A 114,726-nucleotide genomic window follows, 5' to 3' on the forward strand; every position below is an offset into this window, starting at 1 on the left:
CTTCAACCCATGCTTGAGGTGTCGAGCCGCTACGGTTGAGCCACGGAGCCGAGCTATCGAGGTTCCACTGTATGTGTTTTTATTTCTTCTCTCATCACTGGATGAGGCATGACTTATTTATCGGGAGTGCGGTTTCAAGAATGTTTTGAATAATTTTTGACAAGCGGATATTTATTCCAAAATTGACGGAGAAAGATTTTCTTCAAATAGCACTTAATATTTCTCTTGCGAACTTCTTGGAGGAATCGAAAACAAGTAATGAATGTTTATTGTGCACACCTAAATGAATTTTTAAACAAAAATGGGACTGATTCATATCAACTCATACATTCCTACTTTATTACTTGCATTGCTAAAGGTGCACCAGAAAGGAAGGCTAGGGATTGCTACTGTAGAATATGCCATAAGAGGAAACACATACATGCATGCCTGGAATGTCCCTATTTCGGTTGTTATCCTGAGCATATTCGAATACATTACATAGAAACAAAACATTGCTTTGCTGTCGAACTTTTGTATGGTGGAGTGTACTGCTTCATTTGCTCAGACTATATGTATCATACAAAGCTCGTATCAATTGGAAGAAAGAATAAAGTACTTGAAGCTAAAGTTCATGGAACACATTTATTTTCTCCTTGGCAGCCAACTGCAGAACAATTGCATTTAATGGAGAAAATGTTTTTCGAGGATAATAAACTAAAAGTCCATACGTATTCTGGATTAAGAGGTATTCACAACTTTGGTAATACTTGCTACATAAGCTGCATTCTGCAAGTTTTCATACATACTCCTCTATTAATGGACTACTTTTTGGGAGACAAACATGTCTGCAAATTAAATTCAAATTGTATGGTATGTGAAATGATCTCCATATATCAGAAGTTTTATTCACCTCAGAAGTGTGAATTAGTGCTTGAAAAACTCTTATTTCTAGTCTTTAAAACCGCAAACCAGTTTTCAAGTACAGATCAGCAAGATGCAGAAGAATTTTTTTTGAAATTCATTGATGTTCTGTGTATGCATAATGGAGGAGTGTCTGAACCAGGAATATCACATTGCGAGTGTATCTTTCATAAAACATTTTCTTCTCTTGTCTGGGAAGAGACTTTATGTTCAAACTGCTCTACTGTTTTGAATACACGTTCAGAAGAATTTCTGCTATGCCTGTCATTGGATTTAGGAACTGAAGGATGTACCAGTGATGGAAAAAAGAAAACTATAAAAAATTGTTTAGAGAAGTATACTTCAAAGCAGATGAGGGGAGTCAAGAAATTCTGTGTCGAATGCAATGAAGAGACTGACACATGTACTCAACGAACTATCAAAAAGCTTCCTGTTGTTGTCAGTTTACATTTACAGCGCAAGTCACACTTTACAGAAGGCTATGGAACCAAAAAAGTAACTTTTATTAAAAATACCGAGTTTGTTGAATTTAATGATTGCTTAGATTTGTCATCCTTCGTGTCATGTTTTTGTGAGACCAACAAAAAAAATCCACAGCCAGGATACAGTATTTTGAATGACTATAGTAAAAGGTACTCTCTGTATGCAGTTGTATGTCATAAAGGCAATGTTGATTCTGGTCATTATATATGCTATGTGAAGTTGACTGATAAGGAATGGTACATATGTGATGATAGTAAAATAAGAAAAGTTCAACCCAGTGAAGTTTTCAGTGCTGAAGGGTACATGCTATTTTATCACAAGAAAATTCTGGACTATGATGTGGATAGCCTGTGATGTTCTTGTTTCTTTTTTATTTACTGTTATAAGTTGTATGTACAATAATGTATAAAACTTTATATTTAAATAATTAAAAAATCAACCTAAAAAAAAAAAAACTCATCGGGCCCCCTCCGGCGCTCACTCCCTTATCGATATTTCACTTTGTTCAATTGACCTCTTCCCCCTCTTAAACTTTTACGTCCACCCGGACCTTTTTGATTCTGACCATTACCCCATCATCATTGACCTCTCCCAGATTTTACCTCCAACATCTCTACAATTCACCAGAAGAATAGCCATATTTGGAATCGCGTAGTAAACCACATCAAAAGCAACTTCCAGGACAATTCTGACTTTCAAGATCTCCATAACCTTTTTATTACTGCACTCAACACCAACAAGAAGACTCACTCAGATCAGAAATCTAAATTCCCTCCATGGTGGACCCAAAAATGTAGTTTCCTTCTCGGACAAAAACAAAAGTTCCTTCGAAAAGCAAAAAAAAAAACGTCTCACGTGACGACTGGCTCAAATACAAAATATTTCTCCGCTAATCTTCGTAAAGAAATTAAAAAAGCATCTCGCAAGTACTGGGACAATATCTGCAATAATCTTGGTTCCAGCAAAAACGCCTATCGCATGATTAAAGCCATCGTCTCTAATAGATCCAAGGGGATCACAGAGTCAAACAACATCATCAATATTGGCACCACCTCTATCTCCTCCGCCCTGGCTCAAGCCAATGCTTTCTGCTTCCATTATTGCTCCGGCCCGTCTCTTCCTGGCATCCCACTTGACTTTAACTTTAATCATAGCCACCATTTAGATAAAAACTTCAGCATTCAAGAACTGAACATTGCTATCAACCATATGAAGAACACCTCCCACGGCGAAGATGGGATCCCCGCAAAAATCTTCAAACTTATCCCCGACAATATCAAAACCAACCTCCTTAAGCACCTCAAATCCATGTGGGACAACGTCACCATCCCCGACAATTGGAGAACTTCTATCATTATTCCTATAAAGAAACCTAATAAACCCGCAGCTGACATCTCCTCTTACAGTCCTATCGCCTTAGGTTCTGTTTCCGCCAAGTTATTTGAACGTCTCATTCTCCGCCGCATTGTTTCATGGTCCATCTCCAAAAATCTTTTTCACAGTAATCACCTTGGTTTTCTCCCTTTTCGTGACTGTAATACTGCTTTAACTAAACTCTCAGAAGACATCCAAACAGCCCGCAGAAACAAAAAGTTTATTTTTTGCATCAAACTCGATATTAAGTCTGCTTACGATAGCGTCTGAATTGACGGCCTATCATGGAAACTTTTGAAATGCGGCATCAGCGGTAAAACAGCGTGTTGGATCAATAAATTCCTTTCAGCCAGGTTAATCAAAGTTCGGTGGAGAGCAGCCACCTCTTCCTCCCACACCCTCTCTTCTGGGGTCGCTCAAGGATCCGTTCTGGCACCCCTGCTTTTCATGATCTACATGCATGATATTTTCGAAGATATTCCTTTTGGAGCAAAAATTTTCATTTACGCTGACGACATCATCATTTTTTCCCAAGCAGATACTTCAGAGAATGCTAAGCTTAAAATCGAAAAAACCCTTTTCCATATTACCCAGTGGACCCAAAATTGGAGACTTACAATTGCTCCGGAGAAAAGCGTTGCCATGAATTTTTCTAGAAAAAGATATTCTCCCAACTTTCAATTTCATTACAACGGGAAAGTCATTCCCTGGGACACCAACATGAAATTCCTTGGAGTTACCTTCACTAACAATTTTTTATTCAACAGCCACATTATTAATCTTCAGAAAAAAGCTTTCCAACGCCTTAACTACCTCAAAATCATAGCTAATAATAACAGCGGCACCAATGCTAAGAACCTTGTTATCATCGCAAATAGCCTCATTAGAGGATTAATAGACTATAGTTCTATCGTCTACGACGCGGCTAGCATTTCCAGCCTCAATAAGATTGAAGTGATCTACAAAAGCGCTCTTCGATGGGCTCTTGGCCTCCCTCGTTGGACTCCTCTCCCTATCCTCTACCAGGAAGCTAACGAAAACCGTATCAGCGACAGACGTTCTTCAATGATTATTAAGTATACCCTCCATCATTTCTCCCTTAATTGGATGTCTCCTATTTCGAACAAAACTAAAGAACATAGTATTGATAACGGCTTCAAAAGAGACAATCACCACATCTTTCCCCGCCTCTTCGACTATCTCAGAGACAATAATATTCATTATAACAAAATAATAAAGAAAAGATTTAAAGAAGACCTGATCAACATTAATAATTTTTACATTATCTCGGATGGCCTCCCTTTCCAAGACAAGAATATCAACTCGACTATAGCACGCTCATATTTTTCTGAATATCAAACTAATTTTCTTCAAGGTAAAATCATCCTCAGCACAGACGGATCAAAGAATAACAACTTCACCAGTATCGCTGCCATCAACATTTCTCATAATATCAACGCTGCGACCATCATTAATAATAATGCCTCCATATTTACAGCTGAAGCCCTAGCTATGATAGCGAGTATCATTGAATTCGCCAATAGCTATGAAGATTACGTTCTTTTCTCTGACAGCAAATCCAATCTAAGTGCCCTCTCTTCGTTCAACCTGAAATCTCATTCAGCTATTTTTTATGCCATCAAAGCAATTGTTGAAGCCCTGCACAAAGTCAAATCTATTACCATTATTTGGGTCCCAAGCCACCTTGGTATTCCGGTAAACGAAAAAGCAGATCTCCTCGCTAGAAATGGGCCTTTTTTAAGCCGCTCCACGTACGATATCGCCTCTGAAGACATCATAACCATTAACAAAAAAGAACTCAAGTCCAAAATCAACAGCGACTGGATTAACTGCAAGTACTTCAACCACAAACCCTACCTTGGATCCATCAAAAACTACATCAACTGGACCCCTGACAGAAAACTTGGAGTTCTCCTCACTTGACTCCGAACTGGGACTCTCCCTGTCAACAAGACTCTCCATCGTTTCAAGTGCAGCGTCTCCCCACTCTGTCCCCTGTGCAATCAAATCGAGACAATTGACCATTTCCTGCTTCAATGTCCCTGCCTCTCCAGCCTTCGTCGTTCCCTTTTTACTCGCCTCAATATCTCGGATCCCAATGCTCCTCTCGCCCATGTGATCTCTCGTATTTGTGCCAATTGTTCTTCCATCCGTGCATTCTGCACCTTTCTCGCTTGTTCCAATCGCTTTTGATGTTTTTTTTAAAAATTATTTTTTTCCCCGCCCGTGCATCTCCCGAGTTTCCCCCCCCCCCTTTCTCCTGCCGTGGTACAAGCCTCCTCTCGTAGGACAGGCAAAAACCACCTAACATTCTCAATCAATCTCAATCTCAATCAATCTCATCACTGGTATCTAATCATCTATGTATTTCCAGTTCTTTCGCAGAGAAATAAATGAATCATACTTTTTATATATTTCTGCATAAAAATATTCTACTTGCATTGAAATTATATTATACATAAAAATTTAAGTATTATTGCTAATTGTTTTTCAGGGTTATAATGTTATTTATGGGGCTTTTAAGTGTTTATCGAAAGAATAAATTAACCGAACTCCGTCATCGTCAGTTTAACTATCTCAGTCATTGTCTGATCGAAGTATGTAAAATGGAATGGAACATTTCAAACACACAATACTAAAAAGCAGAAAATAATTAATGAAATAAAAAAGTTTTAACGTATCATGTTTTTAAAATGAAAAAATAATTTCCCTAAGCTTCATGTAGATTTAAAACCCTATACAACTTCTTCTTGCAGATTGTCTGGAAAATTTGATTATGAGTTTCGGATAGCTAGCTTGTGCGCTTTAAAAGGAAAAACATGGGGCGCATATGCAATATATAACTATTGGTGTAATGAAAAGTTATTTAGAAAAAAACTTAAACCTCAGTTTATACTATTTGCAGAGCGATAAAACTGCTAGGTAAATTATAAATGCATCAATTGTCTATTGCGTGCGCCCTATATTTTTCCTTTTAAAGCTCAGAAGTATTTTGATAGCTATTAAAAACTCATAATTGCAAATTTTCTAGTTAATCTGTAAGAAATACAGAAACTGTACAATACTTTGAATTTACATATGAAGCTTTTTGCTACTTTTTAGTTTTCTAAATTTTCCAGAAAAGGGCCTCTGAGATAAAGTTTATTTGTAGAAATTACTTTTTCTTTATTTATGAACGTTATATCATACAAGTTTTGGTTTTGTTTAACATTTCTGTCAACAAGTCATTTTAAATTGCCGTGAGTTTTCAAATGTAATGGCTAGTTGAAAAATATTTTTCACTAGTCATTATTTTCACATGGAGAAACTGAAAAAAAAAAATCAATTTATATAAAAACAATTGACGTTCTATTTTTGACCACTATTTGCTTGATCTACATGCAGATAGTAGTTAAACATTCTGCAATTTTTTGCAGTTATTATACCTACTGTCAGATAATCTTGTTCAGTTTAACTGAAACAATTTGTGGGGTATCTTTTTTCCTTGGGGGGGGGGGGGGGAGGGAGCGGACGTTGGGTATATACATCATGCAGATTACTTATCACATTCCAGGGGTCGATCCAGGTTTTATTTTTTGGGTCCCCATTTTGTGAAAAAGCAAAATACTTTTGTGAATTTTCTTTTTTTTTTGTAAAAAAGACCTTCTCGTGATTTTTTTCTTCTAAAAAATTATATAAAAGCATTTTTAGCTGTCGTATCGTTATAGAAAAGCCCTAGACAGGTTTCAGGGGTGATTGCAAGTTCCTGAAGAATACCTGAAAGCTGTCAAGAGAAAATGCGCTGGGAGGGGGAAGTAAGACCCTTAACATTTTATTCGTAATTTGACACATTCATTACATTAATTGTTTTTTACAAATATACCTATGCAAGGCACACTTTCTTAAGGAGAAGTATCATAACAGATTTCTTGTTTGCCCCTCTCAAATACTTTTAGAGCAATGAAAAATACACATGCTACTGAACTTATTGATAACTCCTAATAAATACAGTATGAACAGACTCAAAGATATCACATCATATTTCTTAATACAGAAGTGAAATACTCATTAAAGATGCCATGTATGTGTTTGAAAAACTTAAATGTAATTAAAACCCAAAATAGTACTGCACCAGCATTCAGTGTTTAATTTTTTGACATTTGACGTTCTTACAGAGTAGGTATTTCGTTTAAAACTTTGCAATGTAATAATGTCAATAAATATATAGAGAAGGGTCATTCCATGTCAAATCAACCAATCACTCAAAATGACCATCTCAGATTTTCATGAAACGATAAGGGATTATACTGTTTGACATTCTAAATTCAGATCTACTTAAAAAAAAATCTATCTTTTTTGGTTAATGAGTTATTAATTTTTTAAATGTATAAAAAATCACATTTTTTTACTCATCTGTTGTGCTTAAAAATGCTACAATTTTAGTTCTATGGGATCAATACAGTTGGTTAACAGCTCACTTTAAAGAGAATTGCATGAGCTTTAATTTGACATGCAACTTGCATATTTCTCTTATATTTTTAATATTTTTTAAAATTTAAAATTTAATTTTTTTTAAAGTTAGTGTCCTTTAAAAATTTTGAAAAAAAATATATGTTTTAATAAATACATTCTAAAATTTCAGAGTTGGGACATGATAGGATCAGCAGTTATAGCAAATAATGCAATGACACTTTTTTTGTAATATATATATATATATATATATATATATATATATATGTTTTTTTATTAGACATTTTTTTAGATTATTCTCTTTTACTTTTTTAAAATCATATTTTTAAATTAATCTCTTACTTTTTAAAATTACTTTTATTTTAAATTTTCTTTAAAATTATTTTTTAATTTTATTTTTAATTAAGCAATTTCTAATTTAGCAATTCAGAATTATGATATAAATTAAAATATTGCTTGATGTATTGATAATTGTGCTTTTTTTAAATTTTGCTTAGTTATAATTTTGCTTTAAAAATAAAATTAAAAAATAATTTTCAGGCAAATTTAAAATAAAAGTAATTTTAAAAAGTAAGAGATTAATTTAAAAAAATATGATTTTAAAAAAAAGAAAAATAATCTAAAAAAATGTCTAATAAAACACACACACACACACACACATATATATATATATATATATATATATATATATATATATATATATATATATATATATATATATATATATATATATATATATATATATATAATATGAAAAATCCTTTGCTAGGTCTTTTCCATATTAAGTTCTGTTCACTTATATGTCAGCTCGTATGAGTCACAGACATTATTTATTACACACTTAAATGCTTCTCATACCATATATGGTTATGTTCTAGGCTCAGATGAAATTCCCCTTAAAGTACCTACCAGACACTTTTTTTCCCTCCAGACTTAAGCCAGCCTCTGTCTGCGGTGCAAAGCCCAATAATATTTCGTTATTGCAATCTGCTCCTCCTATATAGATCATGTGAGATCACATGATCGAGGGATAATTATCTGTAATATTTTAATGATATTCCCTATATAAAAATCGTGGCACAACTAAACAAGATGGTTAGTTGAGAGAAGTTCCTACTGGTATGTTCTACGTAAAAATAAAGATGTTGTGAATGAAGCTTTGTCCTCTTCCTACATGGTAGATTATCACGGCACAACACTGCAACTTGCGAAAATCAAGATTCGTAATAAGAACCGAGCAGCGGTTCTTACATACATATATATATATATATATATATATATATATATATATATATATATAATGATCAAAATTGATGTAAAATATTCTACATTTAAACAGCGCAATGTTGCAGCTAAAGTAGTTAAATGTATTGAAAATATAGTAAAGTATGTAGTTTCACATGCACGGGTAAGCACAGAAATAAGTGTATGTAACAACGAAGATAAACAACAATAATAATGAACATGGAACATTAAAAAATAAACTAGGAACATTGAAAACAAGAATTAATGAAATCATGGGTATTAAACTGCTGCTACATTTACGAAGAGCTGGAGCAGCTGGCATATTAAATATTCTGCAAGGTTTCTGTGCGGGTCAGTATCATACATGCAGCAAAGATTAAAAGTAAAAGTATGTGTATCGTAATATATAATAGTGTAATCATGCCCAATAACTTATTCACAATGTTGAATTTCATTACTTTTAAGTAATTTATGATCTAAAATTAGGGTACAGATGTGATTGATATCCCCCCCTCCCATTTGGCGACATCCGATTTTTTACACAAAATTGAAATATTTTTTTCTCGTTAATGAGGCAATAACTTTTTAAGGATGGTATCCCTGGCTAAACTAACCTGTGTTTGGCAACCCGAAAGCAATCTTAGATAGATCTGTTCAAACTTATTTATTTGTTTGCGGTCCAGGTTGGATCGATCTTTGTTTTTTCGTGAAATATACCTTATAGGAAAGCTTATTTTGTGTTGGTTTAGATTCAGTAGTAGTGTTTTGATGAATAAATATTAGAAAATGCCACTTTCTTTAAAATTGACCGTTAATTAAGTGTAAAACCCAACTTTGGGTGTGTCTCGGTAAGGCGCATTGTTTCATATGTTGTGTTTCAGATTGAGTGTGAGGATTTGTACAACAAAAACATAAGTTTTTTTTTGAATTTAAAAAACAAAAACTCTCACTTCCGAAATTCTTTGTTTTTACAAAATCTTGAGGTTGTAGTTTTTAACTTTATATTTACTGCATGTAAATTTATTTTACAAAGAAAGTACAATTATTTTATTCTAAAAGTTAATTCTTATCGATGCCAAGAACTATTCAAGCATATTCTGTAAACGTGCCTCCTTTAGGTACCGAATTTCTGAAAATAAGTTGACTCTACGATTTTATAAAAATATGAAGGTGTTATTTTATGTAAAGTATAGTAGATATTTTTAGTAGGCATTTTGAAAGCATTTTTGGATAGCAAACAAATGTATGGTATTTTTGTATTGTTTATGTTTGGGATGTTCTGTCGAGATATTTTTTCTTTTCATACATCAAAATTTGAGTAACTAAGCATTTTTTTGGCTGAAATAGTTATATTTTGGGGATATTTTCTGCTTTAAATATCGCATATTGAATCGCTTTGCTCTTTTTTAGTAGAGTATGAAAATGGTTTTTGTTTGACGAAATGCATGTTAGAAAATAGCTTTTTTTTTTCTATTGGTACATATTTCTTTGGTGAGCTGTGATAATAATTTGTTAATTTAAGCATTTTAAATACCTACTAGTAATTTTTCTTTGTGTACAAAAACTTTCTAGTTTCTGGTATTTTTAAAGCAAATATTCGCAATGTTTTTTGCTGTGGTTTTATGTTTTTATATATATTGTCTTCTGAAGTGCTTTGATCATGTTTTTTTATCTGAATTTTCCCTGTTGGCGCTAAAAAAGCATTGCTAAGAACGATGTATGACATGTCGTCATACATCGTTTTCTTGGCGACGCTTTCTTGCGCCAACAGGAAAAAGTCGCGGAGGGTGGGGTATATGACATTAGTTCCAAAATTAGTTGCACCTATGTGTAATTAAAATTTTTTTGGATTTATTAAATTCTAAAGTTAACATTCATTCTATTTTAATTAAATGATTAATTCATGATACATAATGATTTTGAATTATATACTAATTTTATAGCACCATAACAATAAATTTATGTGTGGATAATTAGTTGATTTTTCATTTCGTCCATTTTGTCCAGTTTCATAAGGCTTGAAGGACTTTTAACAAAAAAGTGGACAAAGTAGCAACCCTGGTTTTCCGTCCAATCCTGGCCCAAAACCAAGGGAGAACTTGCTCTTCTCATATGAATATTGACAACACTTAGATAACTGCATTAGTTGCTAGGAAGTCACTTCTCTGGAAGCAGCTGTCCTGTTAACACTGAAGATGACTGCCGCAGATGAGGTCAAAACGTTTGGGGTAACACCACTCAGACCACGGCACAACAGCCCGGAATCTTAGAATTTTACAACTTTATTGACACTGTCCGTGAAAGTCTTCATTCTTACATTTTATAATAGACTGTTCTGATCCTGTCCACAAATATCCTATTTGAAGCACAGCCCTCTGTGAAGAAAAGATTAGACGCCACTCTTATAGCAAATTTGAGTAATTTTCCATGTTCTGCATTATTTTGTTCAAACATAATGGTATTTAATTTGAGCGTTCCTAAGGCTTCAGTGATATTGTTAAATTGTTATTAAAAGATAAATTTCTTATATCTCTAAGGAAATTATCAGAATTTTTTTTCTTTTTAAAAAAATGACGGTTATTGTTCATGTAAAAACCAAAAATTTAAAAAATTGTCACATTTTCAAGTTTTGTTGTTTAACTATATTATAATATTTAATTTTAATTTTTTCAGATTTCTCGCAGGACATCTCAGTTTGCTAAACAAAAGTGGGAAACATTTTCCAGAATTGTAATTAGAATTAGCAATAATGTTCATTGGAACAGATGAGTATTTTTAAAAGTCAATCTGGTTTTCCAGGTTTAAGAAGATCAAAAGAAATAAATACCATGCTTCAAATATCAAAACCTGATCATGTCTGATTGGTTTAAGATTATTTTCTTCATTGTAGATCCCTTCAAAGTTTTAGAGAAAAGTGTGTATTGAAAAAAAAAAAAAGATGAATAGTGCAACTCTCAAACCACTTGCCAAACAATCTTTCTTCTTGGATTTGAAAGGATATCAATTGGAGTTGAAATTGGCTAAGGATCTAAAGCTTCTAGGTGGTGTAAGTATTTTATATTTATTGTTTTACACTAAGTTGGGGCAAACTTATCCTGTCATTGTCGTAATGATGTGATTAGGATCTGTGTAGCCTTCACGATGCTGCTTTGCCTCAACTATAGAAGAAGTTGTGATCATTGATCTCATACTTATAGTTAGTTTTTCAAAGAATTAATGGTGTTTATAACTGATTCATGCTTTCTGTTATCTTTTAAGTGGAAGTTAATTTTTTTTTTTTTTTTTGACATATTGGTGCGTTTATTGTGAATGTTTGAAAGATTTCAGCCTGCAATTAAAGGAAAAAGTTACTAGATAATAGGATAATAGTTTTTGTATAACTATGTGCTTTATTGACTTAACAATATCTATCTTAGTTTTCTTCCCCACATTTTATCATCAAAATGTTTGTTAGCAGAAGGAAAAAAGAAATTTAAACATTGTAATTATGCTTTGTTTAATAGGCTATAACTTTTTCATACTTTAATGAATATTTTGTGTGTAATTAAGAAGCCAGTCCCAGCCTGCTAAGATGTCGAATTACGAGATTCTTGCAATGTTTTTCAAGATCCATCAAATCTATTTGTGTGTAATTCCCACATTGATCTTGCTTAAGATTTTGGTCAGTGTGGGAAATTCCACCTTTTATTTTTCCCTAGTGTGAATTTGTGCATACCGAGTACATGATACTTGACCAATTTGTCTAGTACTTGTCCGACACTGAGTATAGTTATAAAAATTATAATAGTTATGTTTTTAATTATTTAAAAAAAAATCAAATGTTAATTTTTTGAACAGTCCTTTACTGTTCTTATTGTTCACTGAGTATAAAATATTTACTTCCTATATACACTTACAGTGTAAAATATAATTAATATTGAACATGAAAGTTGTCCCCAATTAATTGCCTTATTCCTGGCTGATTTGGCGATTTTTATTGAGCCCCAAGCAGTTTCAGAAATTTATTGTACCCAAAACCGTAGGTTCGTTCAAGGGGGGAGGGGGGTCACTCTTCAGCATGACTCCCCCCTTAAATGGTTTGAAATCTCGATTCTCTGGAGGCAATAATTTTTATCATTTTAAAAGCAATATTTTTTGGAAACTATTTCGCTCTCTCTCTTTTTTTTTTTTTTTTCAAGTTCAAAGAAAATCTGAAAAAGTTAAAAAATATGAAGCTTTTAGTTTTTAATGATATTTTACTGCAAAGAAAAATATGTTGTGAGTAGCATATTTCTAATATCAAAAAGAGCCGAAATTCATCTGGATTAAGGAGTCCAATATTAAATTTCAAATTGAATTAATTTATGAAATGATTGCATAATAAAATGCCATATTACTATTCCAATAAGTGCAAAATTTTTCTCGTGTGTGTCAATGGCTCTGTTTTTAAACTTAAATAGCATTCGTTGTTTGGCCAAACTGGGGCTCGATACTGCACTGGTGTGAATTTATAGTTGTGTCTAGGGTGTTAGTTGGTATTTAGTTATTGTTTTTGTGTTTCAAATGTTATACTTTCATGATGCTAAATTTCAAATTAGCTGTAGGAAAAAGTGGTTAATACTTTATTATGTCCACAAAATTTATGCGGTTATACTTAATTGAAGTAAAAATAAGAGCAAAATGATTGGAATTTTAAAACGTTAAACTTTTCTTCATATGTTTAAATTTTACTGTTAATTCACATTGTTTTTTTCATTTGTTCTTAAATGGCTTGTATTCTCATTTTTATTGTGTGATACTTATCTATTTAAATGTTTCAGAAACAAGAAACTTTTTTTAGTAAAGATGTATCATTTGTTGTCTCGGACCGAATTTCTGCAAACTGGAATTCGTTTTCATCTAAAAATTCATGGTCAAATTGTGCTCGAGTGAGTTCTCACCTTTTTAATGAAAGGTAAAAATTTATTTAATTTAAAAAAATCTACATATTTTAGTCCGAAGATACTTATTTTTTACTTTGCTACTGAATTTTTGCTCTGTTATTTAAAAGTTGATTTAATTTTCATTCTATTTTGACTATTTGTTGTTTTCTAGACTTTCAAAAAAAAATAAATAAAAATAAATAAATTCAAAAAAACTACATGCAAGGCAGGACACTCAAATTGGGCAATTCACAGGATCATAGAGTTACAAATTTTAGTTATTGAATCAGCAGAATTTCTGATCGCTACTAAAATTGAGCATAAACGATGGGCATAAAAACTTAACAAATGCTCACCCCTCTGGTATTTTGAAACTGACCTTAGAAGAAGGGGACTGAACGGAGCCAAGCACTGCGAGCAGAGATCTTTTGTACTGAACCCCCAAATGAGGCATTTAGGAATCAAATCTATTTTATTAAAAAGATATGTATCCAAATTTCAACATAAAGGGCTAAAATTCAAGACAGGATAGTAATCGTGTTATTTCTGTCGAAATTTCCTCGATTCATACTTGAAAATTGTTCTGGTGGGAATTCGCAACTCCAGAGCTCGAATACGCTACCTTGCGGTGATTAACAATACTACCAAAAAAGGTAAAACATTCCATTCCACGTGTTTTATTTGGGGTAAATTACAGGCTTTGGACAGTTTATTGTGTAATGTAATTTCAGAAAAATAGAAAAGAAAGCTACCCACAAACATGATGAAAAATTACTGTCGTTCACAAAGCGTCAAAGCAAGTTATAAGTTACGGCATTTGTTTGTTTTACCTTTCTCATCCGCCATTAGACAGTGGCTGCAACGCCCCCTATTGTTTATTGGAGTTGCGAATAGAGGCTCCTGTGCATAATCACAGAACTGTAACCAGACTTTTGTTTCAGGTAGGGTTTTAGCAAACACATTTCTCGTGGAATATATATGATCAATAAAATTTGATTTCATTTGTATATTGTATTGATTTTTGTCACAATAGGTTTTTTAAATGAAGGGGTGCTGCTTTAAGGGTATTTTCATGAGCAAATGTAAGAAATGATGTACAGTAGAAGATCATTATAACGCACACCTTGGGACAAGAGCTTTTGCGTTATACAGGTTTTGCCGTTATATAGGTCATTTCACAAACTTTTTAAACTAATATTCAAAATATATCTATATATTAGTACTTCAGAATGAGTTTTATCTATAGTGAGTATTAAAGCACTAATTATACAATTAGTATTCACAAATAAATATGTTTCTTTATTACAAGAAAGTGAACTATCATGCACTTTTGCTAGCTTCATGATTTGCATAACAGCTGCATTTTCAAGAAACATCTGGTATTTTCATTTTACTGTGAATGCTAATTTTCATATAAAAGCTTTTAATTAGGATGAAAAGATGAAAAACTGTTTCAAAATTTAATTTTTCTAACAATTTTTATGTTTGCAAGACAAAACAGAGGGAGTTTTTAAACTTCAAAAACTTATTGTTCACTTCTGAAAAGTTGTGCAGTTTATAGAGAATTGGGTTACACAGGTCGGCGTTATAAAGATATTCTACTGTATCTATTAAATGAAGGGAAGAAATCTGATGTGTGAACAACAAACTTCACCCCTGTTAAATATTCAATGTCTTTTCAGCAACTCCAAAGAATAGATGTGTGTCTTCATGTACGCATTTTTGAAGCAAATCTTCTTCAACTTATATATTTTGACAGTATAATTGATGTTAAGTATAGAGTTTGGAACTTTCAATTTTAGAGAACCTTGAAGCTTTTGTTAGCCTCCAGTATTCAAAATATGAAGGAAAACGCTGTAGGGCCATTCCACAGAAAGGGTCATTTTGTCCTGCATGTTTCATTAAAAAAAAAATACTTTAAAATATTAATGAGCAAATTAACTTATGTGTAATTTCTTAAGCAAAAAGTTTCGTCATTACCCTTTGAAGTTATTACTTTTTAATAGAAAGGTGCCGAGCACTCGGTAACTACTCGGTATTCAGCCAATTTGCTGAGTACTCGGTCAAATTTTGACAGATACTCGACCAATAATGAGTTGTAAAAAATTGAACATTGTTCAAGACATCTTGTACAATTAATAAAAAAAAAATGCAAGCATATAAAAAAACTGCAATCATTTACAAGTCAAATTTAAATTTCGAGGATAATGAAGTTTGTTATGCTTCAATTGAGTAAATCTTTATTTTAATGTCCCCAAAGTTAATAAAACTTATTTATTAAAAATGGGGGGAAAAGGGTAAGTATAGTAAACATGAAATTATTATGTTATTAATTAGATTTTTTCTACAAAAAAAAAATTATTTATAAGAAATATAAAAATACCTTTGCTTAAAAAATAAAGCAAATAAAACAACGTTAAAAGCACATATGTGCAGTAACATTGCAGACACATGTTTTGGCCTCACAAAGAATGCCTTTTCAATGCACAAAATGTGAGCTTCTGGATTTTAAAGACATCCAACAAAAGTAAGACAAAACAAACAAATTTGTGCTTGTCTTACTTTACTGTTCAGCACAAAGGTATTTATTTATCCAACAGAAGTCAATTTTTTTTTTTGTTGGATGTCTTTACATTCATTAGCTCACATTTTATGCCCCGAAAAAGAAGTTCCTAGTAACGCAGAAACACAGATTTTCAGTGTTCCTGCACATTTGTGCTTTTAATGTTTTATTTGCTTTTAAAAATTATTTATTTTTGGCGGACTAGAACTAAAATAGATTGGTGTAATTTGTTTTAATTCCAACTTGATTAATCATTTCTTTTATTTATTTGTTTGTTTTTAACTTTAAAATAACTTTTTTGTAAAATGTTTCACGCTCGGCCGAGTAGTGAAAGGCCGAGTACTCGGTACATCTCTACTTTTAAATGAAATATATGAATCGTGATGCTGCGGGACAAAGAGTTGACTTTTTCGTGGAATGTCCCTGTATTGTTTCGTAAAAAAAGATGCTCGCAGTAACTGCAATAAAAGTAAATGCTGCAGACAAGGCACTGAGTTTGAACGATTCTTCAACAATAATTATTTCACTTTTCAAGGCAAATTGAAAAAATAGTTGAATTAATTAAAAGTAAAAATACAATAATTTTTTTCAGCAAAAAAAAAAAAAAAATCTTTGCATTTTTTGGGAATAGTTTTGAAACACTTCAGATTGGGGGGGGGGGGGGGGGGGTTGGCGGATGTAACTTTAATATGACAGGCATATCTTTTTACTGAATGATTGTCATAATGAGCATTTTGAAAAATTCACAAATTTCTATGGAAATAATAATCATATATATACTCATGTATAAGACAAGGAATTTTACACACACAAAAAGGGGGGGGGAGGCTGCATAGCAGCAAAATTTCTGAAATTTATTCCAGATTAATCAATTAAAAATCAAAAATATTTTAATGATTTTACTGCAATTCTTTTATACACTAAAGTACTTCATTACATACAATATTGAGCCCCCCCCCCCCTCCACCAATTGAAATTTGTAAATACAGAACAGGTGCAGTTGTAATTATTCATCATATATGTTTATCAATATTTTTAGAGTATAATATTTTTCAAATCAACAAATATTTCATTTTAGAGGAATATCAACAAGTTAGAAAGGAAAGTCTGATGCTTTTGTAAGCATAATTACTTTTTAATAGTATGAGGAGGGGAGGGGGGGTTTAAAAACTGAAATTCAGATAGTATTGAACTTTATTGAGTACTACTGTACCCGACGCGCTTTGCTACGCCAACAAAAAAATACATCATTATACTGATTTTCATGACAATCGGTTGAACGGGGCAGAAGTTGCTACTCTGCAGTGCCACCTGGTGGGGAGTGGCTTCAATGAGCATATTATGCACCTTCTCCGTGGAAAAATACATATATATAGCAATTTTCATAATAATCGGTCGGTATCAAGTGAAGCCGTGACTATACTCAAATTTTGTACTCACGCAGTTTGCAAGATCAATCAATCGCTAAAAGTATCAAATAGAAAAAGTTTTAAATCCCCCCGTTGCATGAAAAGCCATAAAACAATAAAGAAAGAATTTATTTGTTCAAACTCAAGAAAAATGGCAACAGCTAACTTCTTATCAATGAGATCTTTCACGCGAATTAATTTCTGCAGCCGATAATTTTATTTGTATTTATTCAATGGATTGTGACTTAAATTGGAATAAAAAAGGAACTATCGATCGGATTTTTTTCAAACTGGTCTATAAACATTCCCAGTACTAAAAATAACAAACGGTGAAAGTTTCAGCCAAATCTGCTGGGTAGTTTTTGAGTTCATGGATGACACACAGACAAACATTCATTTTTATATATATAGATAATTTTTTTCAGCCTACAAATGCAACAAAATGTGCTAAATTGTTTTAAAAGAAGCTTATGTTTATGTGATGAACTTCAGATCATTTTTAGGTAGTTTATTATGAAATGTCTTTCAATGTTTCTTCATAAAGTATGAAGCCTAAGTTTTACATTAAGTTTTTTTTTTTTTTTTTCAGCGCTTGGGACTTTACTGATTCTCCTACAAATGTACCAACTTTAAATCAAAAATTTAATTTTGCAACATACATGGTAAGTAGTATCAGCCTATGTTATAATCTTATTGCACAAAATTCAGTCTTTTAAACTGTGAAGATTGCTTAGATTGTGTGTATATTTTAAAAGTAAAATGAAAATGGAAAATAAAAATTTATATATTTATAAAAAATGCAATATTTTTACAATCTTTTGCAAAAGAATACATTAGTTTAAGTGCTTTAAAGTGCAGCGATTTTTAGAAATTGAAAATTATCGATGGGCTTTGTAGTTCTTTTTAGTGATCAGGTCATTTGAACTAAAGGCTAATGTGCCTAACGCAGCTCTATGCTCATCGAGTAACCAGGGGTCTGTCCAGGATTTTTCACAGGGTTCGTTTTTTGTGAAAAATTAAATAATTTTGTGAAAAATGAATAAATTTTGTAAAAAATAATTAATTTCGCAAAAAAAAAAAAAGAATTTTTTTTGTTAAAACGAAATTTTATAATTTAGAGATGGCACAAACTGCATCAATTAAACTTAAAGTTGAGTGTTTTCCTCTTCTATGTCAAGACTATATCATTCTGGAGTGTTTTTCTGATATTTGGCGGGGGGGGGGGGGGGGCATCGCTCTCTCAAGTATCAATATTTATCTACCATTCTACATTTTGTTAAATTATACCACAAATATTTCTGTCCAGTATTTAAAATAATTGTAACAAAAAAAAAATAAATAAATAAAATTCAGAATAGGGTTCAGCATTTAACTTTGTGACCCAAGACACTCTTAAAAAGCACAGAATTTCGTTTAAAACGTATAAATTCCGTGATTTTAACAAAAATAAAAAGTTATTTTAATTTTTTACCTCTTAACAAAGCGTAATAAACATCAAAAATTCGAAAAATCGGATTCCGATTGCGGATGCAAAGAGATCGCTTTTCTCAAAGTGAAGGCATCAAAAGTATAAAAACGACTTGTAAAAGAAATATTTTTGATGAAATTATTTTAAAATTGCATTTTAGAGTCCTATGATAAACATTTCATTAACATCTGTGGACACAGTTGAAGCAAAAAAAAAAAATAAATAAATAAATAAATGAAATAAAATAAACCATCTATTCAGCATTTTAATTTTTGACTCATAACAGAAAATGGAATTTTGCTTTAAAAACTTGAAATGAGAGTTCTAACAGAAATAAAGAGACTTTTCATTTATTTGAATGCTAATAAAGCGAAGTTAGCTCGAAAAAAGAACAAAATGACTCTCATATCAGATTTAATAGATTGCATTTTTCAAAATGTAGACATCTAAAGAAAAAAAACGGTAATTAAAAGAGTTTATTTAAAGTTAATCATCCTTGTTAGCATCGAAAAATCAAAACCCATATAATTTTCTCCCAAAATAACAATTAAACATCGCACCGCTCTGTAAAAACGCAAATATTGACAAGCTAGTAAAATGAGAATATTTTCTAATCAAGTCATTATAAAGGTTCAACGCCAGATGCTAAGTGGTGATAATTTTGAAGTTGGTAACCCTATCTAATGCGATCATATTTTTTCCCCACCCTTACTATCCTTTTGCAGTTCTAAGTTCATTTCGCAGATATATATTATTATTGTTTATTAAATCATGAGCGGGGGGGGGGGGGGAAAGTGCTTACCAATGCCTTTTCAGAAAAGTTTACAACAACACCGCTGCTAATTAGCTGTGATAAAACAAACAAACAACCATTATATTTATTTGGCAGTAGCAATTATTTATCGCTTGCAGGAGCATCGCAAGAGTGCCGATTTTTTTCTTTCAAAATTAGCCGATTTTGTATAAGCTGATCCCTCTAATTTGACTTTAAAAAAGGTTCCAAAAATTATCGGTTTATACACAGAAATATGCATTGTTTTGCTTTCAGATTTGCTCTTTCAATTAACAATTTGTGAAAGATCCGATCTTGTTTATCAGAATTTTGTGAAGGGTCCGTTTTGTTTGATCGGGATTTTGTGAAAGGTCCGTTTTGTTTGATCGGGATTTTGTGAAAGGTCCGTTTTGGTTGATCGGATTTTTGTGAAGGGTCCTTTAACGGACCCAAATATCCTCTGGCCAGACCCCTGGTAACGCTCTGCCGTCATCAACAGTGAATCTTGCACCATAGCGTGCATGATGGCGGCATTATTTCACTGTTGAAGCGCCAAAAAACTCAGTAAGTTATTTATAATTTGATAATATTTTTTGGCAGTGTTTGACATGCAGGGAAATGCTTTATTTAGAACAATGTTGAACTGGATCCAGTAACTTAATTGTTTTACGGGTAAAACTGTAATTTAAGGAAAATGAAAGAAACAAAAAAGTGCTCAACAATGAATGCTATCTACTGGAGTTTAGGGTTCATCCACCAGAGTTAGGGAAAAAATTTTTCAGCTATCAAAATATCCCCAAACAGGCAATTGCTTGGTTCAAATGTAGAAGCAATTTTCATCCGTCATACCTTGACCGGAGATTTCCTAGTCTATATATATAAAGTAGATTGTCCTGACTTACAATCAACACACATCCAAAACCACTAAGGCTAGAAAGCTGTATTTTGATACAATTTTGGTGAAATTTGGTTTTGATGCGAAATGTAAATAAGGAATTATCTATTCCTTCTCCCAGAAGGTAAATTCTGGTTGCTCTAGTGCACCTGCAGTATGAGTTATGCCTATTTGACTAGGATAAAAGTGTTTCCCAATTGTTAACACCTTATTTCCCTTTTTTAAATCATTTATTCTTCAGTGTGATTCTTTTATAATATTCTTCTGGAACACTATGCCATGTAGTAGTGAAAATGCATTCATGAAATTGGGTGATTTTTAAAAAATTTTTTAATATTAGTACTAAATAAAAAGGAGTAATAAATATTTCTCTGGTGTGATGTCTAGTACATAGGAATTGCTATTGATGATTGATTGTATATGTCGTCGCCTCAGTGAGATATCTAGTCCCAGAAATAACACTAAGCTATCTTACAGTTGCTCTGAGCCAATGATATATATTTATAACAAAAAAAACCTATTTTTGTAAAAAGAAAGTTTCTCTCTTAAACTTTTCTTTTTCATTTACAAGTCCTATAAAAAGTGCACAATCTTTTTGCGTCATTAGCAAGAGTTGTGATTTTCTATTTAAGGTTCGTTGAGGTTTTTAAAATAGTTGTCGTCTTTTTTGCATGTTTTTATATGCTGGGACAAGGAAATTTAAAACTTTTTTTCTTTTAACACTGTGAGATATCAAATTGCAGGAGTTGAAAAGATACTGAGTTATTTTCTCTCAGGCTTAGTGAATTATGATATTTTGTGTTCATAATTAATTTTTTGATCATTCTATATACAAACATTCTTTCTTTTCTCTAGTCGAGAGGATGGTCTTTGGTTGAAAAATCGTGGGAAAAGGTAACTTTCTGTTTTTAATTAAAAGTATCTTGGTTATTTACTTTTTGACTTAACATATGTACAAAAAATTAAAATTTCAAAAAATTTATTGAAAAGATCTTGCTTAATTTATGTGAATGATACTATTTAAAAAATAACTTGATAAAGAAGGCGCATTATTCATATTTCCAATATTTTCGCTTGTATGATATTTTGCAATGCCTTGGCTATATTTTTATCTTGATGTGCTAAGCCTCTGAAGCATTTTTATGCACTAAGCCTGTGGGTGTGGTGCCCAACCTTTTTTACCTGAGGACCACACCTCATATTAAGATGATTCTCGCGGGCCAGACAGCATATGAAATTTAAATATGTTTGATTATTTTTTCTCAGATAACATGGAAAAGCATTAAAAAGGAATTAAAATTACAAATGAAGAATTATTGTCATCATTCAGGGTTGATTGTGTTTCGGTATTTTTCCGAATTTCCGGTATTTTCGGACGTATTTCCGGTATTTTATGTCCGAAAATACCGGAATTATTATTTTTTTTTGTTATGCTTTTATCTCCCTACCTCCGCAATTTTTTTAATTACATAATACTCATCAAATATACCTGCACAAGCCTTAAGATGGACAAATGTCAAAATAATTTGTATAACACCAGCTCAAAAGTAACTTTGTAACCCATTAAAAATTTAATCAAATTTACACACAATATTTTGACTCAGAACTATTTAATATTATGGCAAAGGTGCGCTTAAGTAATAGGGGCCAAAGATTACCCCCCCCCCCCCTCTGTTCTCGCTTTGAAACTTTCAGGTATTTTTTGATGAACTCACAATCACCCCTGCATCATTATTATATGCTTATTTTATCAATAAAGTTTTCATCTGTCTTTAAGAAATCAATTTCTGACTATTTGGTTCTAAATTTGCAGCAATCATTCTTTGTACCGAAAGAAGGTGGTTGGTTGTTTTGGAAGTTTCTAGAACATAATATTTAATTCGTCATATTGAACAGAACAATGGGCCACAGGGATCAGTTTCGTAGCAAACGGGTTGAAGGTTGGGCAACTAGTGGTTCTTGTGGCCTGATCGTAAGGCATCGGGCTTATGACCTGAGGGTCCCGCGTTCAATCCCAGCCGGTCGAAGGTTCACCGTCTTCATCAATGATGATTTTGTACGTTGAATGTGCTCGTAGTTACAAACTCCTGCAAGTGAAACAATACCTCTAAGGATTCTGGACCAGGGATGGCTCGGCTTCTGGTCTGGATGAAAAAATCAGAGCTGTCTTTAGGGTCCCATCCAACTGGTTAAACCACAAATAGTGGTAGGTACGTGAGACCCTGAAGTGAAAAGTGTAGGTTGGGCACCACTGCACTAAGCTAAAAGTATTATTTTAAATTTTATTATACTATGCTAAATATTTACTTTTGCTTGTAATTATTTTCTTAGGCTGAGATTAATCATCAGAGTGTAAAGCGTGGTACAGCAGATGTTCTTGAAAATTGTAAACTATGGAATATTAAAGTATATGATGTTGAAACGGTTCTTTCGTGGGTGAAAAAATACAAAAATCTGTATCGTAAGATTTATGCCGCTGAAGTAAGTGTGTGATGAACAACATTGTAATAATGCATAATGTTTTAATATCACTAATATTAAACTCATGTGTAAAATTCTATTAAGGCTTTTTTTTTCAAATGTAAAATGGACAAAAATAATAAACTTTTTAATTTTGTTTTATTTTTTAAATTCAGAGGAAATTATGCCAATGTAAGTTTTAGCTTTTATAATATTTAAAAATTTCCTAGCGCAGGGCTGGTAATGAATGCAGATTTTGTTCTTTAAATGTCCCCTATGTATTGTACATTTGATTAAATATAAGAAAAAACAATGAAGAAATGAAATAAGGTTTAAGAAATTGTAAACATTTTTCAAAAATTTATAAATAGCGGTTAAAAATAAAGCATTAAAAAAAACATTTTCGAAGCATTGTATTGTCTGTTAGTTGGTCTTTCAGTGTCCCCTTAACTAATGAGGGAATAATCTGATTTGAATTTTTTTTTTTTTTAATTTCTCAGTCAGCGAAATCATATTTATAGTCAAACCTTGAAGCATAAACAGGTACAGCTCATTAAAACAAGATTTTTTCTTTGCTTTGGAATGTGTGAACAAAAGTGAGGTGTAGAGGCACAAATAGAGAAAAATGACGTAAAAAAATTGTGTTTACTAACATTTCTGTTATGAGTGTGACTTCTTTTGAACATTGTTTACAATAGTCAAACCTTGATATTTCGAACCTCCATATCTCAAAAACCTTGATGTCTCAAAAAAAAGAAGAAAAAAATCCCAACATTTTCTATAAAAACCTCTATGTATTTTCCATAGTTATCTCGATTTTTTTTTTTTTTTTTGAAACCCTTGATATGTCGAAATTTTTGCACAGAAGCAAGTTTCAATTGTCGTTTTACTTTGGCAATTTTTGTAGTAAAACCAGTTCCAGGGACAATTGCTTAATGTTTTTCATCCCTTTTCTTGGAAATTTTGTGAATAGGGGATTGGGGAAAGATAGTAGAGGTATGTTGGTATGAGGGGGGTGCTGTGTTTTCCACAAAGTTAAGAATCTTTGCGCATTTCTCTCGAACATGTTGTAGATTTTAAAGGGAATCGATTTTTCGTCCGTCTGTTTTCAAGCGAAAATGGAAAATGCATTCCTCATTTTTATCATTCTGCTTTTTTAACCCCTACGAAATGGCTGATGAGAACCTTTTTGAATTTGGGGTTACTGGTTGAAGATAAAATAAGAATTTTTAAATTTTTAGGTGAAAAAACAAAGTTGAAATTGTTGTTCATTTCAAAATCTCATCCTGTGCACTTTCGACAATTATAAAATTTCAAATGTAGTAAAATATAAAGACTACTTTATTGATCGTAATTTGAAGTGGTCCCATAGTACATATATAAATGCATATAGCTTACGTGTGTAATTGTGAGAGTTACTAGTGGTAATTTTTTTAAAACCTTGATAACTCGATATCCGAATTTTGCCCCCGTCCCGAGAGATTCGAGATATCGAGATTGTACTGTAAATGCACAAAATGATCACTAAAAGAATTTGTTTTTTTTTATTAAACCCTTACCCAATTTTCATCAGAAACTTACTTTCAAACCAAGTGGTTACAGTTAATTTTGCAAAATATTTCTCTGAAAAACAAAATTTGAAACTATTTTTTCTTTTAAAATAAAATATTGAGATTTTTTAAATACATAAGATTATTCTTTTAGAACTTGCAAAATGTGTGTTGTCGTCCGAGTCTTAAAGAGGAGTGCTCAGAGGAAGGGGCAGCGTTGTAGTGTATACTGCATCATTTAAATGTTTAGAGGAGGGTTAAGAGGTCTTAGTCTGTTTTTTTTTTGGAAAGGAGAGTGGAGGGAGTACCTTGTTTGAACTTCTGTTCTCTCATTTCATCATCATGCTCAGTTCATACAAGCAATGATCTTCACTAACAGCAAAAATAATTCTTCATTCCTCAAAAAATTTAACAATGCTAGTTTACTTACAGTGCCTCAACCCATTTTGAGGATGATCCATCTTATTTCAAAGCGAAAAGGTTTTTTTTTTCTGATTGTCAGTTTTAATATTTCAAGTTGTACCTAGTGTGTTGAAATTTGCAAAATAAAAGTAGAGTTCAGAATGAGGAGGAGGTGCAAGGGGGAGGGGGGGAGGATGAACATTGCAAAAAAAATAGCAAAGTCAAAATCTAGGGGGGAAACATTGACACAAACTTAGGCCATTTAGATTGCATTACATTGTATAATAAATGCTCCGTTAAAATATAAAGGAAAGATTTGCTGGCGTTTTATTTTGTATTTTTAATTGTATTGTATTTTGTTAAAAAATCTTGTAAGCTTTACCTAAATTTTTTACCTTTAGAATTTTTTCCTTTAAAAATGTAATGATTCCTATGTTATTCAAGAAAAAAGGTTGGTGAACATTCAATAAAGAATATAAGACAATAAATTTCTATTGTTTTCAAGCATTAGTACCAATTTGTTTGCATGGGATATTTTCTTTTTGTTTCTCCTCGGATAATGGAAAAGAAATTTAAAGAATATTTTTAAATATAAATTTTCATGTCTTTAGTATTTATTTCAGTTTTGATTTATATTATTAATTTTAAAACCTCGGCTATTGTTGAAGTGAGATTGAATAATACTGACTCATTTTTCAAAAAAACATTCAACCGTTCAATTGAATGTTTCTCATTTCAAAAAAAATGTTTTTTAAAAGTTTTTGAAAAGTGGAACTTACTCATGTTTTTTTTCTTTCTTTTTTTAGCTCAAAGAACAGCAGAAGAAATTGGAGACAAATAATGAAAATGTTAAAAAGTTACAAACACCATACATAAAAATTGACGATTGTAAAAGGTATTCTTTCATGTTTTTTAACATTGCTTTTATTTTTGAAATCAAGTAAAAAATGTTTTCCCAATGTGTAATTCAATTTGCAAGTTTGACTATGATTTTATGGTGGTATGTACCATCCTCACCAATCACTTAAAAAATGAAAATATAACACTTGAGTTTCAACAGATAAATATTTAAATAAAATTAGCAGGATTTTTTTTTTTCATTTTACATTTTCAAAGCTATCAAAATGCCTGCAAAAATGCTCCCTTTTTTTGTTAGGAATGAAGACATGTCATTTATGGGAGTGGACAATCTTTTTAAGTGTCATATCATTCACATTTAATAAGGTGTTTTAAAATGAACTTGCAAATTGTAATGTCACAGTATCTTAGAACATATTATGGGACTAATGTATGTTTTTTTTCCTCCAGGAAATATCAAAGTAGATACAAAGAAGTCTTGTATTCAACTGATATGTTGAATATTTTGGCAAAGGTAAAAGAAATTAATTACCAATTTTGTCAAGGAAATAAAGAAAACAAAAAACCACCCAGACTTGTCTTGCGGGAACTAAATAATAAGTCGACACAATTCACACAACCTAAAGCATTGCAAAGTTTAAGTGTTTCAGCATCAATTACATCGCTGTGTCCTCCTGCCTCAAACTGCATTTATACTTCTAATAGAAGGAAAGACATGAATCTCAATCCAGCTTTAAAGCGGTAAGTTCAGTGCTTGGTTGATATTGTTTTAAAGGATTTGTTCAGTTTTTTTTTCTTTTAAATGAGTTTCTCATTTGTTAGTTATTTTTAAAATAGCTGAAGAATAGAGGTGCAACATTGTCAGGGTTTTTGAAACCAATATTTTTGCCATTTATGTAACAGTGTTTTTCTAACATCATTGTTTTGTTTTGCTTTCTTTGTTTTTCCAATGTTAATGTTTTTTAGCAAAGTGAAAATATCATTAGAGAAAAAGATGTTTCTAATAGTTGCAAAGAAAACAACATCTTACATCAGTGATATTGATATCCATCATATTGGAAACAGTTTGTATAATTTGTTGTCTATAGAAGTAGACTTCAATTGGAGGAAAAATTTAACAATCCTCTTTGCTGGAAGGAACTCTTTGAAGTTGAATATTGAACAGTGGTGTTTTAGTGCTTTGAGAACAAAGAGCTACTCATTGATTTTTTTTAATAGTAAAAGTTTAATGTATATTTCTGTTGAAAAAAAAAAGGCATATCATAGGGATTGCATATATCTTTAAATATTCTTCATTTTCAATTTTCTAAGAAAATATAGCCATTAAATTCATTTTAATTTTAAAATTCAATTCTTTCCATTTTTTTTCTTAAAAAAAAACAGATTTTTTTCCCCTGGCACCACAAAACTTCTGAAAATTTTACAGATCTAATTATTAGTATTGACTTTGCTTTGACAGTTCCAAAGTCTTAGCTATAAATTTGTGAATGCAGGCTGTGAATTGATTTCTCCCATAAAGGCAACCATTAGAGTATACTTTGTATGAGTATATACAGTAAAAAACCTTGAATATGAAAGTGAGGGAACCAAAATATCTTTTTGTGTTAAAAGATTTGTGTTTACCCCGTATACTGTCTGGATGGCTATATCCTTTCTCGCAAACCGATTTTTCTTCTAAAGAATTTTCATGTACATTGAAGAAATTCATGTTTCAAAGGATGAGTGTTTTTGTTTGATGCATGGATAATTTTCAATGACTTGCTTTCAAGAATTGATCTATTGTCATTGCCATTGCATCTCTACTGAAAAACTATTAATGTATAGTAATTGCAATATTTCTTGTATTGTTATGTGAAATATTTGTAAACAGGGTGGTAGTGCTGGGCGATGTTGCAGATTTTAACATCGCGATACATCGCGAGTAAACATCGCGATATTCCGATACATCGCGATATTTCGATGTATTTTCTTTTCATTAAATCAAGGGTGTCCACCAAGGGGGAGGGGGTGGGGTAAGGCGCAAGGTCTGCAAAAGCATGAGCCACATAAAAACACAGAAGATTCATCTTAATTTCATATTTTGGAAGACATTCCCCATTTCAAACAATGACCCCAGTCTACTGCGCATTTTTTGTGCGGGGGGGGGGGAGTCAGAGAAGGGGTTTGACTTAAAGAAAGAAGTAGCAAGGTCAAGGTGAAGGGGAAACGTTTTGATTAGAAGATTCAGAGTCTTGGTTGTTTCTTTTCTTTTTTCTTTTGAGTGGAGAAGGAAAAACTAAAAAAGGGAAGGACTAAAAAGTTTGTGTCCTAGAATTTCGGGGGGTATTTGTCCCGACGGTCCCCACCCTGTATACGGCCCTGCCATCGACATAATATCACGATGCTTCGCCATTGGCTGCGAGAAGCGATGCTTCGACTTCAGTCACCAAGTCATCATAAACCGCGATGTATTCTCAAAGGCAGTTCTTTCGACGCATCGTGACGCATCGCGGTGTATCAGCGAGTAGTCTCGCCGAGTCATCCGCGATGTATCTGCGAAGGCAGTTCTTCCTACGCATCGTGATGCATCGCGGTGTATCAGCGAGTAGTCTCGCCGAGTCATTCGCGATGTATCTGCGAAGGCAGTTCTTCCGATGCATCGTGATGCATCGCGGTGTATCAGCGAGCCGGGGAGAATCGCGAAGGCCCCGAGCGTGCGCAATCTCGCCGAATCATTATGAGGCCGTTCTTCCTTCCGACGCATCGCGGTGTTTCAACGAACGCGGTCTTTCGCAAGCATCGTGGTTCGCTCAGACGTTCTGATGCCGTTGGAAACATCGCGGCGCATCACGATGTATCGTGATACATCGCGTTTCACCGGGAATCGCGGTATATCGGAAGAACAGTAAATATAAACACCGGCGTGGCGATGATTGCTTGACACCGGTGTTTTGCGATGTATCGATGTATCGCCCAGCCCTACAGGGTGGTAACACGACCTGGAAATCAGGGAATTCTCAGGGAAATTTTAATCTCTAGAAAAAATCAGGGAATTATCAGGGTATTTTAAAATTTTCTCAAAATATCAGAGAAAATTGTAATTTTCAATTGCCAAACCTCTAAAGTTTTCCTCCCTGAAATTTCCCTTTTTTTGCACTTTCAATTGTTATTAAGCTTTGTTAAAAGGCTTGTAAAAAAATTTGTTTAGTTTTCATTATTAAAACTTAAATTTAGGAATGTTGGATAGAAATTATGTGATCATTTTGAGTGCTAAATTTCAAATGTCACAAGTTAAGCTTTGAACCGAACAACATTTAATTAAAAAAAACTTAGTCTTAAAATATTTTTAATGTCAATCTTATTGCTTTCTCTTTTGTTTTCTGACATAAAAATCCACCCTCCTACTTTTCAAACTAAAATTTACTGCTTGTATTTCTTGCAAAAATCGCAGGTATGCAATATTAATGTGGTTTTATTCATTAGTTATTTTTACGGTTTTAAAATCAGGGAAATTTTTGGAGCTAAATCAGGGAATTATCAGGGAACTTTTTTTCCAGGATTATGTTACCACCACCTAAAATGTGCAAACAAGTTAAAAGTTTATGAATTATTAGTACAAATTTTATTTATCCTAATAACTTAATGACTTTAATGTGGAGCTTGGTACTTATATATATTTATATGAATGAAATTTGGGTTATTTACAAAATTCTTAAATCATTTCAGCAAGGGAAAAGATTGCAAAAAGAAAAGCAAAAGGAAGTTTTGTGAGATTTGTGACGTTTATTTCTGTGATTTAGATGAAGTGAGTAAATTAATTTTCATCACCTTTCCCTAAAAGATATAGATTGATTTCTGAAAGTGTATTCGTTGTGGACATGCATTCCTGTGCTCGTAAAAAAAAGACACTGAATTGTATGTTTATTAACAGTTTTCAAATAATTTAAAACATGATTTATAAATCTCAGAATATAAAATAATGGCACTTGTCTGAAAAAAGTTTTCATTCATTTATGCTCGATTTTACTTCATTGTTTTCCAAATTGCATATTGTTTATAAACATTTGCACTTGCAGCGTTCCTTTTCCCTCCAAAGTTGGTTTAATTAAGGGAAGTCGATTTTAATCCACTTTTCATCATTTTAGTCCATTTATCTGCTTCCTCCTCCTCCTTTTTTTTTAAAGGAGCTATACTGATTAACAACATCCAGTACCTTGCCAGGATTCAAACTCGATCTTCCATGCAATCCGCTGATGAGAGCTTTTTGCTGTCTTTCACTCAGAGGACATTGTCGAGTCGATCACCAGCATATATCATGGGAATGAACGTGCCACTGTATGTGATACAAAGGGGTGATTGTGTTCCGGTATTTTACCGGATTTCCGGTATTTTCATCTTGAATACCGGTATCTTCATCTTCAAAAATACCGGAACTTGTATATTTTCAGGAAAACCCGCTTTTGTAAAATTTAGGGCGATGTTTAATTAAACGCCAAAAGTTCAAATTGAAGACGTTTTGTTTGGTATAAAGCGTAAGCTACGGTCCTGTTTTGTAAACTCTATGATAATTATCGAAGAACAGCTGGGGTGGGGGATGGAATAAAGGCGGTTGCAGTGAATGATTTTCCTCCCTTGCTGAGGTTAGCTGTTCTAAATTGTGGCGCGTGTATCTAAATGAAAAAGATTCATCAGAATTCCTCCTAACATTTTTTCATTTTTTGCTTTTTTTCTGAAAAAGAAAGGATATTTTTTGGATGATGCCTTCACAGGTGCTGCAAGGTCAAACTGGGAAGGGCTGAAATCGGTGACCAGTTTTATTTTCCTTTGGGGAAGTTAGGAAGAGAAAAGTGATAAGAGTTTCGACTCCTGTCTTTGTTCTTTATGGCAGTTGGGGGAATTTATCGTATGCAAATATTTTCTTTATTTTATATTCTGGTTTATGATCTTTATCTGCATGCGTTCTGTTATTGAATTAATTCTAATTATACTTTATCGTTATTAATATGCCCCTCATAAATATGAATTTTTTTGTTTAATTAAATTTTACTAGTTAACTCTTACTTTTCATTTCGCTACTTTTTCTGTTTGATAAATTTATTCATTTGAACTTTGCATGTTCTCATTTAAAAAATGAGGTACCTGGATAAATCTGAAGATATCGGCTCCATCGATGCAGGAAAGAAGAACAAGTTTAATTGGGAATGGTTAAACAGAGTGGATTCCTACAATGAAAAGATGGAAATATGGTGTAAAAAAATTGATAGGGCAGGATTTTGTTTTTGTGTTTCTTGCAACAAGCCCTTTACATATGCTAATGATGGTGTGAAGACATTATTGCAACATTCTTCTACAAATACTCATAAAAGAAATGGGGAATCATTAAAAAATGCTGGTGTATTAGGCTTTAGTGTATTAGTAAATGAATGTAATTAATGGTTAAGGATTCAGATACAAAGGAGGAAAATAAAACATTCTTTGAAAAATTTTAAGAAGTGGGAAAATTTAAAAGAATTTAATTCCTACCATGCACATGGATGTATTAAGTCCAATTAAAAATTCGAGTTTTAGCCCCAACAAATAAGTATGTATATAAATTATTTTTATACATAATATAATGAGTACATACACTTAATGTGTATATAAATATGCCCATTAAAACAATGTTTCTTCTTGGAAAATAAAGGTATTTTTTCATGGAGTCACAATCACCCCTGGATACAACTATTATAAAAGTTGAGGGTGTTGTTCAAAAAAAGGGTCTAAACCTGAGCGAATGTGTGGGAATCTTTTGCTCTACCATCTATCCCTTTAGGTGGCTAGTCAGAGAATTATATTGCTCTTGACCCTTCAATGAAGGTTGCAAAGTTGTTCTTCAGCTTTCAGCTGATGCAACTATTACTAGAACAGTGCTCACATTCTGTGGTCGTTGCAAACAATTAACAATAGCACTTAGAGTGTTCAATCTGGCATGAATATTCATTTAGCTTTCAAATTTTCTGAGAAGATACTTTTCAGCCTGTTAATATAATTTAACATTTATTCTACTTGAATTATTTTAATAATATCCCAATGAGAGTTTTAGATTTTAGTAATGTGCAAATAATTTCTATTTTTAAAATCTGAGGCTGTTTGTGTAAATTTTACATTTTATTTCAGTGTGGGGAAAATGTATTTTGATCAGTGTAAAACAATTTTTAATGATCCTATTTTGCTTGTACTACTTTGGAAGCCTCCCGGCCTGTAGCTATTGTAACAGAAGTTAGGTCGAAGTCCTAATGCATTCAAGTGTGTGTTTAACCTAAATAATGAGCATTAAATTAGATTACAAAGCAATAGAAATTTAATAAAAAGTAATGCATAGTTCACATGGATCTAAATGCAATCAAGTCCTCAAAAATGATCTCACATTTATCTTTTTTCTCAGTGTCAATAAGATTTTGTCTCAGTGTGAATATAACTTTCCATTAATTATTATTTTTTAAAATTACTAGTTAGTTATAGTTAACAGTTTTTTAAAGCCAGTTAGGATAGATTGGATTCATGGATGATGTACTTTAGCATTCTTTGCATTTTTTGTTCAATGTGGGATTCATACTAACGGACTATGAATTTATTACCTTGCCTTCTTTTGTATATTAAACATATTTTTATTTGTCTTAAATTATTATCATATTTAAAAAATACACAAATTTATTGTAAGCTGTGTTACAAAGTTTTAAGTAATTGAAATATTGTAAGTTTTAACCTTTTTAATTTAAAGTTTATATTTTTAGACCTGTCTAAATATTATTTAATGTATGGGGTAATTTAATAGTTTTAATCCTAGATATTTTTTCAGCACCTTGCTACAAAGAAACATGAAATATTTATGAAGAATGCGACTCATTATGAAGCCATAACAGAAATAATATCCAAGTTCTCTAAGTATAAAAACCTTATTGTATCATTGACATTTAAATTTTATTTCTCACTTAATACCAGATAGAAATCTTCGTTTATAAGAAAATACATATTATTGAGAATTTTACTTATGTTTATTTGTTTATCAGCACAAAAATAGTTATTTAAAATTTTTTTTAAAAAATCACACTTCTAAAGAAAAAATTGATAAAATTATGTATACTTGTATTTTGGGGTTACAAATAACTCCCTTTTCAATAACTTGGTCACCTGATTAGAGAACCAGGAGTTATTGGATTTTTTCTAAGCAGGATTAATCTGGGACTTTGTTTAACTACCTAAAGTTTGAATTTTCTGCAGTTTTAAATTTCTCTGCTATGTGCAGGATTACATACACTTTATTGCAATTAAATGAAAAAAAAATTTTTTTTTCATTCTTTTATGCATTGTTTTGAAGAGATTCTTTAGCAGAAAAAAAAAAGAGCAGAATGAGTGTCAATAAGCATTTTAAATGAAAGTGCTATTACCACATCTATAATTACAGTGCACTCTTTCTGATTCATAATTTAAAAAACACAAATTTTGCATTGTTCATTATGTCAAAAATATGTTAATTGAATTTTTAAACACCTTTTTCCGTTAATTTGAAGTCTGATCAAAAGAGGAGAAAAGGAAAAGAAGGTAAAATATGAGATCTTTAGTAAATAATTTTAAATGAAACTCCAAAATATGATCTTTAGTAAATAATTAAAAGGAAATAAACTAGTTACAATACTCCTGTTCTGAAGCCTCAAAAATATTTGAAAATCTGAGGTGTTTAGTTGAATCACAAACCAATGTCAGGAATAAACTTGGTCATCTGTCTGTGTTTTTTGACTGTAGACTGGTAAAAGCTTTGGACAAAATTTTGTGAACCAGTGATGTATTTTCCCTCTTTACTTTTTTTATTTTGCCCCCCCCCCTCCAAAAAAAAGAAATAATAATACAATAATAATAATAATAACACAGTGAAGTCTCGGAAAGTCCTAGATAATTGGGGCTCAGCCCCCCTCGGATTACTGATAACTTGGATTATTCGGAAAACATTTCCTCATTTAAATTTTACACAGCTCAGAAGACATAAGGAGGAGCTTACTTCCTTGCATCATTAAAAAGAACTAAAATCTTTACGAAAAAAAATTATCACTCAAACTTCAACATAAACTTCTTTTCAATTGCCTTCGGACTAATTTTAACCTAATTTTTTCTCTATATGCGTTCGTATTTATATGTGCAAGACGACTAAAACATAATCAATCTTTCAATGTATTTTTATTATTTACCGAACATAGTCGATAAGTTTTACAGCAACAAAATATTTCTATTTTCAGATTTTAATGAAAATCAAATTTTTAGCTACTAAAAAATATAACTTGAAGTAATATTTGAGAAAAGTCATGGAACATTATATAGATTAATCAAAAAATTTATGTCTTTTCTTTTTTTTTTGTGTAGGATGTTATAATTGTGGGTGTTTTTTGAGTGAGAAAATGAAGTAAAAGTCTCGCAATATTAATATCCCTGAAGTGTAGCCTCTTTGTTACGTTGATATCATTTTAATTAATAAAATATTTTTAAAATTTTCAGTGTGTAAGTTTAAAAAAAAGTTGAAAAAGATGTTCAGGTAGTAAGAAAACAGTAAAGTTTTTCTTGTTCATTCCTTTAATTGATTACTGTTCAATTTTAGCGTAATTCTCCCTTTCTATTAAAACAACACAAGTTCTTCAGTTGAAATTTTGGATAATTTAAGCTTTTGTTTGTTATCTTTGGAGTTTGAATTATTCAGAGTCGACTATGTTTCCAAAATTTTTTCAAATTTGTAACTAATCTGAACTTTTTCAATCATGTTGCTACTTTAAAATTGCTACGGTATTGATAATTTGAAATTGCTACCTGTTTCTCTGTTGAATGTATCTGAAAAACAAACTTATCAGATTCATTTAATATTTCGCTTTAATTAGATACAATGAAACCTTCTTTAATCGACACTCCCAACTAGTGGACACCTCTAGTTTGCGGACATTTTTGTGAGTCACAGTCCCTTAATGAAGGTGTTTCTATATAATTTACCCTGGATAGCGGACATTTTTTTTAGCAAAAAAATTATTTTTTGAGTGCTTTGACTAAAATTTCTATACATTAATTCTTGCAAGTGGTTATATTTATAAGTAATCTAAAGCAGTTATATTTATAGGTAATTTTGCCTTTTTTCTTCTCTTAAATACCAATTGCTTTGCAAAACCTTACAAAGCTTTTCATTCTCCCATTCCAATTTTGTTTCCCCGTTCGAATCTTTTGAAATGTTTTTTCGCTGCACTTGCTTTCCCGTGTGTTAATCCGTGTGTTTAGCTTCACTAAAACCGAGTCGATTCAATCTAGTGTGAAAGTATAATCAAAAATAGCATCTGAAAGAATTGGCATTTAAAGAACAGATTGATGTTTTTGGACATGATGAAAAAGGAAAGCTCATTATGCACTGCAATCAATTTTCTAAGTTGGAAAATTTTCTGAATTTTAAAGGACAGGAATGAAATTACAAAAATTTAGATCGTAGTTGTGTGTTGCAAGTTTTTTTTCTTGAAGCAGAATTAATTGCACAATTTGCTCTTTTGGAAGAGTATGGATGGGTCACTACACAAAAAAGAAAAGCTGTTTTTTTTTTTTTTTTTTTTTGAGAATAAGAGACAATGAGAATGGTACAACAATTTTTCAATGTTAAAAGAAATGGTAAAATCTGTTAAATAAATATTGATTTCAGTTAATTTCCTACTAATGTACATTATTTTAGTTTTATGCAAGACAAAATGATTAGTTACACCATTAAAGTGAAATATAGTAAATAATATGCAATTATGTCTTGTAATACACAATGGCAATAGTACATTTTATATGTTGTAATTTCCATTAAATTGAATTGTATAAGCTCATAAAGCAAGCCTTGCAAAGTAATCCTTCCTGATAGCAGACTCATAACGGACAAAACGTCCGGTTCTGTGACCGCCTGTTATTTGGAGGTTCAACTGTAATTTAAAATTTTTTTTGTTATCAAATATATCGATATTTAATTATAGCTGTTTAGAAAGCAATTTAATGAACCCTGTATTTCTTTTTTTTTTTGACAAAAGTCAAACCCCGATTAAAGTTCGAAATACTGAAGAAATAATTTTGATATACCAAGCATAAAAAATAAAACAAACACTTTCTTCATAAATCTTAACACATTTAAAAACTTTTAATGCATTAAATTACAAAAGACCCCAATTGCATCGGATCATTTATTGCGTTTTGATGATTTCAAATGTTAAATGTGCATTTTGTCTGTAAGAAATGTTTTGCTTATGGATAGTTTTGTTTTGCACATTTACAGATGTATTTGTGCATATTTTAAACCAAGAAAACGGACTGTTTTCTTTAATTTCAGGTGGCTACTGCTTAAGGCTTATATTGCATTTGTATCAAATTTATTATGACTTGGGGGAGGGGCGAGGGAAAAGCCTTGTTGAAATGTTGTCTGTTTATGTGGCAATTGTTTGAAATATTAGTTAGGAATTCTAGAGAAATCACTAGTTTTTAGGCTGACAAAGTTTTAGTCTCTGTCATTTGAGTTCAAAATGCTTTTGGTGCAAATGTTCTACCACCCTGAGTTCAGATGATTAAAACAAAGTTTAAATACAATAAATTATTAATTTAAATATAGGCATAATCTTAATATATAAAAATCTTCTGTGCGGACGTTTGTCACTATAAGGCTTTTAAACGGCTGGACCGATTTTGATCAAATTTTTTGGGTGTTAATTAAGTTGTAGCAAGCATGGTTTTGAAGCGCGATGGATCGAATTGGAAACGTTTTTGTTAATTAATTAATTTAAACATTGGTTGGCGAGAATTGAAATAAATATTTAACCCGTTGCCAAAGGACAATAAGAAAGCCAGCTCTGCTTTTTGGAATGAAATTTCCTACTGTGACATGTCAATTGAGAATAGATAAAACGTAAAGAGAGAGAGAGTGAAGCCTTCATTTCTTGAAAGCAACGATTTTAGGTCCAGTGATATATTGTAAAGTAAAGTACTGGAAGAAATCGGATTTCTTTCACTAGGTTCATGCAAACCGCATATTTTTCGTCGTAGTTAAACCATGCGACCGGGTCGGTGCTTTAGGTTTTCCTAACCAAATGATCGGATAGTACCGTACATAACATCATTTGTTTCTCGGTTCAAATCCATTTGAGTTTTAGCAGCAATGGCAAAAGGATTATCAAACTAATCAGTACATTACTAAAGGAAAAGATGGTGGAATTTGAAGATGAAATAAATTTTATTTTCGTCCAGATAAATTACAACAGGGTAGTTCTGTACACACAAGATTAGTGCGGTGGAAGATTTTTTATCTTTGGTAGAAAGAACAAATTAGGCAAATATATGAAGTTTTCGCTCAAAAGATGGGACCGCTAATCAGTCGGAGTTCGCTTCGCTCACTGATCGGCTGGATTACAGGAGCTTGGTGGCTTGACGACCTTGGCCGTAACAATACAATTGCGTGATTATTTGTTTACTACTGTTCATGTAATTCATTGTATCTTTTGTTCATTTGGTGAAATTTTTAAATTGCAAAGATTTGTTTTTGGTTTTTTAAAGAGTGTTTAGTCTATTTAATTGAAGAAAGTGTTTATTTTACATTGGGAGGGGGAAGGGAAGTGATTTTTGCTTATTCTGGGAACTCTTTTTACATTTATCATTTTTTAATCGATATCCATTCGATTGTTTTATTCTTTTCCATATGGGGGACGTTGCAGCGGGATTTCCCGTTTTTACTAGATGGGAAAGTTATTTTTTATACTTAATATCTGAGGATGGTTTTTATCCTTTGAGTATGGCTAAAGGAACAAACCATACAATCTCTGAAGATCTTTGAAGTACGCCAGAAAAAATAGTAGATAAAACAACTGCTCTGTGGGCACTAGATAAATCAAATTGTAATAAATATCCGCCTTCTGACACCAAGTAGCTTAAAACATTTTCTATTTACTTATTTTTTTCAACAAAATGGTTGAAAAACTTGATAGTTTATTGAAGCTTTTCAACTTTTCAATTGACAAAGTTTGAACAGAACAACGTCTGTCGGGTCCTCTAGTTTTAGTTATATATTTCTCTTTTATTGTGTGGATAATGTATGTAATTTGATATTATTGTGTATTTATAAATATTTTTTTTATTCTATAGTGTTCCACGGTTCATCCGTTTTGGGAAAAACATGGACTTCAATAATTTTCAAGCTCCAATAAAAGAAAAACTGTAAGTGCTAAACAGCGTAATCCTAAGCTGAATTTACCTTTCTCAAAAACCCAAGAAAAACCAATTCTTTATAAAGAAAAGCAATTATTTGCCCATGCTTTAGATATAGAAAAACAGTTAATGACATTGCAAAATGCTAATATCCAAGGTATTACAAAATATTCTGCTGTTGCTGAATCCAACGATAAAGATCCAGCTGTTGAAGGATTCTATTAGCAAAAAATGTCTGGAGCCTTTAATGATGTTGACTTACTGTGCAAAGAATTGTTGGCAAATAGCTAACAAGGAATGGATCTCTTTTCTGCGTTAAATGCATGCAAAACTTAATTTGATTTTGAGAGTCTTGTAAAATACGGACATTCAATAAATATTAGAGTTTGTTACATACATAAAACTTGTAAGCATTTGTAAATTACAAACTGCATCCTTGAATAGAAAAATAGAAACAAAACAAATACTTATAACAAGGATGTGCCAACGTTTTGGAGAGGGGCGGGGGGGGGGGGGGGGGCAAAAAAAAAAAAAACGATTTAGCACCAGATTTTTATTCTACATTTCCTCTGGTAAACATAGAATTGAAATATAATTACAAGCCAAACACATTTTTTCTTTCGGCGGTTCTGCAGACAAATTCCTTCATAATGGAATCCAAATCAAGTCTGGCGGTATGAGATTTGTGAATATTTAGCAGAAGAAGCTGAGTCAAACGTTTTTGTGATATTGTTGTACATCATGTAAGCTTTCACTCACCGAAGAGAACTAAACTACCTTTCAGCCGATGCTGTTGAAGCAGGAACTGTACGTACCAGCTCAACTAGCTTAAATACTTCACTGAGTAGCTCGAGCAGTTCTTGATTCTGCTACCAATTTCTCACAGACATCAAAGGAAGATAATTCTTCCTTTGTTATTCTGGGTTGCATAATCAATTGAGCCTCTAATTTTTCCATATCAAAGTCACTTGCATGAATACCCAATTTATTTTGCAACTGACTTCCTCTTGCTTCACTTGTCCAGCACTTCTTTTAAATTAAAAAGATTGACTATCCCGGTTTGGTGGAACCGCCTTTTAATTTCATTTATGACTATGTCCATTGCTTCGAAAAAGTATCGTCTGAGTTTAGATGAAGCATATGAGCGAGCAAATTACAATCAGCAATGCCCGTTTAATTCTTTATGTCACTCCTCTTTCCCAAGCCCCAATATGATTTTTGTCCTTTGTTAGATTAATCCAAATATTACGAGCATTGCAATTGAAAAGTTCCCTTCTGAACTAAATCAAGGGCACTAGCAGAGGATTTTTTTTTTTTTTTTAAATGATGAAATGAAGTTTAATTTTTTAGCTTACTTAAATGAATATCATTTAGTAATTACTTGAGTTATTCAAGACTCTTTTAGTTTTTGCCAGTTTCTGCCGGTTTTTACCGGTTATAACCAGTTTCTGCCACTGGCATGGCAAAAACTAGTTTCTGCCAGCAGAAAGCCAACCCTGGTTGAATGTGTACTTCACTTAGATTAAACAATTCTTGGAGTGGGAGATGTACCCATAACATTTTTGGAATTAAAATCTTGAGATCCTAACTGCTCATAAAGTAAGTATTTTAAAGTTAAAACGCATTATTTTTCGAAACGGTTGGTTATTTGATAGCATCGTAGATGGCTTCCTACATCATTTAACACAAAATTCAGTAAATAATAATTCACTTGCTACAAAATCATACAATAAAAGATATAGAATGATCAACTTTTAGGATCCTAAAGATTTGCAAAAATTTAGATGTTTATTCTGATTTTATAATGATATGGAGAAACTTCTTCTTTTCAACTCTCTTTGATATTGATGTAAGTTATCCTCCTCATAACACTCACATTGCTAACGTGAATTGTGGAGTATTTGTTTGACTATCGAGAATTTTGTTCAACAAATTCTCAATACTTAAAATACACCACCAGCTCAGTTATTATGGAATAACTGAGTTGGTGGTGTATTTTAAGTATTTCTGCCTTAGCCCTGGCTTAGGGCGGTAACTTACTACAAAATTCTCAATAGTCAAAGTTTTATGTCTTCATTTGATATACTTGCCAGGGCTCAAAATTAACAGTGGTCCACTAGTCCAGGACCGACCACAAAAGTATCTACTGGACCAGCAAAATAGAAATTGTAGTGGTCCATTTGACCAGGAAAGTTTTATTTCTGCTTTCCTTTCAGAAATTGTAAGCATCACAATTTTGATACCATAAGAAAGTTTGCACCTTTATTTACAATGTTTAGATTTTCGTTCCGCAAAAAAGAATACGTTAAAAGATTTCTAAAGCATTATAACATAGTGTTTTTTCCTCTTGTGTCATGTCGATTGAAAATTGCTAATTGACTCTATATTATCATGTTACTTTATTTTGTTTATTCGCCTTTTTTGTATTGTTTAAAATCAGAATGTGATAATGGACCACTAAACATGTGCTGTTCTGGGAAATTTAGATTTTACTAGTCCATTGGACCAGTAACGTATTTTTCTAAATTTCAACCACTGCTTGCTTTTAGAAAGCAAATTTATAACACTCTTGTGGGTTGCAAATAAATAATTACATGTGAAACTGATTTTTGAAAGGTAAGAAAAATAAGTTATTGCTCTACCTTTCTCTGCATGCTTACCTCACAAAATACTTTGTTTTATGTTAATATACTTTATTTTACAGCTGCTGTGCAGAACTGATGAAGGCAGTTTTAAATTCCAATGCTTGAATTTTCGCAAGTCTCTTGGTGGCAATTTTTTTCATCAGAGACAGAAGACCCACAAAACTAAGACTGATCAATACTTAGTCCGAATGCAGAGTGGAAATCAATCCCAGTATATGCTTATGCAGTAGTTCATTTCATGCCACAGTTTGAAAGTTAAAATGCATTTTTTGTTCTTTCTTTTCTTTTTTTTAAAAATATTTTTAATGCAATTTTTAAACACTCCAGCATTAACAGCTGCCAGTCCTAAGCCTGGATAAAGTGTGAAGGAAAATTGTACAACATTTTAATTAAATTTGTTTGTAGTACTGAAAGATATATTATAGGAGGAAGAATTGGTTTTAATTAGTGCCAACCTTTCTGTTGATGCATTTCAGTTTGCATTGAAAGAAATTGATGAATTTTAAGGAAATATACATAAATAGCTTTAATTTGCTGTCAAGTATTACTGTGAAATTTGAAGAAGTCCTAAGATTTAAATCATACCTCCAAAGTGTCTTGTTTAATATTAAATCATTTCTTGCTTTTACAGTTATCCTACGACCTTTCGTTTTAAGCTCTAAATCCAGAACTGGAACCAGTAGTTTCAATACAAGGATTGGTACAATCTCACAATTTCCTTTTTCAACTAAATGTTTGTACTGAGTAGCATACAGCAGGAAGATTTGGTTTTAATTAATGCCATCCTTTCTGTTTGTGCTTTTCAGTTTGCATTATCTCTTCAAAGTTTCTTCAGAGAGCAGTGGATGAATTTTGTAGAAGCAGCTTTGAATCTACATTGAACCCTTTAAATTGCTATCAATAAATCACATGTATAAACAACTATACATATTAGATGCACTTCCGTGATTGTAGCATGCTTTTCGTGTATTCAATATTGTAATAAAATATGATACCCAACATTTAAAAACATGGACTCAATTTTGATGCAAAAATGAATTGAATGGAACTGTCATTTGTCCCCATGTTTCAACTTTATGTATAACAATGAATTTATTTGTTCAATTATGTAATATGTGTGAAATAATGACGAATTTTTTAAAATTAAAATTTAGTAAATTTGAAAAAGTAAGTTTTATTTTAGATTGATTTGACTAGTCATGAACAGGAGCAGGGATTGTTAATATTGTATTCAGTAAGATTTAGTTAACAGTGACTAAAAAAACATGTCTTTAATTTTAGCTAAGAGCAACATTTCTTTTTAAACTAATTAAATGTGGTAGAAACTTGTTATACTTAATTTTCACCATCTAAATTAACAGTAGTACAAGACAGTATATAAGTTATGCCTTGATTTGAATATTTAGTCAAACTTCACTAAAATCATATTATTTATTGCCTTCCCATTGGGCAACAAATTATAAAAATTAAAACGAAGAAAATGTGCATTTAACTGAATTTAACTTGGGTGTTAATGTTTGACAGCTATACTTTACATTTTTTTTTTAGTTATAGAACTCGGGCAAGAGAGGAGGAGAATTATAGTTACATTACATGAAAATTCCAACTTTGTTTTGTACATGCATATTAAATGCTGTCATAATTTCTTTTGTTGGCTAAGGTTGTCGTGCAGGGAGATGAGGCCCCTGGACCTGGAGATTGGCACCCTTTTGAATCTTCAAAGTAATTGTGTGTTTAGTATTATAATTTGCATCTGCAATAGTTAATCAAGCATTCCTTCATAATTTAACACATACATTACATGATATCAGGCCTGGCGTAGGCAATCGCCTAGGGAAGAAAATTTCGAAGTTGAAACATTTTTTTTCTTTTAAGTATGAATAAGTGTTTCAGCGTCATAAGATTCACTGCTTCAATCAAAAAAAAATATATATATATATTTAAGAGTATGTACCAGTGCTTGAATATGCTAAACATAGTTCGTAATTGAACTAGAAATTCAATTTAATTTTAGAGGTGGCAAATTGCATGATTTGAAAGTCTTTTGAAAATATTAATATCTGTTTCTATGGCACAAGATGCACAACTTTAATGTTAAAATTAAAGTGTGTACTAGTGCTTGGATATGCAAAACCCAGTTTGGAATTTAACTAGAAACTCTTTAATTCAAGCACTTTACTATTATTTTTATTTTATTAATATATTATTATTTTTATTATTCAATGGGGGAGGGGAGCATTTGTCAATATCGCCTAGGGCTGCAGAACAACTAGAGCCGCTCTACATGATATAAAAATAGTTGTGCACAATTCTTTAATCTTTTTGCTATCTACATAAGATTTAATTCTAAGGAAGATGTAAAATGAATGAACATTATGGTCAATAGCCAGAAAGTATAAAATTCCATGTTGAGAATGATAATATGATTAAAAACCAAATGTTCTAGAAGAGAACTTTAATGCCCCCTAGTTGTAATCATTAAAAGTCCCTAATTTTTTTTATGAACAATTAAAAAAAAAAAATTTTTTTTGTGTAGACATATAAGTTTTTTTCTTGTTATCCAATAAACAGACATGCTGCGAAACTTTGAAATTTGATAGTGAGCAGAGTTATTATAGGGGCTCATGTGAACAATTGAAGACTTTTTTTTAATATCATAAAGTAAAGAAATACTTTTTTAAAAATTCTCAAAAAATTCCATGACATAAAGAAAATACTTAATGAGGACGTTTATGGGGAAGCTCGTTATAGTTCATAGACTAATGTGCATCTAACCTTATTAAATGGGATGATTTACGAAAATTCTTAATTCCAATTTCCATTATTTTGACATAAATTACCCTTCATCTTCATTTCAAATTTAAGCGTATAAACACTTTTTTTAAAAAAAATTTCTACAAACTACCTTCTGTTTCCATTACTACAGCGCTGTGCATATATAAACAAACCATGTCATGATTCTCACCATGTGGTGTATGAAACAATCTAATAAAATAATGTAGTGTATAAACCAAAATATAGTCCAAGTGGTGTATACCAGCTAAGAAAATGTATATCTGAAAAACATAGAGCAGATCAAATTCATCTAAAGTCAAACCCAGTGGCGAATTTACCATATGTCGCAACTGTAAAGGGGATCCGAAAGACGCACAAAAGTGCACATGATTAATGTTTTACATAGTTCTGTTTTAGACAGGGCCTCCAACTTTGTATTCTGACGGGCCCTAAATCTAAATCAGCAACTGGTCAAACCATCTATTTTTTCCCCAAAATTAGGGCCCGATTAAGGCATCAGGTAGCCCTGTGTAGTCAACTCTTACAATTTTAGCCATTGACGAAATCAGTTAAAAAAAAAAAAAAAGCCGTTTGGGGCCACGGCCTAGTTGACCTATTCAGTAATCAGCCCCTGCCTGAAATTAAATGAAAAATTAGGTATATCAATAATAACCAAAGTTCGTAATCATGAAATCGAAACCTTTTGAAAAACCGGGATCAAAAAAATGAAAGCTTTTCATACACGAGTATAAACTTAACATTTCCTTTCATTTTTAAAATATATTTCCATTTCAATTTTTTTTATTTTAATCCATTTTTTCCCCCAAAAATGCAGTAAAGTTTCACCGATTTTCCTCTGACTATTTTATTGACCATATTCCTTGAATAGAGAGAGAAAAACTACTTTTTTTGACCCATAAAAACAAAATAAAAAAAACTTTTATTTTCTAAATGTATTCATTTTCTGTTTTTATATTCTGTTTTGTTCTAAATTCCAGCACACGGCAGTTTAGTTCCTGCACTTGTTTGCAATTTTTATTTATTATTTTTTTTTCAAAGCTGTTCATTAAGAATGATGACGTACTCCTTCAGATCATGCTACAGAGCACCCACAAATTGTCCAAAACTTCTAAAAATCTCAATGGCGCAGTCTGCATCGTGTTTTTTTCATTATCGACAGAATCCTGACTATTTACACATTAATATAATTTCTGAAGACTTAGTGCAATTTTTTCTAGCCAAGCCTCTGGCTCTTACACTTTTTAAATTAGAAATGAGGCCTTGCCCCAAACCTAGACTAGTATATTCCATATCACAGTAAAGCAAATAAAATAACATAAAATGTATTTTTTGCATTCAATTTTAGGAGCACTGCGTTTTCAAAACATCCTGCTTCTTATTTTTTGGACACGGGACGACAGTGTATGTGTGTGGTGTGTGTGTGTGTTTTTTAGGGGGAAGGAGGGGCAATTAAAGGTATTTTTCAACACTCATTTGTGCCCAAGTGATTTTTTTTTTTAAATAAAAATTTTAAATTAGGGACATTTTGCATTCTCAAGTAGCTTAGATTATTCTGGAGGCCAAATAATTAAGCATTCAACCTTCAATTCTCGAGACATATCATCGTGAGCACAAGAGCCCTAAAAATTGGGGGCACAGCGCCGCAGTCCTATCTTTAGAGTCCCTATATGAAGTGAGTTTGGAGCATTCGATTCTCTCCCTATTCTTCTGATGCTGCTCATGGAAGCATTGATTAAAATGTTACCAATTTTTCTGTTTCTTGTTCATTATTATTATTTTAATTGTCATTATCTGATTTAAAAAAAAGACTCTGCAAATGACCTGCTTGATGTGTACAATCAAATCACAGAAAACACCAAAAATGAATTGACATAAAACGTAAAAAAATTAATTTAATTAAATTATGCAATGTTTACTCTTGTTTACGATTTTTTCAAGACTTTTTTACGTTTTAAAAGTGAAAAATACTAATTAAAAAAAATATTATCAATGTGAACTAATGGATTTCTAACTTATACCATTTTAAGTGATTGTTCTGTCTTTATCCACATCTTCGAAATGAATAATTAGAATTTTTCAAGTGAGTGATAAGTTGCCAAATATAGTGACCCTGCAGCGTTTCCTGTTCCTATTATTAGTCAGACTAGCAGAAAAGGCATGAGCTAAATCGGGGGAGGGAGGGTTAGGAAGCGGAAACTGAAAATATAGAAATTATAGGAAAATAGGAACTTTTTCAGAAATATAGGAATATAAGAACGCTGTGATGCCTGCGCCACTGTAAGAACATGATACATAATGAAAACAAAATGTAATTGAATTTCAGTTTATAGTATATGTGCATAACAAAAAATTAAAACTTACCGTGAATTGAATTAAGAATTCTTCAGGGGGTTAGATCTCAGTTTAGATAACAACCAACAAACAGGTGTGAGGGAGTAGGTACTGTTTCTTCTAAGGAGAAAGGAGAAAAATGAGATAAAATAAATCAATAATAAATCAAATCATCATTCGATAAATAATTAAAAATGCCAAACATAAAATATGAGCAAAACTTACCGAAACTGATGTATGGCATGTACTGTGGTGATGACTGAATTTAGTTCCAACTTTAAAAGTAATGTGAACTACAGCTGAAATGTGTTGCAATGCAAATTACTCCTCAATTTGTCATTGCTGTTAGCGCCATTGGCCAACCTTACTCGATGAGAAAATCAGTTGATAAACTATTCCTTCTTGAAAGTCATAAAATAAATATGTGGTAGTCAAGCTACTAATAAAATTCTTGGATTTAATGCATTTGAAATCTTATTCGCAACTCCAACGAACTATAGGGGGCACTGTAGCCACTTTCTAATGGTGGACAAAAAAGGTAAAACTAACGCACATGGTAACGAAGAAAATGCTAATAAGCCTAGTAAATTTTGTTCGTATGCATGATTTTTTTGCTTTATTCCTTTTAAATTAATTTTCAAAGTCTTGTTGATATTCTGGCCCACAATGAAAGAAATGAGAATTCAAGAAGCATTAATAAACGTTAGAAATTAATGCAAATTATGCAGTTTGTAGTTCAAAGCAGCCAGTTCCACGATGTTGAATTCGATATTTATCAATTCTTGATAAAACTAAATAATAATTGTGGTCTGACAAGAATAACAATTAATGCTAGAAAATTTAATATGACATTACGAATTATTTTCAAAAGAAGATGACACTTCTTTGCCTTGCTTGGCTAGCGCGTATTGTTTTGCATTTGTCGCTGAGTTATTTTTCTCAAATACCCAAATCGGTTAATTTAAATTTTTTCTGTTTCGAATGTTTCTAATTTCTGAGTTATTATTTAATTATGTCATGCTATGCAAATCATCAACAAAATTCTCAAGGATATATGGTGGTAGTTTTCTTTTCAATTGATCTACCATTATTTCTTTTTACTTATCGAATTCTGTAATCTTTCTACCATTTTATTCCACTCATGATAAAAAATAAAAATGGTTTAACTATTATGGGCGGAATCTCACCAAGGGTATACTTAGCTCGCACAATACTAAAACTATAACCCTACACAAATTTGGCGAAACCTTTCAGCTGAGAATAAAAGCAATAAAATAAATTCTTTCTCGGTTAAACATTTTTCATTTCGTTCTATGATAATATATTCAAGAAAATATTTTGCATACTGTCTATTCCAACTAAATGCTGCTGTAAAATATGGTTTGTTAAATTAATTTAAGATTAAAAAAAAAAAAAAAAACCCACATTCTTACAAATTCACACAAAACAGTAAAAAATTTTACCTGGTATAACGTTATCCAAGTTTGTTAATCCAGAGTTTTCTTGTGTTAACGCGCTTTCACCATTTCTCAATCATCTCGCGTTTTGGAAGGAAATAAGGAAAACTAACATTATTTTGAGAAGCTCGAGAATATTACTAAGGGACGAAACAATTTCTGTAGCTGAAAGCAATCTACGACACATCAATTGCGTTAAAAAATACTCAGAACAAACTGCCTGTGCTTACGTCAACAGACACACGTGGAATGCAATGTGGCAATGTTTTAGTTTTTTCGGCAGTTTTATAAATCACTACAAGGTAGCGTGTTCGAGCGCTGGAGTTGCGAATCTGTTAAATTTAATTATAAAATAGTAAACGAGAGTAATAAATATTTTAAGGTATGAAATATGTAATGTGTTGTGAAAATTGAATTGTTTAAGCATTTGTATAATTGTTGGAATTCATTTTATATATTTGCATTTTTATTTTTGTAACCAAATTGGTTTCTTCACTGCCAGCGTAACTGTAGTTGTTGTGATGGAAGTGTAAACTGTAAACAAAAAGAAATTGATATTAGAATCGTGAGTTTGGTTAAAAGAACTTCGATTTTTCGAAATAAATTGGAAGGTTATGTATTCGAATGCTTAGAAAATGAGCCACAGTAAAAAAATTATTCATTCCTGGCGTTACGGGTTTTTTAACCTTGTATTAGGTTTAATGTTTAGCGTTTATCCATTGTTCATTTTAAGGAGCTTTCTTAATGCATTTTGTTACGTCCTTCTTACATGTACTTTATCATGTTTTAATATTAATATTATCAACAAAAGACAATTTTTATTTTCATTTCCATCGTCACTCATTGGTTCAGATGAGGCAAAATCTGATCGTTATTCCTTGAAAAAAGTAGAAAGAAAGGTATTTCGATTTGTGATTTGTTTTTTCTCGAGATCATTTAAAACCTCACCATACATATTAATGTGTTTATGAACTAGCTAGTTACTGTTTCGACCTTTCGATGAGGATTGGGAGAGAGCACACAAAATCCGGTATGGTAGGTTTCCTCCCTCTAGATTTCTCTTAATACGATTTGTGCACTGTTAGTAGTACTGAATGACCATGAACCCTTTTTGAGCTTCAATAAGACAATTTTGGCTGTTTTATAACACTATTCATTAGAAGCCATGAAGATATTACCAACTACTTCAGTTGTGATTACAATTACTTCAATAAATTGATGTTCGTTTCATCAGATAGCACGTATTAAGCAAAAATGAGATGTGTCAGTTTGACCAACCTCTACAGTTTTGCGCTACAATTTACGATACAATACCTATTTCCAATAGGTATTGTATCGTAATTTTATTATGTATCGAAGTTTATCGTTTAGAAAAGTCAAGTCTGGAAAAATGTTGGACAAGCATTTTTTTGTTTTTTTTTTTTTTGTTTGTTTGAATGAGCATTTATTTCATTTGAAAAAGTTGATTCGATAGTTTTGTACGCAAATCGCAGCGTACTTATCTGACACATCGTAAATTAAATGAATTAAAGAAAGCTGTCAGTGCAAGCAGATGCGTCCCGAATTTAGAGCATAAATTCTCAATTTGTCGAATAGAATTCCAAATTTGCTGAATAATGATAATATTTCCTAATCGTTAGACACAATTTGCCAAGTAAGGGACCCACAATTTGGAAGATAACAGTGACCTTCCATCGGAGCCCCTCTGAGGGTGTGTTACGTTATTACAACTTTCATTGTACAACATAGTAGAATTAAAGCCACGCGAAGAAAGTTCAACTTTTGCATCCAACCTCTGCAGATGAATGAGTAAGATTGGTATGATATCAGTACAAGAAGCATATGCAAACTTCTGAAACGTCAATTGTTAACTTTCGATTATCAGTTTCTTGTATTCACCCCATTTACAACTCACCCTTGATCATGTTTTTAATTGTCAGGCCATTATTTGCTCCCTCCTCCAACTTGGAGCACCACCAATTGAAATACTGTACAGCCATCGGGCTCCAGAATTAGCAGATCTTGTTATCAAGACTTTTGGAGGGGCATCTAAACCTTTTGCACTCTGCACGTCATTAGACACGACAACAATATACGACTAAGGATGCTCACAGGCCCCAACTCCTGGGGTAGGCGGCTGCCTAGAGCGGCAGAATTTAAGGGTGGCAAATTTCAAAATTCAAACATTTTTTTAAAAAATTCTAAGTGAGTATCTGTTTTAGCGCCATAAGATTCACTGCTCCAATGCTAAAAATAATAATAAAAATTTAAAGTGTGTACCAGTGCTTGGATATGCAAAACATAGTTTGGAATTTAACAAGAAATTCAATTTAATTTTCGATGAGTCAAATTGCGTGGTTTAAAAGTCTTTTGAAAATCAGTGCCATAAGATGCACTCTTTAATGTTAAAAAAGTTAATTTAAAGTGTATACCAGTGCTTGGATATACAAAAACCCAGTTTGAAACTAGAAACTCACTTTAGTTTTAAGCACTTTACTATTATTTTATTTTATTAATATATTATCATTGTATATTATTGTTACTATTATTCAATGAGAGAGGGGGCGGCACTTGTCAATATCGCCTAGGGCGGCAAAACTACTAGAGCTAACCCTGGATGCTCATCACATGATGTTTAAGAATTCGAAAGTAATTTGATTGCTTCAGTGTAAGATATTTTGCTGAAACTTATCCTGCTAGGAAAAGTCCAAATACTTTTTTTTCCCCGTTGATATGTGGGGAAAAATCGATGTGTTAGAGCAGTGGCAAATCCAAATATTTTGTTTTGGGAAAGGCCAAATTCATAAAGTCTTTAATTACAGTAAAAACATGACTTAAAAATGCAGGAAACATCGAATTCTGAATCCATAAATTGTTTGCACTGTTGATTGCTTGGAAAGTAGTTTGTTAAAGAAAAATGCATGTGAAATAATGCAACAAAAATTTTAAAAGAAGAATTTTGTTGCTTTTGATTCAATTAAGCAACTATTAACATTAAAAAAAAAATAGTGTAAACTAATCTGTGTTGAAACTTGGGATTGCAAAATTGAAACCTTTTCACTAACAAGATTAAAAATTGGGACACATTTTCAATCATTTTTATGAAAGTTCAATGCATTTTGTTTTTCTCCTTTCTAAAGTAGTTTATGTTCTCTAAAATGTGGTAAGCAGCAGAAAAAAAATCATTGTATGCGCTGTGCGGCCATTGTATCTATTTCAGCGGAAATTATCTCGTATTTTAAATGAATTACAGTAGGCGCCGCTTAATGTGATTACTTTGGGACAAATTCAATTTGATAACAATACCCGATTGATAACAATAGCCGAAAAGAATACATGACGCACAAAATGAAGATTTCTTCTATTCAGTAAGCATTTATTTTTACAACTGCAAATGGAAATTATAATGGCTCAATTAAACGCAGTTTAAAATTTTTCATTAGCAGAATGGAATAGTTCTTTTTTCCATGGATTTAAGCATCTGTTCGATGCTTCTAAGTCTTTTTTGCCCATTTTAAAAGCAAGAAAAAAAGTTTTTAAAGTAAAGTTTTTTCTTGATTAACGAACCGTTTACGCACGCATCCTTTTCTCCGACATTCGTAAATTAGTTTCAAAGCAGATTCAAGTTAACCATCTTTTCCAGCAAGGTTTTGCTAGTTGTTTAAATTTTCATTTAGCTTCACTTGGTTTTCAATCTCGTGACGATTTTTTTTCTTTGTAACTTATGAAGTAATGGCTGATAAATTTTTAGTTGTACTGCATTGACTCATCATGATCTGTCAAAGTGTTTTAAGTTTAAGTGTTTTAAATCCGTAAAAATTAAATTGTTAAATCATTACATTTTTTCTCCATGGCTAAAATGCTTGACCGTTTAGATTGGATTTTTTTTGCATTGTTGGTCAGGGAAAAAAATTCTTCTGCTATACTGGTAAGAAGGAAAAGTATTTTCCCGGAAGCTACTTGTCAGTGTTTGCCTTTATATTTCTGTTGATTGAGGAACAAAATGAGGGAAAAATTCAAAGTTTATGAAAAAGTGATAACAATAAACGAAGACACTGATCACAATATCCTATCTTTTTTAGCACATGTTAATATCCAATAGTTCCAGGACTTTGTGATTCTGATAACATTAAGCAAATGATAACAAAAACCGTGATCACATTAAGCGACGCTTACTGTAGATTAATATCTCTTTTTTTCTTGTAAGCGTCATACTGCTTACGCCCAGAAATTCAGTACTACCGTGCAAATTACTTAAAAGAAAATTTACAACCTTTGCGTTATTTTTATTTTAAATATATTTTTCAGGAATCATCTGTTTTTATTTCAACTGCTCTTTTTTTACCGAGTGTGTTTCTCTACTACATGATATGTGTATTTTTTGGAGCCCCTGTTTTTGAGTAAGTATATTTTCCATTTATGAATTATATAGTATCTATTTCTGCATTTCATATCTGTTGTGCTTCATGTATGTATAAAAACAATTTTAATGAAATTGAGGACCTTATGAAATCAAGATAACTTACACATTTGTAAAAAGATTACAAATATTTCGCACTTATTTTAAAATATTAGCTGGAAGGTCATAGTGGTAGTTTTAAATTCATTATCTCTTATCAACCCAAAACACCATCATTGATGTTGTATAATTTTATATGGAACTAGTGGTACCCGCACAGCTTTGCCCGTAGTTGAAAATTAAAAGGTCATTCGGTTTGCCTGTATATTTACAAGTAATGGATGACGAAAAAAGTTTAAAGTTTGAAAATGTAAAGAAATATTAATTTACATTTAAACTTTTAAAATGCATAAAACGTCTCCATTTTTTACGTAAACAAATTTCTTAATCGTTTAAAATTTTATATTGCTTTAACACTAGAAGCTAAAGTACACCTGAAGGAGCATCATCGCTGACTAGCAATAATTTTAAACCAGTTAGCGGGTATGAGGCAACTTTTGACACGAAGAGATTGCTACTGAAATGGGCATGATGAAATATTACGCCACATTATAAAGTTCTTTCATTTTAGTCTTCATCGGAAAATTAGTTGAGCGAAGCTCCATTTCCAGTTACAAGACTCTCAGTTCGATAACTTTTATTGTAAACAATCGAAAAATATTACTGTTTGTAACAACCACTAAGTAATTCAACCGTCATTGAAAAAATGCTGTAAGATGAAAATAGATACGTATCAGTGTTATAGAAGCAACTCTGTTCACAGTGGAGAGATAAGGTGAAACAATTTGTATCTCACGTATATCTGCTAATCGCAATACATCATTCTTTAAACTTCAAGAAATTAAAATCTCCAGTGAGACTTAAGTTCTGTATCAGGATCAATAAGTCAGAAGGGCAGGCGATTAAGTAATTTAAATGCATGTGAAATTTACCTATTTCCCATATAGATAATTTTATGTTGCATGCTGAAGGTTGGGTTCATTCAAAATGTAATTAATTTTGCTGCTGGAAGGGAGACTAAGAATTTTATTTAGGAGCAAAATTTGAGTTAAATTTAAGAATTAGAAAATTCTAAATAATTTAACTTTTTAGTACTTGGATTACGTTTCTAAACGTGGAAATACATTTCCTTCGTTTTGAAGCTGCGGATATGAGGAACAGAATGTGCAACAAGTTTTTGTAAAACATAAACAAAAGAATTGTCTATTATACAGTTGTTAGTAGAAACAAGACGTTTTTTTTCTTTCTTTTAATTTCTTAGCCTGCAAATAATAATAATAAAAAAAAAACGACGCGGATAGTGACCAAAATGTGCATGCCTTTTTCTCTTTTTATAAGGCAGTTCAATTGACGGGTTTTATATAGTTCGTTTCATAAGTTCGCGTTCACGTACTCCATTTTTAATGCTTTATGTATCTTAAAATAATAACTGTAACTGTTTCTATGGTAACTATTATTCAGTGGAACCATTCCTACCCCTATTGACGACTGTGCCTCTGCAAATTAAAATTTCGATATTCTCAAAGGAATACATCAGAGCAGCAAACCTAAATAAGTGATCTTACTACCTGCATTAGTTTGAGTTATCATGTACAACATTTACGGCAAGTGTGAGGTTTTAAAAATTTGAAATAAAATTTTAATCTAGACGAATTTTGAATCGTTGCAAGACACCAATATTAATATCTGTCATTTTTACCTACGAAAATAGAAATTTGACATAATATAGGAAATAAAATGTAGTTGACGTACGTCTTTTTATGCAATTTAAAATTATCTAATATTACTCCATGGCATGCTACTAAATCGCCGCAGAAAGGGAAAACAGACACATTTTGTGAAGTTATTTATATTAAGTGAACTTTTTCTACGGAATGTGCTTACATTCCTGAACACTTACAAAGATTATAAAATGAGTCTACCTAACGCATGAAACCTTGAAAGTAAAAACACCGTCAATTATCCGTAAAACGAAATGTTAACGGCTATTAATAACAACGACCGAATTCCTTATTTTCTGTACAGTGGACTATCTGTTTAGCATTTGGGCCATTGAGGATGATTTTCATATCTGAAAATATTGTAACAGTGGCATATTTTGCATATATTTGTAACTGATAAAAGCCATTGAATTTATTAACGACTCTTTCTAGGAAAACACTCCAAGATTTTTTTTTCCAGAATTAAATGTATGTGAAGAGTACTATAGCATGCTTTAATGTCTTGAGGTATACAAAACCGTCAAAGGCAGCACAACGGTTTTCGTATTCGAAGCACCACGCAAAAGATTGTCGCACAAGATATGCAACACAATCATTTGTCTCTGCATTAAGACATTGGATGTACCGCCCGTCTGATTCAACCGCAGACAACATGCCAGTGGACATGGCAGAACCAAAGAATATCGTTGACAGAACACGGATAACATGTCTCATGTTTTTCGTTTTTACTTGATGCTATTTTTCCTGCAAATGCTCAACTTTCTGTGCTATTTAGTCTTTTGAAAATTTGAGCCTAGAGTGGTGTGAATGCAGTTTTTTACTCTCATTTAGATAGAATTCATCCATTTAATTATCTAAATGATATGTTGCATCGAGAAGTACCCGGGCAACGCCGGGTAATAAGCTAGTATATATATATATATATATATATATATATTTACATGGGCAAATGAAGAACTTCAAAATTCTGAAAATCCAGCTGAAAACTTAACGGTATGAAATGATAATTGCAGTGGCCAAAATAGGAATATCAATATCAATATGGTGTTCATGTACATATGGATGTTAGAAAAAATTTCTACTTTAAAAGAAATAAACCACAAGTTTCTACTTGCTGGACACACTCACATGGAAGTTGATGGAAAACATAGTGTTATAGAGTGAGCTGAAAAACAATTAAAAAACCGCACTATCTACACTACAAATGATTGGGCTAAATTTATTAGTTCATGTTCAAGAAAAAACCCATTTCTTGTAAGAAGGATGGGCTTTGAAGACTTTTTAGATTTTTTTTTTTTATTTGAGGAGCAAAGAAGCTCCTTTTGTTTCAAGAAAGACAAACACTAATAAAGAGCCATTTTTGATATTGAACGCAGTTTGGTTGCAGCTTCGAAAAGGAGACAGCAAATTGTATTATAAGACCAGCTTTGCAGATGAATCCTTTAAAGCAGTTGAATTAAAAAGAAATAAACGAGAAGAAAGGGTTGTTATGTCAAAGACGATTCCAAAATTAACCACAAAAGACTAACCACAAAAAAAGATAAGTAATGAAAAGTACAGAGACCTTATGAATTTGATGCAGTGGATTCCTATAGAGTATAGACCTTACTTTGAAAATCTTTCACATGGAGAAAACGAAGGAAACTTTCCTGAAGATAACTTAACTGCTCTGGACTAAGATCATCTGCAGTTCATAGAATATCTCAGGTTTTTTTTTTCTAAATTTTAAAATTAAATACGTTTTGCTTATATATTCTAATTCTAATTGTCAATTACTTTTTGTATTAAAAGTATCATTAAACTTTTACTATGAACATATGCAGTTTACTTTTAAAACAGTGTTTGGTGTAAAAATACAATAACGTAAGCTCAGTTCTGATATAATGAGCCATTAAATCTAATTACATAAATAATTGTTAAATTGAACGGAAATAGACCAATAAGGAGTATAGCATACATTTTTTTTTAAAAAGTTAACATTCATATTTTGTCTATGTAACTAGGCAATGAAATCCTTCCTCTCAGTTTTTACCAGGAACGCAGATTTTGGAGTCTAATTTTGGGGTAAAGGAATTGGATTCAGAGCCGGGATTTGAAGGTTTGAAATCACAAACGCCGAAATCGGAGTTCGTCATTTTCTCTCTGGGTCCGCTACTCTGCCGGTGCTGCGGAGTCAGTCGGAATCAGAGTCTAAATAATTTTGAAGTAAAGGAGTCGGAGTCTAAGGCTCTAAAATTCCCGGAGTCGGAGTTGGTCATTTTCAACTCGAACCCACAACCCTGGCTTTTACACTCTCGTACAAAGTAGATTTATGTGACTTACGTTACTCTGGCCCTGTGGTACGGAACTGTTTTTCATGTTAAACCACAATAACATAAGTCCAGTTCTGATATAGTGAATCATTTATTTTTTAATTTTATAAATAATTGTAAAATTGTGCAAAAAATAATCAACAAGACATGAAGTATACATATTTTTTTAATATGAACAGTCATATTTTGTAGCGTAATTTATATAATAGCTTTGCAACAAGGCAACAAAATCATTATTTTCTGTTTTTTCGCTCTACTGCAAAATTATCATAATGTGACTTACATTTGTCTGGCTCTGAGGAACAGAAATGTTTAGTAAGAAAATGTCTTTTGCTTTCAAACATGTATTCGTAAAAGCAATAATGAACATTTCTCATTAATTTATCTTCAAATTTTGAAGGTAATCAGTGTTAAATATGGATTATTATTAATAATTTTCAGCCAATGCACATATCTACAGCAAATGTATCCGCTCACGGCGTGAACTTGTGGGCTTAGATTATCTAGCTATGTCCTCAACCCGGGGTGACTTAGGCACATACGAGCAAATATGCCCACTTTTCAAAATTTTCATAATTTCTGAAGCTTGAGAACTTTTTCTCCCTTTAGATAGAAGAACTGCATTGAATGAAAGTTTTGACACTTATGTTTGCTGCCAAACTTAAGAAATGATTCAGAATAACAGTTGAAAAGTGGACAAATGCACTCCATGTATGGCAAATTTACCCTATTTGACAGTATTTGAAAAAGAAAAATTAGTTCAAAATTGCGCTACTTTTATAAAAATAAATGATTTTACAGTACTTTTCTCCCTTTGTTCAAAATTACCCTAAGTGGCAAAATAACTTTGAACCAGGTTAAAAACCCATTTAAAATGGTTTTATCTATATAATTTTAAATAATTTTTTAATAACTATACGATGTTTATGGAGTTTTTCTTCAGTTTTGTGTCAATGGATACAATAACACTTTGAAAGTTTAAGTGGGGCTGTTGCTAATAGAGAAGCTATAGATCAAAGTTACCCTATGACAGTTTAATTTAGTTTATTCATTTATTTTTAATTTTTTTCTATTTAGTTTATTCATTTATTTTTATTTTTTTTTCTATTTATTTTACCCATTTATTTTGTGTTTCTGTTTAATGTATTCATTTTTATCATTTTTTGTATGAAATGTTTTTAATTTATGTCTTTTCACAGGTCATATACATCAACCTTGTATTTTAGCTGTTTGATGACATTGTTAACTGTTTATCCATTAATATGGCATTTTTACATGACCGACAATATTTCATCAGTATTTCGTATAATTCAGGATAATAAGTAAGTTTCAATTTTGTCTTTTTTAAGCGGTAAAAATTATGAAATTTATAATGTTACTAGCAGTCCATCCTGACCTTGTTGGGGTTGAAAAAGTGTCTATCTTAAAATGGCATTATGCAGTTATTTTTTATTTTAAAACATCATGGTATTGTATGAAATATTTTTTTTTTTTGGTTTTTATGAGGTTTTGAAACAAATTGATTTCCCGACATTTCCTGAACAATATAATTCCCACTGAACAATGCAATCTTCCCGTATGTAGCGTTGTACTATGTATAGTTGTACGTTTAACCTTAAGATTATTGGAATACTGCCTTTAATTTTACTAGCATGAATATGGGTCTTGAAAAGTTAAGAGATTTAAAGAATTCATGTGGATACATAGCCTTGTTGACAAAAGTTATAGCACTCTTGCACATCCACATCTAATTTTTTTGACAAAGATTCTTAAAATATACTGCCGGCACAGTCATTCCAGCCGAGGACTGCAGTTTCGTGCTTATTAGCACTCATCAGTCCGCAGTAACTGAGCTGGAGGTGGAAAACATCTTAAGGAAGCCAAGAGTGCCAAACAAACTGGTAGCTAATATAGAATTAGGGCAGACCAGACGAGTGACCAAAGCCATGGTTCGGTTCAACTCGAAGATTGAAGGCAAGGCGTGGTATTTTCAGTAAGTTACCGCCTAAGGGCTAAGGCAGAAATACATGAAATACACCGCCAGCACAGTCATTCCAGCCGAGGACTGCTAGCCTGGTCAAAATAGACATTCGAGTTCGGAAAAATTCGCATTGAGCCGAAAATTGGTACAGACCTTAAGAACATCATTATGAGTGAGATGTAAAAAGTCCTCATCGATCTCGGTGGAGCTAAAATTTTATTCAAGGTCAAAGGTCCAAATCATTATTATTATTATTTTTTTAATCCGGAAATAAAAACGGATGATACTAAAAATAGGCACAGACCTTAAATACATCATTATAAATGAGATATAAAAAATTTAAATTGGTTCCGCTTGATCTAAACATTTTATGAAAGGTCAAAGGTCTAAAGAAACAAATTAAAAAAAAAAATCGTAAAGATTCACAGAAAGCTAAAAATTTGTACAAACCTTAAATACATCATCATAGATGAAATTTAAGAAATCCCTATCGATTCCACTCAATCTGAACATTTATGCAAGGTCAAAGGTCAAAAAATCTTTTTTTTTTACTTGGCAAATATTTCAAAAACTTTAACTGTTATCATAAAAAAGTGCATATTCATTTGTAAAGTATAATAATATGTTTAAAAGAAGTATTTTTATCAAGTTCAACTCTTTCTGGTTCAAATTATGTGAAAATGGTAAAACAAGTATAACAGTTTTTCTTATTTAACGGATATAAGATGCCTCTGTAAAAAGCAAAACTTTTTTTTTTCAAATACACATTATTTTACCACTTCTTAAGATATATTTTTCATTCAAAATAAATTTAAATGCACAAATTTAAGCACTTCTTTACTAATAATAAAGCAGAAAGTCTCTCTGTCCGGAGGATGTCTGTGACGCGCATAGTGCCTAAACCGTTCGGCCGATTTTCATGAAATTTGGCACAAAGTTAGTATGTAGCATGGGGGTGTGCACCTCAAAGCGATTTTTCGAAAATTCGATGTGGATCTTTTTCTATTCCAATTTTAAGAAAAAAAACTATCATAAATTATGAAATTATCATAACGTGGAACCGTAACATGGGCACAAGCCAATTGGCGAGATACGAAATTATCATAACGTGGAACTCATGTCGGTACAAGCCAATTGGCCAGAAAATTCACCATACATTATTTGTAAATATACAAGCGAACCAAAAGACCTTTAATTTTTCTATTACGGACGAAGCCGTGCGGGTGCCACTAGTAATATATAAAGGAGAAAGAATGAGAAAATCTACTAACTTATTGCAGGAAAAGAAACACGTCTATTAAGATGCTCATCTAATTTTTCCTCTCCGGCAAATATCATCTATTACTTAAAATACACCACCAGCTCAGTTATTCCATCCGAGGACTGCAGTTTCATGCTTTTTAGCATTCAACAGCCCGGAATAGGAATGAGCTGGAGGCGAAAAATCTCTTAAGGGAGCCCCACAAACTGGTAGCTAATGTAGAATTAGCACACCAGATGAGTGACCACAGCAATGGTGTGGTTCAACTCAAAGATTGATGGCAAAGCATGGTATTTTGTAGTAAGTTACCGCCCTAAGCCAGGGTGAAGGCCAGGGTTTCTGCTACGGTCGCATTTTTCGCAAAATGCGAAAACACTGTCTCAATTGCGCAAACAAAGTAAAGCATTTTCGCTTTTTTGCTCAAATAAAAAATAAATAGTTAAAAAAGAGAGAGAGAGAGAAACAATGTATAATCCAAGAGAGGAAGCAGCATGACGATAGTTAACTTAATCTTTTTTTAATCTTAAGCTAAGATTTTAAAATTACTATTAGGTCACCAATACTTAGTCCTCCGGCATTATGCCCTTCTCAATAGCATAGATAGTAACTAACCCTCAATAACTGCCTTATGAGGAGAAAGAGTGCAACGTTGTAAAAACCAAATGTGTAGGGGTTTTTTTTTTTTCATTTTACGCTTAAAAAAATAGCTGCTGTACTTATTTCTTTAAGGATGCCATAGAGATGAAATAAGAATTTTATTTCCAAGTGGAGATGAAACACACTGATGGATTTAGAAAGTAATGCAAATACGTAACATTTTAGCATTTTGCTAAAACTTTTCCCACAATTTTAGCTTTTATGCTAAAGAACTTTTGAACTCAGCTTAAACCCTGGTGAAGGCAGAAATACTTAAAATACACCACCGGCTCAGTTATTCCATCTGAGGACTGCAGTTTCATCCTTTTTAGCACTCATCAGCCCAGAATAGGAATCACATGAACTGGAGGCGAAAAACCTCTTAAGGGAGCCATGAGAGCCAAACAAACTGGTAGCTCCCTTAAGAGGTTTTTCACCTCCAGCTCATTGTTGACAGTAAGATATTGCAAACTGTGGAGCCATTTAAAGATGATTTTTGCACTAATTTAAAGGTCTCTTATATGCTTCATATGATCAAATGAATAAAAATTATTAAAAAAAAAATCTCTTTTGTGGGTATTTTGAAACCAAAATACAACTATTTCATTTAGGAGTCCCATATGAGGCCAGAATGAGGGTAGAGTTAATGACATAAATATCATCACATAGATTTCTATTTATTTTTTAAAATGCGTTTTATTATTTTCTAAACTCTTGATTATCATACAGTTTTCTATTTATTTTTTAAAAAATGCATTTTAATTATTCTTCAAACTCTTGAACAGTGATATGTTCATCTATTTCTTCTTCCTCTTTGGTCTGGAACTCCTAAAGATTGCTCGAATGAAAAAGAGGGATCACTTATATCTTCTTCACCAATATCATCTTCATCAGCATCGATTGCATTTGATTCGACATTGGAGCACAACTGGCTGAAGCAATTACTGCATATTTGTGAGCAAAACAATCCGACTTTTCTGCAGCCACAATTTATTTTGATTACATCCCTTCTTGCAATTGCAAAAAATAGTGTGAAGAAGTTTTTCTGGAGCGGGTGCCAGTAGAGGCTGAATTGGCTCCAAAACGTTGTATTTCAGTATCCATCCCCAGTTTTCAGGGTCTAACTCATTGCCTTGCCATTCTTAGACTTAGTAGTACACACGACACAAATGTTGATAAGCAGCAGCAGTTGTTGGAGGATGACAGGGTAATTGAACAGGTATATTATGGCATGTATTTCTCACGAAATATAAATACCTGTACTTGTCAAGGGAGTCAACTGTTTTTGGAGCTCCATACATAGTAAGAATAAATTCCATTTGCGAGAATGATGTCGCAAGAACAACCAATATTTTTGAATACTTCAGCACAATGAATTAAATCCCGATGTTTCCCAAAGAATTTAAATATTTTTGTTTTACCTCGCTTGTAAAATGCTGACGTAGTATTTCATTCAGTTATTGCATGTAAACAGGGGAGGGGGGGCACCACGAAATGAGGGGGCGCCGCAAAGTGCCCCTCGTTTCAATGGAACGCGACCACATTCACACGTAATGAGGGGCGCAGCAAGGTGCCCCTCATCGTATAAAATGCCCCGATTGCATAAAATTAGGGGCGCCTTGTGGTGCCCCCTCATTTCATGTATCATAGATACACAGTCAAAAACACAAAATACAGAATCATTGCAATGATTCTCTATTTTTTTTCCTAGGGCACGAAAATATTCCCCTCTCTGTCTCCAAAACATTAGTTTCCTTTGTATCATTGAACCAGATACAATTTCTGAGAATATAACTGTTTAGAATCAAGCAAAAGGCACTTCTCCTTTGTCTAGTTCTCACCAAATTTGCTTGAATTCTGCCCCTGCGTGCAGTGACGTAACTAGAAAAAGTTTTAAGGGGGCACATTAAAAAAAAACAAAACACAGATTTTTTTTTTGATCTGATAGGAAAAAAGGTCAAAAGGTGTCCAGTCAAAAGTTTGAAACTTCTAGTTTTGAAAACGTAATTTTAGCCTTATAAACTCGACTATAGGCCATGTTTATTGATGTTAGGGAGGGAGCTCAGAAACTGTTTCCGATCGATTATTTTTTTAAATAGATTGAAATCAATACCTTCTCCCCCCTGCAAGTTTTCGAAATTGAGACGGGAGAATCTGGAGCATTTCCCAGGAAAATTGTTTAAAATTATGGTTTAAAAACTTTAAGCCATGTTTTACATTCAGGGGCAATTCCAGTTAAATTTTTTATAAGTGTTGTTTAAAAAACCCATTTTTTGTGATATCAAAGAAAGGCGGCATGGGGACCCTTGCACGAATATTTTCTTGAATTTAAGTCTTAAAACGCAATTTGTAAGGCCATATTTTGTAATATTAGGGCCAGTGATTTTTCGAAATTAGAGCTCCAAAACGCAATTTTGAGCGATTTTCGATGTTGTTGAGTATTTGTGGGCTTCTCCCTAAAACTTACAAATATTTGATGCAAAAGAATAACATCTTTGTTTATAACACATATGAAAGTTGGTATTAAGTTGGTACAGGTAAAACCACAAAAAACTCTTGAAAAGAATCATTGGATGAGTCCAGATCGAAATCTAATTTTGATGTAATTACTTCGATAAATACATTTTCTATTTATAATCAGCAACTTATTTATTTGTGTTCTTAGTTTGATCAATAAGAATAACCAATTCAGTTTTAATTGTTTGTTTTTTATCAAGTGCGATAGCATTTTACTGGATAAATATTTGGATTTTTAACATTTCCATTTTTCGAAAAGTTTTTGGGGCATTAATGTTTCAAAAATATTAGAAACATGTTCATTGCTTGTCTTTTAATTTGTATTATGCATAGCCCTCTGATTGTTCTGTTCATTAATATGTACGAAATACAAGTATGTATTATGCACTGATGTTATAGCTAACTTGATTTTTCTGTGTGTATGGGGGGGGGGGGGTGCCAGGAAACTTTCGCCCCGGGCGCTGTCAGAGCTTCAGACGGCTCTGCATGTAAAAATTAAATATGATCTTGATATAGGATATGAAGTTAAACTTTGTGATGAATACAGTTTTGCTTCTTTTCCAGTTTTACCAGGTTTTAAAAAGTAAATAATTCTGTCACTAGAAGTCCTTGCAGTCCATATTATTAGCAAGTTGACATCTTCACCAACAATATTAGTTGTATTTGTGTTGAAATTTTCTAAAGTTGTTTCAATTATTAGAACATCAGCGTCATAACTGGCTTGCTTCACTAAAATATGAGCAGCTATTAGTTTGCATTGAAATGAATCGAGACTTGTTATGTGTGTTAGCAAGAAATTGCTGCTGGTTTGTTGGAGCAGTCATAAATTTGTTAAAGAGGACATCAGAAGGCGGAGATATTTCAGTTATCCGATGATGTTGCTCTACAACTTTGATATTCTTAGTATGATCAAAATATCCATTGAATACTACAGTAACGTTGTTGCCAAAATGTCTATGTATGTAATTAACGTACTTCTCAAAAATTGCATCGAATTTTTCATATCAATCCCATACAAGGCGATGTAAAAGATATCCACCGTCGATGATATAAGTATGATTTTCTTTATAGATTTTAACATTTACACATTAAAAGCAATCATAAGTAGCTGATTTTTGTATTTTAGGCATTCCAATTGCATCAAAAAGTGATAATAGATAAGGAGCCAATTTATACTTGAAAAATGTTTCAAGCTCATCGTCCAAATACAGTAAAACCTCTCCTAACGGACACCTCTCAACTGCGGACAGTTTTTAATTCCCTGATTCTAAGGTAAATAACATTATTAAACCCCTGTCCTGCAGACACCCCTCTATTAAGGACAAAAAAAACTGTCCCGTTAGTGTCCGCATTAGAGGGATTTTACTGTACTTAGAAATACTTATTCTTAACAATAATACAGGATCTATTGGTATCTTCTCATCAGGAAGTTTTACAGAGCTGTTGACAGTTAAAAGAGGGAGAACTTTGTCTACGTGTTTCAATTTAATATTGTTGAAAGTCTGGCCTGACATTTTAGTCATAGAAAGAATTCCAACTTCACGAGCATTATGACAGTTTATGTTTTCATCGGCGATGACTCCACTTAAAATTGAAATTGTGTTTTCAATCGCAGGAAAGGGATCGTGTGATGAAAACCACACTAAAAGTTTTTTAATGTCTTCAGTATCTCTTTTTACACATGAATCACTTGCAGGGACTGATTTACACACCTGGATGCCCTGGGCACTGACATATATGGTGCCCTACCCCACACAAAAAATATGATGGTAAGTGTTGGATATTATTTCGATAGAAAGAAAACTTTAAAATACCAATTTTATATGAAAAAAGTTCATAATTAAGATGTTTTGCAAAGAAATCATTTAATATAAATCTAAAATAAATTTATGGTTTTCTGTTAAAATTTTTTTTATAGTTTCAAATGGAAAAACTATGATACAAATGGTAAAGGTAAATCATAATGTGCTTTCTGCACATCAATGATTCATTATATATTTTCTCCTTTGTTTTCTTGTAGTAAATTCATTAGAGACGTACCGAGTACTCGGTAACTACTCGGCCAATTTGCCGAGTACTCGGTACTCGGCCAAATTCTGATCAGATACTCGGCCAATACCGAGTAGTTGCAAAAAATTGAATATTGTCCAATGACATATACTAAAATTTATTAAAAAAAAGAGCAAGTGTTATATTCTGCAATCATTTACAATTAAAATTTATAAGTCAAATTTAAATTTTGAGAATAATGAAGTTTGTAATGCTTCAATGGAATAAATCTTTATTTTAATGTCCCCAAAGTTAATAAAACTTATTTATTAAAAATTACGCAAAAAAGGTAAGTATAGAAAACATGGAATTTTTATATTAAAAATGGATTTTTGCTACAAACAAAAATTAGTTATAAAAAATGTAAAAATACCTTTGCTTAAAAAATAAAAGGAAATAAAACAACGTTAAAAGTACAGTGCAGAAACTCTGCAGACACGTGTTTTGACGTTACAAGGAATTATTATTTCAATGCACAAAATGGAAGCTCGTAGATTTAAAGGCATCCAACAAAAGTCAGATTTTTTTGTTGAATGTCTTTAAATTCTTTAGCTCACATGTTATGCACTGAAAAAGACGTTCCTTGTAACGGGGGGGGGGGGGGGGCAGAAACACATGTCTGCAGTGTTCCTGCACATTTGTTTTATCTGCTTTTAAAAATTATTTATGTTTGGCGGACTAGAACTATAATTGATTGGTATACAGTGAAACCCCTCCTAACGGACACCCCTCTTATGCGGACAATTTTTAATTCCCCATTTCCAATGCAAATAACATTATTAAATCCCTGTCCTGCGGACACCTATATTGCAGACAAAAATATTTGTCCCGTTAGTGTCCGCATTAGAGGGATTTTACTGTAATTTGTTTTAATTCCAACTTGATTAATCATACCTTTTATTTATTTATTTTTAATTTTAAAAATAATTCTTTTGTAAAATTTTTGACACAAACAAAATTGTATATATAATGCGCAATTAAATTTCAGCAGGAATTTAGTTTTAAAAACTATTATATGGACAAGGAGGTCTATAGTACTACTCCAATAAGTTCAAAATTCAGCACATGTGTGTCGGTGGTTCTTCTTAAAACATAATTGGTACTTGATAACTCAGCCGAGTAGTGAAAGGCCGAGAACTCGGTACTCGGCCGAGTAGTGAAAGACCGAGTACTCGGCTACTCGGCCAAAGTGCTACTCGGTACATCTCTAAAATTCATCTATAATGTCCTCATAATCAAGTTTTAGGTCAAACTTCCTTCTATTGATAACAGAGCTAATAAAGATAATTTACCATCAGAAATGAGAGCACACAAAGGACACTTAATTCTCTTCAATAGCGAAAATGATCGTTCTCTACAACAATTGGCTAATATGCTTTCATTTAATTAAAAAAATTGTCAAATGACAAAATTTTTTGCTTCCTTTAGTTAGAGTCCCGAACACTGGTCCCCCCCTCAAAAATGATGACAGAAATTTGGTGCCCCGGGCCCGTGCCCCGAATGCCCTGCCGTAAATCAGTCCTTGATCACTTGCATCTACATGCTGATTTTTCGTGTTCATGCTTACATTAGCAAGATCTTCCAATCCCTCGCATACGGTATTCATTGCATGCGTGCTATAGACCCATTTACTTATGACACTCTCTATCAGTATTTTTTCCAAGTTTCGAAAACTTCGATACCTCATGAATGTTATAGTTTATGGGGGGGGGGGACAATTATCAGACTTTTTCAATACCAAGGGCATATCCAGCTTCTGGGTTTGGAAGGACTCGTTATCAGAAAAAGATCAAAGTAATTTTCCGGCACAAATAGGGGTTTTAAGGTCAACGAAATATATGTCATCAAAATGCAGTTTTAGGCAATATTTTGTTCCTTTCATGGAGGGGGGGATAAGACCACTAAGGCACAGCCTCTAAATCTTCGCTTGTTTGTACATAATTACATAGTTTTCAAACTTCCTCTATTTTTAAGATACTTACTGTTTAAGAGGTATTTGTGAAAAATTGATTTTCTGAGCTTTGACCCAGAATAAAACGTTAAGCTCTTCTGAGATTTATTGGGAACTTTTAAAATTTGTTTATAATGATGTCTACAATTATTTGTATGTTACTTTCATTGTCAAAATGCAATATTTGGACAAAAACTGAGATATTACGGTGAATTTTTAGAAATTTGAGTCCCTGAACTGCAGTTTTAGGCTTTATTTTATCGCTTTAGGGAGAGAGGGTCAGGGGCCGATCCAGACAGAATTCTCGGAGGGGGGCATTTAGAAAAATAGATGCTTTGGAAAATTTTTGAATTTTACAAATGTTAAAATAGCCCACCTTTAATAAGAGCATTTTTCAAGGAATTTTCACTAGGCGACGTAAGTTTAACATAAAGGCTGTAACCTTCCCTATAATTTCCCTCTTTCCTTGCAAACGTGTGCAAAAATCGTGGCCTCAAAGTGGTATTTCTGTAATCACTACTGTGTTCTAAGGCGACTGTATTGGACTTCTGATTTAAGAGGAATTATAATGGAAATTTTTTGCATTTTTGCTCAAAAAAGGGGGATTTCAACTATTTTTGAATGAGGGGGCCATGAATCCCATGGCCCCCTTCCCTGGATCCGCCCATGGAGAGGGGTATGACCCCTTGACCCATCCACTGAATCCCCTCCAGTTAGTGCATAATTATCTAATTTTCAATCTTTGTATCCTTTATAATTACCTGAACACTTACGGTTTAAAATACATTGGAGAAAAATCGATTTTGACCTTTGGCCTTGAATAAAATTCCTCAGTGATCGATGAGGACTTCTGACACTTCACTTTAGTGATGTCCTTAACTATATTTGTGTTGATTGCATTGTGAGAGTACCAAATTAGAGTACAAATAAGGGGTCTATGGGGATTTTTTTGAAATATGTCTCGAATGCCATTTTAAGCTATATTTAGTAGCTTTAGGGTGGAGGGTATGACCCCCATGACCCATCCTCAAAATCCCCACTTGTTTGTACACAATTGCATACTTTTCAAATTTTGTAACCTCCATTTTTTCAGTAACAATTATCGTTTAAGAGATATATATGAAAAATTGATTTTTTGACCTTTGACCTTGTGTAAAAATTTTAGCTCCACCGGGATCGATGACTACTTTTGACATTTCATGTACAATGATGTTCTTAAGGTCTGTACCAATTTTCAGTTCTATGCGAATTTTTTCGAACTTTCGCTTTTTTTGGTCTATTTTGACTGGCTATGCAGTTTCAAGCTTGTTAGTTTAATCAAGCCACTGAGCTGGAGGTGGAAAACATCTTAAGGAAGCCAAGAGTGCCATACAAACTGGTAGCTAATACAGTAAAATCCCTCTAATGCGGATACTAATGGGACACATTTTTTTGTCCGCAGTAGAGGGGTGTCCACAGGACAGGGGTTTAATAATGTTATTTGTTGCATTGGAAGCGGGGAATAAAAAAATTGTCCGCATAAGAGGGGTGTCCGTTAGGAGGGATTTTACTGTATGGAATTAGCACTGACCAGACGAGTGACCGAAACAATGGTTCGGTTCAACTTGAAGATTGAAAGCAAGGCATGGTATTTTCAGTAAGTTAGGCACTCTTGGCTTCCTTAAGTTGTTTTCCTCCTCCAGCTCAGTCACTTCCTATGCCGGGCTGATGAGTGTTAATAAGCACGAAACTGCAGCCCTCGGCTGGAATGACTGCTGGTGGTGTATTTCATGTATTTCTGCCTTAGCCCTGGCTATAGGGCGGTTCCTTACTGAAAAAAATTCTTGGTTTCAGAATAAACATTGAGGATCAAATCATTTAGATTTGAGAGAATTTCCAAACTCATCTATTTTGCAGGATTTATTTTTCTAGGTGTATTCCCATTACTAACTTGTAATAAAAGACTGGAGGAATGCTTACCGCTATCTCCTAAATGAGCTATTGTAATTGTTCTTAAGTTAAGAGATTATACAGAGCTCCGGAAAGGAGATGACTTTAATTAGGCTGGAAGTGTATCTACATGTGTTTCTCTAGGAAAGAAGAGTTTGATGAAAGTCACCGACAAATGCGAAGGTTACGCCATTCATAATTTCGTCTGAACCTTTTCGAGTTCTCTCTACGGCTTCTATATTCAAGCAGTAGCTCACTGAACACTCGTCCCAAATTCTGAGACAGACCTCTTGCAGAATTTTTCCTCTTCCCCGTTCTTTCTTAAGGGACATATGGAGTCTTTCTAGAGGGAGAAACTCAAAGTAATCTAAATGTAGAATAGTCGGTTTTTCCACCACTAAGTAAAGTAGCGCCAATTCCATAAAAAAATATCGTAAAAGCCAGCCTGGTTGTTAACCAATGTTTGGCCAGTGCTAAGTTTATTAAGTTTTTCCAGTTTTGCCGATAGGCATTAACTTGCGTTCTTGGTTTCCAAGGCTATTAACTATGGTGTCATATGCGAGTCGCTGATCAGGTACTAAATTAGGTACGTGATTTGAAACATACTCAATACTCATTCAGTAGGTTGCTCTCATGTGCCAATCTTGTCCATACAGAATCGTTTTCTATAATTTTCTGCAAACAAAAGTCCCCTGTTGACTTTTCACTTCATTTATACATTTTACCTTTTATTTAAATTAGACTTTGGTTTATATCGTTTGGCATTGGCTGACAATCATGTTGTTGAAAATTTTCCAACATAACAGAGTTGCAGCTTCGACAATAAAAGTCAAACATTTATTCAACAGTAACATATTTATTAATTGCAGATGCTTTCCTTGCAATGTGTCGGGAGAGAGCTATTTTTTAAATACTTGCCAGAAAACAATATAATCTAAAAGTTGACATAATAGTTTAAGTTTTACCATGAATTCTTTGAGTTTAAGAGTCCATAAGACCAAGTTCTATACATGCTCTTTAATAGATTTGCAGGACCTGTCCATCTACTGTCAAAAGACTTTGGAGAGATTATGTTGGAAAATTTTCAACAACATGATTGTCAGCCAATGTCAAACGATGGACCGCAAAAAATGTTCTAAATGAATTCTTAGTTTAAAAAATAGTGAGATGAATATTGTACGTTCTACCAAGAGTTGAGTGTTTCTCAATCCCGGGATGTCCTTCAAGTAGGGATGCACCAGATAGTTATTTTGCCGGATACTGCATTCCGGATTCTCTGCGCCTCTACATTAAAGACCAGAAATGGCGCAGAGCAGGTAAACTTTTATTAGCGAAACGTAAACCAACCTCGATAGCGGAACAGTAAAAGCTCTTGCTTTGCAAATCTGTGAAATTTGCGTTCTGGTTTCGAATCTGATTCGGGTTATTTCCTCATTTAGTGCAATAAAAACGTCTTGTTTGTATATTAAAATAAATAAATGTTTTATATTAAAACTAGTGGTACCCGCACGGCTTTGCCCGTAATAGAAAAATTAAAAGATCTTTTGGTTCGCCTGTGTATTTACAAATAATGTATGGTGAATTTTGTCGCCAGTTGGCTTGTACCCAGGTTACGGTTCCACGTTATGATAATTTTGTACCTCGCCAATTGGCTTGTGCCCATGTTTACGGTTCCACGTTATGATAATTTTCTAATTTACTCGTCCATCTTATGATAATTTTGTTGTTAAAATTGGAATAGAAAAAGAACCACATCGAATTTTCAAAAAATCGCTTCGAGGTGCACACCCCCATGCTACAAACTAACTTTGTGCCAAATTTCATGAAAATCGGCCGAACGGTCTAGGTGCTATGCGCGTCAGAGAGATCCAGACATCCAGACAGAGAGACTTTCAGCTTTATTATTAGTAAAGATAATTGGTGTATATTGGTTGTTTAAAAGCTTGAACTCGATACATCATTCAAGAAAGTCAGATGAAAGCTTAATTTTTAGTTATATGCAACCTTTCAAGCAATTTTTCTGTAAGCATACAGAAAATTCTGGTGTAACCTTACACAGAAATGAGTGAGACATTATGCTATAGTTTCATTACCATTGTGCGGTACTCAGATGTGAGAATCTTCAAGCGAGTGAGTAAGCGTTTATTGCAATGGACAGAATGGCAGGTTTTACAATGGCGATTTTCTTATCGTACAAAAAAAAGGGTTGCCATATGCTGGCGTGAATAGTTCTAAGAAAATAACTTCGCCAGGGGCGATAAAGTTACAAACACTGCACAACCATGATGTAACCTTCCACAAGCGATGTGTAACTTAACACCAGTTATATCAGCTAAGTTAGTCCAGAGTAGTGGAGGTAGCTAAGCTGCTACCGATTTTATGGAGTAAGTTTACACAAGGTACACACTGTAAGTTTTTACAGTGAAGGGAAGTGGATGACATAAAAGCACGACATATAAATGGCAGTGTTTTTTGTGTTCTATCTCAAAGAAGACAAGAAAAAATTCATTTAAAATCTCTAATTTTCACGGTGTGAATGCACTCTATTTTCTTATTAGCAATTAAAACAATATTCTGAACTTGTTCTGCCTTGTTCTGATTTTACTTAAAAGTTGTCAAACCTTCTTTTGAGCCCTGTTTAAATTTTCTCTCTCTCTCTCCTCTACTTTCTTTTTGTTGTTATTTTAAATTTTTATGCTGAAAGCTTTTCAAATCTTGAAATTTATTGACGTATTTATACACAAACCAAAATTCTTGAGTGCTTTTTTACTTCCTTTTACAAAAAAGGAAGTATTGTATTTGCGAAAAAAATTTCACTCAAAAATTGGCCTTAATTTCCATTTTGCTCGCCCCCGAATGAATATTGATTTTTTTTTTGCAACCCGACATCACGTGGATACATGCCTAAGAACGTATAGACACCTGAAGAATCCATTTTGACTATCCCCGAGTTCAGGGGCGTAGCTAAGGGGGGGGGGGGGTTGGGGACAAACCCCCCCCCCCCGAAACGTCAGTCTCACAAAAAAGAGAAAAAGAAGAGAGAAGAGAAAGAAAAAAAGAAGAAAAAGAAAAAAAAAATCTTAAAGACTTTTTCCTGAGTAACAAAGGTCAAAAATTCATTTTACTATCCCCCCCCCAATGCCAATGAAAATCTGCGCCATGTGTGACCCTCAAGCATAAAGACGCCTCCCTCTGCTGAGACAATTTTTTGATAATTGAGTGAAATTTGACACTTCGCTTTAGAAATGAGATTGATTTGTTAAATCCACGTATATGCAGCCTTTCTTTGTCATAGATTCTGCAAATTGTTAAATATGTTTAATTTTATGAGCCGCGCAGTGGGAATATTGCATACAGTCGAATCTGTATATTTCGAATTTCACATTAAAGAAAAAAATCGAGATAAAGAGGTTTTGAGATACGGGGGCTTTAAGAAACAATTTATAGAAATTTGAAATATGATGGTGGAAATTTGAAATCAATACTAAAGACAATATGGACTCTTGATTAAAATTCCTCTTTATTAGTTTTGTTAGGTATTTATTCTATTTTTACATTATTAAGTGCTTTATTGTGAGTTTAAGGAATCATTTTGACAATAAAAGAAACTTTAAGCATATCCTTTTCAAGAAAAAGTCTTTTATTGCTTTTTGGTCCCTGGTTTTTTTTTTTTTTGGATTCATTATTTATCCTTTTGAGGCTAGCAATTGCTGCATATCTAATTTGGCCAGTATTCTACGATTTTCCTTTTTTCATCACTTGAACTTATACTTTCTTTTTCACTCCAATCATTTCGGTTTTCTAAGGAATCACAATTTTAAGAAAGAGAGTAACCAAAGAACAGTACTAATCCAGATAACAGAGCGAAATGGCTTTTAACTTGAATGACCTTTAACCATGAACTTGAAATGTTCATTTTACATGTCAAACCTGTGAATTTCACCCCTTTACTCTTCTTCCAAGAAAGTGCGCGAAACAACTGTCCTTTGGTTAATCTTCCTGGAAAGCCTACTCGTGGAACGCATTTCTCCCTTTTTTCCACTGTCTCCTCAGCTCTTGAAGACAATTCCTCTCTTTCTGAGTAGAAGAAAATATTTTTGATTGCTGCTTTAAAGATCAATGGGCTTCGAATCCAAAAATGATAGCATAACCGGAATTCAAGACGATAGAGGTTTTCGTTGGTCTGGTCTCCTGTGTGTCATAGGTCATAGTCAAAACTGCCTTTGCTAACCAGAGTATCCATTGCAATCACATTGATTTTTCAGTCAGTATTTACTGCGTATTCTTTTGGAAACGTACAGTCTGTTTAAAATAGTACATTCTAAGTGAAAGTTGTTGCATAATGAAGCGAGCAAAACCGATAACAAGCTTTTTTTAACTCAAAGAAAAAAATTTAAATGACGAAAAGGATTGCTCTAAAAAGAGAAAGTTAACGTCGTCTGAAGAAAACGAAGTACAGTCTGCAAAGCAGCATTAGTCCCATCGGACCCTTCTGAAGGTGATTTTATTTTAATTCAAAAGAAAAACTGCATAGCATTACATGAATAAAATGTTTAAAAAGGAAATGAATATAGATTATTTTTATTAACTTGGTTTTCATTAAAAAGTAGAAAATAAAAAAGACTTCTGTTTATAATACTCGAAAGTTGCTGTTGCCCTCCTAAATAGATAGTTATGTAAATTCTAAAGCAGCTAATAAAATTAAAAATAAAGACTTGAGATGAGAACAGATGGTATGTATTTGAGCGAATAACTTTCTACCGCCTATATTTCTTCCCTAACTTTTTTTATTCAAATTTTATTAACTGCTTGAGAATTAGCATAAATGTAAATACATAAAATGCAACATATAAATATAACGATATGAAAAGCAATTTCATTTTTTGCGGGTTATAATTCAAGAAGTCTTTTTTTATTTTATTTCATACTTTTAGTGCAAGCCAAGTTAGTAAAAATAATCTTTATAGTCTGACCACCGATGAGATTGAAAGTCGAACATCCAGTTTACAGGCGGAAATGGAAGTATCTATTAGCTTTCAGGGATGCCAGCTTTTGCAGATGTGTGTTAGCCTCTAAATTAAGCAGTTACACTGAAATGAACGGAACACGCTCATAAGATATTTGATTTCCCCCTGATTTGGATAGACTGGTTTTGACAAGACCGTTGTTAGAAAATTTCACTTTAAATTAAATGGAGGGAAAAGGAAAAAAAAGTTAAATTTTCCATAACATAAAAAAAAATTCTTTGCTTTTGTTTTATTTGACACAAGTATCGGAATTGGGGCACCCCATTCCAAAGTATGTAAGATTCGCCTCCCTTTTTTTTAATACTAAAAAAATTTACACACACACACATAATATATATATATATATATATATATATATATATATATATATATATATAAAAGAAGTAACCCCCCCCCCCCGAAAGGCAGGTCTGGCTACGCCTCTGCCCGAGTTAATTACAACGAGTTTTCTCGTGACGTACGTATGTATGTGTGTATGTATCTCGCATAAATCAAGAACGGTATGTCCTAGAAAGTTTTAATTTGGCACATAGACTCCAAGTGGGGTCTAGTTGTGCACCTTCTCTTTTGGTTGCATTCGGATGTTCCAAAGGGGGTCTTTTATATCTTTTGGGGTACAATCATTGTTAATTTCAATGTAAACTCAAGCGGTGCTATAATTTGGCAAACACTTGGCAATATATCGCCAAGCTTTTGGTCGCCAAGTTTTGTCGCCAACTTCGCGTTTTTTTTTTTTTTTTTTTAAATCTGGTTTCAATTCGGCCATATTTAGAGAGTTAACCATTGAATCACATTAAAACTGCCAATATTGGGAAATTTTATCTGTATAAAACGTTTTCTTTGCTTCGGTTCGCATCAGACTTGGAATGAAAGTATTTAAAGTGTTTTTTTGCCCACTCCAAGGCACTATTTTCCATAGACTAATAATAAGAGTAGACCGAGCTATGGCAACCCTTTTGCTGCTCATAAACCAAACCATGTGACTGGTGGATATCCTAGCAACAGCGGGCGTTAATCGTAGCAGACGATCAACGCCAGCGCGAAATAAAATAAATAGAATTGATGGAACACGGAAGAATGATCTTTTATGGAGTCCGATTTGTAAATTTGTTATTCTAAGTTGTAAATATTTTGTTAATATAGTGAGTTTTTCGTTTAGATAGTACTGTGCATTTTCTTTAGTCAATTTCAGTAACTCTCTAAGCAATAAAAGATGCAAGCGACCAAGAAGAATCAGCAAACGGTAAGATTTTTACCTACAGTTTCAATTTAAGATACCGATTAGTACATTTTTGTGTTAACGTAAAACGTTTACGCCATTTCGTTCACGCCAACGCTGACAGCTCCAAATGAAATAAAAGTTACCGAAAACTGATCAAAAACTATTACTAATGTCAAAATAATGCATAACTAAAAGAAAAACAGTTCAATCTCTGCACCTGGAAGTTTTTTTTTAATGAAAACACATTGTCTTGAAATACATGTCGAGTGCCAAACTATAGATAATGCTGCGATCTAGCAACCATGCTGCCAAAGTCTTCGCCAAGCCCTTCCACTAGTCACATGATACATCTGTGAACCAATTTTCTTCATCAGCAAGAATGAGAAAGCTCGGTCTACTCTTATTATTAGTCTATGCTATTTTCTTTAAATTGGAGTAAAAGGAAGTCATGTGATGCACACATCAGCTCGTTTTAAATTAAAAAGTGAACGTGGCTAAATGTAAAATTTATTAATACTTTATTCCTGATTTCAGAATTTTTAAAAGTAATTTTCCATTTAGATTAATTTTATTTTCCTAGCTGCAGTAAATATAGTTTTTGCTCAAATATAGTCACCCCAACTTAATACAAGGAGCTTATTAAAGTGATGTTGATCTATGTTTCTGATGTATGATTTTCTAGGTTTGACAATACAAATGAAAGTCATCTCCATGTTCTGATTATCTGGTCAATTATTGGGGCTTGGCTTGGTGCCATTCCTATTCCATTGGACTGGGATCGACCGTGGCAAGAGTGGCCAATTACATGTTGCATTGGGGCAGCTCTTGGGTCATCAGCAGCTCATTTTTTCATTGGAAGCAAGGTGCTCCTGAACCTTTTTAGAGAAAAGAAAAAGGTTTTGTTAAAGTCAGTGTGAATTATTTGTGGACACATTTGTCTTTGTAAATAAATGTTTTTTTTTTCTTTTTTTTTTGTTTCATTGATGTCTATAATATTTAAACACAGATTCATTCAAACTGTCAATAACCTCCTCAGACCCGAGAGAAAAATAAAAGTTTGATATTTGGTACAACAGTTGTTCTGGTCACTATGATGTAGAAAAGTGCAATAAAAAAAAATATTTTTAATTTAGAGCAGCTAGGGGGGATGTATCACATGTGATACATCAGGACCAAGACACTACAATCAGAATTTTTTTAAGTATCAAGCAAGATTAAAATAATTAATTAAATCTTAGTCTTTAATCACACAATACATACATTTAATAAATCCAACATGAAAATCAAGCTTTATTGACGTTTTAGGTACATATTAGTAGTATCATAGTAGTACAGTAACATTATTTTTTATTTTCGTGAAAAGCGTTGAGCAAAAAAGTCAGATGATACATCCGGATCATCTTCTTCCATCTCACTTCCATGATCACTTCGATAATCATCTTCGTCTGACAGTGAACTTACATCAGAATCATCACGATTCATCAGCTCCAAAACTGCATCTGGTGTCAAATATTTCACTGAAAAAAAAAAAAACTTATTAAAAAAAATATCATGAAAAATAGATGAACACCTCAACTAAAGATTTTACCTTGAAAAGTAACTATATCACTCTGCAAATTCTTCCAAAATATTTCAAAAAATTAAAACAAAATAGATTAAAAAAGTGTGTTCTTAAAGTGATTAGGACCCCTTGTATCACATGTGATACAAACAAATTTAACAAGTCATTATGCTTAAATATTTCAATAAAATTTTATTTTTTTGGTGTTAACTAGTAAAAAGTACACATGCAAAGAAAATGCATAGCTTAAAAAGAGTTTAATATTTGTATATAAATAAGAAAAAAATATTTACTTCGAGGACGCGCAGCCATCTTGTTTTGATTCTGAGACTCTACTTGAAATCCCTATCATGGAAAGGTACTACCATCTGCTGACTAAACGAGAAAATTATATGCGGTATTTCAATTTGTATCACATGTGATACAACCTGTCCCAAATTTTCTTTTGCGTTTCAGGCTTCACAAAAAATTATGAAACTTATGTATCACATGTGTTACAAGGGGACCGAGGAGAATAAATTAACAGAGCAGGCTCTCGTCCTCTTAAATCTTCTCGGTTTGGATTATAAGTGTTGTGCAGATACAAATTTTGCTGATTACAGGTCAGTGATTTATTTGTAATAAATTGTAATTCTTTGAAATGTTGCCTTGCAAAATTACCTTCATTATTTTTAGAAAAATCAAACCTTTTATGAGAGTATCTGCATTGCTTGGCGTTGCATAGTTTACCTCGAGAATAAAAGTTGTTGCATGTGACACATGTGTAGCAATCAGGTTTAAGTAAAAGAAAAAAAAAATGGCAGTGTAGAAATTCCTGTTCAACATGTAGAAAAAAGCAATTTCATAATATAAAATTGAAATTTACACCTCTTTGGATGTCTTTAAAATTTCAAGAGTTCAGTCATTGTTATCAATAAATGTAAACATTCCATTTCACAGATTTTCTGGCAAAAAAACCCCTAAGGAGTTCTCCCCCCCCCCTCCCACTGGAGCAAAAAAAAAAAAAAAAAACAGTTGTGAAGTTGTAAGCATCAAAGGATCACTAATTTGTGTTATATTTTCGGCTGTAACAAAATTTACAGGTTTGAAATTTGTGACTTTTTTAATTGGCAAATGAGTTCAACACGTTTACTCATATTAGTCCAGGATCTGAAGGAGGTTGAGTATGAATGGAAAGGCTGATGCAATATTATTTCTGATTATTGTTACAGGCACGATAGTGATTATGAAACCACATGTCGCCCCCCCCCCTGGGTGGTCGACAACCCCGGGGGAGGGGGAAAGCAGTGGGGGGAGCCGTTTGCTAAAACACTCATTACTCGTGAACTATTTGAGGTAAAACACTGGAAAAGGTGGCAATCGACGCAGCAAAACAAGAGCTTTATAAAAGCTAAATGAGATTATGGTCCTATCTTTGTTGGTTACTGAGTAAAATTTTATTTTTTGCTAACAAGCAAAAAATTGTATAAAATACGCAAAACAAACTTTTTTTTATCAAGATAAATTCTAAATCAAAATTGTTTAATTATTTTTCAAATAAATAAAACCCTAAATATCATTATTCAGTCTGTTAAAACTATATATGTATTGTTAACACGTTGAAAAACAAAATGACAGTAGCAAGCTCAAACACGATTCACAGTATAGTTCAGGTTCTGTAGGGAGGTTTTGAGCATGTGTGGAAAACCTGATACAAAATTATTGTTACATTCCGATTATTGTTACAGGCACTATAGTGATTATGAAAACACATGTCGTCTCCCCCCTCGGTAGTCGACATCCCCAGGGGAGGGGAGAGTAGTGGGGGGGGGGCGTTTACTAAAACACTCATAACTTGCAAACCATAGGATGTAAAACACCGAAAGAAATGGCAATAGATGCAACAGAACAAGGTTTTGAAAAACCTAACTATGTTTATATAGTCCTATCTTTGTTGGTTTATGAGTAAAATTCCTTTTTTTCACAACAAAGCAAAAATTTTGAATAAAATATGCAAAATTTTTTTTTCAAAGATAAGTTCTTTATTAAAATTATTTAACCATTTAGAAAATCAATAAAGTATGCAAAAATACGTTAAAATGTGAAACAGAAATAGCAAGAAGCACCGCCTAAGTCAGCACTTTGCATAAAGCGGCAGCATGTTAAGGAGAAAAAAAGCCTTACCCTTATGACGAACCATCCATTCTGCAGTTAACGAACTTATTCTAATTGTAAAGTATGCATTTGTGACTTTTGTTTTATAATAATTTTGTTATATACAGCTTTAAATTTGAGAGGAACTAGGAAATGAGGCCCACGGTAGTTTCAATTCAAATGCAATTTTAATTTATTTCTATTAACTAGTGGTACCCGCACAGCTTTGCTCGTAGTACAAAATTAAAAGGTCTTTTGGTTCGCCTGTATATTTACAAAAAATGTATGGTGAATTTCTCGCCAATTGACTTGCCCGTGTTACGGTTCCACGTTATGATAACTTGGTAATTTACTCGTCCATCTTATGATAATTTTGCTCGGGAAAATGTTCTTAAAATTGGAATAGAAAAAGAACAAAATCGAATTTTCGAAAAATCGCTTCGAGGTGCACACTCCCATGCTACAAATTAACTTTGTGCCAAATTTCATGAAAATCGGCCGAACGGTCTTGGCGCTATGTGCGTCACAGAGATCCAGACATCCTCCAGAGAGAGATACTTTCAGCTTTATTATTAGTCAAGATTTATATTTTTACTTTGGACAAATGAATATTGCGGGTATTGTTTCATATAATTTACCCAACAAAGAACAATATTATAAAAAGTAATATGTACTAAATGTATGTAGTATATGTAAATATAAAGCATTAGAAGCTTCTTTGAACTTATATCAAAACAAATATAAATATAAAATTATAAAGTAAATTTCTTAATTAAAAAAAAATCACCACTTGAATAAAATTGGTAAAATAATGCGTATTAAAAATAATTCTAGAATATCAATATGCATACATAAAGTGACTAAGATTTTTAGTATTAATATATCAGACATTCTGAAAGATGAATTTCTGATACATTAAGACTAAAAATCGTAGTATTAATTAGCCCTTTTAGTTGACTTGTAATTATTCAATTGAATCGTTGTCTTCCGATTATTTTGTATTTCATGGGTTTTTGCTTTAGCCTTAAAAGCACAATATTTACAGCAAGATGAATTATTAATAAAACATTTACAAGATGATTATTTACAGTTCTTGCTTCGCAGGATGGAATTAAACTCTCTGGTAACACTGACAGCATCATCAGGTGTGGCTTTATTGTTTTATTTTCATCGAAGTGAAACCCAAACTTGGTTACATTTAAAGGCTCTGATAAGGTACAGGGGAATTGATCCAATAGTACAGTTCAGTAACATTTCTAGCATATGTTGACGGAAAGAATTGCAGGAGCATTGTAGAACATAGAAGAAATACCCCTTTTCTTGACATTTTTTTATATACAGCCTCTAATAGTTGGAAATTCGGAAGCACTCAGATATTGTTTAAATAATAACTCTAGTGTACAAAAAAAAAAAAAAAAAAAAAAAAAAAAAATTCTTGTCTTTTTTGATAAAGTGAAAGCATACTTTTTTGTTCCTGTTTTACTTGTTGAATCAGAGGCGGAAAATGCGTGAAAAGCTTGTAAAATTTTAGACTTTTTTTCCGTAATTGCTTCTGAAGCTAAATGCCATCCTAAATCTCTGTATAATACCAGCTGCTAAGCTCATAAAATGGCAACCTCTGGCCTTTAACAAAGGCCAATATGATATTGCCAATACAAATTCATCAGTGTCTAATCTATAAACTATTCGTCACTTTTTACCTATTTTGCACTGACTCATATGCAGGAAAACATATTCTGCTGCGTGCTTCGTCCTGGTTGGACTTGAGCATTCTAGAGAAATAAATTTATTACTTGAATCTCAGATTTTAAAAAAAGATTCGTTTTCGTTTTCAGAGCTACCAGACACCAGGAACGGATATGTTATTTGAAATGTACTTTAAAAGGTTCCTTTTATTGTCAGGAACGGCTATGCACTGGTTTGGTACATTATGAATTTTTATGAGCTAAAGGAGACTTTCCTGAACTTCTGGTTTTTAAGTTATGAAACAGCATTGCTGTACCAACCGTGTATAAGGTCCACTCGTGTAGTTTGACTATAGGAGAGGAAATATTACTTTTTTATTCGGAGATCTGCCAAATCTTTGCTACATTTGATTGTAGTGTTTAGGACATTATGGACCCGAGTCATTCCATCAATAATTTGAACTTAAGGTATTTCTTCCAGAGTTTTGCGGCAAGAAGTTCCATTCTCAATTACGTTCACGAAATCAAACCTCACGCTTTTCTTCAGTAAATCATTCTGATGAGCCTAACCTAGCGTGGGGTTTATTCTATAAGAATGTTTTCCAGATTTACTAACATCACTTTTGAGCTAACGTTTCCCAGTGTAAATGATTTTTTGGTTTGCTTTTGCTGTTTTGCAGTCGCTATTGAAGACATTGTCATTGCAGGACTTCTCTGGATAAGAGACTATTCACATTTTCTTTAATGTTCTACTGAAATTTTGATGCTGCATTTATGACAAAAGCCCCACTCACTATGCTTCATAACCAGGGGCGGATCTAGAGGGGGGCCATGGCCCCTCCCAAAGCCTTGTGGTTGTAGGAATTTTTTTAAGAAAAAAAAAAGAAAAAAAAAATATGAAAAGATATTCAAATTTAACACAAGTGTTTTACTAAAAAAGAAGTATAGGCCTTAATTGGGAGATAAATTATGTCTCTATCCTCAAAACAAAACTTTTATTTCCAAAATTTTTCTCCATCTTTTACATCATTTCTTGATTCCAACTACAGACACTTGGACGATCTCTAAATGCTGCTGTTCTCAGAGTATACCTATTGTTCACAAGACCAAAGAGAGCCTAAATTTTCGTTTTTATGACTTTAATTTCGAAACTAGGGAGAGAACCTCCCTTTCCCATGCGCTTTCACAAATGCCTTGATATATAGCAAAAAATTGCATTTTAAGTCTTCTATTTGAGAAAAATGTCAACGGAAACTAGCATATCCAGCCCTTATCACTTAACTTGCTTAAAATACACTTAAATGAAATTTTTTGGGACTTCAATTACAAATGATTTTTGATAAGACACCCTCACTCCCTAGTTCATATCGTGATGATGGCTTTAAATGGAGGTTTTTGGAGGAGCTAACAAATCTTCCATCCCTTTCTAAAATATGTATAAATACAGTTAAAAATCGAATTTTTAGAGCTTCAAAGCAAAATATTTCCAGGAAGGAAGGATTGGCGATTGCAATGAGAAAAAGTGGGCGTTGCCCGGATGATCAATGTCGGACCGAAACCTGTAACTAACCGTGGCCGTAATCGCATTTTACATAGCAAGCTTTGTTGATTTTCCCATTTGTTGCGAGCTCTAGCCTATTTCGCATTTCTTTTTACATAATAATCTCTTATTTGTGCAGTATTTTTATATATATTTCAGTGTTAGGGGGGTATTATGTTTAGTTTCGTCCAGTGTTGTAGTATAATATCTGTACAACTGTCATTAATGTCAAGTAGTACTAACATAGCTTCCTTGTTATGTTTACGTTATCGGTGTGAATTTATAATGTTACTGATATAGCGTTTGACTCCGCATTGCATGTTTCGAGTGTTTTTTATCTCTTAATTGCAAAAAGATATTTGTACCCCCTGTGCTTTTATTATTTTAAACATTTTCTGGCAGAAGAGATTCGTTACAGCGGAATGTTTTGAAAATCAAATGATACTGCAATACGCTTTTGTTCACTGCTCATTTTTACTTATTTCAAGTTAATTTCTCTTCATTTCCATGCACTTTCTTTAAAAATTTTATCAGAAGTACACATTGCAATAGTGGCTTTGTTTATACTCGATGAGTGGTATTTGTAATGTAAAACTAAAGTGCAAACATCTAACAGTCTCAGACTAATTTTAGCATTTGATAATGCATAGGTAAAAACAAAAACTTAGAAAATGCTACACATGATAGATAAATTTTGTCTCCCCTTATATATCGAATGTTAAAAATTATCCAATGTCCAAATATCTTATGAGAAATATTAATGTTTTAAAAATGGTCTTGAGATATAAAAATTGAATTCTAAAAAACTTCCATACATATATGCATGTTTAGTTGGATAAACAAACACGGAAAGATAGATGGTTTGTTTTTAGTCAAAAAAAGGGGGAATTTCTGAGTTTTGGGGAGGGGTATGTCCTCTACTCCTTTGCTACATCCTTGTATTCAGTTTGTGATGTATTGAAAACTTTTTACAAAAGTCTCAAGTGGTTTGATTGAAAAGAATACAGGGAATGAAATCCCGTTGTGACGAACTTTCAATGAAATATTCGTTTCAACGTAAAAAAAAAAAAAAAAAAAAAATTTGATTCCTGGTCTGAGTTTCAATGCATTGCTTAAATTCCATTGCAACAAAATTCCCGGTGCAATGTATAAAATGTGAGGCTCCTTGAAGTTTGTGGTAGGGAGATTTCAGTGTACATAGATTTGTAGAGTTTAAAAATACTCTTAGTTGAAGACTTTTGATATCTATAAGTTGCAAATGAGCTCAAAAGAGTATATTTATTATTACATACTTTATGTTTTAATCATAGTAAAATTTTCATGTTGTGGTTTTTTTCTGTGATTCAAAAGATGACTAAAGTAAGGCTAATACAGTGTATACCGGTTAATTGAATAAACTGCATTGATAATATCAAATCGTCAAAAATAACAAAATTCAGCTTTATTGAAGCTGTTTAGAAGAAAGTTGATTCATATAAGCTGCGGCCATTGTAACAACAAGATCCGTGGGGCCCATACATCGGGAAATCACTTCAGTGATAGAAAGAGGGGACCCTCGGAGAGTGATGTAACAACAAGAAAGTTTATAGTTATTGTATTCAAGTTAAAGGACCCTGGTGCATTGGCAAGCAAATGCAGAACTATGTGGACAAAAAGCATTTCGTTGACCCTGTTCTTGTCATTTTTGCAGAAGATTTAATTCAAGTATCACACTTGTTCCTTTCAAAACTAGCTGGTTTATCAATATTGGCAGATTTAATAAACAAAATTATCTGTCATATTGGTAACTTGCTAATCAATTATTTCGGCATCACAGTGCTATGGATAAAATTGGAGTAGAAATTAGAAAATGTTCTTTGCTATTGCTTCAGAGAGAATTTGATTTAGGATTGATTGGCAGGAAGAACCTGAAAACTGGAAACAAAACATCCCATTTTTTGAAACCTGTGAAAATATATTTCGTAGTACAGTCCATGTCACAATTGTTGGAATTTTTCTGTGGGCAAATCTACTTAAAAAGTGATTAAAAATGAAATTAATCCTGGCTAATCAAATCAATCATTGTCAAAACAAGCTTTCTTCTAGAAGAATCACCGTTTAACAAGTTTGCAAGCCTCGTTCTTAATAGAGGTAATCTATTTTTGTAGTTTACCGAGTGGCACTGATAGTGAGTTGATCTACATATTGATATATCTGCTACAATTTTATTGTGTTTAAATGTTGTGCTATCACTTTTTAAGTGTACATAAAATGTAACTCAAATAAAGTATTTCTCATACATTCACTAACTTTTATTTCAGTTTGAACTACGATTGGCAAAAACCAGTTTTATTTTTTCCAAGAAGAAATATTAAAATATCGAAGCTAAAACTGGGGGGGGGGGGGGGGAGTCAGGTTTGTAAAGTGTAAATGTCAATATAATTTTATTTTTCGGGAAAAGATTTTATAGAGAAAAGAAAATTTTACAGTTAGCTTGAGATAACTTGAAACCTCATAAGTCTAATATTCCTTCATCTTGATGTTTACAATAGGCCTCAAACCCTTGACAAGGCTATGGGAACTTCCCATAACTCAAAGGTTTTAGCTGGTTGCTAGAACTTCAAATTGTCTAGAGTTGACTGTATTCATATTTCTCATTTTATGTTTCAGTTAATGCCCACAGACATATCTAGAGGAAGTAGGCGGGTAGGAAGAGCCGCTGCCTGTCTTCTTTACTAATAATAAATCTGAAAATCTCTCTGTCTGGATCTCTGTAACGCGCATAGCGCCTAGGACCGTTCGGCCGATTTCATGAAATTCGGCACAAAGTTAGGTTGTAGTATGGTTTTGTGCACCTCGAAGCGATTTTAGGTAAATTCGATGTGGTTCTTTTTCTATTCCAATTTTATGAACACAACTATCATAAGATGGATGAGTAAATTACGAAGTTATCATAACGTAGAACCGTAACATGGGCACAAGTCAACTGGCGAGAAAATTCACCACACATTGATAACATTGTAAATACACTGGCGAACCAAAAGACCTTTTAATTTTTCTATTACAGGCAAAGCCTGCGGTACCACTAGTTATAAAATAAAAGTATTTGAATCAAAATAGATTTAAACATTTAAATTTTGATGAATTGATTTTTTTTTTTTTTTTTCAATTTCAAAAGAAAATTGAGTTTGGCTTTAGTAACTTTGTAACAGATTGAGTGTATTATTTTTTTAATTTTTTTATCACCCAGATATTACGACTAACCCCAATTTAACGTATAAAAGTTTCAGTCCCGATGATTTTGTTAAATCTGTGTTCAACTGTAGCTATGACAGAGTAGTGCCGCTACTTCCGACCACTGACCTAGTTAGATCATGACTATCAGATGAATCCATGTACTGGAAAGAAAATACTTTCTTAGCAGAATTTTGATGAACCTAACTTAGTTCCTTAATCAGGAGTTATATTAATTTGCTTTTGGAATGATTTTCTTTATTTATTTTTTATTAATGATTATACTACTAGGATTTTAAATGGAACTAGATTGAAATTTCACATTAGACACAAAATAGATAAACTATTTTAAATTGGTATTAAAAAAAAAATAACATACAGATTTTAAAAAAATAACTCGACATTAGATATTCTGTTCAAATTTTTATTGAATATTCGGTATTCAATTCATCTCTTCCAACAGCAATATGATTACTAGATATTAACAGCTGCTTTTAACTGAATCATTTTGTCGAGTAATTGATTAGATACTTCATGGAACAAAATTTTTTCTATTTAATATAAGAATGAAGTTTTGACTATTTTTCTTCAATCGCTATCGCCATGAATCCAATCCAGTGTTTATGTTGAGAGCCAAGATAAGGAAAATGCCTTAGTATTTGCAACAACTATCATAATTTTAAAGGATATAATGTATGCCGAGTTATAGAATCAATGTAAATTTAATAACCGACTAATGCTATGCATTTCCAACATGTGCACTTTAAAGTAAATCTTTAATCGTGTAATGGTATGCTTTTTACTGTCACCGAACGAGTGTTTCTTAAAGCCTGGTACTGTTGCTGGACAACATATTGTGCCTGGCAATAAAGTGTCCGAATGAAAAAATGATTTTTACAAGCAATAAATAAAAACCTAATGAATTTGTGCTGCATCTAAAAACATTACTTTTAACAGCATTTAATAATTAAGGTAGGGAGATTGAGTTGAACATTTTAAAAATAACTCTTAAACATTTACAACATTTAGCATTTTCAACAAAAAATGCTAAATTTATTATAATTAACAACCATTACATATTGAGATTCCACGAGACAGAAGAAAATTTGAGAGTTTTGATAAAAGTTATGAAAATAAGCAAGTCGAAGGGTTGACATTCTTTTTTATTGATATCGTTCAACATTCTATAGTATGATGCTTTGATTACACGTTTTAAATTTAAGAGATAGTATCGACAGCAAGTTCATGCATCATTCAAGGATAAAAATTATCTTTCAATGATTTTCATTCAAAAATGTCGATATTTTTTACTTTTTCAATAATCAAAGCAATTTAAACATTTGAAGGAATAGAACAAAAAAAAAAACTGTTGCCGGTGGACTCGAAAGTAAGACTCTAGATTCATTTTCACTCCTCAAACGCCCTCTTTCCCCCAGTCTCCGAGTGGATGAAATTGATGGAAAACACGAACTTTGTACATATAGTTTTCCTTGAGCTACATGTTTCACAAAACTTGGAGAATTATATGATTGCTAATACCAGGTGGAAATGTTTTCTGTCACTAAGTTTTACCGTTGATAAAGATTGCTGGGGATTGAATTCAAAAAACAGCAAACTAAATTTGAGATAGAGGTTTTTGTAAAATGAACAACACTGAATTAATGCTGTAAATGCCAAGAAAATTTAAATTTCAGTATAGAGAGGTTGTCGAGAAACAGGGCCAAACACTTTAATTCCGAACAAAATTCGTCAAGTTTAGAGTATTAAAATTAAAACATCAAGGTAGAGGAAAACAACAAAAAAAGATGGATATTCATCAAAAGATGGGGCTGAGGAGTCTATTTATAACTTCAGAATTTTTAATATTTAAACTCATTTTTTACAGATTTCAGAACAAGGTAATTTTGGGTTTATGTCACACACTAATTAAAATTTTCTTGTAGCAAATTCTTAAGGAGCTTTATTCTTGAATAGGCCTTGACAACATCAATATTTGCAGCGAAGCACTTTAATCAGATTTAATTTACAACACAAGCCTTTATCAGATGTGTTTACCTTTCGAAAGGTAATACTTTTCTGCTGAAACATTCATTGAAATATTTTTCTTCTGAAACTGCTTTGAAGTTATGCATACGCATTTTCAGTACTTGTAGCTTCATTCTCTCATGGAAATTCAGCATTTAAAATGTCAACATGCCAGTAAGATCGTTTGCAAGGCAGAACAAATTTATAAAACACTTCTGACTGTGCAACGATCCAACTAGTCAAAACGAAGTATAAATCCATATCATTCATATAGAGTTGACAAGAACAAATCACCTGAATAAAATTCTCAAGCTCAAAATGCATCATCTTCACTCCAAAACATATTAAACTCAAGATACGCACGATTCAGTAACAACATCACAAAAAGGTAACAAAAGCTATTTCACAACATATCGATTAGCAAAACTAAATATTATATTCAGGAATATGTTTCACAATAATAGCGACCGAAACAAAGATGACATTTCACATAAATAAGGCATAACTAGCGAAGTAAATGTCCTTCACTTAACACTGTGCAAATGTAAACAAGCACATTATACAGACGGCTCTAGACAAATCACCAAGCGTAAAATCCACAGCCGAGCTATTTTAATTGAAACTTTATTCCATCTAAGACACAAACAATTCGTTAATTTCGCCAAAATCTTTTTTTGAGATTAAGAAATACGAAAACAAATGACTTCGATTAACATGCGTTTGCTATTCAGAGGAACAGCGGTTAAAGGGCTATTTTGGTTAATCGTGACACCAGAAGAGGGCGTCTTGGACCGCTGGAATCGCCAATTGTGATGTGGTTCCACACAATAATTCTAATTTTGAAAACGAAGAATATATAGGCAATTAAAGAAACTGTTTGTTTCTAGAAAAAATATTGTTACGTTCGTGATTTGCTCTAAGGAAGCATGGCTAAATAGAAATTAATGCTGCCGCAACTGATCGTGTTGATATTAAGAGTGTAGTAGTAGTTTGATTAATGCTGTGTGTTGTTTATTACTAGTTGCATTGGTTGGATGTCTTGAAAATTTAGATTGTTTATCTTGAAATTAAAAAAAAAATAATCAAGTATATTCATTTCTAAAACCACCGATTTCAACTTCGACGCTTGAAGAGAAGCACGAAATAAAGAAACTGCAAAAGAACGTATTTTATTGCTCAGCATTACTAACTATATTTCTCTTCATTTTATCTGTATAAATATTATTGTGAAAACTTTATACAGCGGGCCCACCCGCTAAATTAAGGCACGAGCCGCCACTGCCCTGTAGCCGGGTGGTTGAGCCTGTCTGTGAGCGGTCTTGTGGGTGTGATTACCTATCTTCTAGTTGCAAATTTGTCTTTTTTTTTTTTTTGGTCTATTTCAACAAATAAAAATGTGAAAGATTGCTGTTATCATCACATACAAAAACGGATGTGAGGGGCTTAGAACGCAGTCCTCTTTAAATTTAATGAGCGATTACTACCGTATGAAATTCGCAACTCCAATCAATTGTAGGGGGCACTGCAGCCACTGTCTAATGGCGGATGAAAAAGGTAACACAAACAAATGTCGTAACTTATAACTTGCTTTGAAGCTTTGTAAATGACAGTAAGTTCTCATCGTATTTGTGGGAAACTTTCTTTTCTATTCCTCTGAAATAACACTACACCATAGACTGTACTTTGCTTTACTCCAACGAAAACACGTGGAAAGGATTGTTTTACCCTTTTTCAGTAGCATTGCTAATCACCGCAAGGTAGCGTATTCGAGCTCTGGAGTTGCGAATACTCTGCACTACACCATTATTTAAAACATGTTTTGAATTTTAATCTATAAAATCACTAGTTTTTCGGGGGGGGGGGAGGCAAAAAAATATATTTTGGTACCTTCATGCTTAAGAAAACAAAGTAAAAAATATCATTTGAATTAACTTATTCGAGCAGAGGAGACTTAAAGCATAAAAAACAAAGAAACGTCAGAAAAATGTATCCTGTATATTGAACAATGAGAAACAATTCTTACTTTCAAACGTTTCCTACTAAAACTTTGTAATTAAGGGTCCAGGATGTTATCTTTAAATGTGTTTTTACTTTGATTAGTCAGCCTCTGGCAGGGCCGGATTTAGCTTTTGAAATACTCCGCGCAAAAGGGAAAAATTGGTGCCCCTTCTGAACTGCATGTATAAAGACCACCCCTTCAAATAAATAAATACATGCTCTTTTTTACATTTTTTGGCTAACGCATAAAATGTGTCAAAGTAACTTGGCAATTAATGTAAATATTAATAATAATTTTCCAATTGGTTAACAGATATTTGATTCTGGTGATTTCTAATTCTCCATTCAGAAGACAGCAGTCTGAGACAGAGTGGATCCAACGTCTGGTTTAAGTGGGAATCCTTACTAGAATATGTGCACATACATTTGGGGACTTGTGTTATCTATGTGGAATCTGGAATTAATAGAATTATGCTTATGTGTTACATGCATGTTACTAATCCTTTTTCTACGTGCAAATAAATAAAATACCCAGTTTGAATTTTGAGATCTTGAAATCTCAGATTTTTTGCAATCACGAATTGCGATAGGACCCTACTCATTGGGTTTCTTGTTTCTACTAATGGCTCTTATCGCAACTATAATTGAAATTCAAGACTTTAAAATTTAAAGGAATGCCAGGGGCTGGTTGTTATCTGATGAATGCTATCTGCTGGATACTTTTTTCGAGAAAAGAAATATTGTAAAAAGTCGAGGAAGTCGTTTATAGATAATTCGATTCCGAGGCACGTGGACTCCTGCATTATAATAGAAAATGAAATCAAAGGACGGACGTCGTTCAACGATCAAGTGAAAACAACAAGCAATTCGTGATTGCTCAAAAAAAAGAGCAATGTGAACATTGCGTCATGGCTTTGAGCATAAATGCGGGGTCCAGGAGTTACATCCTGGAAAGTTTTCTAATTAGTAGCTCTATAAACGCTATTTTAGACAATCTTTGATGATATAAGGAAAAGAAGGAATGTTAGGGGAAACTTACTTTGGAATTTTTCGAACTTGAAGGCTCAAAACAAAATTTTAAACGAATAGAAATTTTAATTCTGTAATCGAAACTTGAAATAGGGAAGGGAAGAAATGGTTGTCAAAATGTCTAGAGAGGAAAATTTAAAAAAAAAAAAAAAAAGCTGCCGTTAGCAATCTTTGTCTTTTTTTTATTTATTTCTAATGCGGCTGTTTTAGAGGCTTTGACTTTTGTACACCTAGTGCGATCTCCCGATATAGCATCCATTCCTTCATGTGGCACCGAGCCACGATAATATCGACGTCCAGTTTTCTGTAATCAGATGGAGGTACCTGGGCTCTTACGATGCGAAATTGAGCTGGGAATTTATTTTTTCCAAGAGTACTTCAAGCCAAACAAATAATCGAGGGATGTTTTACATGCCGCATGGTCATACGACCCGGGCGCTGTCTATTTTATGCATCTTGAAAATCCACCGATTGGAGCCAGGTTTGAACCTTTGTCTTCAAGCGTAAGCCAGCGCCTAACCATTACACAACTCGGTCAGTCATCTTAAGAAAAGGAATGGGATTGGAGAATTCTCCATAGTAAATTATCAGTTTAATTTCCAAAATTAGTTTTAGATGATCTTCGGGATGTTAAGATGAGGAGAGTTAAGTGCCTTTCCCCGCGGAATTTTTCGAAATTGAAATCGTTTGAACAGAAGTTGATCTTTAATGTTGGAGAGGGAAGGTTCGGAAGAGCTTCCGCGAAAACTTTTCAAAATTGAAATAATAACTACACAAATTGTAAGCAATCTTTGATGACATTAGGGGAAGAGGTAAGAGTCGAGGAGACTTCCTCGGAAAATTTTCAAAATAAAAGTTTTGAAAACAGCTATATAGACAATCTTCGATGATATTATAAGCACCAGGTTTTAGGGTTCTAGGGTTTCCCCTAACCCTTGGAACTCTTTCAAAATTAGAGTCCTAAAAACGCAAATATTAAAATTTTTAATTTTCACCCTTACCTTACATTTTAACATGTTTGAATTCAAACGCTTACAGTCCAGTAGAATATTTCATTGTTTTGAACGGAGGTGTTTTTATTTATTTATTACTTTATTTTTGTGTGATAACTATGGTCATTTTTTCTACTATGTTTTATTTTAAATATCGTGCCTCATTAACCTCCTGCAGAATTCTTGTTTTAACCTTCGTTTCTTCCCTCAACCATTTAACTTCTGGTGCAACTTTTCATTGCAATCGTTTAAATCCTCACTTCTCTCTACCTTGACTTATAATCTGTTTGAACCATATTTCGGCGGCACATACATTTTTCAACATTTAGCTGAGAGATTTTCATTGTAAGGAACAAAAAAATGAAAGTAAGAAAAACAGAAACCGAAAAACATCATTTCCCCAGACTCTATATTGTTTATTTATAAATTTATACATATTTTAGTCTAAAGCTTTCCATGAGTTTCTAAATTGCACTGAATACTGTAAAAGCACTTATTCTCGCGAGGCTTTAATTTTCGCAACCCCGTCATAATCGAAAATTGTAAACCTCGCGAAATATTCTTTTACTTCGGATTTTTCAACTTTCGATTTTGTTTATAAAAAGATAGCGAAATTTTCAGCTCGCGAAATCACCGTTATCTTCATTTTCGTGAAAACTACGGCTCACAAAAGTTAGTCCTATGAAGGTAGCTTTTTTTTTTGTCCCTGTTTAAAGATGTTTCAAACGTTCATCTCAACGGCTCTTAGTTGGTTTTTCTTATTAGTCGAGATGTTCTCTGATATAGTACTAAATATATATATTTTTTAACTTGCATTTTGTTTCAAATTTTGCAGAAAAAAATTCTCATTTTCGTTATTATGTTTTTGTTAACACGTTTTCTGGATGTTCACCCCACTCTCCTTCCTCCTCCCTCATCCTGGTGACTATGGGCACCCCGATTTGAGGTCACTGTGATCGCTCAAAAATTTCGAGTTTAAGCAAATTTTGCCTGACGATTCTGTAAATTTGCAGACATAATTGAAATATTTAAATGCCTAAATGTAACTATTTACTAGAAATGTAAGTACATATGTGCATATCCGTATTTTATCATTCTGCAAAGCTTGGGGCTTCGTTCGGCAGAGAATTTCTCTCCTCCGAAAAATTTAAGTTCGGGGCGCACCTGATGGTGTTCATCATACTGATGATTTTCTTTCATTAAAAATGATTTTAAAGTCTCTGTAATTAGTAAAAGTTCGACAAGAACTAACATCTTTTCCTTCAAACTTGTGCAGACTACGATTATACAATAGATAAAGGGATATCGTGATGCGCCCTCTTCATTTGTAGATGGTGCCAGTATTTTTTTCAGAGAACTTTTTTTTTCAGCCGCTCAGTTGCAAATATTTTTCTCATTTGGATTTGGCAATTTTGCGCCCCTCAAATTTTTTACTCCGTGCCGGGGCACGGACTGACGGAGCATTAATCCGGCTCTGCCTCTGGACCAGTTTTTGTTAAACTTGGAAATAATGCTCTCAACATGCACGTGAGACGTGACCTACTTTTAAAAGCGCTTGAACACTTCCAAAGTATTTCGAAAGGTGTCTGATTCATATGGACAATTTTTGGTTAAAAATCATGCTCTTTGATTGAATATCTAAATTGTTAGCAAAAATAAAAAAGTCTGTAAAAGGAGTTCAGTTAGGTCTCTGTGCAAGCTGCGCAGTCACCACTTGCTTCACCCGTTGAAGAGTTTTGCTACGCACTATGAAGCGCCCAGTTTATAATTATACAATTTAAAAAATAAAAGAGAATATGTAATGATATTTAATGAGTAAAAAACGAGGCTAAGAATTAATAGAACCAAACAAAAAGACTATTATGTAAAAGATAGATTTTATTATAAAATACATTAAATATGTAAAATAGGTATCCAAGTGTTTTAGTAGCACTTGAAATTTTTTTTCAGAACCTAGTATACATTTTATACACATTTAGAAAGGTGCTGAATGTCTTTCCATTTCACTTTTGAGTTTTTTTTTTTTTTAATGTAGAATTTAAATTTCCAAATTACAAACTATTGTAAATGAAGAAACAATAAGCATAGGGGAAAAACAAGATTTTAAAAATGAAATTTTCATACAGAAAGACTTCTTGTGAGCAAAAATCTACTCACAATGTGTCAAACTCATCTTTATTCAGTGCATCCACAATTTATTTATTTCTTGAAAAGTGATTCAACAGTTTTGAACACAAAATATAGTTTTAATCTGAAACAAAAACTTAACAAAACACATTTCAAATAGATTGCATCATTAAATTTGATTGCTTATTTTGCAATAAAAAAAAATCAATCTGTGAGTTAAATAAACAAATATATTTTGTGTTTATGTACACTAAGAGATAAAAACAAATGATACTCATAAGATGAGATGTTATAAATAGATAAAAATGAAAGCAATTAAAATGATAGGCTAAAGCACTGTTGTAAAATGCTTTAATCTTTTTAGCATACTCACAGTTCTTTCACCCTTTAAAGAACTCCATAAGCTCAGAAATAGAATATGGAAGTTTGCGGTGTTCTCAAAACAAAATTACAGCTGTTTTTTCAAAAATAACTTTTTTGTTTCACTACAATTAAGATTCTGATGTCAAACAACAGAACATGATGAATAAGAACATAATGATAACATGAAAAAGTAAAAACTTAGGGGACATATGTGATCCATAACAATCCTTAAAAGGTTAAAGCTTTCACCACAGCACAAAGCACATCATTTGATGTGACAATGAAATTCTTTCATCAACGTTTATGACAGATCGTAATCTACAAGTGTAATGCTTAAAATGCTTACATAAAATTTTAAAGCAGTTGAATTGTTTAAATATTACTTTTTTGATTAGCATTTTACCCCGGCATGAATGAAATACAATAAAAATATCATGTTCAACATTTAAACAAACTGTATTTCTTCTTGATCATATAAGTACTTTAAAGTCAAAGCAAACTACTGAAAATCATCTGGGTTTTCAATAAAAAAAAAAAAAAAAAAAAAAAAAAAAACTGTATTTCTTCTTGATCATATAAGTACTTTAAAGTCAAAGCAAAATACTGAAAATCATCTGGGTTTTCAATAACAAAAAAAAAAAAAAAAAAACACATTAAAAAAAAATTGTCAACTCCAACAGAATCACAGATACATTGCAACATTTAAAAAAAAAATTTTGAAATGTATATAATTTCAACAAGTAAAATAAAGATACATATGGGTGAGTCTCCAAAAACCTGACACTTTTCAATCACATTTTTTAAAAAAATAAAAAAGCAGAAAAAAATTATACTTACTCTTTGCTAGGAACTTATTAAGAGAAAAATAGAGGGAACTCACTTTAACTATGTTACACCCTCAAAAGAGGAAGTCAAATTTTCATACAGCAAGAGACTGACAAGCAGCACCAGGAGAGTTACAAAATAAATTTCTTCATGGGTTATCTAAAATGTAACTACAGTAATAAAGAAATAACTGAAGCCTAAATCAAAAAGTATGGTTATTAAATGACAAAACAAAATTTATGAAACCTCTCTTAATGGACATCCCAAATTTCTTCGAGTACAAGTCCCACATAGGTTTTTCCATATTATTCACTCTGAATAACTTACACTCCGAATAACGGACAGTCATTTCAACGAAAAAAAATCGATTGCTACATTAAAATTTTCTTTAAGTAAGCCATACACAGTATGATAAAATTTACAAAAAGAAAAGTTACCTTCTCATTATCTGCGAATTGTTTTATAGTTCAGGAAATACAAACATAAAAACCAAAAAGGGAATCAGCAATATTAATAACATATATATATATTTTTTAATTTAAAGCAACTACGAAATTTATAACAATTTCACTAACCTATTCGAGCAACATTTAGATAAACAAATGTCTAACCAATAAGTCTCTTTTGGAACGATTCGTCTGAACAACAACAAAAAATATTAAATAAATAGAATTATTCCACTGATACATTTTTTATTTATCGTTTGCCAAATTTAACTTTCTTTTTTTCAGTCAATCTTATTTTCCAACTAATGTATTAGAAATATATGCTTATATTCTACGGGGTGCATTAACAGTGCTTGAGCAATAATACTAGGAGAGTGATTTTTTTAGGACAGGAGTATCACAATTTCTATACAATTTGCCTGTTGCGTAAGCCCAGGATTATAATTAAGGTAACTAATGTTATTTTTCGATTCCAACCTCTTAATTCAACTACACACTATATATATGAGTAGAATTACTATTTTTCTTTTATTTAACACTAGCGGTACCCGCACGGCTTTGCCCATAGTAGAAAATTAAAAGGTCGTTTGGTTCGCCAGTATGTTTAAAATAACGAACAATGAATTTCTCGCCAATTTGTTACGTTAATTTGCTCGCTCATGATACGGTTCCACGTAATGATCATTTGTTAATTTACTCGTCCACGTTATGATAAAATGTTCTTAAAATTGGAATAGAAAAAGAACAAAATTGAATTTCCGAAATATCGCTTCGAAGTGCTGACCCCTATGCTACGAACTAATTTTGTGCCAAATTTCATGAAAATCGGCCGATCGGTCTAGGCGTTATGCGCGTCACAGACATCCAGACATCGAGACACCCAGATTTTCAGCTTTATTATTAGTAAAGATAGAAAGGAGAATGACAACAAAAATGTTTCATTCCCATTTTTGAACTTCAAAGTTTTAGTAAGAACAGCAGACAAATCATATGAACTTAATACTCAAGGAATCTAACAAAATAGTGATAATAAAGTGTTGTAGCACAGCAAAACAAAAATTCCTTTTTTTAATCTATAATAATTGAACTCATTCCTAGGACAGGAGAATGACATAAAACCTGGTGACAAAGTTTAAAATGATGTACGTTGATGATTTAAATAATTTAATTTATTTAAAGAATGCTATTTTACAACTTCGAATATACTTAATTTTGTACTAAAAATTGAATTTGTGGAATGTTGATATAAGATTTTAAAATAATTTAAGTCCATTTGAAAAATGGCTGGGCTCACGCCAAAAGTGTGACTTTCTGGTTACTTAAAAATTTTTTTAGAAAAATCTAAATGAGTTATTGTTTTAATAAGAGTAGAATAACATCAGGTAAGTTTTTCTAACTATTAAAAAAATTAAAACATTTTCCGAGTTAAACAAGTTTTGTGTTAGGTTACGGGGACATAATATTGTTAGAATTTTGGAGAATCACCCATAGGTAAAAAAAATATTGAATTTTAGTTAATAATATTTCTGATCAAATTTATTTGATAATTTATCCAAAAAACCTAAACACATTACTAAATTTATATAATTATAAACATAAAATTTACATTCAAGATCACAGTTAGGTATCTCACATCAAGCATGTTCAAGCACATTTTTTAAAAACAAAATCCCATTGCACATTGCACTCTATATTGACAAAATAGCTTTAGCTTGATTTTTTCTTCGTAAAATAACTTACATCAATTTTGAATGACAAATGCTATTCTTTTCTTCTAAAGCAAGCAATAACATCTTAAAATGTCATAAATTGATGTTGAGACAAAAAATGCAGGCTCCTTTTCTTTCTTTTTTTTTTGGCTAATACAGTAAAACCTCAATTATCTGAAGTAACTGAGACTGAGAGTTTTCAGAAAATCAAAAATTGTACATAATAGAGAATGCTTTATTTTTGTGGTAATTCACAATTACAAAAACTATTTTTTACTACATATAATGAAATTTAATGTCCTTTATACAAACACTTAAATATAATTATATATATATATATATAGCAGCATACAAGGTGCCCACCTAGAGGGGTGGGTCACGGCGCATACTGCGCTATTTAAATTTTTAAGGGGGTTGTTATCTCTTTTATTTGGAGGGGTGGGGGGGGGGAATCTTTAGGGAGGTTCGCCCTTACCCTTAGAGGGGAAGCACCCTTGGCAGTATATAATACAGTAAAACCCCTCCTAACGGACATCCCTCAAAGGCGGACACCCTTCATATGCGGACAATTTTTAATTCCCCAGTTCCAATGCAAATAACATTATTAAACCCCGTCCTGCGGGCACCTCTCTGTTGCGAACAAAAAAAAATTTGTCCCGTTAGTGTCCGCGAAACAATAAATTAGCACACGACTAGTGTGGATACTTGACTTATTGAAGAATTGTTCTGCATGCTATGCAATGGAACTGGTAATACAGATTAAAAAAGTTGGAGCACATCTGTGAAAGTGAAACTTATATTAGTTAACCTTGCACCAACATTAGGCTTTTTCGAGAGAAAAAGGTTATCTTTAAAGAATGAACATCTTTAAAGAATGAATTCCAGTCACCAGAAACTTTTAGATAATCAAGGTTATACTGTTCACACAAATTTCTTAAAATACACATCCTACATTTTAGTTCATACCTAAATCGCTTAACTACTTAGCTGAAAAGCATTTTAAATATAAGTTCAAGTTCCCCTATGTTTCCAAGCCATCAGAATCATCATTATGAAGCAGAGGTTTTGATTCTTTAACTTTTGATACACTTTCACTCCATCTCCTGTTATTTCTGATGATTGAATTCCTGTGCAATTGTTCTGTAAAGGAAATTCAAAGTAGATATTTTAAGATTGATTTGCAGAGATAATATCAAAGTCAATGATAATGTGATAAGTTTATTTTTATTACAAAAAAAAAAAAAAAAAAAAAAAAACTACATGGGGCTAAATTTGTAGTTCACAAAGAGCAAGTTTCAACACACAAGCATTAGATGACAAAAAGTTGAAATACATGTGAAAAAGAAACTAATAAACATTATAATTTTTTTTTTTATTTTTAAATATTGTGTGAGTTTAGAATCAGCAATGGAAATAAAAAAATACTTCTCTCACACTTTAATATAATGTTGTGTTTCTTTTTAAATTTATTCCCCCAGGGCCGGATTTGGAAGTGTGGAGGCCCCGGGGCAATGAAGGAGTGGAGGCCCCTAATCAGGATTCGAAAAGATCATCATATTTTCGAAAATATCCGATACTTTGATATATATCCGAATATTTTGATATGTATGTATATATCCGATATTTTCGACCCATGAAAGTTAGGATATTTTGTAAAAAAATTATTGTGGGGGCCCCTTTGTTGTGGAGGCCCCGGGGCAGTAGCCCCACCTGCCCTCCCCTAAATCCAGCCCTGTATCCCCCCCCCCTTTTTCCTTTAATTTCAATTTTCTATCAGATTATCATCACATTACAAGCGCTTTGTTTTGGAAGGCAATGACGCTTTTGTATTTATTTTCTTGGAATATGTTAAAATTGTGTTTTTGGGTGAAAATTTTTTTTAGTTGCATTGTATACAATGAACAAAATCAATAATAAACACATATATGAGGCAGTGAGAAGCAAAGGGATGCAAGTGGACTATTTTAAACTTTGAGTAAAATGCGTTTAAAGATCAGATTCTGGTGATCTGATCTTTCTTGATTGATTTCTGAAAAAAATCAATAACAGCCTATATGGGTGTTATTGATTTTTTTTTTCTAAATCATGCTATACAGCAGCACCTACCAGGGCTACTAGTACTATCTCTTGCCCGAAGACAGAGGAGAAGTTCACCTACCATTTGTACTGGTTATTCCCAAATTTTTAATTTTGCCACTTGCATCCCTTTGCTTCTCACTACCTCATATGATTTTTCATAGACCATTTGCTTTCTCCTCAGTATTTTCTGCTTTATAAAATAATTTTAAAGACAATGCTCAAATCAATCTTTGAACACAAACCCGGAGAATGGTAATTTTTAAACCACATACATATTTTTCCATGCATGAAATGAAGGCCAAAATACAGCAGAAAGGGTGTTTTGGGGTTGCAAAGAATCCCCTCTTATTAATGTAAAAAAACTTATGGGTTTATGGATGTAGGGAGTTGTAGGAGAAATGTTCCATGAGGTCAAGTGGTTTGAACCGCTGTTTTTAAAAATTTACGATAGAGGTCACAAGTATTTGTTCATTAAATATTGGTAACGGTAACAGCACTTTTAGATAACATTATTGCCTGTCTTCAAATGGAGTTACAGGTTAGCCCAATATACTACGCCATCCTATGATGTTTATGACATACAACACGGGTTCAATCTCCTGCATTAGAAAAACCCATCGCCACTCCAGCATCATGTAGCAATACATATTAATTCTGAGGTTGAATGCAAAAAGATGGGAAGCTGCTGGAGAAAGTTACTACAATATGGTAGCAATAGAAATTTTAAAAACCTTGAGCTATATTCAGTGCTTTTGAAAGGCCATTAAATTCAAAACTTAAAATTAAAAGAATTTTACAATTTTTAGGACTATGAGCATCATAACAGTTTTTGCACTTAATTGCGTGTATGGAATAAAATAAATTTGATTCAGAGAAGAATCGAAATTGCTAGTGCTATATTTATAAACAAGATAAAAACAAAACACTATTTTAAAAACCATGAGAAAATTAATTAAAGAAAGAAAAACAAATATAGCAAAGATATTTAATTTAAATTAAAGTATATAATAGGAAAAAATAGTGCACACTTTTTTCCATTTTCCCATTTATTAAATAATGTTCTCAAAGTTGGAATTTCTCTTCGCATACTTATATGATACATCAAAACAAAGGTCTAATTTTTAGCTTTCTTTCCTAGTAAAAGTCAGAAAAAGAAGAAAACTGCATGAACAAAGGCTTAATGCATCTTTTAAAAAAAAGTCAAAAAATAAAATAACAATAATAATATTAATATCAAAAAATTAAAAATTAGAAAGTAGGGCATTGAGAAGGGAAAAACGTGTCTGTCGATCTGTCCCCCCCCCCCCCCGAATAACTTTTAAATGAAAAGTCTGATTCAAACAAGAAAACATTTTACTTAAAAAATACTGGGGAGGACACCTCGTTCTCATATTTCACTTTTTGATTTGAACAATTTTTCATTCAATTTTGAACAGTACAAAAAAACGTAACATTAGTGCCGATGGAGAAATTCAAGGCAAATATTAATCCCTAAGTTGTGGAGGCATATTTGCTTAAAACAAAATTTGTTAGAAAAAACTCTCGATGGAGAACATGTATAAAAATATCTTTTTGATTGGAACAATTTTCTGTTCAATTTTGAACAGTTCAAATCACTTAGAGGGCCCACGGGGAAACTAAAAGTCACTATAGATCCCCAACTTAAAGACGGATTTGCCTTAAACAAATTTTGTTGGAAACAACTCTTGATGACCAACTCCTGACTCCGACTCTTTGAATTTTAGGGCCATTGATTCTGACTCCTGCAGCCAAAAATTAGTCGGACTCTGACTCCGTAGCTTTAAACACAATTTAGACACTGAGGGAAAATGACTGACTCCGATTCTTGGAATTTTAACATCTTCGACTCCGACTCCTTTATCTCAAAATAAGTCTGACTCTGACTCTGCAAACATGGGCAGAGTTGCGCATTTTGAATGAAAGTGACCGATTTGAACTCAGAGTCTTTGAATTAAAAACCTTCGACTCCCGACTCTGACTTCTTAACCCCAAAATGAGACTGACTCCTACTCTATAGCAATGGTTTTTACTGTGAAATAATCATTGTTGATATTATTGTTTTCATTTTCACTCTCAAGTTTTAATTTATGTTATTTTTTTTTTCAGTCCTTTATGTTTTAACATAAAGATAAGTGCAGATGGGCAATTCCATGGTGTCGGACGTAAAAAATGAAGAAAAATTTCTCAGTTTTAATTCCATTTACCAGGTATAAACTGTTCCAAAATGACCAAATTGATTTACAAGACACGTACTACATCCCACTGAATAAAAAATCATGTTAGTTTTTCAAAATAGATCCATAAAGTATAAATTAAAAAAATTTAAAGAGTTGGTGTCGGACGTAAACACACAAATAGTGAAACTGATGGTTCGCTTAAACATTATTAAAAGTCTGTGAATTGGCTTACATTTTAATTTTAAAAGCAACATAATTCTAAAGTATACTTATGATTGAAGCATATTTTACAGTTTTCAAATGATATTATAAGGAATAAAATTATTTAAAAAATATTTATAGCTTGGTGTTGGACGTAAATTGTTCATATTGGATGTAAACTATTGTTCTTAAATGTAAATACATAACAATGATTACAGTTATAAATATGCAAATTATAGGTTACATATACTGAAACACAATTTACCAAGTAAATTCAAAAGTAGGGTTGATTGGGGGAAGTGGGACACTGGGGTAAGCGGGTCACCCCCAAAAACTGAAATATCCATAATCCAGATGGTTTTTATACTTTTTTAAAAATTGATTATGTCATGGTTCATCACAGTGATTAGTTTTACACATATTTCGGTTATGTGGAATTTTTTTTCTAGGTCAGAGAATTTAGTCAAAAAAAAAAAAAAAAAAAAAATCTGAAAAATATTTTTTGGCAAGTTTAAGCAGCATTTTTCAAAGAAGTGTTTCCCAGTCAGCATTCATGTACAGGTTAACTTAAAAAGGTGCATACTGCAATCAGAATTTTTGAGTAAATTATTATTAAAAACTTTTAGAGGAGGGGCCCCACTTACGCCGTAAAATTTGGCTATAAGAGGTCCCCACACTATAGGGTAAGTGGTTCCCCCTGTAACTGTGAGGATTTGAAAATCAAAAACAACTAAGATGAAATATTTGTATTAGTGAACTACAAGACAACTATGATGACATAGTAGGAAATGATAGTCCAGCTACAAAAGCTGGTGATTAGTTATTTGTGAAACTTACCTGAAAGAAAACCATCAAGATTTATATGGGTTGAATATTGATAATGGTTCTTCCTTAGCCAACTTTACATTGATGCAGTCACATTTAGTGTTTCCAATATCTTTTTCCACTTATAGTTTTGGCAAATTTGCCAAAATTGATCTGAATCAACTATATTACGTTCATTCAACACACCTTTTCTCAAAAGGGATACACAGTAAATGTACACAGTAAAGTCACTAAGTTGTTTTTCATGCATGTTTCACTTTAACTTTGAAATTAAAGGCAAAAAAAAAAAAAAAAGAGAAACACAGTTGAAAACATATGTGTTTAAAGGAATGTAACCGTGTCGGACGTAAATGGTGTCGGACATAATTTTTTTTTTACGTCCGACACCTAGATTTTAATAAAAAATATTCACTTGTTACAAAATTAAAATATGTTAGATCCATGAGATTGAAAATCTTGCTTTGTACCCAAAAATGCATGTATGTAGCTTTAAAATTATTGGCTCAGCATAATTAAATGCACATTTTGGTGTCAGACGTAAAACACTTAATGTACCCCAGAGGAATTCTTTTACAAATTGAAATGAATTATATTTTGACACATTTTTACAACATCACCAGCAACACATTGAACCTTTAAATGGTTATTCATCTCAATTCATAATATTAGTATATATTTTTTGGAAAAAACATAATTTCTTCGAGAGTCGCCAAATATGGTTTGAAAATACTTAAGATGTTGACCTTAGTTTAACCTCCTGTAACTTATTTATAACTGAAGTGATCAAATTTTAGACAGGCATTTCAAAATATACAACTCTTTGCCTTTAAAATGACATCTGATTTGTTTAGAAATTTTAATTTTGAAAATTTGATTATCTGGTTGACCTTATCATGGAATTGCCCAGATGATTTTTTTTTTTTTATAATGAAAATTATTTTTTAAACTCTGATGGTTTTGAGCGTCTTATCACACCCTAGCAAGCACTTTTCAAGAGCGTTTTACACCTTTTTTTCTGATGCTAAATGTTTGTTGTCAAACGGCCCAAAGCGCAGGGCGGTAGTTAGGCATTGATAGAAGGTAAGGCATGTGATTTACATGGCAAGTTACTACAAAAAATTTTCGTAGGGTAGAATTTCACACATCTTACCCAGGACTGTCAGAGGGTTAAGTTGACATTTTATTGTTTTTATTTATTTTTGAAAGTACATTTATTCTTTTTTTTTAATAATTTTTTGGCAACAGGGGGAAAACAACTTTTTTTTTTTTTTTTGACATAATGTTTTTGTTTCAATTTAATTCTTTTTGAAATCATTTCAAGATTTTTTTAAAAATGGAAATAATATATTAGCTGCTTTGTTTAAAAGGTGTTACTATTTTATTTGTTCCTTTATTTCCTACGCATCTATTTCTTTAGATGAGCAAGGCATATTTTATTTCTTGAAACCAACTTAAAAGGTTAACAAGTTAAGTTTGAAATAATTTGCAATTTTAGCTAATTTTGAGAAGATTGATCATATACTAGAAAGTCGATATGATGTATGGGAAGGTAGGCTCGTTTAGCTCTGAACAGAATTTCTTGTTACACTGTTGTAACTCCACTTACCACCTAAGTATTTTTTATAGAATTAAAATGCTATTTTTTAGGCAATAAAAAATGCTATACATTTGTATAGCAGCGATTCAAGAATGGTCCAAAGAAATAGGAGAAAGAAAGTTTTCTATTTTTCTAGTTGTCTTCTGTAGCTTCATATAAACCTAGACCAAAAATTTTATTTTAACATAAAAAATGAAAACTTGAAAAATATATTGCCTACACATATTTAGTGACAAATTACCTTCATTCCTTCTCACTCCAATAGATTGTGTAAGCAAGAAACCCAATGCAACTAAGCCAAGTATAACGGCCCCACCACAAGCAAAGACTAGAACATACTTATAATACCATTTGCAGTCATCACAACATGATCTGAAATAAAAACATATACTCAGTACAATTTTTTCAGTGATAAATGATATGATAACAATTTTTATATTTTTGTTAATTGCAAGTATAAAATATTCATTTTCGAAAGTTACTCATAATGTTATAATTTACACTGAGGCAATATATTTAATTATTCAAATTAATGAAGAGCAACAAAAATGTTTTAGATAAATTTTACATTCAAATTGCATAACAAATTAATATCCTTTAATTATATTCATATAATTTAAATGAGCTTTACAAAAGTTTGTAAAAATGAACAGATTTTAATTCACCTGCAACATCCTGCAAAATAATTATGCTGACTTAAATTTATACTTAACCATTTCATTACGTTAGTGCTGGATTTAGGGAGAAGCAAGCCGGGCCCTTACCCTGGTGGAAACTTTTAGGGGCTGCAAATTCAACCCATTTCTATGAGTTTTTTTCTTTATTGAAAATCAATACAAAACCTTTAAGGAGGGCAAGCCCTATAGCAGAATATTCCTCATTGATCTGTGACAAAACTTTTATCACTCAAAATTTATCTGCGGCAAAAACGGCCGCTTTAATCCATATCACACATGCCATACCTGTGTGTGTGTATACATGCATATAATAATAATAATAATAATAAAAGTGAAAAATATTGAAAACACCACACCAAAAGCCTATAGATGCGCAAAGCAGCAAAACTAAAAAGCCAAGTAAATATAAAAAGTATACAAGTTAAATAACAAGTAGTAAACAATTTATACGAAAAATTGTCTGCAGAGAGGGAGAAAATAATCTGTGACGTATGTCACACTACTTTCTGCTACAGGGAAGGTAAATAGAGTGGCAATTCCAAATTTTTGCCCGGCTCAGAAAAATTCAAGATCCGGCACTGAGCAACAGAACTGTACTATGTCAAGCTAATGTCTGGGAAAATACCTTGGTATATAGATATACATCATGATATTGTTAGTTTTCCAAAAAAAAAAAGATATCAGAATAGATTTGGTTCATAGTAAATCAACTTGCACACCTGGCTGACATTTTTTTCTGCTGACTTACTATACATTTTATGGTGCAGAATGTATAAAACAAAGAAACTAGAAAATATAACTGAGTATGAAATCAAGTAAAAATTCAAAAATATAGTGATTTGTAATATTACTTTGTAAACTACAAAGAATTTAGATCAGGGTTGGGTTTTGGACTGTCCAAAACGGGTTTAGGACAGGACAGGTGGTTTTCACAGTCTAAAACTGTCCAAAAGTGTCTGAAACTGTTCAAAAGTATTCTAAAGCTAAATGGGTGTAATCTAATCAATTCGTATTTAGAGCAATACTCGTAATGCATAAATATATATATTAATGAGGTTTAATTATATATATATATATATATAATGCGTATTTGATAATAATTTTCTCCAAAATGTTCATTTGAAAAATATACTTTCAAAAGAATGCTTAAGCTAAAGGGGTATAATCTAATCAATTCATATTTACTGCAATATTCATAATGAATAAATATAGTTATTAATGAGTATTTGATCATATTTTTTCCCAAAAATGTTCACTTAAAAAATCTTTAAAAAATTGGCAATATAACTCTTTTACATAAAAACTTTTTTTTATGTACCAGTTGGTAGAGTTATGAAAAGAAATTCAAAACACTACCAAGACAACTCATTTCAGTTCCATTTATAACGCAAATGTGTGCAATGTTTAGGAGCAAAAAAAAAAACTTAAGTCTTTTTTAATGATTTAATGACTTTTGAAATAAGTTTTACATGATATTTTAAAAAAAATTATTTTTTAAATCATAGATTAAAGAACGATAAACTGATGATTAAACACTTATATTTTATTACTTGTGCTATTCTTTTTTTTAGTTCATATTTCTAATATAATACATTCTGTAACTACAAAAAATTGTAATTTATTGCATTTAAGTCAATTATTGCACTATATTTTAAACACCTTCTTTTGAACACATGCATAAATGTCGAAAAATTTGGTTTATGGGAAAAAAAACCTCATGCATACAAATTTAAATTTTTAATAAAGAATTTAATTTCTATGTAACTAGATTAAAATCAGCTGTATAAATAAGCTACATATATATTTATATTTGAATGTTCCGGTTGAATAAATGTATTAAATAGTCAAAAAAAAACAATTTTGACACATTTTGTTCTGATATTTTCTCACAAAATATATTTTCCCAAAAAATAGGTTTGGACAGTTTTGAACACAAGGGTTTTGAACAGGAAGCTAAAAACCTTGCCAACAGTGCTTTCATTTGCACACATGCATAAACATAGAGAAATTTGGTTACTATTATCAAAATAAATAGGTAAATAAATAAACTCATGCAACAAATTGAAATTTCAATCAAGAATTCAACTCCTATGTAACTAGATTAAAATCAGCTGCATAATAAGTTGAATGTTCGCATTGAATAAGTGTTCAATATAAAACATTACTTTGATACATTTTGTCCTGTTTTTGATGTTTTCTCACAAAATGCAATTTCCCTAAAAATATAGTGTTGGACTCAAGGGTTTTGGACAGGACGGTAGTTTTTACTGTAGGGTCCAAAACCTTGCCAACCCTGATTTAAAGGTCTTTACTAATGATGAAGCTGAAAGTATCTCTATCTGGATGTTCAGAGGATGTCTGGATCTCTGAGACATGCATAGTGCCCAGACCGTTTGGCCGATTTTCATGAAATTTGACACAAAGTTAGTTTGTAGCATGGGAGTGTGCACCTCAAAGAGATTTTTCGAAAATTCGATGTGGTTCTTTTTCTATTCCAATTTTAAGAACAAAATTATCATAAGATGGACGAGTAAATTACGAAACTATCATAACATGCAACTGTAACATGGGTACAAGCCAATTGGCGCGATACGAAATTATCATGTGTGGAACCATAACATGGGTACAAGCCAACTGGCGAGAAAATTCACCATACATTATTTGTAAATACACAGGGGAACCAAAAAAAACCTTTTAATTTTTCTATTACGGGCAAAGTCGTGCGGGTACCACTAGTATGAAATAAAGTAAAAATAAAAAACTATAGTAATTTGTAATACTAATTTGTAAACTACAAAGAATTTAGAAGATGGAGTTGAAATAAATCCATTAAACTTACATGCATGGATGGACATCTTGAATGATAACAAGAGCAACGCCATTTGAAAGTTTATCAACGAAGCTCATACATCCAAAAACAAAAGCAGAGCTTGTCTAAAAAAAATTAAGTTTATATGAGTTGCAGAATGAATTTGAACTAACAGAATTATTCTTTCCATAAAGTAAAACATTTACTTTTGTGTGAAACACGCAATGTACAAAATTTAAATCTCAAAATAGCAATAAACAAAGGAAAAACTGACCGTGGTCTTAAAGCATAGAAAAGTGCAACATGAACTCAGAAAAAAAAGTACATAGAATATTCAAAAAATGGTATAAGAAAACCAGATTTCCTCCCCTTTCAAAAATTTAAGTTTTTTTTTTTTAAATTTATGTACAGCAATTCAAAATAAGGGGAAAAGAAAATATCACAAATGATAAAGAAGCATTCTAGGAGAGAATAAGCATTTATAACACATTTTATGCCGTATTTTTTCAAGCAAGGGTTCTCAAACTTTTAGACATTGCGAACCCCTTTTCAGACCAGAGCCGTGTCCAAGGGGAGGGTTTTAGGGGTTAAACCCCTCCCATTGGGGAAACAAATATATGTCAAATGAAGAAAGTGATTGACTTAAATTAACTTTAATGTGAAAGTCTGCGTTTAGCGCTTCCCCCCCTCCCTTTCTCTCTGAAGTTTTTCTGTAATTTAACTCAGTAATTCTGTATTTTTTTTCTCTTATTCAACTCAGTTGGACCTAAACGCTTACATTTCTTTCTTCTTTTTTAACTTGAAAAGTTTTACATTCCAGTCAAATGTTATGTAATTTACAATTGTTAAAGCTTTATCGACTGAAATAATATTTTCGAAACACTGTAGTGGTAGAACCGCTGAATGAGCTACCAATACAAAGCATTAATATTGCTTATTGTAAGGAAGTAATGATGAATTTGGCATATGCTGAGCTATGAAAATGTATTGGCGATTGTGTTTAGTAATGTAATTTCCATCTACAAAAAGCTCGTTCTTGTTTAGTTTACAAGTAAGAACGTATTAAGCATTATTTCAGAACATAAAATCTGATGTACAGTAGACCTTCATTTTACGCGGGGGTTGCGTTCCACGAAAATGCCGCATTAATTGAGACCTAATACTAGTGTTAAATTAGGGGTTTGGTTCGCTAGATAACAAAATACTTCATTCCAGTGATGACTAATTATATAATAAGTTTAATGTATACTTATATCGACTTTTATACACAACATGCATAATTAATTTCGTGTCCTGTTTATAAAGATGAGCTGGCTATGATTTTTTTTGGAAGTCATCAAGAATTTTTCTCTGTAATTCTTTGCAGAGCATTAACGCATCCATGATCACTTGCGTCATTTCCAAGATAGAATTTCTTTCACTAAACAATCAGAAAGATCGATTTACGCGGGGGGGTTAGGTCCAACGGAAATGTCGCGTAAATCGAAAACCGCGTAAATTGAGACCTAATAGTAGTGTTAAAAAAGGGGTTAGTTCCCGTGGATAAAAAAAACTTCATTCTAGTGATGACTAATTGTATAATAAGTTTAATGTGTACTTATATAGATTTCTATGCACAACATGCATAAAGAACACAAATAAATTTCGTGTCCTGTTTCTAAAGAGAAGCTGGCTATGATAGTCTTTTGGCAGCCATTAAGACTTTTTTCTCCTTTATTCTTTGCAGAGCATTAACATAGCCATGATCACTTGCGTCATTTCCATGGTAGCATCTTGCTTCACTAACAAATCAAATAGATCTATTGTCTAGGAATGGCTCAAAAAATTCATTGTGAACGTTTTTGGTTATGTGTCACCGACGTCGGTATCCTGGTTGATTTTGACCTCCTTTGTCACTCCTGAAAGCTCTTCTTCCAGTGAGTTCTGAACTGTGTGAGTTTAATAACTTTACTTCTGGAAAGAGCTCTGGAACCAATCGTATAAAATGTCTCCAGTGGCCCAAGCTCGATTATTAGCACGCCAAAATGCAGTTGATTACGCGTAATCTGCAATGTTTAGGAGTTTGGATTTGAAAGAGGGAAAAATTTTATCTGTTTGCATTGCCGCATCCACATAAAACCGAAACTCATCCGCGTAAAATAAAATAAAGGTGTCAAATCTTAAACCGTGTATAACCGAAACCGCGTAAAACGAGGGTCTACTGTACATTCTACATTATAAAAATAATTTGTGAGAGTTTTTAATTCTTGTTGCAATAAACCGCATAGTAAACAGGTTTAATTCAAAAGAAACAAACACGGTTTGGTTAAAGTGAACCTGTAAAATAAAGGAATACTTTGGTTACCTGCCAGAATTATCCTTCTAGGGGAAGGGGAGGGGGCAGCAATACTTACAGGTGTATAAACGCCATACTGGAATTGACAATTTGTCGTAAAACTAAAGGTTGTGAGGGGTTGAATCCCCCCCCCCCCACACACACAGGTAAGATTAAAACCCCTCCCTTTATGAAAATCTGGACACGTGCCTGTTTCAGACTAAATATTTTGGCGAATCCCCAAAGTTTTAACTCTATCTAAACCCTAAAACAATAACTAAAAACCTACATAAATGGTTAAGTTTTATCCTTAGAAACACAAGTAACTAGTAAAAAAAAAATGAATTTTTGTCTTTTGAATTTTTTTATAATAAGAGAAATTAGTAGACCTTACTGATTTTTTAATCTTGCAGTAGTTTTATGACAGTTATTGACCTATTACTGTGTTTTTAATAAAACACAGCAATAATTTTCTTTAAACTTTTCTTCCACATCTTGCGACCCCCTTGGTACATCCTGTGACCTCCCTGGGGGTCACAGGACAACTTACCGTTTGAGAACCCCTGATTTAAAGTATTAAATTGTATCTCTACTGAATGCCATTTTCCACAAAATTAAGAAGATGTGGAAAAGTATTCAAAAGTTTTTCTAAATATAAATTCAGGATTCATCAATTAATAAACCCTGGAACTCTGGCAAAGCTCCGGAAAAGATTCACCCCCGAATAAAAAATCGCATAAACTGGTTTATAAGGATTAATCCTTTAAGGACTGCATGTGGTTTCTCTGAATCTTTAATAGACTTTGGCTATTTGAGGACTTGAAGAGTTAATTATGTAAATTTTAAGGGGTGCACCGAATATCATATTTTGTTGAATAATGAATACGAAATATTTGGTTAAAATTCGATCCAAATATTCCGGCGAATACCGAATATTTCGTCAAAATTTTTTAAAACTATAACATTTGAATTTTACACCATTTTAAAATAGAAAATATTTATCTATTTAAGGAAAGGTAAATGTGTTTCTGTTTAACATCATACATTTCTCTACACACATTAAGTATATTTATTACTTTAAAATAAATCATTGCAAAAGAAAAAACAAATTTATATAGTAAATGGCTAATTTAGTTTATGTTTATTTGTAATCCTGCATAAACGGATAGTTAATTTCTACCCTTATTTATGACTTGACAACTGGCAAACATACTAACATGTTATGTAATGAGTAATCTTGCATTTACTTCAGATACAAAACCGAATTGCTTAAAACATCATTAAATTACAACTTATTCAAGTATGTTGGTTATTTTTAGTCCTCTTGGTAACTGGTAAATGATTTTATCATCATTAAAATTGAGAAATGAAATTCAAACATTGCCAAATATTTTAATTTTTTGTCTTTGAGTGAAAAGGGTTACTAAACTTTGATTACAATGATTAATTTCAATTAGGTTGTTTTTAAACAACATTTAATATAGTTCATATGGAGTAAAAATTAAAAGCAAATAACAGTTAAAGTTAAGTAGAATAATAAATTGACTTTATATGTTTACTACTACTTAATATTATGACTTTTTTTCCTGGCTACTGTGTCATGTTTAAATTAAATTGTAATAGTTAGGCAAATGTAATGTGTCATGAGATTCAAGAAAAATTAAAAAGCAACAAAATTTAAATGTAACATTTGAGTGTTTTCTCTTACAATAAATTAAAAAAGTTCAATTAATTCACATTCAAAGTGTAATTAAATTAATTACACTTTGAATGTGATAAAATTAATAAGAACGCATTTTTATTAACTTTGTAGTGTAGTACTATGTTGTAACTTTCATATAATGTACAAAAAATAGTTTTTTTTTACTGATTATTGAACATTTAGATTCGTTTACTGTTTGGTTGCCAAACACTGAAATATGCGGCTGAACCGAATATTTGGTTCGACTGCCAAATATGCAGTATGTTGAGTACCAACTGAATATTTGGTGCATCTTTAGAACTCTGTATAATTAAAGAAATTGTGTGTTAACTTACTGTGCTATTTGCAATAAGATCTGAAGTAATTGAAAGAGAAATTATCAAAAGGGTTGAACCAGCAACACCAATGAGCGCAGCTACACCATAAATCTCATAAGTACAAAATTGTTCACCAGCACCATAAAATATCCAAATGCATGATGACATTGCTAAGGAACTCCCCAAAAAATATGTAACCTAAAAAAAAAAAAAAAAAAACATAACAACAATTTAGTAATATACATTACATCATCATTTCAAAGCAACAATTTTGAATTTTAAGTAGTACTTTTTTGAAGAAGTACTTCACATGGTTGGTTATGTTTCAAAAAAGCTAAATTATTTTTTCTTTTTAAACTTTCTCTTACAATGTGACAACTTTTACTCATTCGATGTAAAAGATTTTTTCATAAGTTTTTCCTAGACATAAAAAAAAACTTTGAAACTGAATCAGAATTTTAAATTGTTTTTCTTCATTAGACACTGAGGACAATTTCAACACTGATGAGAGTAGTTAATTTACTATTAATATAAACAAGGAAAAAGAACAAATTTGAATGTGATAATTGTGGCTGTAGAGTCCAGAGTCGAAGAATTAAAATTTCAAAAATTGGAGTCGGTCCTTTTCCCTCAAAGTCTGTATCTATGATAGTTCTTGGGGAGACAGAGTTGGAGTCAGGCTGATTTTGGAGTGAATTAGTCGAAGGCTCTAAAACTCTTGGAGTTAGAGTTGCTCTTCTTTCTTCTGACTCCAAAGCCCTAGTGATAATTACACATAAAGCATACATCGTTGCCTCAGAGCAAATGTAAGATATCTTACTGTTGCTCTGAGGCAACAATGTATTAGATATTCTCTATATCATTAGTATTTTGAACAAATGTACACCAGTATAGACTGTCACAAGAAGGAACAGTAAAGAGATGCTGATTTATGAAGATTATGTAGAAAAAGTATTCCTGCTAAGTGTCTCTTTTAAAAGGGTTCTGCTTTCAGTCTCCTTAATGTCAAGTGTTGCTTTGTTAACCTTTGCTTTTAGTTCTTGTTAGACAGCCTACATAAATTACTAATTATAACCATAACTGTATAGCAGAATTCACTATCTCTCTCTCTCTCTCTTTTTTTTTTTTTGAAAACAACTTAAATTTTAACTCAGTCCGTCAGTTATTTCTGAACAAATTTTATGCTTATTCTTTCGGATTTTTGTAACAGTTCTGCACATTTTGCTCACAAATTATTCAAAAGAAAATTTGGCAACATTGGTGCATGCAGTTAAACATTTAGTAAAAATACTCATAGTTTGGCAAATACCAAGCACTTTTACATAGTTACTGAATGATACAGTTTCTACCGTAGTTTGTTAAGTTTCTTGAAAGGGACAGTGTATTAAATAGAACACTCAGCTTGTTGTACCCCAAAAAGTTTAACAGTTTTGTGTTTCTTAAAAAAATCTCTACAATTCTTCAAATACACATGTTTTTCTCATACAAATCAACACAAACAGTTTAACTGACCTTACAAAGCGACTTTATCTTAATATTATTTTAAGCATTACTTTTTCACAGGGTTGTCCCATCCCCCCCTCCATAACACACAACATAAATTTGTGGTGAGTTACTTTTTTTTGTGACAAAATCATGGTTGAAATACCTGTTCTTTACTTCCCTAAAGTTTTAGGATAATTTGTCAAGTATTTTTCTAGGCATTCAATAAAACTTTATAATCTTAAAAAGTGACAGGTTATGTATGGCAATAGAGGAACTTAAAATATATTGATATGCAAGTTTGATTTTTTTTTTTTTAAATCGAGGACATTTAACACTTTGAAGTCTATGCCCGAGCGTCACTCGGGCTGCCATTTTTGGTGAAGGGAATTAAGCCCGAGAGTCTCTCAGGTCAAATTTTTCCTCTCTTAGGTATAAAAGTACAAGTTCTATACATTTCTAACCTTTTTAGATACTATTTACAAACCTTTTACTTTCAAAAAAAAAATAGATGGCAGCACCAGCAGAAATAACTACATGAATCGTGATGGAATACGGGTTAAAAAATTCGAGTTCAGGGTTCATACCCTTTAGGCAGAAAAAAATTCAAGCACTTTTCAAGTACTTTTCAAGGTAAAAAATTTTGTTTTCAAGGCAATATCATAAATTTGTACTAAAAATATCGTATGCAGATTTCATTTACTACAAACACATAGAAATAAGGCAATAATACAAAAAAGTATAGAAAAACAAAATTGTTTTTTCTACAATGAGAGACGCTTTGATGAAAGATCTACTCCGTTGAAAGTCTTTCTTAAAATGTTTGAAAAGTTCGGTCATAAAGAGAAGTAGATACCAAGAGGTTTAATTTTGAGGTTTTTCAAAGGTTCCAGCAGTCAGAGGTTTGTATATTTTCTAGAATCAGCAAATTAATACTTAAAAAAAACCCCTTTCATAAGTGCTTTTAACTTTTATGGGAAGAAAGTTCCAAACCCAAGTTCAATGGCATTGCCAGAGAGGAGTTTTGAAGTCACTCCCCCCCCCCCCCCCCGGTTTCAACATTTATTTCCAATAGCTATACAGTGTTTTATTACAATATAAGGGCGGTTAGGACAAAAACACTACCCAGAAAGTTATTTCAGTTTGCACTATTAAGTTCTAAAAATATTAGGTTTGCAAATCATTTATAAGTATGCAAATCAATTATTCATATGTATTTATTAGCTGTTCAGCCAATAAGGCATTTCAACTGTCCTCGAGTAAATTTAAAAATTAGGAAGTAAGAAAAGTTTATGAAAGTCCACAGTCCAGTCTCTACACCTCAAAATATACAAAAGCAGCTTAAGCAGTGATAAATACTCTGAATGCAAACTTGAGCCTATTCAGCTTTCATTGATTAACTTGCAATAGACAATTAATGTGCAAGTTCAGATTTATAGAGCCATATTTCGAAATTGAAAAGATTCAAAAGAAGTTCACATGTATTATGACAAAAGTAGTTTTATTTTGGGAAAAAATGGGTTACTGTTGAAATTAGAATTTAAATTTAGAAAGGCAATAATATTCAGGTGTAATTGTGATTTGTGAGTTCATAAAAAATTACCTGAAAGTTTCAAAGAGCAAAATGGGGCGGGGGGGGGGGGGGAATAATTTTTAAAACTAAGACCCCTATTACTTGAATATACAAATGTACAACAATAACTTTTGCTATGCATACAATTCATAAAATAGTTTATTAAGTCAAAATATTCTGCAGAGAAATACCATGCCCAGTGCCTGTTGATAACCAGCAACAGGCACTGGGCCTAGCTAGGCTGGTACTGGTCAATTTATTAGATCCAAATGAAGATGAATGACCCTCCTTAAGCTATCTACCCCCTTTGCTGATTAAAGCCTCTTTCAGTAAGCTCCAAGTACCCACAACCTTAATAAAGTAGTAATTTTGAACATTTGAGGAAAAGGGGGAAAATTTGAGATGTAAGGAGGTAAATGCATAAAAACGAACTACTACTGGATTTCAAGTGAATAATCATAACACAACCACCCCTGTTATACACCTTATTTATTTTAGCAGACATAAAAAAAAATGATGTACTTATAAATAAAATTATATAAATAAACTTTATATTTAAAATACAAACTTTAAGTCAATTTGTTAGGTGCTCAACTGCTGAAATTTAAATTTTTTTAAAAAAAAATCTGTTATGACCAAAAATTAGGTAAAGATAATCATTCAAAATTGCAAAAATAAATAAGCACATAAATAAGGTAATAAATTCTTTAAACTCTTTAGTTATTAAAATAAAAAAATAAAATAAGCTAATCTGATGTAGCAGTGTCAAAATAACTACTAATTGCCAAAAATATAAAAATATTTACAAAATGCAAAAGGATTGAAATCTCAAACAAGGGAAGCAAATTTTCGCGAATTAAGTTTAATGTTGTCATGTTTCCCATAAATTAAACTTATATTTTACTGAAATTAAACATAAAATATGCTAATCTACGGTAGCAAATATGAAAAATAACATCCGATTAGTGAATATATTTAAATATTTGCAAGATGCAAAAAGATTGAAATTACAAACACGAGAAGCAATTTTTCGCAAAGTCTGAGTTCGTTCGACGTGG

The 114,726-nt window shown here is 32.3% G+C and overlaps 4 protein-coding genes across 4 annotated transcripts; 3 read left to right on the forward strand and 1 right to left on the reverse strand.

Annotated features, from left to right (window-relative positions):
• Positions 1-158: 158 nt before the first annotated feature.
• On the forward strand, positions 159-1,740 carry LOC129233689 (ubiquitin carboxyl-terminal hydrolase 22-like). The gene has a single exon (XM_054867669.1). It carries the CDS (start codon positions 259-261, stop codon positions 1,738-1,740), a length of 1,482 nt encoding a protein of 493 aa, XP_054723644.1. The 5' UTR covers positions 159-258.
• A 9,673-nt stretch (positions 1,741-11,413) lies between these two features.
• LOC129233691 (protein DBF4 homolog A-like) lies at positions 11,414-24,716 on the forward strand. The gene is made up of 6 exons (XM_054867671.1): positions 11,414-11,521; positions 13,275-13,408; positions 17,938-18,010; positions 21,339-21,377; positions 22,815-22,964; positions 24,648-24,716. Exons 1-6 carry the CDS (start codon positions 11,414-11,416, stop codon positions 24,714-24,716), a joined length of 573 nt encoding a protein of 190 aa, XP_054723646.1.
• A 22,834-nt stretch (positions 24,717-47,550) lies between these two features.
• LOC129233690 (phosphatidylinositol-glycan biosynthesis class F protein-like) lies at positions 47,551-75,165 on the forward strand. Its single transcript, XM_054867670.1, has 4 exons — positions 47,551-47,565; positions 51,492-51,583; positions 56,875-56,997; positions 74,931-75,165. The coding sequence occupies exons 2-4, from the start codon at positions 51,549-51,551 to the stop codon at positions 75,163-75,165; spliced, it is 393 nt and encodes a 130-aa protein (XP_054723645.1). The 5' UTR covers positions 47,551-47,565; positions 51,492-51,548.
• Positions 75,166-75,595: 430 nt separating this feature from the next.
• On the reverse strand, positions 75,596-114,200 carry LOC129233692 (major facilitator superfamily domain-containing protein 12-like; the record flags this gene model as incomplete). The annotated part of the gene is made up of 5 exons (XM_054867672.1): positions 75,596-75,765; positions 103,036-103,166; positions 106,311-106,405; positions 110,632-110,811; positions 114,153-114,200. Coding segments are annotated over 5 exons (624 nt in total), but the record flags the coding sequence as incomplete, so codon positions are not given.
• Between the last annotated feature and the right edge of the window lie 526 nt (positions 114,201-114,726).

The sequence above is a fragment of the Uloborus diversus genome, unplaced genomic scaffold (genome assembly GCF_026930045.1).
Source record: "Uloborus diversus isolate 005 unplaced genomic scaffold, Udiv.v.3.1 scaffold_631, whole genome shotgun sequence".
In the NCBI taxonomy this organism is placed as follows: domain Eukaryota; kingdom Metazoa; phylum Arthropoda; class Arachnida; order Araneae; family Uloboridae; genus Uloborus; species Uloborus diversus.

What these genes read in the sequence shown, in the direction of transcription:
- LOC129233691 (XM_054867671.1), top strand. Translation starts at nt 11,414, where the DNA reads ATGAATAGTGCAACTCTCAAACCACTTGCCAAACAATCTTTCTTCTTG. An exon ending in TTAATTTTGCAACATACATG is followed by an intron (nt 18,011 to 21,338) that starts GTAAGTAGTATC and finishes TCTTTTCTCTAG; the next exon opens with TCGAGAGGATGGTCTTTGGT. An exon ending in TTGAAAAATCGTGGGAAAAG is followed by an intron (nt 21,378 to 22,814) that starts GTAACTTTCTGT and finishes TTATTTTCTTAG; the next exon opens with GCTGAGATTAATCATCAGAG.
- LOC129233689 (XM_054867669.1), top strand. Translation starts at nt 259, where the DNA reads ATGAATGTTTATTGTGCACACCTAAATGAATTTTTAAACAAAAATGGG.
- LOC129233690 (XM_054867670.1), top strand. Translation starts at nt 51,549, where the DNA reads ATGATATGTGTATTTTTTGGAGCCCCTGTTTTTGA. An exon ending in TTTGGAGCCCCTGTTTTTGA is followed by an intron (nt 51,584 to 56,874) that starts GTAAGTATATTT and finishes GTCTTTTCACAG; the next exon opens with GTCATATACATCAACCTTGT. An exon ending in CGTATAATTCAGGATAATAA is followed by an intron (nt 56,998 to 74,930) that starts GTAAGTTTCAAT and finishes ATGATTTTCTAG; the next exon opens with GTTTGACAATACAAATGAAA.